General features: G+C 36.1%; 1 protein-coding gene and 1 pseudogene across 1 annotated transcript; both read left to right on the forward strand.

Moving 5' to 3' along the window:
* Positions 1-20,558: 20,558 nt before the first annotated feature.
* LOC132273740 (small ribosomal subunit protein eS27y) lies at positions 20,559-21,672 on the forward strand. The gene is made up of 4 exons (XM_059774789.1): positions 20,559-20,664; positions 20,788-20,889; positions 21,122-21,150; positions 21,298-21,672. The coding sequence occupies exons 1-4, from the start codon at positions 20,662-20,664 to the stop codon at positions 21,422-21,424; spliced, it is 261 nt and encodes an 86-aa protein (XP_059630772.1). The 5' UTR covers positions 20,559-20,661; the 3' UTR covers positions 21,425-21,672.
* A 32,248-nt stretch (positions 21,673-53,920) lies between these two features.
* On the forward strand, positions 53,921-114,836 carry LOC132272527 (delta-aminolevulinic acid dehydratase, chloroplastic-like; annotated as a pseudogene).
* Positions 114,837-144,179: the final 29,343 nt, after the last annotated feature.

The following is a 144,179-nucleotide window of genomic DNA, read 5'->3' on the forward strand; positions in this document are numbered from 1 at the left end:
GGTATGATGGTTCATCAGGAGGGATACTTGCGGTTGTTGTCTTCTGTCCCTTTGTCTGACCTTGTGTTCTGTGCGTGAGTTTCGAATTGTTGTGTGCTCGTGTGGTCACTTTTCTTTTGAAAGGTTGTCCTGTCATGAGCACGTGGTGCGAATGACATTAGCCTGTATGTTGTCATTCAATTTTGGGGATTACTTTTGTAGCGTGTCATGTGGGATACTCGGAGGTGTACTCCGTGGATTTTGGGGAAGAAATCCCTTTAAGGTGGGAAGGTTGTAATAACCCGGTCATTTTCATTCATTTCCCTTCGCTCAGATTTTCACAGATATTTTTTTTCCATTGATCTTTTCATTTCTGAGTTCAGTTCCTCATCGCTTAGTATCGTCTCGAGTGCTCTGGAGTGATTTCCGAGACTTTTTTCTTTGGATTGACAACTTCCTTTGAGGACTGAGTTATTTCCACATTTTTCGTTTTTCGACACTATTCACTTTTCGTCATTTTCCCTATTTCGTCATTTTTCCTATTTTGTCTTTTCCCCATTTGTCACTTTGTTTGCAAAACCACACTTCTTGCATTCGAAGTTGGTTTTTGATTTCATGTATCTTCATTCTAAGTTGTTTCCACGAAATACGTATCTTTACTTTTGTAAGAAAGTACTCTGGTTGCTCCCAGTGTCCATAGGGGCATGGATGCATAATTCTTTGGAATTATTTTCTTTTCTTGGGGTATTTTTCGTAAATATCCTTTGAAGATATTTTATTTCTAGGGTTTTTAAGAAAATATTTTTGGAAGATATTTTTATTCTGAGGCATTAGTGCAGTTTTCACTTTTTGGAGGGACCACTGTGTAATTAACAAAAGTTATTGCAAAAATACCTCGTCTGGAGCCTGGATCCTCGTACGGGATTCATTTTCACATTTCGTCGAATCATATACTCTTAGAATTCCGTTCTGGTCGTTTTTCTTCAGTTTCAGAGTTTTTGACCCCGGTTGCAGCCGAACTTGTTCGGGGCATATCTCTCTACTCAGGACTCGATTTTCGACGTTGTTTCTTCCGTTGTTCATGTTTTCTCATTTTGAATCTTTTTTCGTTCAAGGAGTTTTTCCGTTTGAGCACGTCTGCTCAAATTCCACTTTTACAGACCCGGCGGGGCCCTTTCGGGGCACTTTTTGAGATTTTCTATAAATAGGGGACTTAAAGTCAAAAAGTGAGATTTCATCATCTTCCTCCCCTCTTTTGGCCGGATTCCATGGCAGCCATGGCTACCATCTTCTCTCTCCTCTTTTGATCCACTTTTCCTTGATGAAAAGTCTTCGGCCTTAACGTTTAATGTTTCCCTCGACGTGCTCTACCTTTCACCTTTATTAGAACCCATTTCTGACCATTTTTCGAGTTTGGGTTTGAAGTCAAGTTGTGATTTTGATGAGGCTTCTTAGGGATTCTTGTTCACGGTATTGTCCCCGACAAAACCCTTCGGTATCCGTCGGATTCGTAGCACTTTTATTTCGGTGGGCTTTTGAGATTTTCATCTGAAATTGAGGTAGGGGATGTTTTAGGATTTTATATGTGTTGTATAGAGTGTTTTCCATGATTATCAACTTGTATGCATGCTTTTGATTAAGTCCTAGATTTAATTTAATTAATTTCTATGGTTAGAATTTAATTCTCATGATGATGTATAACTTAGAATTAAATTGTGGCATGCTAGAAAGTTTGGATTTAATATGTTTGTTAACATATATTAAATTGAAATTAATTGAATAAGAATTGCACTTTTTATTTAAATTTTTTTTTTTTTTTTTTTTTTTTGTGAAAGATTAATTCTCATGGTCATACCTTGCATGAAATGAACTTGTAATATACTTTTAAATTAAGTCTTGGCATGTTCCTTAACATACTCTAATTTGAGAGCATTTGGATAATTATAAAAATCTAGAGATTTTAATTAAAATGATTAATTAAAATCCATTTAATGGTTCCATGGGCCTAATTAAGTTTTTAACTTGATATTTGTGATGACTAGGGCTTGTATACTAGCATATATTAATTTGTGACTATTTGATGTTGTTTTAGAATTTAGGGATTTAATTATCATGTTTTAATTAAATTACATCCTATTGATCCAATGACCTAAGTAAGCTTTTGATTTGATTCATGTAATGAATAAGTTATGTTGTTTAACATGTGTTAATTAGGGTTCATTTGATTGAGATATGAAACTTAGAGAAATTAATTAGGTTATATAATTAATTTCTGTTTTTATTGCATTATTGATTAAATCATGTGTTTAACATTTATATTATGTTTGAATCATGATTTTAGACTTGTAATGGATTTATGCGATTATGTTTCAATATTGAATTATATTGTTATAGCGTATAACGAATCGCACACTGAAGATTCGACATGTGATGTTATTATAGCGCGTAACGAATCGCGCTCTGAAGATTCGACATTGTCATCCTATAGTAGTTGTGGATTTAGAGCATGTATTATGTGGTTTCGACCTACTTGTGCATGGAATGTAGTTTCATGTTGTATATATATTTTTCGTATATAAGTTGTTAACTTATTTATTTTGGACTCACTTGGGACATGGTTACTATAACATGGCTAGAGTTTGGCTCTAGTGCGAGAGGTATAAGTTCTTCCCGTCGAGATAGTGTGCACTAGGGGTGGTATTACCAGCGGGTTAGTCCCCATAATAGTCGTTGAGGTCTCGGCAGAATTCCGAGCTTAGATGTCCAAGTGTTGCACTAATTGATTTCGCACTTTTAGATTTCTAGTTGATAACCTAGAGAATCTATGTCTTGATGTGTGGTATTAGATATTCTAATTATACTAAATTGCTATATTTAGTTAATTGCGCACTTTTAGATTTCTAGTTGATAACCTAGAGAATCTATGTCTTGATGTGTGGTATTAGATATTCTAATTATACTAAATTGCTATATTTAGTTGATTTCGCACTTTTAGATTTCAAGTTGATGACTTTGAGAATCTATATCTTATTGTTTGGTATAGCATGCTTCTATGTTGGTTAAATTGCATAGATATTGTGATTGTGTTTTGTTTTTCAAATGTAGCTTAGGAATGATCCTATAGATTCATTTGAAACACAGACGTTAGGTGGCATGACCCACTTTGGTTGTTTTCGCACTTTAGATTTCAAGTTGGTAACTTTGAGAATCTATATCATGTTGCTTTGTATAGCATGCTCCTATGTGGTTTGAATTGCATGGATGATGTGATTGATGCTAGAAATGATCTAGGGTAGCTTAGGATGTTCCCTGAGTCTCATCTTGACATAAACGTTAGGTGGCATGAGCCCCTTTAGCATATTTCACCTTAAGGTGATAAACTTGTAAAACGTTAGGTCGATGCATGCTTATTTCCTACGAGTAGTTTTATGTTGCTCACCCTAAAGTTACTGGGGTATATTTCAGGTACAGGATACAAGATTGGAGATTTGCACTTGCTTTGGTGATTTGCAGAATTGAAGTTTCTTTAAAAGCTTTCTTGTTCACATGCAAGTGTTAGCATGTTTAAGTTTTGCCTATGAAATATAATTTTTCCAAGTTAGAGGTTTGACATGTTAAATATTGTAAATGAATTGTAATAAGGCCATCGGCCATTTCAGCATGTTTAAAATGTTGTTTTACACTTACGTGTATGTTCACATCATCACACACTTGCATATAATTAAATTTGATCATGCAATGGGGGATTTAAGTGAGGCTTAAATTCTCTTTTTAAGTTTTGGTGTACGTGGTCTAGTTTGAACTAGATTTTGTCCTTTTGGTTGCCATTGGTGCCATTAGGTACCATTTGACCATTTTCATGTTAGTTTTCACTTCCGGTTATTTCTTTGAGCTCCGTGACTTAATGGAAGGTCACATTGGTGTCTTGGGGATGGTTTATATCTCTATAGACTTTGGTTTTATCTTTCGATTCCGCATTTCGGATCCGTTATCGGGTCGACTTTTGATTCATCACTAACGCACCGGATTGAAAATCTTGGGCTGTCACATTGATCTAACACACACACACATACACTACCTCTCACACACACACAAAATGTAAGACAAACTTTGGAGCTCACAATCCTAAGCATCTATCCTAGGCTTAATCCTAAGCATCTATCCTAGGCTTAATCTAAGCATCTATCCTAGGCTTAATCTTAAGTCTACACTTATCAACCATCCAAGCCAACAAGTGTACCTATACTAGGTCAACAAGTGGGTGAATCCTAACCCTTCACATGTCATCATCCAAGGCTCCTATGTGTAAACCAATGAGATGCCTACAAGTGGACCAATGGGAGTGTGACACTTGTCACACTTTCCCTAATTGCAAAAAGGTCCTTGTCCAAAATATCTTTCAAATTAAATTACAAAATGGTCCCTAAGACGAAAAATAATTACTTTATTTAATTACCCTAAAACCCTAAAAATTAAGAATGTTTCCGAAAAAACTATGCATTCATGCCTTTTACGAAAAAGTAAGCAACTAGCATGCTTTTCTACAAAAGTAAAAAATACAACTATCATGGAATCAAATATCATGGATGCATGCAAAGCCAGAACCAAATCTGAGCACAAAAAGTGAGGTTACGCGAAGGGAAACGACAAATAAATAAATAAATAAAAATAAATATCGGTGTTTCTAAATTTAATTTATTATTTAATTATGATTGTGAAGATGCAAGAAATTTTCCCTCTCAATTTGGAAAGAATGGTTCTACATTTCAAATATTTTCCAACCCCTTTTCTTTCTATTTTTAGTCTATTTATAGACTGTTACATATCTTCTAGAAGCTTCCTAACTAACTCTTTGCATTGGGCTGGTCGCCTGGGCCCTTCTTGTCATGGGCTCAATTTCTTCTTTCTGGAGTCGGGCTTCTAACCTGATTTCCCAGTTTTGGGCTTAACTAATGAAGACTCGGTCCAGTGTGGTTGTCTTTGTCTGACCCACTTGAATCGTACCCAGCCCAGATCATTTTTAGTATCCTCATCTGCCCCTATAATCTCTCCCTAATTAATTAGGGTGAGATTATCGAAATGACACAATTATGACATGACGGCTCAAAGTGATGACGTGGGGAAGCGAACGGTTGGTTCGGAGACCCATGCTTTGAGATCTGCCGCTCCATTTTCAACACAGCTCCTTGAATGTTGAACCATTTTTTTTTTTAAAATCCCGATCTCGTATTTTTTGCCTTTCTTCACCCTTCTCATCTCCATCTTCTAGTGTCATCTCCCCTGATTACTTCTATCATCCATCTGTACTTTCCAGCGAGTTTCCTTTGCTTTCTCCGGCGAGTTTTCCCCTTATGATTTGACCTTCGCTTTGTTACTGGGTACTTTGCAAACTCTTTTTCCAAGGTTAGTCACTTCCTCTTGCTACTTTCCTTAAAAGAAAGAAATTTCATATTTAAAGATTTCTTTTTCCCCCTCTTCATGGCTCCCCTTGATTTGGATGTTATTCATGCAAATAACAACATCCCCAACGAAGTTTCCCTCAGGATTTATCCTATGGATCTGGATGAGAGCTCCGGTAAGGGTCTCCTTCATGGGGAGATTCTCTTCTCGGCTCTTCATTTGAATGTAGTCAGATTCCCCTTACACCCGTTTTTCTGTTACATCTTCAGTAAATTAGGGCTTTCCCCTCTTCAGGTTAACCCTATTTCCTTAGGGTGATATCAGTCCTCTTAATTTTGAATTGTAATAGGGGTCTTGACTTAGATATCATAGACCTTCTCCTTTGCTATCGAATTGTCAAAACCAGAAGCAACGAAAAGTATTTTCACTTCCATCATATCGAGAAACGATCCATCTGTACGGACAAGCTCTCATTTGAAAAGGGCTGGAAGAAAAACCTAATCGGGGTCAGTGGAAATTGGCGAACTCCGTTCACTCAGACCTTCCCTATACCAACTATTTTTGGAGAGTGCTATGTCCTTCAATATAAGAAATTTAGGAAACATCCTTCCGACTGCCATTGCGAATCATGTCTTCTTCGTTTCTGTACTTTTCTTTGTAGTTGCCTTCAAATAAATCATAATGAGTTGGTTTATAGCGTTTGCAGGCCAGGCTTGACATTCTGAAGGAGAGAGTTCTGAACAGCATCCCCTCAGCCACTGACATACTCACCCCTAACAATCTCTCTAACATATCCGTTCTTGGTTCCATTCTGGAGAGTATCTAAATTCTTTCTTTCAGCAGAAGGAGGCGTCCTACTCCCACTCCTTCAGCCGCACCAACCACTATAACGGCCACTTCAACGGCCCTGGCTCTGGCTCAAGCTACCGAACATCCGACCGTTGGACCCTCTACACCAACTTCTACTGAAGTCTAGCCTATCGTGCCAAACAATGAACCTTTTGACACTTTAATTGAAGCTTCCTCAAATGGTGCTCAGGATGTTAGGGGTTCTTCTCAAAACAGTGACGGATCTCCTCCCACCCAGGCTGGCGTTTCAGAAAAGAGCCTGGGAAAAAGACCCATGCCTGAGGGTGGTCTTGATCAGAGTGTCCTCCTTCTAGCTAAGAAGGCCCGAACTTCTTTCAGGGTCACCAATCCTACCCCCTCTCCTCTGCTGTCCATTCCGGAGGGTGAATCAGCCAGAACCTCTGGCTCTTTACCAACAGTGACCCCATGGCGTCCCTTGCTTAGTCGTGAGGATGGTTTAGTCATTGCCCCCATAGACTCTTTATTTAAGGACCCCTTCACATCATTTGCCTTTTACAAGGGTTTTTGGACACCCAATGACATTGAGGTTCAAAACAAAATAACCTTTAATGAAATGTACCAACGCTTCCTAGCAGCTACTATTGAGGTAATTTTTTCTCTTCTCCTTACTCTTTTTTTCTCATTCTGATTATTTGTTATTTGCACTTACCATAACACTTTTGCCTTTGTACAGACTCTATTCGGGATGTTTACTTTCCAGAAGAGTGTCGAAACTTTAAATAAGAAGATCAAAACCCTCTCTGCTAGTCTTAAAAGATCTGTTGAGTCAAAGAGAATAACCGAAGCCAAAAACACAGAGCTGCTGGTTAAGCTGAATGAATCAGATAAAGAGATGGATGTTCTGAGGGCTGAGAAGGACTCCCTAAGGACTAAGCAGGATGCTCTAAAGTCTGAGCGTGATGCTTTCCAAGATGAGGCTGACGTTCTGAAGACAGAGAGGAACGTCGCATAGACAGAAAGGGATGCGCTGAAGGCTGAGAAGGGGGACCTTCAGCGCACTTTAATCGCTGAGCGATTGTCCCATGCCAACTCTGAGGAAAAATTCCTGAACGAGCACATTGCTCTATTCAACATTGTTGGCCATGTTGATGGCGGTATGAAAGCTCTTCACGCCCGTTTTACTAGGATCGGGGCTCTTAGATATGCTGAAAGGTATAGAGACTGTTTCATTGACCGGTCTCCCCCTGAAGGTGAGTCTAGCTCCTGTGCAGGTCCGGATGAACTGGATGCCTCCCTGGATATTGACCCACCAAGCGTATACAAGGATCCATCCCCCACTCCTGCTGAGAATATCTTTATTGAGTGCAATGAGATTGCATCTTCAGGAGTTATTCCACCTGTTCATCCTCTGAACATCCCCTCTATCACCACCATTGCTCCAATCACTGCTGCTGTTACTAACGAAGCCTTACCAACGGATGAAGTCATTCATCTTGACTCTCCCTCCGGAGGGGATGAAGCAGCCAAGGATGATGGAACAACCAATGGATCGGACATAGGAATAGATGTAGCAGAGTAGAGTTCTGTTGGCTTTTATATTTAGTTCCCTTTTTATTTCAATGTCACTTCATGTACTTCCAAAGCTATTCTGTGATGAATGAAATGACATCTTCATTTTGCAAATCTTCCACACTCCATCCTGTACTTTGAATGAGTTGGTAGTTTAATTTCTCTTACTTAGTTTTTACTTTGCCCTAGTGTTTGGCGTTCAGCTCTTAGTGTCATTTGCCACTTACTTAGCTAAGTGCTTGGCGCTCGACTAGAATGTCACTTGCCACTTTTTATTTCTGTGCAAGTGTTTAGTGTTCGCCTCTTAGTGCCATTTGCCACTTACTTGGCTAAGTGTTTGGCGGTCGGCTAGAATGCCATTTGTCACTTTTTGTTTCTGTGCAAGTGTTTGGCATTCGGCTCTTAGTGCCATTTTCCACTTACTTGGCTAAGTGCTTGGCGCTCGGCTAGAATGCCACTTGCCACTTCATTTTTTTATTTTGCGCAAGTGTTTGACGTTCGGCTCGTAGTGCTATTTGCCAATTACTTGGCTAAGTGCTTGGCGCTCGGCTAGAATGCCACTTGCCACTTGCCACTTTTTGTTTCTGTACAAGTGTTTGGCGTTCAGCTCTTAGTGCCATTTGTCACTTACTTAGCTAAGTGTTTGGCGCTCAGCTAGAATGCCACTTGCCACTTCATTTTTTAATTTTGCGCAAATGTTTGGTGTTCGGCTCGTAGTGCCATTTGCCACTTACTTGGCTAAGTGTTTGGCGCTCAGCTAGAATGCCACTTGCCACTTCACTTTTTATTTTACGCAAGTGTTTGGCGTTCAACTCGTAGTGCTATTTGCAACTTACTTGGCTAAGTGTTTGGCGTTCGGCTAGAATGCCACTTACCACTTTTTGTTTCTATACAAATGTTTGGCGTTCGGCTTTTAGTTCCATTTCCCACTTACTTGGCTAAGTGTTTGGCACTCGGCTAGAATGTCAATTGCCATTTCATCAATTTTTTTTTTTTTTTTTTTACGCAAGTGTTTGGCGTTCGGCTCTTAGTACCATTTGCCACTTACTTGGCTAAGTGTTTGGCGCTCAGCTAGAATACCACTTACCACTTCATTTTTTTTATTTATTTTGCGCAAGTGTTTTGCGTTCGGCTCGTAGTGCCATTTGCCACTTACTTGGCTAAGTGCTTGGCACTCGGCTAGAATGCCACTTGCCACTTCACTTTTTCTTATTTTGCACAAGTGTTTGGCGTTTGGCTCGTAGTGCCATTAGCCACTTACTTGGCAAAGTGTTTGGCACTCGACTAGAATGCCACTTGCCACTTCACTTTTTTATTTTGCGCAAGTGTTTGGCGTTCTGCTTGTAGTGCCACTTGCCACTTACTTTGTTAAGTATTCTTTGCTTAATCAGCTTTTAGAAACAAAATGACTTCTTTTATAAATTTTGAAAATTCTACACATACATCTGTGAGTACATAACCCAAAATGTGCATTACTAAAAATGGAATTCAACCTTTTATTGGTAGTACCTTTTCAGAGATATGGCGATCCATGGTTTATTGACTAACCTTCCAGCTATGGTCTCTAGGACGTATGCCCCCTTTCCAATAACTTCCGCAACTCTATATGGTCCTTCCTAGGGTAACACCATCTTCTTGACAATTCCCACCTTCTTCTTTAGAACTAGATCACCAAGTGCAAAATCTCTATGCTTCACCTTTTTGTTATGACTGTTCATAACCGTTTGCTGATACGATGTTTATTGCTACTGCATCCCTTTTCTCTTATAATAAATCAAGATTAAATCTCAGCATACTATCATTCTGCTCCTGACTCCACACTAAGCTTCGAACAATCGGAACCAAGTGTTCAACCGGTATCACCGCCTCAGTGCCATATACCACAGCGAATAGGCTTTCTCTGATCAGTCGCTTGGGGTTATTCTGTAAGCCCACAGAACGTTGGGAAGCTTGTCCAACCACTTAACTTTCTCGTATTCGAGCTTCTTCTTAATACAAGCAAAGATTGTTCTATTTGTAATTTCAACTTGACCGTTTGCCTGCGGATGGCTGACCACTGCCAACTTGTGATTGAGTCCATACTCTTCCAGCAATTCCCTCACTTATTTACTATCGAGATTAGTTCCATTATCCATAACGATCGACCTTGGTACACCAAAGCGACAAATAATATTACTCCAGATGAAGCGCCATACTTGAGTTTGGGTCACACTAGGATTTGGCTCTGCCTCCACCCACTTGGTAAAGTAATCTGTTGCTAGTAGAAAGTATTTGTTCTATGACCTCAAGGTCGGCAGGGGGCCAACCACATCCATCCCCTACTGCGCAAAAGGCCATGGTTTGGCCATTATGTGCAGGCCCTCAGGTGGTTGGTGGATCAATGGTCCGAACCTTTGGCACTTATCGCATCTTCTAGAGAATTCTTCTGCATCTCGCAACATGTTCGGCCAAAAATATCCTTGTGTCATCACTTTATGCACTAGATATCTTCCTCCTGAATAATTGCCACATATACCCTCATGGATGGTTCGCAAAATCTGTCTAGCTTCTGTGGGGGTTACACATTTCAAGTACAGACCTGAGAAAGACCTTTTGTACAACTGATTGTGCACAATAGCATACTTCGCAGCATTTGACCTGATCTTCCTTGCTTCATCTTTCCGCTCGGGCAGCTGTAATACCCCTAATTTTAAAAGGATAGTCTCGGTATTTATTTATTTATTTTAATTGTATTTTTAATTATTTAATTGATTATTTGACTAATTGTTTATGTGTTTAATTGAATTAGGTATTACTTGATTATTTGATTACGTGTCTATGTATTATTTGTATTTGTCTATTTGTTAATTGTTTAATTAGATTATGTGCTTAAATGGTATTTTGATTAATTGTAAATTAAATATTTTCTTTTCTTTTATTATTTTCTTTTATGGTTATGGTTAGTAGTAATGGACTACTTGGATAGGAGGTTGGATGTGTATGGATTATTATTCATGGATAGTTGTGTATGTATATATATAGATATATATTATATACATATATAAAAAGGAAAGTAATTTATTAATTACTTTTATGGTAACTTGGGTAGTAATATTTAATCTCATGTATATGTTTTATATTTAAATAATAAAAATATACGTAGATTTGATACGTGTTATGTTTTAAGTTACTTTATAATATTATGGTAACTTAAGTATTATTGGATAATCCAATAATGGAATGTGTATAATTTATTTATTTAATAAATATATACATAAATTATATACGTAACATATTTTATTTACCTTTTTAATATATATAAAAAGGAAATTAATTGATTAATTACTTTTATGGTAACCTGGGTAGTAATATTTTATCTGATGTATATGTTTTATATTTAACTAATAAAAATATACATAGATTTGATACGTATTATGTTTTAAGTTACTTTATAATATTATGGTAACTTCAATATTATTGGATAATCCATTAATAAATAATGGAATATGTATAATTTATTTATTTAATAAAGATATACATAAATTATATACGTAACATATTTTACTTACCTTTTTAATATTTTATTTTTTATTTTTTAAGTTGACTTGGATTGGGAAAAGGGTTAGGGTTATTTTATTTAGCCTATAAATATATAGTTATAGGTTGTAAGAGGGGGTTAGAAATATTCACGTGATATATTCTAGAGAGAGAGAGTTAGAGAGGGAAGGAGGAAAAGAAAGGAATGAGAAGAAAAACCCTGTAGAGAGAAAATCAAGGAAGAAGAAGTTTAACTTTCGATCCGAAAGTTTAAGACAAGTTCTTCTTCTATCTCTTTCCCTTTGATTCGTGTTTATGTACATACTTAGGAAATTTCAGGATTTATTAAACACATAAAATTAAATAATTATGCATGTTTAATTGGATTAGAACATAGGTTTTATGAAATTGGTTCATATCTGTTCTTGTGTTATGAATTGATAAATGCATGATTTTGATTTGATTTCCGGTGTGAATTTTTATATGTTTAAATTATGTATTTTTCATATCTGTGGAATGATGGAACGTAGAAACATGCCTAAAATTCCTGAACATTAAATAGGAATTAGGTTTGGGTTTAAATAAATTTAAATAGACTCAATCATAATGATGCTTGCTATTTAAATGTTTTAAACAAACGAATGAATTTAATCTTTTAAAATGTTTTAGCAATTGAGATTAAATGTGTAGGATGAATTGGATACGGAGAATGCTTATTTGACGGTATAATAAAATATCATCATGTATAAGATTCAGTTTATGTAGGACATATGATATAGGAAGCTTAAATAAAAAATAAGTCATTCTTATTTTGTGATAACTTGATATCATATTATCATAGTTATTTTGGATTGTTTGATGTATTTCCTTAATCGTTACATCAATTGTTAGATTGTGTGGTTTAATGCACCGGTATAGGACGGTGGCATTCTAGGGACGAATTAACTTATCAGTTAAGTCCTATCTATTTTATATAAGGGAATGGATTAACTAAAATATTAAGTCCTACTTATATTCAAGTCAGGTTAGCTGAACAAGTTGAATGACTTATGGAGGATTAATTTATTATATAAGGGAATGGATTAACTAAAATGTTAAATCCTACTTATATTCAAGTCAGGTCAGCTGAACAAGTTGAATGACTTATGGAGGATTAATTTATACTGGATAGGATGGTTACTAAATTATATATATATAAGTTTGGTGCCATGATATGAGCTTGAGTCTAAGGATCAGTGGTTAGGGCGCGTATATCGCTAGGGATGTGTAGCTAGATATAATGTAGTTGTATACCCTGGTAGGTATAGGTACTCATGCCCACTATATGTGCGTTTTGCATGTTGCCTACTATTCAGGTTGAGACAACCCTATAGTCTAGTGAGGTTCCTTTAGTGTGTATATATATATATATACGGACTACTAGTTACTGTTGGATTGACTAGGATGTATACGTGTATCGGATCTTTGCTTGGACTGTAGTAGAGTAGAACTTATTTGTGGGCCTGACCCACCATTATTTTTCAGGTGTTCATCAGGAGTAGAGGTTGTTCGTGCTAAATAGGGATCAGTCTACTTCATTCTTCCGATACTACATAGGAGTTCATTTATGATTTAGTTTCCTGATTTAGACAGTTATTGCTATCATTTGTTTAGTTTGGATTTTTTAGGGGTCCACACAGTATGGATTCCCGAGTTGTATTTTAGAGGATCAGTTGTATCAGAAGAGTTTATTAATTAATGAAAATATATTCTGAGGTTTATTGTTAGATTATCATTTTAGTTTCTTGTCAGTATTTTATTTATTCTTCTTTATTCTTTTGTACTCTGTGTTCGTTTATTATCAATTTGTTTTGATATCCTCAGGTATTCGGGCGTGGGTCTGGCCAACCTGCATTTGGGAATCCGGGGGTATCACAGCAGCACACCATCCTATATGAAAGTCATGATTGGGTTAATCCAGCTCGGTTTGTATGGTATGACATTAACTTGCCGAGGGTCCGAACCGAACGGTTCCTGAAAGATAGATGACTGAAACAACACGTCAACTGGTATAACCCTGGCCAATGTTTCTCCAAAACTTGATGCGCTACAAGCCAATCGATCGGCATCTTCATTGCACTCCCTCGACAACTAGATGAACTTGACCTAATCGAAGTCTTTTGCTTCGCGTAGAATGGCAGTACGGTACGCCTCCATTGTCTCATCTTTTGTTCCATACTCTCCAGTCACCTACCGAATGATCAACTGTGAATCACTGAAAGCAATTAGAATTTTGATCTTCAATTCTTTTGCCAGCTTTAGTCCAGCCAGCAATGCTTCGTATTTTGCCTCATTATTGGTTACGCTGAATTCAAGTCTGATCGTTTGACTCAGTATGGTTCCCTCCGGCGTTTGCAGTTTGATCTCAATTCCTACCCCCATTTGATTAGAAGGACCATCCACAAAGAGCTTCCATGAAGAACCTCCAAGATCTTCTTCTATGTCTTCTGCATCGCATTCCAACAGGAAATCAGCCACCGCTTGTCCTTTGATGGCCGTTCTGGGTTCATACTTTATGTCAAATGAGCTCAACTTTATGGCCCACTTCGTCATTCTCCCTGACAGGTCTGGCTTATACATGATCACCCTTATAGGAAGAGCGGTCAGAACGACGATTGGATGGGATTCAAAGTACGGCCTAAGTTTCCTCTTTGCATTTACTAACGAGAGGATCACTCGTTCGGCCTTTAAATATCGTCTCTCCGGCTCGGCCATTGTTTTGCTAACATAAAACACTGGGAATTGCTTACCTTCTTCACAACGTACCAGAACAGCACTCGTTGCGATGCTGGACACACCAAGGTACAAAAAGAGCTTTTCACCTGGCTCGGGGGCAGACAAGACTGGAGGGTTCCGCATATACTCTTTCAAGCTGGTCAGTGCCTATCGTTGCTCATCCCCCCAGGCCTGCTTTCCATGGCCTCTTATTGTGCCGAAGAATGGTTTACAGTGATCTGACAGCTTAGAAATGAATCGACTCAACGTGGTGATTCGATCGGTGAGTGCTTGCACCTCTTTGATCATTCTTAGTTCTGTATTTTTTATTAGAGCTTCTGCCTGAGCTGGGCTAACTTTAATTCCTCTATTATTAACCACGTGCCCCAAGAACTGCCCTGAGCCCACGCCGAACGAGCACTTGGTTGGATTTAGCTTCATTCTATACCTCATTAACACACCAAACACATCGCACAGATGCTCCAAGTGATCGCCCTTCTTCCTGCTCTTCACCACCATGTCATCAATATAAGCCTCCACGGTATTTCCTATCTTATCTTTGAAAATCTTATTGACCAACCTTTGATAAGTAGCTCCAGCATTCTTTAGTCTAAACGGCATGACTTTGTAGCAGTAGATTCCTCGTTCGGTGACAAAAGAAGTTTTCTCTTCATCATTCAGGTCCATAGGAATTTGGTTGTAGCCTGAGTAAGCATCCAAGAAGGTTAACCGTTCATATCCAGTGGTGGCATCCACCATTTGATCAATCTTTGGCAATGGGAAGCTATCCTTTGGGCATGCTTTATTCAAATTGGTGAAGTCAATACACACTCTCCATTTCCCATTCTTCTTCTGCACAATAACTATATTTGAGAGCTAAGCCAGGTACTGAACTTCTTTGATGAATCCTGCGTCTAACAACCGATCGATCTCATCAACTATGACTTGATTACGCTCCGGGGCAAACCTTCTTTGCTTCTGTTTTACAGGCTTAACATTTGGATCTACATTTAGGGAATGACAAGACATGACATATCTAAATGGCTCCAAGCAAACACATCTGTGTTCTGAGATAGGAAGTCAATTAATTGCTGTTTTTCCCCCTCTGCAAGCCTTGACGCTACCCTTGTTGTTCTGTCTGGCTTATGAAGATCTATTTGCACATCGATGAGGGGCTCCTCGGTAAGAACCAAAGGCTCATCCTCCCCCCCGATCACTTTAGGGGGAGGTTCCAATAATTGTTATCTCGGACTGTCAGACCAAGCTAGAGCTTTTCCCTTTCTAGCAGCTTTTATTGTCACGAAATAGCATTCCTTGGTTGTAACCTGATCTCCATGAATATCAATCGCCCTACTCCCATCCGGGCTCAAACACCTCATCACCTTGTGTAATGTTGATGGGACACCTTGGACCCTATGGATCCACCCTCTTCCCATTAAGAGATTGTAAGACGAATGGATCTCAACGACCATAAAGCTCTATGTCAAAACTTTTTCAGCAGCTTGTACTGACAGATCGACCATTCCAATGGGTTCTACTCATTTCCCATCGAACCCCAGCAATATATTCCCAGTGGGCTTGAGCTTTTCTGGCTTAATCTCTAGCCAGTCAAATGTTATTCTCGGCATGACATTCGCACTGCTCCCTGGATCGATAAGAACTCTGCGTACCAAGCATTCTTCCATTGTCAAACTTACGACCAGAGGATCTTCATGTGGGACCTGTACATGCAGTAGATCTATTCTGGTGAACTTTATCTAAATTGATACACTCTGCTAGTGTAGAGCGTTAACGCTGCCTATCCTTCCTTCATCTGCGCTTGGTGGAGGCGCGTTCGAAGTAATTCTTCTGACTCCTCATTCAGCTCAAGTCAGCCGTGGATTGCATTTATTATCCAAACGGGCTGAGCGTTATAGTAGCCTTGCTTTTGACTCTTTTTTACTTATTCTGCCGGTCGGTTCTGCTCCACAGCCGGTCCTTGAATATATCCTGCAAACTCTCCCCTTGCTATCAACATCTCAACTTGCCTCCTTAGGTTCCTGTATTCATTAGTCTGATGACCAAAATCTCTATGAAAAGCACAATGTTTAGATTGATTTTTCTGCTCGAGAGGTTGTCTAATTGGTAAGGGGGAGCGGAACTTATCTTTGTTCTCCTAATACAGCCTTACGAGGGTAACTTTAAGTGGAGTGACTAATTCCTCTTCTCTGGGCCTCTTCTCTGCTTTCCAGGAGGTTTGACGCTGTGGCGAAGCTTGTTTTTGCCAGATCTTAGCTTTTGACTTCTCCTCTATCGATATAATCAACGTCTTCCTTGCACTAGCCGCTTCTTCTTCTTCCAATCGCATGAAACCATCAGCTCTCTCGTTCAGCTCGTCCATTGTCTTCGGCGTATTCACCACCAAACTGGTGTGGAACGGTGTCCCTCGATTCATTGCCAGCTTGAACGCCTGAACTGCTGTGGATGGATGACATTTCATTACCATGCTTTTGACGAGGTTGAACCTAGTTAGGAAAGCTTGGAGTCGTTCGTCTTCATGCTGCTTCATTGTAAACAGGCTCGAGACATCTTTGGCCGGGCACTTGTTCCCATAGTACTGGTTGATGAATTTGTCACATAGGTCTTGGAAGCTAGCTAGTGAGCCTTTGGCCAAATTCTTGAACCAATTGAGCGCTGGTCCGGTCAAACTTATAGGAAAGCACTTATACATCAAAGGATCATTCTCTGTGTGAAGAGCCATTTTCAATTGGATATGGTAAATGTGATCGATAGGGTCACTCGTTCGGAGCATTCAGTATCTCGTCAGTAAATGGTGAAGCAACCGTTCTTGTTGATGAACGGAGGGCTTCATTCTTCCTTGGAAACCTTGAGAAAATCCTCTGATTTGTAGATCTGCCATCCGAACCTTTGTAGTCGTACGTAGCCATTGAAGGTCGGTAGGGTGGATCAGATGATCTTTCCTCCGTGAGCTCTCTCTGCCACTGCGACGTAACTTTATGGTGACCAAACTTCATGGCTTCCTCTCGCCCGATCCGCTCACGATGCGGATCCAAATGGATAGATCCTTCTTGATCCTCCATATGACCAGTATTTGGCAGTAAATCGCCTAGCCTGATCTCTTTGAGGTGAAGATCCACGTAATTGTTCCCTTCTTGCTCGCCTTTGTAAGCAACATCGGGCTGCAAGGCTCGCTCCCCTATTGAAGGTGGCCGTGGAATCGCCAGAGCCTTCCGACGCTCCATTCTAGCTCGCAATTTTGCATTCTCTCTTCTCAGGGCTTCGATCATGCTCATCAATTCATTAAGCTTCGTTTGCTGGCCATTCTCCTGAAGATTAGAGCTCTCACCTCCGATCATCGTTCCTGATCAGATCTGATTGTTGCTAATGCGAATACACTAGATCTGGCCTCAAACTAGCTGAATTCCAATCTCTTCCCACCGGGTCTGATCTACAATCTGTTGATTCTATTCCTGTCATGAACTCGTCAGATCTAATCTCGGTGAACAGATTGAGATTTTTCAGATCCAATTCCTATCTTCAAAGATCAACTAGAGACAACACTTTGCAAGACAGACTACGATCTCGCCGATCTGAATCCAATTTCTAGAGATCAAGCTTCTCTTTCATGAATCAGCCTTGATCACATCGATCTAGATTGAACGCAAATCAATCTTCATTGTTCCCACGGACGGCGCCATTGAAGATGCAAGAAATTGTCCCTCTCAATTTGGAAAGAATAGTTCTACACTTCAAATATTTTCCAACCCCTTTTCCCTCTATTTTCAATCTATTTATAGACTGTTACAAATCTTCTAGAAGCTTCCTAACTAACTCTTTGCATTGGGCTGATCGCCTGGGCCCTTTTTGGTCATAGGCTTAATTTTTTCTTTCTGAAGTTGGGCTTCCAACCTGATTTCTCGGTCTTGGGCTTGACTAATGAAGACTCGGTCCAATACGGTTGTCCTTGTCTGACCCACTCTTAACCACTTGAATCGTACCCGGCCCAGATCATTTTTGGTATCCTTGGATTGCTTATGATTATTAGAGGTGGTTTACAATATTTTTTGTAGAATCTATGATGGTGAACCTGAAATTGTTAGTCATCTCTTGTATTGCTGTCTTAGAGCTATGTTAGTTTGGAAATTATCTGTGCTTCGATTGAATGGGGATAAAGTAGGTCATGGATAATGGGATAGATGGTGGAGATCAAAGATGGAGATTTGGGCTGAGGCTGAAGAAGAACATGTACTGAAAAACATGGCTGGTTTTCTATGTTGGCAAATTTGGAAGGCCAGAAATGCTTGGATTTTTGAAAGAAAATGGTGGGACGCTTTTGAGATTGTCAAAATTGGTAAGGCTCATTGCATGGAATATTTGGCCATTGTTGGTAAATCTCTAGTGGACCAAAAGAATTGTTGGCTTAATGGGAATCGTCAAAGAATCTACTGAATAGAATGCTCCTCTTGCTGATATTTTTAAAGTAAAAAACTGATGCTTCATTTTCTACTGGTTTATTTGAAGCTGGAGGTGGTTTGGTGTTGTGTGATCATTGCGGTAGTATAGTTCGTTTAGCTTCTTTTTTCTTCTAATGGAACCCTGATTCAACGGTAACTGAAGCTTTAGTTCTCCATAAGGTTGTGGAGCTGACTATTCAATGGGGCTATAACATAATCATGTTTGAAATAGATGCAGAGTTAATTGTTAGAGTAGTATAGAACGAAGCCTCTTCATCTCTCCATATTAGTCCTGTAATTGATGATATTAGAGTCTGGTTTAATCATCATCCGGGGTTTGAATTGGCTTGCGTGCTTAGAGAGGGGAATGAAGTTGCACACGTTGTTGCTAGTCAAGCTTTGAAGGATAAGTGCTGCTGTGTAAGGGTTGATAACTTTTCCGAGTTTGTTTTATCCAAAGCTAGTGTGAATATACTCAATGTTTCTAATTAATAAAATATTTTCTTGCTATTGAAAGAAAGAAAATGAAAAAAAAAGGTGGTTTACAAATGAAATTACTTTTAAACCCTTGAAAGTCCAATAAACCTCTAAAAGAATCAAATTTAGTAAAAAAAATTACTCTTTATAATTCCTTATAACAACCTACTATATTTACATACGTATAACACACATATGGATAAATATTATTTGTTATGAATTAGAAAGAGGCAAAAAAATATGATTCAATTAACTTCTTTTCAATTTTTTTAGCATATTATTTATAGTCATGTTTTTAACAATATATGTTAAAAATGCACAAAAAAATACAATAATTTTATTTTAAGTTTTAAATTACTAATTTGCCCCAATTAAAAATATCTGACTCCACTTGGGCAGTTCATTAAAGATTTTAATGCAATTTAAGAGAAAAAAAAAAAAAAAAAAAAACTTGATAAGTTCTCTGCTTTGAAAATTTCCCTTAGGGTATGTTTGGTATGGTGGGTTTGAAGGAGAATGATAACATTAGTTATGAAGGAAAGGGAAAGAAAGGGAAGGGAAGGATAATTTTAACCTCTTATTGTGTTTGGTTAATTAATGAAGGAAAAGAAAGGTAATGATAATAATCATATTTGGGAAAAGAAAAGGAAAGAAAGGAAAAGGAATTATTTTAATAAATTGACTATTATGCCCTTTATATATATATATATATATATATATATATATATATATATATATATAGTCGAAAAGAAAAAAAAAATTTAGGCAAATCATTTCAGCCTCCCCAATATCGCCTCCATCTCTATTTTCGTTCCAACTCTGAACTTGCCCTCTCTATCTCTCTGCACTACAACAATTAGAAGTTCAAAACCCATATATTTCAGTTTCTCTATCTGTTTGTAAGAATCAAAAGTTCAATACCAGGATCGGTATATCATTTTAGATTGTTCAGAAAATCAAAACCCAAATCTTTCAGTTTTCATTGCCGCTGTTCCAGTTTGGGTTCGCCGTCAGCCGCTGGCCCGCCGTCTCTCATTCTCTCTGCAACTGTTAACTTGTATGTATATTGTATATTGTATATTGTTTTGCAAACTTGTGCAATTTTGAGAGTAAAATTGGCATTACAACTCCTCTATCAGCCATTGCCTTCCCTTTCCTTCCATTTCCTCCCATTTTTGGGAGATAAGCAAATTACTGTACAAAGTTATACATAACCCTCCAAACCCTTCCCTCTCATCTCCTTTCCTTCCACCTATTTTACCCAAATACAATTTTTTAATCACCCTTCATCACCTTCCCTTCCCTTTTCTCGCATTTCCACTCTACCAAACTGACCTTTAGCCTTGAGCAATAAGTACGTAGTCCAAAAAGGAGCCCGGTTAATAAAAGAAAATTAGAAATTAAAAAAATGTTGTCCAAGTAAGTTGTCAATACAGGAGAGGAGGATCCATTTATCAGATATTGGGTAAGATCTGACCCATCAAAGTTACCCATTTCTCTGTTGCCCTAAACACCTTAAGCAAGGTTGAACGAAAGGCTAAGATCATATCTGGGATATCCAACGGCCTATATTACATTAGATACCCATATATAATCATCGCATAGCTACTGACACCCACAATCTCGCTATTTTGAGCCATCTTGAGTCGTCGACTCTCTCTAGGGTTTGCTGTTTTGCTAAGGTCTCTTCTAACTAGCGAAGATGGTATGTTGCATAGATATATTGAATATATATATTTTGTAGAAAGTTGTTTTAATCTGAATCGCGTGTCAAATTCATTTGGTTGTTCTCTTGGTCTCACAGTGATTTATGTATATAAATTCTTAGGTTCTTCCAAACGATATTGATTTGCTCAATCCGCCTGCTGAGCTCGAGAAGAAGAAGCACAAGCTCAAGCGTCTCGTGCAGTCGCCCAACTCCTTCTTCATGGTATGTATATTCATGTGTATATCTCTCTATATATAATACACACCTCTCTGTTTATGAAAAATAGAGAAATCGGCCTAGAACAGAAGTTCTGCAAAGATTTATTTTAAAGAGAGAGAAGGGTTTCAATTTAGTCTTGAGAGAGATGAGAAATGTGTTGCAGTCTTTTGTTCGGCCTTTATTTTGCTTGATCTCCTTTTCTCCAAACCCTAAAAATAACACAATTTTGTTGTAGGATGTGAAGTGCCAGGGTTGCTTCAACATGTAAGTTTTTCATTTTAGTTTTTAATTAATTTATTTTTTATTATGATCTATGAGTTTTATTTATTCATTTAAGTATGTTAATTTAATTACCGAGTGTTGGTCACAAAAATCTTGAACTGTGTGTGCAATATATATATATGATTGCAGAACCACTGTGTTCAGTCACTCCCAAACAGTTGTGGTATGTGGGAACTGCCAGACAGTGTTGTGCCAGCCAACTGGTGGACGTGCCAGACTTACCGAGGGATGTTCTTTTAGGAGAAAGGGCGATTAATGATACACCGTGCTGGTAATTTGCTGGTTGAGTTCGGTTTTCCCGGTTTATGTTTGATTTTTGATGTGTAATTTTGTTTGTTAGGACCAAGTTTAGCATCTTTATGACTATGTTTTATCTTATATCATTTTTTTTTTTTTGTTGATGCAATGAAATAGTATCCTGTTTGAAACTTTCAGTTACATGTCTTTGCTATATAAACACATTGTTAATCTATTAATGCTGTTTGGTCCAAATTTCACAAGAAATCTCTAGGAGAATGCTTCTTCTTGATTTTACATGCTGTGAAATTTTCTAGCAGTTAATTTTGATTTTTTACTTACTCTAGAACTCATTTTTGTTTTCACAAGTTTGTTTTAAATTATTAATCAATCTCAAATCTACACAGAACCTTATTATTTGTTTCTTTTCAGTATTAGAATTGGAATAAATTAATCATTGGAAAATGATTCTTGCACCGAAATCCCAAACCTATTTGATGTAGTGAATGGGACCCATGTTTGAGTTTATCCACCCTATCAGATAGAAACCCATTCAGTTAGACAAATAGGTTAAAATGGTCGCCCGAAAGCTTGTGTCCATGTACCTATATTGAGGCAACCGCTTAATACTGTTGAGGCAGCCACATCCAGTTAAGCTTCTTGCCATTAGTTAAGCAATTCCACTCTCTGTGGTCGTCGTCTTCAAAGACTAAAAGAGTGGCTCAATGGACTCTGGCTACTAACTGAACTAGGTCTGGGTCAGCCGATCATTAATTGTCCAGTTCTCGGTTTGTTTTATTCTTTGCCAAGGAACGAACAATATTGGGATTCCCTCCCACCCCTTGTAAACTGCCAGGCTTGCGGTTCTAGGCCAGCTGGGTCTTTTTAGAGTTATCAAGTCTTAAGACTTTTGTTGGTGAGTGGAAGGGTAGCCCAGTCGAATAGGGAGTACAAGGTGTTCGATCCGGGGTGTGAAAAATATGGTAGTTGCCCAACTTCTTGATCCATTTTTATCTCGTGTGCTGGAATGTTCATCATCTTACTGACAGCTCCACTGACTCAATGTGGCAAATACTGTACTCTTAAATTCATTTAATCGAAATGAACTGATGAGCTGAATCAAGTAGGGGCTTGTGTTGGCTTGTTTATAAATACAGTATTTAGAGTGTTTTTGATCTAGTCTTTGGCTCAAGTTGAGCTCACATTTGTGTAATTGGAAGTTATAATTTGGGATGACGTAATAATCTTTAAATTTGTAACATTGGAAGAAATTCTGCAAAAGCAAAACTAATTTTGGTTGCTTTGATGTTAATAAAATCAGATTCCAATCAGTTCAGATGCATTTAAGATGAGAATGATGTAGTAGTACTCTTCTTCATGCTCAATTGTATTCCATGGTGGTTTATTTACAGTTCTAAAAAGAACAGAACATTCAAAATGTAGTGCCAAATGACTAGTGTATTTTTAAGTGAGTGATGCTGGGAACAGAAGAATGGGCATACCTGCTGCTGTCTTTGGTGTAGCAGTGATTGAGAGGATCAACAAAAATGAACTCCCAAGGCATAATACTTGTTCGAGGAGCTAGACGCTCTACTAATTACGTCACTAGGTAATGACCGAACTCCCATGTATTTAGCATATCTACTCGGGGAACTGAAAAAGCTCTTATCAACTATGCCACTAGTAATGCCCGAACTCTCATGGGGTAACCTATATATATATATGTTTTGTGGCATTATTGATCTCATCAGCCGATCTTTATGACTAGTTTCACCGCCACCCCATACCACCGTCAAAAAACTACCACAAACAGCTTAGGATTCCGGTGTATCTTAAAATGGTGTAGTCATATAACCGACAAAAAACTTAATATTGGACATTGATGTCTGAAATTTTCCACTATATGAAATTGGACAACAATTGATGTTTGAAATTTTCTACTATTTGAAATAAGTTCAGTTTTATACTTTCATGAGCCTATACTTTCATAAGTCTACTTTCCAAAACATTTTTGTTTACTACATTTTGATTTCGATTTCGATTTCAAACGAATTTTCTATTCGTTTGCCTAACAGATTTTTTCTCTAACTTAGCACTTCAATTTATTTTTGCGTCAAATGTTAATAAGTCTACTTTCCAAAACATTTTTGTTTACTCCATTTCGATTTCAAACGAATTTTCTATTCATTTGCCGAACAGATCTTTTCTCTAACTTAGCACTTCAATATTTTTGCATCAAATGTTAATATGGGGTTCAATACATTAAGTTGTAAAGTTTAAAAGGTCTACTAAATAGTCAAATGGTAAGTTGATCAATTTTTGACTATGGTAAGTTGATCAATTTTTGAAACTTCAAACGGTGTCATCAACTAACTTATGTATGAGTGTGACAAACGTCAGTACTTCATCTTTTTATTTGACTCTGAATAACCTAAAATATTGGTTCATTCATTTTGACTCAAAACCCTTATTCTTTCAATTAAATGACTCGAGAACTAAGAATTATGTAATAGGGCTACTTTTTCACCGTTCAAAATAAAAAAGTATAAAAGTTAATAACATAACTCAAACAGAAGAAGAAGAAGAAGATCATATACGTTCGGACACATTTCCTCGGTAGGATACAAAATAATCTTAGGCAACCGTTTTTACGTGTGTGATTTTGATGAGGAAGGTTTACATGGTTGGATGAATGTTTTCCATTGTCTACTCTATTTCAATATTGCCCTTTAACCAAACAAAAATTAATTTTGTTGCCATTTAACCAAACAAAAATTAATTAATAAATAAAAAAATTAATGTGAAACTGTAAGAATTTTTTGATGGTAATAAAGAAAGTTGTGAAACCACATGATTCATATTGAAGTGGATTTTAGTTCCTAGTATTATATCGACCATATACAACCACATTCATATTCCAAATTATGGTCTTTTAAGAGTACCTCCACACTCTCGTAAGAGCTTGAATACTCCGCCTCTCAGTTTAGGAAGTTGGGGAGATACTGAATGGCGGAGGCAACTATGGATAACATTTACATTGTTATTAATCAGACGATCAAAATTACAAGCATTTATTTGAACAAAATTTTATGCTAATACATGGTAAAGACACTCGTTACTCTTTAGCATTTCCTATGGCAGTCCTTTTCCGTATAAAAATTCAAAAAGATCTTCTCTAAAAAATAAATAAATAAACACATGTTTGGATTTCTAAGGGGGGGACATTGAAAAGTACATGGCATCGCCTTGCCTGCATGTTGTGGCTGTTATGAAACTCAAACCAGAGCCCTCAATTTTGAATTTTACTCGTTTGCACAAAGCAATGGTCCTAAGAACAAATCCAATGTGCTGCTATTTTAAAAATATAGCAGGTTTAAAATAGATTCTCCAATGACATGCTAAATGGGATGCCAAAATATAACTTTGCCAAATTTTGTGCCAAATATAACACAACATGTAGCTATTATCAAGTCTGCTATTGCTCTCCTCCTCCTCTCTTCTCTCTCGCATGGGCTGCCAATTTAGTGTTGTGCTTGTGTGTGTATATATATATGTCAGTTGTACTTGTATATATATATATATATATATATATATATATATATATATATATGTCAGTGTTGTGTGTATATATATGTATATGTGTATATATATGTCTGTTGTGGTGTACATCTATATAGATGTCAGTATTTTTATTTATTTATTTTTAATAAGGCAAATAATCTAAATAAAATATAAACACTCAAAAAAAAAAAAAAAATGGTTGTTGAAAATTGTTATTGGGAATGGTAATTGAAAAATAATGATTGTACCATTGGTGCAGAATTGTTAAAATATAGCATTTTGTAACTCCTCAAAATATAGAATTGACATGCAAAAATAGTATTTTGCATTGGGATGGTCTAAATCCTATTTGGTGGATTTTTTTATGATCTTATATATATATATATATATATATATATATATTTATATAGATAGATAGATCGATATGTGAACTCTCGCCTCTCTCTGTGAAATAGCAGTAGCTATTTCTTGTACTACAATTAACATTAGTTTTGACAAAGTTAAAAATTGGCAAACAATATAGTATTGCATTGGAGAGCCCCCTTTTAAGCCCACTTGTTATATTTTAGAAATGGCAGCCCTTTTAGCATTGCATTGGAGATGCCTTAGCTGTTTTTTTTTGGACAATGAGATCCCCTAGGATAATTTTGATCCAAACAAGTCCTTAAAACGTGGGAAAAGATGAGATTGCCCTTCAATATTTAATTCATTTTAGTGTAAAATATCAGATTTCTTGAAAAGTCAAATTTGCCCTTATATATATACACTATATACACTATTGCGCATATATATACACACACTATATACACTATTGGAAGGGTTGAGGGGCAAAGAGAGCAGGCCCATCGCCACCACTACCACCCATAGCAGCCCCCACCAGTCCATAACCACAGAGAAATCCATTATTACAATCCAAAATTTAGAAACCCATTATTGCAAGACCCAAAGAAATTTGGATATATATATAGGCACACAAAGCTATATAAAGATACCAACATAGAAAATCGATCATATATATATATATATATATATATATACATATATATTTTGTAAGCATATAAACCCACTAACAGCAAGCTTATCAAAATTTCTTGCCCCTAAAGTGTTATAAGTTAGAGAAGGTGATCAACGAAAGTGGACTGTAGCTCCGGGAGTGGTCGAGACTTGTTTAAGATTTCGTTTTCCAGCACACAGACCCACATTCCTTCTTTGGCAGAACCGCGATGGTGAGTAATTTACTGGCCGACGTCCGCAACGGCGAGCCGTCTCAGGGAATCGCCGATTAGCTCCCCAATCGGAAGCGTCAACGCGTTGAGGACGTCTCGATCGCCACCATCGTTGAAGAGAAGAAGCTTCATCGGGTCGTCTTGAACCACTGGAAACTCGAGGTTTCGTCAAGCGAGTCTCGTTTGGAGGAATTCTAGATACATAAAAATACATTGATAAAAACACAAAATATGATGGACTATAGCTTTTTATATCTTCTAAAATAAAATAAAAACTCTTTTTACAATAAAAATATATAAAAATTATTTATTAAATATAAAAGAAAATAAAAACTCCTTTTTTTAAAAAATAAAAATAAATATATGACGTAGAAACTCAAAAAAAAAAAAAAAAAAGAAAAAAAAAGAAAAAGAAAAACAACTCTTTTCAAAATTAAGTAAAATTAAAAATTAATGATAATAGAGCAAATCTCAACCACATCTGCTCAACCAACTCCGTTAATAATGACAAAGTAAATCTCAACCATTAACCTTGGCACGCAGACTTGATTCCAATCAACAACCATAAAAAGGCATCAAACCAGTAAACGAAGTATGATTAAAAAAAAAAACTCTCAAAGATTTAATACAAAATGACTTTATGATTAGAAACATTGACTTGATCGTCGGAAGGTTCTTGGCCGACACCCCATCGGTGCCATCCGAAATGACCTATTCTCCATTATTTTGTAGGTAAACGCCATCGTTCCGAGTCGCGTAAATTTCGCATCAACAATTATTATTATTATTATTATTATTTCTTTCTAATTCTATTCTCCTATTCTACATAGTTAATAAAGAGAGTTTTTAAAATTAATGTTGTTGTTCTTCTATATTTATGACTTATTAATTGTCTAAATTAGACTTTCTTCTAAACATAGAAAATATAGTGCTATGAGTCAGCTTTCCAAATCATTAAAACATTTAGCAATTAGATTTATAACTAGAGAGATATGGTTAAAATACAATAGGGGTGCAAAGTTGAGTTCTGCCACCTGGTAGCATGTTGGTGTCCTCTTACTCTCTCTTTTTAACATCTGAAACGTGGGAGTTAGACTTCCATTAAGACATACCAAACATAGATCTCTGAGTTCTCTTTTCATAGAATCAAATGGTTCATTATTTGGAGTTTGGAGTAGAGAGTTATGGCCTTTTTACAGAAGGAACGTAAAGCTGATGACATGTGTGCACGCGAGACAAGGCTCCGCGTCGGGACGCAAGAACTCGCGTCGAAACGCCAGAACTTGTGTTAGGACACGAAATGCTGATGCACGCTCAAATACAACTAGTTTGCATTTCTTCAGCTTGGAACATTGAGTCCTTCTTCATCCAAATGTGTTGCTGAGAGTTTCCATTGCCTATTTGGGCCATTTCTTAAAAACCACTTGATGTTTAGGCCTAATATGACTTGTTCTCCAAAAACCCTCAAGACCTTATTTTTATTCCTTTTTATCAATTAGACCAAAAAAAACACAAAAACATAAAAATGAAGATATATTTACATATAAATACCAAATAATGGACTTAACTAATGCAATTAAGGGCGCTTGAATATGAAATATTCGGCGCTTATCACACCCCCAAACTTACATTTTGTTAGTCCCTTAGCAAAACAAAAATGAAATACACCATAAACTATCCACATTTCTCCTTTTTCGTAGGAGTGACGATTGCATTTAGCTATGCAACAGGCCTTTTAAACCCCTAGGTATCCTTAGAGGATGAATAAAGTCTCGTGAGGGTTTGTCAGAAATGATACCCATAAACATTAAGTAACGAGGCTCATTATAATATACATTGAAACATGTGACTTTGGAGAAAAACTCTATCATAAAGACTATAACAAGTATACATACAATGACATCTCAAAACAATATTCAATTCCTAACATTCATGCATCAACAAACAAGTCCACATATATGATCCTCAACATCTCATTTATAATAGAATTTTATCTCATATTCCTTAGAAGTGAACCGGAATTTAATTTTTTATTTATAATGCACTTTTAACCTTTTTATGGCTCATACAATATCTTCCACATCCTTAATTAATCTTTTGAAATCATAATCCAATGCATGAATTTATTTGAACACATTTTGTGTTGCCTTTTTTTCTTTTCTTTTTTATTTTTTTTTATTATTTTATTAATTTTATTTTATTTTATTATTATTATGTATGACCATGTGCAATGTCTAAGTTCCTTAAGCTCTCTAATCACCCCATGTAATAAGCGTTGAGCCAACGAGTCCTAAACCAGATGGTCTTAGGGCGGTAAGTGTAAAGACACTCCTAAGGGCGTAATGACTAGGAATGGTTAGGTTACAAACTCAAACTAATCATACATCTTATATTATTTCCTTGTCTTCCTTTTTAATCAGTTGACATATTGAAAGAATGAAGTTTTATTCATTTTTTTTTTCTTTTTCTTTTTTTTCCAATGCCAAGGATTATTTCATTCGTCCGACTTACTAATTCAAGTAGCCAATTAAGTAAAACCACAAGGAAGAGAATGCAATTTTCAGTGTGCTTAATGTGCATTGTGAAGTCACTTAGAGATGAAAAACTCTAAAATAAAAAATTTAAATCATGCAATGGACCTTTTTCATTTGAACAATCATGTTAGCAACTTTCAATCATTCTTTGATATCATATATAAGCAAACAAATTGTATTAATCACATAAATCCCTCCAAACTTAGTTCCAACAATACCAAAAATCATTTGCCTAAACATACAATATTTGTTTTTTTTTTTTTTATTATTATTATTTTTTTACATATCAACAATAGAAACACATCTGACAATGACAATATGCATATTAATAGTTAACTCTCAACACCCCCAAACTTAAATGATACATTGTCCTCAATGTATGAAAACAAGTATAGAAACTAAACATGCATAGAAGTGTAAAAAGAGACAAACTACTGAGCGCGAAATAGTGATTTCATTGCATCTAGTCGCATTCGAAATGCCAAAGTACTTCCCCCAAACTTGTACCTAATAATCTGTCCACATAAATTAGGTACCAAACATAAAAGCATAGACATAGATAAGGATATAAATATGAAATAACATGCTTTATTAAAACCGGGAAAGAAACCAAAATCTGTGCACATCAAAAAGTGCACCCACAATTGTCATTCCAAACATGGCCCAAAACATAGAATTATTCAAGAGGGGGTAAAAGGCTTATGGAAAACTACTTTAATTTTTTTTTCTTTTTAATTATATATATATATTTATATATTTTTTTTAAGTTATTTTTTTTATTTTGAATTTATGAATGCATAAATGTACAAAGGGAAAGAAAATAAAAGAAGAAAATAAACTTATAATAAATTGCAAAATTAAAATTGTTTGTTTGTTTGTTTGTTTGTTTTTTTTAATCAACACAACATTGCGTTCGGACTGTGTCTGGGCACTAATGCTCGGCGTATGAAAATGGCGTCCGGACGCAGTAAGTGGTGTCCGGTCGCGGGAGTGCCCAAGTGTTGGCGTCCGGACGCAAATATTGGCGATCGGACGCGGGTTTGTTCAGTGTTGGCGTCCGAACACGGGTAGTGGCGTCCAAACACGAGAGTGCCCTATGATGTGTGTCCGGACGCTAGGATTGGCGTCCGGACACGAATTTGCCCAAGTATTTTATGAAGATAAGCCCAAAAATTCCCGAAGAAGTTATCAAAACGATAATAGGACTATAGAAACCCACGATGACCACTGAAATAGAAATCTAGATGATTCCAAGTGGAGTCTCTACTTAGTCATTTTCAAAAAAATTTGGTTTACGGTAACAAAGATATAAAGAAGCTTGGAATAGAAAGAATTACTTCCTTAGAGTGCTAAATTTAACGTCGATAGCTAGACAATATGGGAATCTCAAAGTAAGGTTTACTCTATACCATGTCTCTCTAGAGAGTCATGCTTCCCAAAATAAGAAAGTTCCTTTACAAGTGGAGAAAGTAGAGCTTGAAGATTAAAAATGAGATGAGGTAAAGGAAAGACCTCAACCCACTCTTCTTCCTCATTTAGGAACTTTGGATTATGGAGTTGATTTGAATTATAGGAAGGTGGATCAAGTGAGGGCACATCAAGTAAAGACTTATGAAGGAACATATTTAGGAGGAGATATAAGCTCCTAAGAGAAAGATACATTTGATGTTGCCTAAAGAGGAGAGTGAAAGAGTGGAGGAATATCAAGCAAAGAATTTACCTTCCAAATAGATTTTTCAACATCAAAATCCTCACAATTAAAATGAGACAAGCAAGCGTTTGGAGGATCCTCCATTGAAGGATGTGTATCAAGCAAATAATTATTTAGGGAAACAATCTCTTCATCATTCTTTTCCTCAATTTGAACCATAAATTCTTTATTTTCATATGTGGCAAGAAATTTATCATTTTGAACCACCATTTCTTCATTCTCAATTGTTCTAACAACTTGATCATTCTCATGATAAGAACTACTAGGAGTAATCTTATCATTCATAGAATACCTGTTTGAATCAGTTACAAGCTCACATGGAAATTCCTCTTCCTCTAAATGATTTAGATCATTAGCCATTTATTCCATATAGATTTCTATCCTAGCTAGAGCTTGGGAATGAGAATAGATCAACTCAATGGTAGGTTGCATTTTAGTCAAGGCAACCAATATTTGCTTGTGTGAAGCCAATATCTCTTCAAAATGAGACGGTGAAAAAGGAGAAGAGGGTTGGAAATCATGATTATTGGGCTAGAAATTTGATTGAAAATGTTGCCCATGAGATTGTGGGGCTGAATTTTCCATATCATTCCACAAAAAGTTTTGATGATCTCCCTAACCCAAGTCATAACCATTGAAGTATAGATCATTACCCGGTTCAAAGAAATTTACATTTGGTTGCTCTAGACAAAAATCTAAAAATTGTGCCGGTGGAGGACAATATCTTGAATGATGTGTATGACTAGAGTAAAAAGCACATAACTCATACGGTTTGTAACAATGAGTTGTAAGATAATTTCCCTCCATTTAGGACTAATTCAACCATTTGTTTAGATACATAAAAAAAAATTCACAGAAAATATATACAAATAGAGCATAGAGTGCAAATAAATTCAACTTTAAAAACTCACAAAGGGTCCAAAATATCCAGAATTTTCCATTCAAGCAAAACAGCCCCTTGCACCTACACAAATGCACTCAAATACTTCAAAACAAGTTAAAAACATAATATATACAAAATTCTAAACTAAAAATCAAGCCAAATTTAATCTTTAAATCTTAATCACAAAGCCGTTTGCATTCCCCGGCAACGGCGCCAAAAATTATGATGCGAATAATTTGTTTAACAATTAAAATCACAACTTGCAATAGCACATATCAATGTAGAATATGGCTATTATAAGGCTTTATCGAACCACAAGGAATGCTAGCTTATAGAAATCAAGATTGCAAGATTAATTCCCGATTTGATTTGTGAAATATAGTTGATGGATTATTTTGTTTGTCATATACATAAATTGAATTTAACTAAAATTACTAAAACAGAATTTTGATTGCAAATAAATGAGATAATAAAGATAAGGGCTAGGGAAATGATTTCACCACAAGCCTTGTAAACATGCCTAATTGCAATTAACTTGGGGATACATGTAACCATGATATGTAGAAATGCAAGACAACTACAATATCTTCTAGAAAATCATACATTTCAGGACTAAGCATAACCCATCTTTGGTTGGCATGGTTCATCCACTTAAACTAGGTTATGGTATGAACCATCTTCCCTAGGCATGGCCTATCAAGGTCCTTCAATTGTATGTTGCAGCACATGAATTCAATTATTTATCATAAATTATCTTCAGTTGGTATGGACCATCTACCTAACTAAATTAATCTAAAGGTGTAGCATGGTCCATCTTCCTTAAGAATAACTTATATAAATTCTCAATTAACATGCCAATATAACCATTGCATAATCTCATCTTTATTGTCACTTTAAGAATGTAAATAGTATAATCATGAAGAAACAATTTCTAAGACAAGATAAGAGTCTCAACAAGATTATATATAGAATGAAACACAAATACATCAAAGTGTAATCTTTAGATTATACAACTTGTCACAAATATGCAAAGTTCCCTAAATTTAGATACACTCAAAACATAATTACTTGGCAAGGGTTACATCAAATCCCTAGGAAGGGAGTTAGCCTCTCATGGGCAAGTTGTAACCCTCCATTAATGATGAAGACTCCATCTCCATGAGCTTAGTATTCTGCCCCTTCTTCTTCCTCCCCCTTTCTCAATATTTATCTCTCTATCTTTTACCCAATTCCAAACTTAGAGATAGATAATGATGGGTGGTTGATATATAAACTAAAAATTCCCTCCAAAGAGATCATATTTCGTAGCCTTTCAAATTCTAAAAGAGTTGAAGACATCTCTAAAATCAAGGAAACAAACTTTGACTAAATCAAAATGTGACAGCTCAGCATGTTAGCAGAATTAGCATGTTATTCTTCTGTATTTTTGACCTATCAATTCTCCAAATTAGACTTTCTTCTAAACATATAAAATATAGAGTTATGAGTCACCTTTCCAAATCATTAAACCATTTATTAATTGGATTTATAACCATAGAAATATGGTCAAAATACCACAGGGGTGCAAAGCTGAGTTATGCCACCTAACAGCATGTTGGTGTCCTCTTGCTCTCTATTTTTGACATCTGAAATGTGGGAATTAGACTTCCATTAAAACATACCAAACATATAGCTTTGAGTTCTCTTTCCACAGAATCAAACGGTTTATCATTTGGAGTGTGGAGCAAAGAGTTATGGCCTTTTTACGAAAGGAGTGCGAAGCTGATAACATGTGCGCGCGCAAGACAAAGCTCCGCGTCGGGACGCAACAACTCGAGTCAGGACACAAGAACTCACGTCAGGACTCGAAGTGCTGATGCATACCCAAATGCAACTATTTTTCATTTCTTCAGCTTGGACCATTGAGTCCTTCTTCATCCAAATGTGTTGCTGAGAGTTTCCATTGCCTATTTTGGCCATTTCTTCTTAAAAGCCACTTGATGTTTAGGCCCGATATGACTTGTTCTCTAAAAACTCTTAAGACCTTATTTTTATTCCTTTTCGCAATTAGACCTACAAAAACACAAAAACATAAAAATGAAGATAATTTATATATAAATACCAAATAATGGACTTAACTAATGCAATTAAGGGTGCTTGAATATGAAATATTTGGTGCTTATCAGTGTGGGTTCTTATGACCGCGGGGGTCAGGTTTACAATGTGAGGTTTTCGTGAGGCATGTATGACTTTTAGGGGTTAGTGTTTGTGACTTTGGTTATGGCTTGGTACTGAGGTTCTCTTTGAGCCAGTTTGTGGTGGTTGTGATAGAGGTTATTTGAGTCATGGGTGTAGTCTATCGGTTGTAGTCATGTATTTTGGGTATTCTGGTACTGTCCAAGGAAGCGTGTTTGTAATGACCCGGTCATTTTCTTTCCTTTCCTTTTCTCAGATTTTCATGGATTTTTTTTTTTTTTTTTTTGTCAATCTTTTCCTTTCTGAGTTCGGTTTCTCGTCACTTAGTGTCATCTTGAGTGCTCAGGGATGGTTTCCGAGACTCTTTTCCATGGATTGAGGACTTCCTTTGAGGACCGAGTTATTTTCACATTTTCACTTTTGTGACACTATTCACCTTTCGTCTTTTTCTCGGTTGTCACTTTGTTGGCATAACCTTACTTTTCGTGTTTGGATTTGATTTCGGTTTTGCATGCATCCACGATATTTAAATTCCATACTATGTGTATTTTCATTTTTGTAGAAAAGCATGCTAAGTGCTTACTTTTCTTGTAAAGGGTATAGACGCATAACCTTTTTTGTAATTTTTCTAACTTTTGGGGTTTTTTTGTAATTACTGTAAAGTAATTATTTTTTGTCTTAGGGACCATTTGCAATTTAATTTGGAAGATATTTTCAAAAAGGACCTTTTTGTAATTTTCGAAAAGTGTGACAAGTGTCATACTCTCATTGGTCCACTTGTTGAGATGTGTGTGGAAACACTTTGAGGCCTTGGATGAGGACATGTGGAGGGTGGAGATTTAACCACTCGTTGGCCTAGGATTGGTGCACTTGTTGGCTTGGATGGTTGACAAGTGTAGGTTTGAGATTAAGCTTAGGATGGAGCCTTGGATTTGTGACAAGTGTATGCTCCAAATTAAGTTTTGCAATTATTTTCGGACCACTTTGAGATTATGGTTTTAAAGGAGGGTTTTTGTGCAATTGACCATAGATGTGTGTGTTGACCATGGTGTAGGATCACCTAGTGAGTGGAGGATTTTTAATTCCTCCACTCACACTTTTTCACATTATGTCATTAGCTTCCTCACCACAAACCCTAGCCTCCATGGATGGAGCTTAAAGCCTTAGGTCTTGACCTTGATTTTTGAGGGCCTTCCATTGATTTCCAAGCTTAACCTTAGGAATACTTTTTGTTCCCCTCATCCTCCTCTTCATAACCCTTGAAGGGTTTACCATTTTGTGTTGATTTACCTTGGATTCTAGAGAGACACTTCTCTAGTGAGGTAAGGGATGTTATGGGGTTATATTTTTGTTTCTTACATACTATTGATGCTTATATAAGTTGTATGCATGTCTTTTGTTAATTTAAGAAATTAGTGATTTATCATATCTTGCATATAACTCATTTTAGACTTGGTAAATAGCATGGCCATGAGTTGATCTTTGATATATATTAATTTGGGATGATTTAGATGAGTTTTCAAAGCTAGAGATTAAATGGATTTAATTTGATTTAAATTCTAGTAAATTGTATTTTACTTGTATTCTATTTTAGACTTGAGATATGGTATGACCATGATTTGATGCTTGATATATATTAATTTGGAATCATTTGAATAACTTTTGAAATCTAAAGATTTAATTAATTTAAATTAATTAAATTCTATATGATGGTATCTTGCTCATTTTGAACTTTTGATTTGATATATGTAATGAACATGCTATGTTGTTCAACATATATTAAATAGAGGTTATTTGAATTTGATTTGAAATCTAGAGAATTTAATTATTTTGTTTAATTAAATTCTATCTAATGATTCCATGGATCTATTAGTATTTTAGAAGTTGTTTCTATATTCAAATCATGGACTTGAACTTGTTATGTATTCACTTTATTGTGTTTTGAGCATTGGACATTGTTGTTATATTTATATTTATAAGAATATGTTTTCTTTCTGGAATATATTGATGCCATATGTAATGAATTGCACACATTGTAATTGACATTATATATGTCATTTTAGAATTGAAACTCTAAGGTATGGATTGTGTGGTTTCAACCTACTTGTGTATGGAAGGTGGTTTTTGTGCATTACATAAATTATGTATAAGTTGTGAACTTATTTGATTATTTTGGAGTCTTGGGATATTGTAACAAGTGACATGGTTAGAGTTTGGCTCTAGTGCGGGAGGTATGAGTTCTCCCCAATTGAGATAGTGCGCACTAGGGTGGTCTTCCCAGCAGGTTAATGCCCGGAATAACCATTTAGTTCTCGCTGAAAATCTGAGACGTGATGTCCAAGTCTTCCACTATTTGATTTCGCATTCAATTCCAAGTGGACAATCATGTTTAATTGTGACTTATGGTTTTGGCTATTTGCGATTTGATGTTGTTAAGTACATCCATACTAAATTGTTATATTTAGTTGTTTTCACACTTTTAGATTTCAAGTTGATAACTTAGAGAATCTATGTCTTGATGTGTGGTATTAGAAATTCTAATTGTACTAAATTGTTATATTTAGTTGTTATTGTATTTTAGATTTAAAGATGGCAACCTTGAGAATCTATATCTTGATACTTGTGTAGCATGCTTTTATGTTGGTTAATTGCGTAGATATTGTGATTCATGCTTTGTTGTTCAAATGTGACTTTGGAATAATCCTATAGATTTAGTTGGAACATAGACTTTAGGTGGCATGATTCACTATAGTTGTTTTAGCATTTTAGATTTCAAGTTAGTGACCTTGAGAATATACATCTTGTTGCTTTATATAGCATGCTTCCATGTTACTTGAATTGCATGAATGATGTGATTTGTGCTAGAAATGATCTTAGGTAGCTTAGGATGCTCCCTGAGTCACACTTTGACATAGACGTTAGGTGGCATGAACCCCTTTAACATGTTTCACCTTAAGGTGATAAAATTGTAAAAAGTTAGCATCTTCTACGAGTAGCTTTATGTTACTCAGCCACGTTGTGGGGATATTTTTCAGGTACAGGAATTAAAGTTGAGACTCTCATTATGCTTGGATGGTTTGTGGACTTGGAGGTTTCCATCTTTGTCAAATGTGTATAGTTAATTCTAAACTTGTAGTGTGTGCCTAAGCACACTTTTTGATTCTCATTTTATGTATATGACATGAGGCTAAGGGCCAAACTTCTTTTGAAATCACTTATATGTCATGGATGCTAAATTTTCCCTTTAATGAGAATATATGAAAATTTTACATTTTAGTATGTTATTTTGCACCGGAGTGTGCATTGTGTATAAGATTCATCCATTAGCATTCATTAATCATGTATGAAGTGTGGCCAAGGGCCAAATGGTAATTTCTAATCATTTGTTAATTTTAGTTTTCAAATTTTCCATTTCAAATTCATTTTTGTCTTTTTGGCCGTCGGGGGGTCGAATTTTGCATTGGTCGTTTCCGGGCCCCGTGGACCATTCTCGTATGCTCAAAATCACTTATTACGTTTGCATGCATATTCGTTTCAGCCTAGAAGTGCATTTGGGGTCAAATGTATGTTTGGTGCAAACTCACATTTTTGTCGTTTTTAGCCTAAACTGAGCATAAGGGCATTTTGGGGTTTTCACATGAAAAATAAATGTTGGTCTTGACATGCTTGACCAGAAAACATGATTTTAAGGGGGGTTACTTCATAACTTTTTTCTAAAAAAGGCCCAAAAAGTCCTCAAAATCACATTTTAAACTCAGTTTTCTGCTAAGCCTTCAGCAGAACGGGCGCTCGAAGTTGGGGCAGAGAGTTTTGGCCCTTGGGCATGTGCTGCACGAGTGCTCATGGTACTGTTCATGGGTGTGTGTGTGTCTTTGTTCAGCACTGCACCTCCGACTTCAAACTATCATATCTTCTTCGTTTTAACTCTGAATTGGTTCGTTCTTGAGTCTAAATTGACCGCATTGAAATAAGATTTCCAATGGTACCAATTAGAGCTTCAGATTCTTCTTATAGCTCAAGATATTGAAGTTTTAGTACGGTAGTGTCTGTTTTTTGTTCGAACCGGGATAGGGTTTCCCTTCCTTCGACTTTAGAACTTGATATCTTTGTCATCCGGACTCCAAATCAAGTGATTCTTGAGTATATCTTTATTAATTTTTTGTTTTCCTTCCAATGGTATGCACGGTGGCACCCATTTTAGTGTGGAATGACCATTTTGCCCCTAGGTTCATTCTTATCTATTTTTGAAACATTACTTCCGCATTTATTTTCTTTGGGTTCTGTGACCTCATTGAGGGTCACATTGGTGTCTTAGAGACGGGTTGTATCTCTAGAGACTATTGTTCTATTTCTTTTGCTTTCGCATTTTGGATCCATTTCGAGTCATCACAGGACACAGTGGGTTGAAAAATCCATTCACAGGTGGTATCAGAGCTCCTAGGTTTGAATACCTTGGACGACGGGTTTTGGATGCATATCATGCTTATGTTGGCATGCTCTATGTGCTTATATGCTTTATGATAACATGTTTTGGTTTGATAACATGTTTATGTGCTTATGTGCTATATGCAATATGTTAACTGTATAGCTTACTTGGATTCCATTATGAATAGCATGACATATGATGTATGCTAGATTAGATTTGTACGTGCATAACTGTGTTGCATATTCGACATGACACGGGATTGGTCATTGAGGCATGAGTTGAGGTTGATGGTGATTGAAGTCACAGTCTCATGGTAGTATAGGTTGTTATCGACCTAGCATTGGTTTTGAGGTAGGTAGTAAGACACCTTTTGTTTAGGGTCTTGTGAGATGAGTCATTTGGCGTTACCGTAGTGCTAGATTTGTTAGTTTTGGGCCATGATGAGGTTATGGACCTCTTAGGATCCTTAGTTGTTCGGGATAATTCCTCTGGGATTGTAATTTTCGTGGGCGGGTACATTTGTGCGTGGGTGCATGGCATTGTCATGCTACCGTGCTGGCTAGCTACAAGTGTAGTTCGGATGGAATCAATGTTGGTTTTGTTATGATAGGCATTGTCCTTTTGAATGATGATGATGATGTTTATTTTGAGGATCAGTCGTAGTGATTGATTTGGTTATTGTTGGTATGACTATAGTTGCCCTTTTCTTTGAGGAGTCCTTGCGTGATGACGCTTTTGGGATCAGGTTGATTGATTGATGTTTGGGTAGAGAGAACATTGCGTTGTTAGTGTCACCTCTAGATTCGGAGTTGGATTGTTTGAGTCTTACCATTGTGGTAAGGGCTCACGTTTGTTTTGAGATAGGTTATTGTCGTATTGGTTTTTGGAGTCAGTTTATGGATAGGACTGGTCTTTCCTTTTATCTAGACACTCCAGGACACGATGTCCATAGGGTTCATTATTGCATCATTTTATTTTTTGTAGTTTCGTTTACTACCATGTTAGTAGTATGATTTATGATGTTATGTTGCATAAGTAGGTAAAAGTGTATCCACATTTGTTTCCTTGTTGTGTGGCATTAGCATGACTTCTTTATATGTTTTGAGATGCCATGTTGTCACTGTGCTTTAGTGATATGATATTGTGCTTACGTGGAGACGTGCTGCATGTACCCTTGATTTTTATCTATGCGAGTAGATTTATTTATTTGGTAGTTGCATTCCTTGTCATGTGTATGACTTCCATATTCTGTTCTCCCTTTTGTTCCCTTTTCGTATTTGTCGTGTTGACATTTGTAGGAGAATAGGGTTTCTTCTCTTTCTTGGTTCAAGTAAGGGACTTCACAAAGAGTGAGTCTCTTCTCTTCGTCGCCTTGTGCATGGTTTTGGGTTTGGTTGGTCCGTGAGGATCACCATTGTTGTCTTGAGTCCTTGGTGAGGATTTGGTTGATTTTGGTCGACTTACTTCCATGTAGGGGGTGAAGTCTTTGACCTTGTTGTCTTTCGTTTCAGAGACTGAGTTATGGTGTTGTCCTTCTTAGGACTGGTGGTTCCCTTTCTTTCGTGTTTTCCCTTGGGGAGTTTTGCCGTGGTTGTTGATGGGTTATGGTGCTCGGTGTGAGTGGATTGGTGTGAGATCATTTTACGGGGACTTGTGTCCATTTGATTGAGGATTTGGTTGACTCATTGTGTGAGTTTAACGCTGTTTAGGGATGTCTTTTGGATACTTGTTTCAGTTTTGGAGACCTTGATGTGGTTGACTCTTAGGAGGAGTTTTGAAGGATCGCTATTGGATATGGCTTGTTTGTGGAGTCGTCTCATCCTAGTTGTGACTAGGTATAGTTTTGAGCAATCATAGTTCCAGTGGTTGTTTATGGATCGATGGAAATTAAGGAATTTTGATTTAGCTTGGTGTTGCCAAGCACAGTTTTGAGAGATTCATTTTGTGACCTTGGTTGTCAGGATTTTGATGTGTGTGCCACTTGGGGGACTTGTATTTCGAGGATTTAGTTATCCATGATAGGGATTTTGATCCGATGTTTGATTACAGTGAGTAGTCTTATAGTTGATCTATTTTAGGATGATATCTGGGATATCGGAGACGCTGTTTTGCTTGTCAGGCTTTGGATTCGTGATTGATGTTGTTGATAGTAGTGTTTTGAGACGTTGGAGTTGTTGGTTTTGTTGTATTGAGGATTTAAGGCCTTAAGCGTAACGGTACCTATGGCATTGTTGTTAGAGTTTCGGGATTGGCTAGGATGGTCCGACCGGACATTTTTGGACCATATCTCAACTCTCACAAAATGTTGGTCTCCGTAGTGCTTTTGGTAATGATCATTTTTGACATTGATGTCATAGGTATCGAGAGGTTTCATGGGTAGACCTAGTGGGGGGAAGGTTATGAACTAGTGCCTTATACTGTTATGCTACCGTACAAAGTTATGTGTTGTGGGCGAGTGCTAGTTGTCGTCGATGCTACCTTACTGACGAGTAAGTTTGGGCAGGCACTAGGTACTGTCATTGCTACCACACATTTGAGTATGTCGTGGGCAGGTTCTGGTCGCTATGTGTACTGCCATGTCGTCTTTGTTCAGTACCTTGATTTGATACGTAGATATCTTGGAGTTCTTTTGGTGGTTGTTTTCAGATCCGTATGATAGTTCGTCAGGAGGGATGCTTACGGTTGTGGTCTTCCGTTCCTTTGTTTGAACTTGAGTTCTGTGTGTGAGTTCAGACTTGTTGTGTGGCCGAGTGGTCACTTTTCTTTTGAGAGGTTCTACTGTTGTGCGCACTTGGGTGCGAATGACATTGGTTTGTACTTTGTGTTTCAGTTCTGGGATTGCTTTTGTAGCATGTTGTAAGGGATACTCGGAAATGTACTCCGTAGTTATCTTGATTCCGCCTTTTGTTTTGTTGGGGCTGGATTTTGGGGACGAAATCCCTTTTTAGGTGGGAAGGTTGTAATGACCTGGTTATTTTCTTTCCTTTCCTTTTCTCAGATTTTCATGGATATATATATATATATTTTTTCGTTGATCTTTTCCTTTCTGAGTTCGATTTCTTGTCACTTAGTGTCATCTTGAGTGCTCGGGGATAGTTTCTGAGACTCTTTTCCATGGATTGTCGACTTCCTTTGAGGACCGAGTTACTTTCACATTTTCACTTTTGTGACACTATTCACCTTTCGTCTTTTTCTCGGTTGTCACTTTGTTGGCATAACCTCACTTTTCGTGTTTGGATTTGATTCCGGTTTTGCATGCACCCACGATATTTAAATTCCATACTATTTGTATTTTCACTTTTGTAGAAAAGCATGTTAAGTGCTTACTTTTCTTGTAAAGGGTATAGACGCATAACCTTTTTTGTAATTTTCCTAACTTTTGGGGTTTTTGCGTAATTACTGTAAAGTAATTATTTTTCATCTTAGGGACCATTTTGTAATTTAATTTGGAAGATATTTTCAAAAAGGACCTTTTTGCAATTTCCGGAAAGTGCGACAAGTGTCACACTCTCATTGGTCCACTTGTTGAGATGTGTGTGGAAACACTTTGAGGCCTTGGATGAGGACATGTGGAGGGTGGAGATTTAACCACTTTTTGGCCTATGATTGGTGCATTTGTTGGCTTGGATGGTTGACAATTGAAGGTTTGAGATTAAGCCTAGGATGGAGCCTTGGATTTGTGACAAGTGTATGCTTCAAATTAAGTCTTGCAATTATTTTTGGACCACTTTGAAATTATGGTTTTAATGGAGGGTTTTTATGCAATTGACCATAGATGTGTGTGTTGACCATGGTGTAGGATCACCTAGTGAGTGGAGGATTTCTAATTCCTTCATTCACACTTTTTCACATTATGTCATTAGTTTCCTCACCACAAACCCTAGCCTCCATGGATGGAGCTTAAAGCCTTAGGTCTTGACCTTGATTTTTGAGGGCCTTCCATTGATTTCCAAGCTTAACCTTGGGATTACTTTTTGTTCCCCTCATCCTCCTCTTCATAACCCTTGAAGGGTTTACCATTTTGTGTTGATTTGCCTTGGATTCTAGAGAGACACTTCTCTAGTGAGGTAGAGGATGTTATAGGGTTATATTTTTATTTCTTACATGCTATTGATGCTTATATAAGTTGTATGCATGCCTTTTGTTAATTTAAGAAATTAGTGATTTATCATATCTTGCATATAACTCATTTTAGACTTGGTAAATAGCATGGCCATGAGTTGATATTTGATATATATTAATTTGGGATGATTTAGATGAGTTTTCAAAGCTAGAGATTAAATGTATTTAATTTGATTTAAATTCTAGTAAATTGTATTTTACTTGTATTCCATTTTAGACTTGAGATATGGTATGACCATGATTTGGTGCTTGATATAAATTTATTTGGAATCATTTGAATAACTTTTGAAATTTAGAGATTTGATTAATTTAAATTAATTAAATTCTATATGATGATATCTTGTTCATTTTGCACTTTTGATTTGATATATGTAATGAGCATGCTATGTTGTTTAACATATATTAAATAGAGGTTATTTGAATTTGATTTGAAATCTAGAGAATTTAATTATTTTGTTTAATTAAATTCTATCTAATGGCTCCATGGATTTATTGGTATTTTAGAAATTGTTTCTATATTCAAAGCATGGACTTGAACTAGTTATGTATTCACTTTGCTGTGTTTTGAGCATTTGACAACATTGTTGTTATATTTATATTCATGAGAATATGTTTTCTTTATGGAATATATTGATGCCATGTGTAATGAATTGCACACTTTGTAATTGACATTATATATGCCATTTTAGAATTGAAACTCTAAGGCATGGATTGTTTGGTTTCAACCTACTTGTGCATGGAAGGTGGTTTTCGTGCATTATATAAATTACGTATAAGTTGTGAACTTATTTGATTATTTTGGAGTCTTGGGACATTGTTACAAGTGACATGGCTAGAGTTTGGTCTAATGCGGGAGGTATGAGTTCTCCCCAATCGAGATAGTGCGTACTAGGTTGGTTTTTCTAGCGGGTTAATGCCCGGAATAACCATTTAGTTCTCGGCGGAAATCTGAGACGTGATGTCCAAGTCTTCCACTATTTGATTTCGCATTCAATTCCAAGTTGACAATCATGTTTAATTGTGACTTGTGGTTTTGGCTATTGGCGATTTGATGTTGTTAAGTACATCCATACTAAATTGTTATATTTAGTTGTTTTCACACTTTTAGATTTCAAGTTGATAACTTAGAGAATCTATGTCTTGATGTGTGGTATTAGAAATTCTAATTGTACTAAATTGTTATATTTAGTTGTTATTAGATTTCAAAATGGTAACCTTGAGAATCTATATCTTGATACTTGTGTAGCATGCTTCTATGTTGGTTAGTTTCGTAGATATTGTGATTCATGCTTTGTTGTTCAAATGTGACTTTGGAATGATCCTAAAGATTCATTTGGAATATAGACTTTAGGTGGCATGATCCACTATAGTTGTTTTAGGATTTTAGATTTCAAGTTAGTGACCTTAAGAATATACATCTTGTTGCTTTGTATAACATGCTTCCATGTTACTTGAATTGCACGAATGATGTGATTTGTGCTAGAAATGATCTTAGGTAGCTTAGGATGCTCCATGGGTCACACTTTGACATAGACGTTAGGTGGCATGAACCCCTTTAGCATGTTTCACCTTAAGGTGATAAAATTGTAAAAAGTTAGGTCGATGCATGCTCATCTCCTACGAGTAGCTTTATGTTACCCACCCACATTGTGGGGACATTTTTCAGGTACAGGAATTAAAGTTAAGACTCTCTTTATGCTTGGATGGTTTGTGGACTTGGAGGTTTCCATCTTTGTGAAGGTTGGCTTGGAATGCCATTTGTAACCTTATTTGTCAAATGTGTATATTTAATTCTAAACTTGTAGTGTGTGCCTAAGCACACTTTTTGATTCTCATTTTATGTATATGACATAAGGCCAAGGGCCAAACTTCTTTTGAAATCACATATATGTCATGGATGTTAAATTTTCCCTTTAATGAGAATATATGAAAATTTTGGATTTTAGTATGATATTTTGCACCGGAGTGTGCATTATGTATGAGATTCATCCATTAGCATTCATTAATCATGTATGAAGTGTGGCCAAGGGCCAAACGGTAATTTCTAATCATTTGTTAATTTTGGTTTTCAAAATTTCCATTTCAAATTAATTTTCGCCTTTTTGGCCGTCGGGGGGTTGGATTTTGCATCGGTCGTTTTCGGGAGCCGCGGACCATTCCCGCGCGCTCAAAATCACTTATTACGTTTGCGTGCATATTCTTTTTAGCCTAGAAGTGCATTTGGGGTCAAATGTATGTTTGGTGCAAACTCACATTTTTGCCGTTTTGAGCCTAAACTGAGCATAAGGGCATTTTGGTGTTTTCACATGAAAAATAAATGTTGGTCTTGACATGGTTGACCAAAAAAAATGATTTTAAGGGGGGTTACTTCACAGCTTTTTTTTTTTTTCTTTCCAAAAAAGGCCCAGAAAGTCCTCAAAATTACATTTTAAACTCAGTTTTCTGCCAAGCCTTCAGCAGAACGAGCGCTCGAAGATGTTGCACGAGCGCTCGAAGTTGGGACAGAGAGTTTTGGCCCTTGGGCATGTGCTATACAAGAGCTCGAAGCCCTTACATGAGCGCTCATGGTACTGTTCATGGGTGTGTGTGTGTGTGTCTTGGTTCAGCACTGCACCTCCGACTTCAAACTATCATATCTTCTTTGTTTTAACTCCGAATTGGTCCGTTCTTGAGTCTAAATTGACCGCGTTGAAATAATATTTCCAATGGTACCAATTGGAGCTTCAGATTATTCTTGTATCTTAAGATATGTAAGTTTTAGTTAGGTAGTGTCTATTTTTGGTTCGAACTGGGATAAGGTTTCCCTTCCTTCGACTTCAGAACTTGATATCTTTGTCGTCCAGACTCCAAATCAAATGATTCTTGAGTCTATCTTTATTAATTTTTCATTTTCCTTCCAATGGTATGCACGGTGGCACCCATTTTAGTGTGGAATGACCATTTTGCCCCTAGGTTCATTCTTATCCATTTTTGAAACATTGCTTTCGCATTTATTTTCTTTAGGTTCCGTGACCTCATTGAGGGTCACATGGGTGTCTTAGAGACGTGTTGTATCTCTAGAGACTATTTTTCTATTTCTTTTGCTTTCGCATTTTGGATCCGTTTCGGGTCATCACAGGACACACTAGGTTGAAAAATCCAGGATCGTCACAGTGTTGGTTACTACTATTAAGGGGACTTGGTGGGCTCTGTGAATCTAGGGTGGCGTTGGCATGGACTGGAGTCATGCTAGTACCGGGTGATTAATTGTTTGATGTGATTCAGTTCATGGGAGTATGTTTTAGAGACTGGTTTGTCGAGGAGTGATCCCTATTTTGGAAAGCTATAGGAGTGTGTTGCGGGTAGCTGACTCTCAGTGAATCGATTGCATGGCTCGATAGATGAGTGGGGTTGTAGGTTGGTACGGTAATCGAGAGAGCCTCAAAGTGGTGTAGGTGGTTAGTTTTGGTTGTGTGGTGTAAGATAGGTAGTATGGAATCATTGAAGTGTTTGGTCATTTGCAAATGAAGTGATAGATGGTAGGTACTGTGTTACCAAATGGACTGTGTTTTTGAAATTGAGAGATGTAAACTAGAGTTGTATTTCAATTGCATCAGGGGTATTAAGATATAGTGCTGGTTGTTTGAGGATCTAAAGAGATAGATTGATGATTAGAATGATTGGGTGAGGGTGATCTTGAAGGTTTAGTTGGTAGCCCCATTTGACTTTTGTCTGGGCCAAGGGTGTTCTGGGAAACGGTGAAGAGGGAAGGTAATGAGGTTGACGCTAAGCCGTAAGGTTCTTTGGTTGAGTATGTAGATTGCATTGGGAAAAGTGGTTTGAGTGACCAGTTAAGTGTTAGTGACTAATTGCCTTGTAGATGGTTTTGAGGAAACAGTTGGGGGTTGAGCATTCTGGTCTTTGTGCTCATTTTTTTCTTTGGGATTTGTTGGTTGGCTTTGCCGTATGGACGTTCCTTTCTTATGGTAAGTAATGGTTGTTGTTGGGAGTATCGAGAGTAATGTTTATTCTCTTGTTATGATGGTGTTATCTTAAGGATGTTTGAAAAAGAATCGCTTGGTAGTGGCTTGATGATCCAGTGAGATGAGAGGTTTAAGTTGTCATTCAGGAAGAATGGTATTAAAGGGATTATGGCGTGATGTTTAGTGCTAATGAGCGGAACGATTTAAGGTATGATCTATCAAGTTGTTCCAAAGAAGTCAGGCCTCACCTTTGTTGAAAATTCAATAGGAGAACTTGTGCCACAACGCACCACCACTAGTTGGCGTATGTGCATAGATTACCGAAAACTCAACTCTGCAACTAAGAAAGATCATTTTCCACTTCCATTCATTGATCAAATCCTAGAAAGGTTAGTCGGCCAAAGTTTTTATTATTTTCTTGATGGTTATTCTGGCTATAACCAAGTGGCTGCAAATCCTCACGATCAAGAGAAGACCACCTTCACTTGTCCTTTTAGAATTTTTGCTTATCGTTTTATGCCCTGTGACGGCCCAAGTTTTATAAACCCGGTGCGTCGGTGATGACCGAAAGGTGACCCGATGACGGATCCAAAATGCGGAAGAAAAATGTGTAAACTGACCTCTAGAGATGTATGTCATCCCTAAGGCACCAAAATGACTCCCCATGAAGCCATGGAACTCATATGAGCCAAGCAATGAAGCAAGGATGTAAAACCCGAAAAAAAATGAACCAAGGGTAAAATGGTCATTTCAAACTGAAATGGATGCCACCGTGCATACCATTGGAAAAACAACAAAAAATTAACAAATATGGACTCAAGAATCACTTGATTCGGAGTCCGGACGGCAAAGATATCAAGTCTTGAAGTCGAAGGAAGAAAAACCCTATCCCGGTTCGAGCCAAAAACTAACCCCTCCACTAAAATTTGAATATCTTGAGCTACAAAAGGAATCTAAAACTCTAATTTATACCATTGTAAAGCTTATTTCGATGCGGTCAGTTTAGACTCAAGAACGGATCAATTCGGAGTTAAAACGAGGAAGATATGACAATTTGAAGTCGGAGGTGCAGTGCTGAAAAAGGGATGGACGAGCGCTCATACAAGAGCTACAAGCGCTCGTACGACGCACGCCCAGGGGCAAAAACCTACTGCCCCAAATGTGAGCGCTCGTCCCCATGCACGAGCGCTCGTCTTGTAGACAAGCTTAACAGTTTTTGAGACTTAAAATGTGATTTTGAGGACTTTCTCGGCCTTTTTTGGAAAAAAATTTGTGAAGTAACCCCCCTTAAAATCATATTTTTTGGTCAACCATGTCAAGACCAACATTTATTTTTCAAGTGAAATACCAAAAATGCCCTTGAGGTCTGATTTAGCAAAAATGTGAAAATGAATGCTACTCTAAGTGTTCATTTCATCAAAAATGGTGTTGTGTGCCAAAGTGAACATGCACGCATATGTAAAATGAATAAATACACGTGTTCCAATAGCCCATGGCCACATAGCATGTCATATACAAAATTCGACCTATCAAACCTCGAATTCTCATAATTTCATAAGACAAACTATGGGATTAAACTAGCATATATGTGATATAAATGTACATGGCACTTGGCCTTATGTTATACATACAAAATAGACATCTTCAAGTGTTCTTAGATATACATTACACATCAAGGAAGCCATTTTAGCTTCTATAGTACAATACATCCATGGTATACAAAATTTAACATCCAAAAGGAAGGCATGCTAAACAAGTACATGTCAATAAACAAAAATGCTTCAAATAGCTTAAAAGCTTCTAAGGATGTTGAGCATCCAAGAACATGGTCTTTTTACTTGAAAAACAACCCAAACCACTAGGGTGAGTAATCAAGTTACTCGTAGGAAGAAGGATATGCGTATACCCTAAAGCTTCAATATCATTGCAAGATCAATATAGACGAATACAAGGGAGCATTCCACTTAACGTCTATGTTCAAGGTATTCTAAAGGATCATCTTAAGATAACTTGAATGATTCTTTAGCAATACATATCAATATTAATGTACTTAACAACATCAATTCGCCAATAACAAGAATTTCAAGCTACGATTAAGCATTGGTTGTCAACTTGAAATTTAATGCGAAAACAATTAGTGGAATACTTGGACATCACGTCTCGGACTAAACCAAGAACAAAATGGTTATTCCGAGCATTAACCCGCTGAGAAAACCACCCTAGTGTGCACTATCTCAATTGGGGAGAACTCATACCTCCCGCACTAAAGCTAAACTTTAGCCATGTCACTTAAACAATGTCCCAAAATAATCCAAAATATATTAAGTTCAAAACTTATATATATAGATAATAAAGCATATCAACCACCTTACAAGCACAAGTACTTTGAAACCACATGAACCATGTCTTAGGGTTCCAAGTCTAGAATGGCATGCTAAATTACAAGTACTCTTCATGATATTATGCATAATACAATACTACTAACTTATCAATTCAAGTCATGCCTCAACAATAAGCTCTATATACTAATTATCAACATTTTAGCAATAAGCTTCTAAATTAATCACAATTTGTAATTCACAAGAACATAGAATTATTATCACAACAAATATAGCAATTCAAGTTAATAGAATTTGCATATACATTTATAATTCTACAAGAGTTCTATATCACAACACATGTGAAATTACTAGAATTTAGCATATTACTAAATTATATAATCCTTCTACAAATGGTTTACACATATTATACATGCTTAAATAAATAAACCCTAAGTCAAGATGTGAGGGTTTCCTATAATATGCAAGACTATCATATTAAAAGCATGTATACAATATATATTAAACCTCAAGGATTATAAAACACTTAGAATATAAACATACTACCACCCCTACCTCAATAGAGAATCGAATCTCTATAATCCAAGCAACCAAGCTCAAAATGTAAAACAAGTTTAGGGTTATTGAAGAGGAGAGTGAGAGGAATCTTTTCTCTCCCAAGGTTTTTACTCTAAGGTGAATGGAAGTGAGCCAAATTGAAGGGATAAGCTATGAACTAAGCTTTCCTCCAATGGTAGATTGGCTAGGGTTCATGAGAGACAATGAAATGAAAAAGGTAAAGTGTAAAATGGTGAGTGGAAGGGCTAGAAATCCTCCACTCACTATGTGCTCTTGCACTACCTCACACACAAACATAATGCAAGACTGAATCTTGATCCTACACTTGTCACTAATCTAATGCTCCACCCTAGGCTTAATCTTAAGCCTACACTTGTCACAAATCAATGGCTACATGTGCACTAATCTAAGGCCAACAAGAGGGTGAATCGCCACCCTCTAAATGTCAAGAAGTCATGGTGCCAAGTCTATTCACCCAAATGCCAACAAATGGCTCCATGAGAGTGTGACACTTGTCACACTTTCTAAAAATTGCAAAATGGTCCTTTTTTAAAATATCTTTCAAAATAAATTGCAAAAAGGTTCCTAAAATGAAAAATAATTATTTTACATAATTATACTAAAACCCCAAAAGTTATAAATAATTACACTAAAGTATGCATTCATGCCCTTTATGAATAAAGCAAGCAACTAGCATGCTTTTCAACAAAAGTAAAAATACCAATGTAATGGAAATCAAATATCATGAATGCATGTAAAACTGGAATCAAATCCGAACACTAGAAGTGAGGTTATGCAAGGAAAAACGATAAACGGGAAAAAGACGAAAAAAGGAAAAGACGAAAAAAGAAAATCGACGAAAATGGAAAAGGAGGAAAAAAACCAGGTCATTACATGCCCTTTGGGTTATGTAATGCACTGGCCACTTTTCAGAGATACATAATGTCCATATTTTCTGATATGGCTAAAAAAAAATTTAAAGTATTCATGGACAATATTTCTGTCTTTGGATCTTCCTTTAACTCTTATCTCCATAATCTATCACTTGTGCTTCAATGATGTAAGGATACAAATCTAATCTTAGGTTGGGAAAAGAGTCACTTCATAGTACAAGAAGGGATTGTCTTGGGATACATTATCTCTAAAAGAGGGATTGAGGTCGATAAGGCAAAAGTAGAATTAATGCACAGCCTTCCTCCTCCCTCTTTGGTGAGACAAATTCGATCTTTTCTTGGCCATGCTGGATTTTATCACCGCTTCATCAAAGACTTCAGCAAGATATCCTAGCCTTTATGCCATCTTCTTGCCAAGGATACTACTTTCAGCTTTGATGAAGCATGTTTGGAAGCTTTTAAGAAGCTCTGTTCACTACTCTCTTCTGCCCCAATCATAAAACCACCTAATTGGTCTCTTCCTTTTGAGATCATGTGCGATGCTTCCGATTATACATTAGGTGCTGTTTTGGGCCAGCGTGTGGATAAAACTCCTCATGCCATTTATTATGCTAGCAAGACCCTCTCAGATGCTCAATTGAATTATACAACAACTGAGAAAGAGTTGCTCGCAGTTGTCTATGCCTTGGACAAATTTCGTTCATATCTTCTTAGATCTAAGGTCATTGTCTTCACAGATCATGCCGCGTTAAGGCATCTACTTGCAAAGAAAGAGACCAAACCTCGACTCATTCGTTGGATACTCTTACTCCAAGAGTTCAACATTGAGATTAAGGACAAGAAAGGCACTGACAATGTTGTCGCAGACTATCTCTCTCAGCTTCTTATTGAGAACACTTCTGATTTTTCTCCAGTTCATGATTCCTTTCTGGATGAGCAACTGCTCTAGATTTCTCATGTGTTGCCTCCTTGGTTTGATAACATTGTCAACTATCTTACGGTTGGAAAAATTCCATCCCAATCTAAGCAAGAGAAAGACCAGTTTTTCCCTCAAATCAAAAATTTCTTTCGGGAAGACCTGGAACTGTTCAAGTATTGCCCGGATTAAATAATCCGATGATGCATTCCTGAATATGATGTCCAAAATATTTTAAAATTCTGTCACACTCGCGAATGTGGAGGACACTTCAGTGCTAAAAAGACATCACCAAAAGTTCTTCAAAGTGGATTTTATTGGCCTTCATTATTCAGGGACGCTTACAATTTTTGCACGTCTTATGAGCGATACCAAAAGCTTGGGGCCATATCTAAAAGAGACATGATGCCATTGAACTCAATTCTAATTGTCGAAATCTTTGATGTATGGAGAATAGAATTTATGGAGCCATTTCCATCTTCTTATAGCTATGTTTGCATTCTCCTAGCGGTGGATTATGTATCTAAATGGATAGAGGCTGAGGTAACCATAACTAATGACCATATTGCAGTGGTCCAGTTCATTCAAATGAATATATTCAGTCGGTTTGGTACACCTAGAGCACTCTTAAGTGATGCAGGATCTCATTTTTGTAATCGTTATCTTAGATTCGTCTTCTTTAAGTACTTTGTCACTCACAAGGTTGCCAAGCCTTACCATCTTTAATCGAGTGGTCAAGTGGAAGTTTCGAATCAGGAAATCAAAAATATCCTTAAAAAAACGGTTAGACCGGACCACAAAGATAGGTCATTACGACAGAACGATACGCTTCGGGCTTACCGAACTGCATTTAAGACATGAATTGGCTTGTCACCTACGGTAATGCATATCACCTTTCGGTTAAATTAGAGCATCATGCCTTTTGGGCCATAAAAAGGTTCAATTTCAATCTTGATCAGGCCAACTCTAACCGAAAATTACAGCTCAATGAGTTAGAGGAAATTCGGAATAACGTTTATAAAAATGCCAAAATTTATAAAGTAAAGACTAAAGCATTCCATGATAAGCATATCGTTAAGAAGTCTTTGCTTCGGGTAAAAAAGTTTGGCTTTTTAATTCCCGTTTGCAACTCTTTCCTGGGAAACTCCGTTCACGGTAGAAAGGTCTTTTCCTTATCATTTCTGTCTTCCCTCATGGTGCAGTTAAGTTGCAAGACCCAAAGAATAAGAATCTTTTTAAGGTCAATGGTCAGCAGCTTAAGCCTTACATTAACACTTTAGTCCAGGTCGGATATGTGGATTCCATCATCTTAACGGATCTAATTTATGCAGACTAGTTAGATTCCCATATCGTTTAGCTATCGATGTTAAATTTAGCACTCTAAAGAAGCAATTCTTTTTATTCCAAGCTTCCTTATATCTTTGTTACCGTAAACTGATTTTTGTAAAAAATGACTAGGTAAAGACTCCACTTGGAATCATCTAGATTTTCATTTTAGTGGTCATCGTGGGTTTCTATAGTCATATTATGGTTTCGGTAACATCTTCGGGAATTTTAGGCCTCATCTCAAGCAAATACCTGGGCACATTTGCGTCCGGACACCACTTTTTGCGTCCTGACTCCAACACATGGGCAAATCTGTGTCAAACGCCAATCCTTGTGTCTGGACGCACATTCTTGAGTAGACTCGCGTCTAGACGCCATTACTCACGTTCGGATGCCAACCCCTAGGCACTCTCGCGTCCGGACGCCACTACTTGCATCCAGACGCCATCTCCATCAGCGCCCCCAGCTGCTTGCATCACAACCAGCGCGCCCCATTCAAGCACTTCATGTCCGGATGCTAGACTTCGCATTTGATGCCACAGCCCGTGTGTGAACCCGAGCCCATGATTTTCTATATAACTTAGCCCTTTTCTCTTTTTATTCTTTATTCCTTCATTTAATCATTTCTCTCTACGCATCCCACCTCCTTTCCCAACCTTCACAACCTTCTCAATCTTGTATTTCACCATCTACATCTCCATTTTTTCCTATTCTTCACCTCTTATCATCATCATTCCATAAAAGGGGCAGAGTTTGGAACTCCAACTTGAGGTAAGTTTCTTTAATCTTCCATCCTTTCAATTCTTGAATATTTCATGGAGATTAGGGCTTGATATTATGGGGGATTTATATATTGTTTGGGGGATTGTTATGCTTTAATTGTAGGTTCATGAATCTTTGTCTTTCCTCCATCTAATATTTATACCTGTTCTTTACTTTTCAATCTTGTACAGCACGTGTTTGACAAAAGTCCTGAACCAAATTCCTTCACTCAAATGGCTTCTAATTCTGCTTCTAAGCACCCTCGCACTTCCGAGGGGTCTTCTGAGGAGGCTCATACTCTAGATTGGTCTGACTGGCCAATTTCAATTGAGTCTGAATTCACCATTGAGCATGAATTCCAAGACCACCTGGAAACGGTTTGGTCAGTTTTGGAGTTGAAGAATCTTGGCCTCGAAGCTTTATTTAAGCCATGTGCTCGTGTTTTCCTTCCACGGATCGTCCGGCAATTTTATGCCAACATGTCATACTCTTGTGCCGAGCCAAATGTGATAAGGACAATAATTGATGGCATGCCTTATGCGTTCACCATCAAGGACATTGCCACAGCTTGGGATTGTCCTTTGGCTTCCCTTTTGAACTACGAGAATGAGCCTATCTATGGCATTTTCCTAAACACCATTACCTTACCGGACATTGTGCATGAAATTTATCATGACAATTTCACAATTCGTCGCACAACTAGCACAAACAAGTCCTACATTCTGTGCCGAATTTGGTTTTTAGACTCTGTCCTTACTCAGAACGTCTTTCCAGTTGCTAGGCATTCTGAAAGAAAGGGTGTTTTTCTGAATACCCTTTATGTAGTGGAAATAGGTTATTGGTTTTGTGTCCCACAGCTCATTAGGGACCAGATTTTGAAACTCTATCGTGAGCTCATTGTTAAGCAATCGGATAATGCTATAACATGGTCGTTCCCCTTGCCCTATTTGGTCACGAAGATGTTAAAAAACAAAGGGCTCAAGGTGCGCCGTAATGAGGAAAAGAAGGAGGATGTGTATCTGTACAACCTCACTGAATGGAAGAAAAGCCGATCTTAATTAAAAAAAGCTAGACAGTAACGCATTGGTGATGAATTCAATTGGGGCAATGTGGATATTCCTATGGAGGCTAAGCATATTGGCCCACAGCCCCCTGTTATGACTAGAGCAGAGTACGACTCTCTTAGCACTAGGCTTGACACTCTTCAGTTGCAGGTTGGTACCATTGAAGGCAACCTTACGGACTTTCTTAAGGAGACTAGAGAGGGACATCAACTTTTGTAGGCGATGGTGCAGTCACTTATTGACCGTGGTGGTGCAGGTCCGGGTCCATCTTCCTCCACTTTTATGGAGGATTGAGTATGTTGTTGCTCTTTTATCTTTTTAGTTCATGCTATTTATTTTTGCTTTGTGTGTTTTGAATAATTCTAGGTTTTAGGTCATGTTTGGCAAAACAATTGTGGGTGCACTTTTTGATGTATATAGATTCTGATTTCTTTCCCCTTTTTAATAAAGCATAACATGTTATTTCAGATTTATATCCTTATCTATGTCTATGCTTTTATGCTTGGTACCTAGTTTATGTGGATAGATTATCAGGTACAAGTTTGGGGGAAGAACTTTGTGGCGACCTTAGATTTTTCAACCCAGTGTGTCCTGTGATGACCCAAACCGAATCTAAAATACAGAAGCAAAATGGCCTCAAGAGATGTACGCCATCCCTAGGCACCACGATGACTCCCTATGAAGCCACGGAATTCAAATGAATAAAGTGCGGAAGTAAAACAAAGACAAGTCCTTAGAGATGTACGTCATCCCTAGAGCACAAGAATGGACTCTCAAAGAGTTTCGAGACTCAACGGAAACAAAATGAAGAGAATGACATCAAAACCCTACAAGAGAAGAGCCAAGGGTAAAATGGTCATTTTACCCTAAGAGGAAGGAATTTAACTTTCAACAAGTCAAATTAGATCTAAAACATCCTAAAACATCCTTAGGTAACTTCACATGAAGTCCCAAGGCCAAAGGAAGAGAAATCCCAGATGAACCCTATCCCGGTTCAAACCAAATCTAGCACCCTCGCACTAAAACAAGCATATCTTGAGTTAGGAGAAAAATCTAAAATTGAAACTGGTACCATTGGAAAGACAACGGAAATTAATGAAATTAGACTCAAGAATCACCTGGTTCGGAGTTCGGACAGAAAAGATATCAAGTCCCAAAGTCGAAGGAAGGTAAACCCTATCCCGGTTCGAACCAAATCTTGACACTACTTCACTAAAACATGAATAACTTGAGCTTCAAATGGAATCTGAAGCTCTAATTGGTACCATTGGAAAGCTTATTTTGACATGGTCAGTTTAGACTCAAGAACGGACCAATTCGGAGTTTAAACGAGTGAGATATGGCCCGTTGAAAAAAAATGTTTGGAGTAGGAACAGTACCCGCGAGGGCCCGCCAAATGTGGCAGTATGCCATAGGTGCCCACCAAATGGCTGCGGGGGCCCGCCAAATGGGGAAGTGGCATGGGCTGGAACCTCAAAAACTGCAGGAACAGTGCTTTTAGCAGAAAATTGGACTTAGAGCGCAGTTTAAGAGGCCAAGTTGACATTTTTCGGAAAAACACGAAGAAGAAACTCCCCCTAAAATAACCTTTTCTATGTGACATAGTCAAGAACGGAATTTATTTCCCAAAAGAAATCCCCAAAATGCCCTTAAGCAAGATTTTTCAACAAATGGGTGAAATGAGTCCATAGGAGGCTCAAAACACAAATGAAATGGTCTTTCATAAAAACGATCATGCACACAAACGTAAATAGTAATTTTGAACGCGCGAGAATGATCCGCGGCTCCTGAAAATGGCCAAGTCAAAATCCGATTCCCTAACGGCCAAAAAGGCAAAAATGAACTTGGAATAAAAAAAATGAAAACCAAAATCATGAAATGGTTTCGAATTACCGTTTGGCCCTTGGCCACACTTCATACATGACTAATGAGATCCTACGGAAGAATTAAAATGGAATTCCCACACCCGATGCAAACATGGTGAAACAATAACTTAACATTTTTCAATAATTTCATAATATTTCAAGAAGTCATAAATTACATATGATACAAAATACATGTTATTGGCCTCCGGCCTCATCTCATACATGTCAAATACATTGTAAAGGGTGCACTTACGTTCACATTACATATATCGAATAAAAAATACACATTTTGACAATTAAGGCTACAAATGGCATTTCAAGCCAACCTTTACAAGAATTAAAGCCTTCAAGTCAACTATCATTCAAGCAATGATGAAAATCATGCACCAAGTCTTCATACCTGAAACAGCCCCCCAGTAACTTCGGGGTGAGTAAACAAGTTTACTCGTAGAGAATGAACATGCATCGACTCGATTTCTTAAAGATTTTTAGACTAACACGAAACAGTTCAAAAGGATCATGCCACCTAACGTCTATGTCGAGTGTGAGACTTAGGGAGCATCCTAAGCTACCTTAGCTCATTTCTAGCATAATTCACACCCTTCATACAATTCCAAACAACATAAGGACATGTTGTACAAAGCAACAAGATATAGATTCTCAAGGCTATCAACTTGAAATCTAAAATACGAAAAACGACAAAAGTGGGTCATGCCACCTAACGTCTATGTTCCAAATGAATCTATAAGATCATTCCTAAGTTGCATTTGAACAATATAGCATAGATGTACTTAACAATATCAAAATTTACAATGATTCATTAAAATCATAAAGTTCGGATGTACTTAACAACATTGAAATTTAAAATGATTCACTAAAATCATAAAGCTCGGATGTACTTAACAACATCAAAATCACCAATAACCAAAACCACAAGTCATAATTAAACATGATTGTCAACTTGGAATTTAATGCGAAACCAAATAATGGAAGACTTGGGCGTCTAAGCTCGAAATTCTACAGAGACCTCAATGGTTATTCCGGGCACTAACCCACAGGGAAGACCACCCTAAGTGCACACTATCTCAATTGGGGAGAACTCATACCTCCCGCACTAGAGCCAAACACTAGCCATGTCATTTGTAACAACAATGTCCCAAGACTCCAAAATAAACCAAATAAGTTCACAACTTATACAAGTAGGTTGAAACCATACAATCCATGCCTTAAAGTTTCAATTCTAAAATGGCCTACATAATGTCAATTACAAATTGTACATTTCATTACACAAGGCAACAATATATTCCATAAAGAATATAGGTTCTCATGAATATAAATATAACAACAATGTTATCAAATGCTCAATACAAACCAAGTGAATACACAACCAGTCCAAGCCTATGATTTGAACATAGAAACAATGTCTAAAACACAAATAGATCCATGGAGCCACTAAATAGAATTTAATTAAACAAAATAATTAAATTCTCTAAATTTCAAATCAAATTCAAATAACCTCAAATTAATATATGTTAAACAACATAACATGCTTATTACATACATCAAATCAAAAGTGCAAAATGAGCAAGATATCATGAAATAGAATTTAATTAATTTAAATCAATTAAATCTCTAGATTTCAAAAGTTATTCAAATGACCTCAAATTAATATATATCAAGCACTAAGTCATGGTTATACCATATATCAAGTTTAAAATGGAATACAAGCAAAACACAATTTACTAGAATTTAAATCAAATTAAATCCATTTAATCTCCAGATTTGAAAACTCATCTAAATCATCCCAAATTAATATATATCAAAGATCAACTCATGGCCATGCCATTTAACAAGTCTAAAATGAGTTATGTGCAAGCTATGATAAATCTTTAATTTCTCAAATTAACAAAAAATTATGCATACAACTTATATTTCATATAAGAGCAAGTAAAATAACTTGGAAAAATAAATTATAACACCCCCTACCTCACTAGAGAACTTTCTTTGTAGAATCAAAGGCAAATCAACACAAAATGGCAAACCTTTCAAGGGCTATGAAGAAGAGGATGAGGGGAACAAAAAATATGCCCAAGGTTAAGCTTGGAAATCAATGGAAGGCTCTCAAAAATCAAGGTCAAGACCTAAGGCTTTAAGCTCCATCCATGGAGGCTAGGGTTTTTGGTGAAGAAGGAATGAAATAATATGAAAATGTGTGAGTGGATGAAATAGAAATCCTCCACTCACTATGTGCTCTTACACCATGGTCAACACACACATTTATGGTCAATTGCACAAAAACCCTTCTTTAAAACCATAATCCCAAAGTGGTCCAAAAACAATTGCAAGACTTAATTTGGAGCATACACTTGTTACAAATCCAAGGCCCTATCTTAGGCTTATTCTCAAACCTACACTTGTCAACCATCCAAGCCAACAAGTGCACCAATCCTTGGCCAACAAGTGGTTAAATCTCCACCCTCCACATGTCCTCATCCAAGGCCTCAAAGTGTTTCCATACACGTGTCAACAAGTGGACCAATGAGAGTGTGGCACTTGTCACACTTTTCGAAAATTGCAAAAAGGTCCTTTTTGAAAATATCTTCCAAATTAAATTGCAAAATGATCCCTAAGACGAAAAATAATTACTTTACAGTAATTACACAAAAACTCCAAAAGTTTAGAAAATTACAAAAATGTTTTGCGTCTATACCCTTTACAAGAAAAGTAAGCACTTAGCATATTTTTTTACAAAAGTGAAAATACTCATAGTATGGAATTTAAATATCGTAGATGCATGCAAAACCGAAATCAAATCCAAACACGAAAAGTGAGGTTATGCCAACAAAGTGACAGTCGAGAAAAAGACGTAAGTAAATAGTGTCACAAAAGTGAAAATGTGAAAATGACTCGGTCTTCAAAGGAAGTCATCAATCCAAGGAAAAGAGTCTCAGAAACCATTCCCGAGTACTCAAGATGACACTAAGTGACGAGAAACTGAATTCAGAAAGGAAAAGATCAACGAAAAAAAAAAAAAATATTCGTGAAAATCTGAGAAAAGGAGATGAATGAAAATGACCGGGTCATTACAACCTTCCCACCTTAAAGGGATCTTGTCCCCGAAATCCAGCCCCAACCAACAAAAGGTGAAACCAGGAAAACTACAGAGTACGTCTCCGAGTATCCCACACAATACGCTACACCAGCGACCCCAAAGCTGAAAGGAACCCCACAACCTAGTGTCATTTGCACCCACGTGCTCATGACAAGACAACCTTTCAAAGGAAAAGTGACTACATGGCCACACAACAAGTCAAAGGTCACACACAGGACCCAAGGTCAGACAAAGGAACGGAAAACAACAACCGTAATCATCCTTCCTGCTGAACCATCATGCGGATCCAAAAACATCCACCAAAAAGGACTCCAAAATAACCACGTATCAAATCAGGGTACTGAACAAAGACGACATGGCAGTACGAATAGCGACCAGAACCCGCCCACGACGTACTCAAATGTGTGGTAGCAATGACAATGTTTAGTGCCCGTCCACACTCACTCGTCAGTAAGGTAGCATCGACGGCAACTAGCACTCACCCACAACACACAACGTTGTATGGTAGCATGATAGTATAAGGCACTAGTTCATAACCTGCCCCCACTAGGTTGACCCATGAAACCTCTCGATACAAATGACATCAATGTCAAAATGATCATTACCAAAAGCACTACGGAGACCAACATTTTGTGAGAGTTGATGTATGGTCTAAAGCTGTCCGGCCGGACCATCCTGGCCAATCCCGAAACTTTGACAACAATGCCATAGGTACCGCTACGCTTAAGGCCTTAAATCCTCAATACAACAAAACCAACATCTCTAATGTCTCAAAATACTATTACCAACAACATTAATCAAGAATTCAAAGCCTGAAAAGCAAATTGAAACCTCCAGAAATCAAAACGAACCTCACTACAAGGCATTTCATCGAAAGTCCTTTATATCTCCCTGAAACAGATCAATTACAAGATCACACCGTAATCAAACATCGGATCCATATCCCTATCATGGATAACTAAATCCTCGAAATACAAGTCCACTAAGTGGCACATACATCAAAACCTTGACAACCAAGGTCACAAAATAAATCTCTCAAAACCATGCTTGGCATCACCAATCTAAATCAAAATTCCTTAATTTCCATCGATCCATAAACAACTACTGGAACTACGATTCCTCAAAACCACGCATAGTCATAACTAGGATGGAAAAATTTCACAAACAAGTTAGATCCAACAACGATCTTTTAAAACTCTTCCTAAGAGTCGACCACATCCAGGTCTCCAAAACTGAAACAAGTCTTTAAAAGACATTCTCAAAAGAGCATCGAGCTTACCTTATGAATCAAATAAATCCTTAATGAAATGGACACAAGTCCCCGTAAAATGATCTCGCACCAATCCACTCACTCTGAGCACCACAACTCCGTCAACAACCACGGCAAAACTCCGCAAGGGAAGACATGAAAGAAAGGGAATCACCAGTCCTAAGAAGGATAACACCAATACTCCATCTTCAAAATAAGAGACAATAAGGTCAAAGACTTCACCCCCTACATGGAAGTAAGTCGACCAAGATTAACCAAATCCTCACCAAGGACTCAAGGCAACAATGGTGATCCTAACGGACCAACCAAACCCAAAACCGTGTACAAGGCGACGAAGAGAAGAGACTCACTCCTTGTGAAGTCCATTTGCTTAAACAAAGAAAGAGAAGAAACCCTATTCTCCTACAAATGTCAACACGACAAACACGAAAGGGGAAAAAAAGGGAGAACCAAATATGGAAGTCATGCATATGACAAGGAATGCAACTACCAAAAAGTAAATCTAATCACATAGATAAAATCAATGGCACATACAACACGTCTCCACGTAAGCACAAAATCATGTCACTAAAGTACAGCAACAACATGGCATCTCTAAGCATATAAAGAAGGTATGCTAATGTCACACAATAAGAAGACTAATGTGGATACACTTCCACCTACTCATGCATCACAATATCAGAAATCATACTACTAACATGGTAGTAAACGAAACTGCAGAAAACAAAACGATGCAACAATGAACCCCATGGACATCGTGTCCTAGAGTGTCTAAGAAAAAGGAAAGACCAGTCCTAGCCATAACTGTCTCCAAAAACCAATGCGACAACAACTTGTCTCAAAACAAACGTGAGCCTTTACCACAATGGTAAGACTCTAACAATCCAACTCCGAATCTAGAGGTGACACTGTAAATGACACTAACAATACAATGCTCTCACCAACCTAAAACATCGATCAATCGACTCGATCCCAAAAGCATCATCACACAAAGAGAACTCAAACAAAATGGCTACTTTAGCCATACAATCAGACAACCGAATCAATCTCCAAAATCGTCCTCAAAACGACCATCAATCACTGTCTCAACACCAGACGCTTAAAACAAAACTCACATCATCGCTAACCAAAAGGACTACGCTTATCATAACAAAAACTGATACATTTGTAGCTAGCCAGTACGGTAGTATGACAATGCCATGCACCCGCCCACGAAAATCACAATCTCAGAGGAACCTTCCAAAACAACTAAGGATCCTAAGAGGTCCATAACCCCATTATGGCCCAAAACTAACAAATCCAGCACTACGGCAACGCCAAATGACTCACCTCCCGAGAGCCTAAACAAAAGGTGTCTCACCACCTATCTCAAAACCAATGCTAGGTCGACAACAACCTATACTACCACGAGACTGTGACTTCAATCACCATCAACCTCAACTCATGCCTCAATGACCAATCTCGTGTCATGCCGAATATGTAACACAGTTATGCATATACAAATCTAATCTAGTATACATCATATGTTGTGCTCTTTACAATGGAATCCAAGCAAGCTATATAGTTAGCATACCACATATAGCATATAAGCACATAAACATGTTATCAAATCAAAACATGTTATCATGAAGCATATAAGCACATAGAGCATGTCAACATAACCATGATATGCACCCAAAACCCGTCGTCCAAGGTATTCAAACCTAGGAGCTCTGATACCACCTGTGGTGACCCTGAATTTTTCAACCCAGTGTGTCCTATGATGACCCAAACCGGATCCAAGATGCGGAAACAAAAGCAGCAAAATGGCCTCAAGAGATGTACGCCATCCCTAGGCACCACGATGACTCCCTATGAAGCCACGGAATTCAAATGAATAAAGTGCGGAAGCAAAACAAAGACAAGTCCTTAGAGATGTACGTCATCCCTAGAGAACAAGAATGGACTCTAAAAGAGTTTTGAGACTTAACAGAAATAAAATGAAGAGAAGGGCATCAAAACCCTACAAAAGAAGAGCTAGGGGTAAAATGGTCATTTTACCTTAAGAGGAAGGAATTTAACTTTCAACAAGTCAAATTAGATCTAAAACATCCTAAAACATCCTTTGGTAACTTCACATGAAGTCCCAAGGCCAAGGGAAGAGAAATCCCAGATGAACCCTATCCTGGTTCAAACCAAATCCGGCACCCTCTCACTAAAACAAGGATATCTTGAGCTAGAAGAATAATCTGAAACTAAAACTAGTACCATTGGAAAGATAATGAAAAATTAATGAAGTTAGACTTAAGAATCACCTGGTTTGGAGTCTAGACAGAAAAGATATCAAGTCCCGAAGTCGAAGGAAGGAAAACCCTATCCCGGTTCGAACCAAATTCTGACACTACTTCACTAAAACATGAATAACTTGAGCTTAAAATAGAATCTGAAGCTCTAATTGGTACCATTGGAAAGCTTATTTCAACATGGTCAGTTTAGACTCAAGAACGGACCAATTCGGAGTTAAAACGAGTGAGATATGGCTCGTTGAAAAAAAATGTCTGGAGCAGGAACAATATCCGCGGGGGCCCGCCAAAAACCTACGGGGGCCCACCCAATGCGGTAGTAAGCCATGGGTACCAGCCAAATGGCTGCGGGGACTAGCCAAATGGGGCAGCAGCATGGGCTGGAACCTCAAAAAATGCAGGAACAGTGCTTTGAGCAGAAAATTGGACTTAGAACGCAGTTTAAGAGGTCAATATGACATTTTTCGGAAAAACACGAATAAGAAACTCTCCCTAAAATCACATTTTCTATGTGATGGAGTTGAGAACGGAATTTATTTCCCAAAGGAAATCCCCAAAATGGCCTTAAGCAAGATTTTTCAATAAATAAGTGAAATGAGTCCATAGGAGGCTCAAAACATAAACGAAAGGGTCTTTCATGAAAACGATCATGCATGCAAACGTAAATAGTAATTTTGAACGCGCGGGAATGATCTGCAGCTCCTGAAAATGGCCAAGTCAAAATCCAACCCCCCCGACGGCCAAAAAGGCAAAAATGAATTTAGAATAAAAAAAATGAAAACCAAAATCATGAAATGGTTTTGAATTACCGTTTGGCCCTTGGCCACACTTCATACATCACTAATGAGATCCTACGGAAGAATCAAAATGGAATTCCCACACCCGATGCAAACATGGTGAAACAATAACTTAACATTTTTCCATAAATTACATAGGATACAAGATACATCTTATTGGCCTCGGACCTCATCTCATACATGTCAAATACATTGTAAAGGGTGTACTTACGTACACATTACATATATTGAATAAAAAATACACATTTTGACAATTAAGGCTAAAATGGCATTTCAAGCCAACCTTTACAAGAACTAAAGCCTTCAAGTCAACTATCATCCAAGCAATGATGAACATCATGCACCAAGTCTTCATACCTGAAACAGGCCCCCAGTAACTTCGGGGTGAGTAAATAAGTTTACTCGTAGAGAATGAGCATGCATCGACTCGATTTCTTAAAGATTTTTAGACTAACACGAAACAGTTCAAAAGGATCATGCCACCTAACGTCTATGTCGAGTGTGAAACTCAGGAAGCATCCTAAGCTACCGTAGCTCATTTCTAGCACAATTCACACCCTTCATACAATTCCAAACAACATAAGGACATGCTATACAAAGCAACAAGATATAGATTCTCAAGGCTATCAACTTGAAATCTAAAATACAAAAAACAACAAAAGTGGGTCATGCCACCTAACGTCTATGTTCCGAATGAATCTATAGGATCATTCCTAAGTTGCATTTGAACAATATAGCATAGATATACTTAACAACATCAAAGTTTACAATGATTCATTAAAATCATAAAGTTCGGATGTACTTAACAACATCGAAATTTAAAATGATTCATTAAAATCATAAAGCTCGGATGTACTTAACAACATCAAAATCGCCAATAACCAAAACCACAAGTCACAATTAAACATGATTGTCAACTTGGAATTTAATGCGAAACCAAATAGTGAAACTTGGACATCTAAGCTCGGAATTCTGCCTAGACCTCAATGGTTATTTCGGGCACTAACCTACAGGGAAGACTACCTTAAGTGCGCATTATCTCAATTGGGGAGAACTCATACCTCCAACACTAGAGCTAAACTCTAGCCATGTCATTTGTAACAATAATGTCCCAAAACTCCAAAATAAACCAAATAAGTTTACAACTTATACATAATTTATATAATGCATGAAAATACCTTCTATGCACAAGTAGGTTGAAACCATACAATTCATGCCTTAGAGTTTCAATTCTAAAATGGCATACATAATGTCAATTACAAAGTGTACAATTCATTACATAAGGCAACAATATATTCCATAAAGAAAATAGGTTCTTATGAATATAAATATAACAACAATGTTATTAAATGCTCAACACAAAATTAAGTGAATACACAAACGGTCCAAGTCCATGATTTGAATATAGAAAGAACTTCTAAAACACAAATAGATCCATGGAGCCACTAGATAGAATTTAATTAAACAAAATAATTAAATTCTCTAAATTTTAAATCAAATTCAAATAACCTCAAATTAATATATGTTAAACAACATAACATGCTTATTACATACATCAAATCAAAAGTGCAAAATGAGCAAAATATCATGAAATAAAATTTAATTAATTTAAATCAATAAAATCTCTAGATTTCAAAAGTTATTCAAATGACCCCAAATTAATATATATCAAGCACTAAGTCATGGTCATACTATATATCAAGTCTAAAATGGAATACAAGCAAAACACAATTTACTAGAATTTAAATCAAATTAAATCCATTTAATCTCTAGATTTGAAAACTCATCTAAATCATCCCAAATTAATATATATCAAAGATCAACTCGTAGCTATGCCATTTACCAAGTCTAAAATGAGTTATGTGCAAGCTATGATAAATCTCTAATTTCTCAAATTAACAAAAAGTCATGCATACAACTTATATTTCATATAAGAGCAAGTAAAATAACTTGGAAAAATAAATTATAACACCCCCTACCTCACTAGAGAAGTGTCTCTCTAGAATCCAAGGCAAATCAACACAAAATGACAAACCCTTCAAGGGTTATGAAGTGGAGGATGAGGGGAACAAAAAGTATTCCCAAGGTTAAGCTTGGAAATCAATGGAAGGCTCTCAAAAATCAAGGTCAAGACCTAAGGCTTCAAGCTCCATCCATGGAGGCTTGGATTTTTGGTGAGGAAGGAATGAAATAATGTGAAAATGTGTGAGTGGAGGAAATAGAAATCCCCCACTCACTATGTGCTCTTACACCTTGGTCAACACACACATTAATGGTCAATTGCATAAAAACCCTTCTTTAAAACCATAATCCCAAAGTGGTCCAAAAACAATTGCAAGACTTAATTTGGAGCATACACTTGTTACAAATCCAAGGCCCTATCTTAGGCTTATTCTCAAACCTACACTTGTCAACCATCCAAGCCAACAAGTGCACCAATCCTTGGCCAACAAGTGGTTAAATCTCCACCCTCCACATGTCCTCATCTAAGGCCTCAAAGTGTTTCCACACACATGTCAACAAGTGGAGCAATGAGAGTGTGACACTTGTCACACTTTTCGGGAATTGCAAAAAGGTCCTTTTTGAAAATATCTTCCAAATTAAATTATAAAATGGTCCCTAAGATGAAAAATAATTACTTTACAGTAATTACACAAAAACCCCAAAAGTTCAAAAAATTACAAAAATATTATGCGTCTATACCCTTTATAAGAAAAGTAAGCACTTAGCATGCTTTTCTACAAAAGTGAAAATACACATAGTATGGAATTTAAATATCGTGGATGCATACAAAACCAGAATCAAATCCGAACACGAAAAGTGAGGTTATGCCAACAAAGTGATAACCGAGAAAAAGATGAAAGTAAATAGTGTCACAAAAGTGAAAATGTTAAAATGATTCGGTCCTCAAAGGAAGTCATCAATCTAAGGAAAAGAGTCTTAGAAACCATTCCTGAGTACTCAAGATGACACTACGTGATGAGAAACTGAACTCAGAAAGGAAAAGATCAACGGAAAAAAAAAATATTTGTGAAAATCTGAGAAAAGGAGAGGAATGAAAATGACCGGTTCATTACAAACTTTGGCATTTTGAATGCGACTGGATGCAACGGAATCACTGTTTCGCACCCGGTAGTTTCTTTCTTTTTACACTTCTATGCATGCTTAGTTTCTATACTTGTCTTCATACAATGGGGACAATGTATCATTTATGTTTGGGGGTGTTGAGAGTTAACTATTCATATGCATTTTGTCATTGTTAGATGTGTTTTTATTGTTGATATATAAAAAATAAAAAAATAAATAAATAAAATAATAATAATTCTATGTTTAGGCAAATGATTTTTGGTATTGTTGGAACTAAGTTGGGGGGGGGGGGGATCTATGTAATTAATACAATTTGTATGCTTATATATGATATCAAGGAATGATTGAAAGTTGCTAGCATGATTGTTCAAATGAGAAAAGGTCAATTACGTGATTTAAATATTTTATTTTGGAGTCTTTCATCTCTAAGTGACTTCACAATGCACATTGAGCACACTGGAAATTGCATTCCCTTTCTTGTGGTTTTACTTAATTGGCTCCCTAAATTAGTAAGTTGTATGAATGAAATAATCCTTGGCATTGAAAAAATAAATAAATAAAACTGCATTCTTTCGATATGTCAACTGATTAAAAAGGAAGACAAGGAAATAATGTAAGATGTATGATTGGTTTGAGTTTGTAGCCTAACCATTTGAGTCATTACGCCCTTAGGAATGTCTTTACACTTAATGCCCTAAGACCATCTGGTTTGGGAGTTGTTAGCTCAACGCTTGTTACATGGGGTGATTAGAGAGCTTAAGGAACTTAGACATTGCACATGGTCATGCATAATAAAAAAATATATATATATTAAAAAAAAAAAAAAAAAAGCAACACAAAATGTGTTCAAATAAATTAATGCCTTGGATTATGATTTCAAAAGATTAATTAAGGATGTGGAAGACATTGTATGAGCCATAAAAGGGTTAAAATTGCTTTATAAATAGAAAATTAAATTCCGGTTCACTTCTAAGGAACTTAAGATGAAATTCTATTATAAATGAGATATTGAAGATCATATATGTGGACTAGTTTGTTGATGCATGAATACTAGGAATTGAATATTATTTTGAGATGTCATTATATGCATACTTGTTGTAGTCTTCATGATAGAGTTTTTCCCCAAAGTCACATGTTTCAATGTATACTAGAATGAGCCTAGTTACTTAATGTTTGTGGGTATCAATTCTGGTAAACCCTCACGAGACTTCACTCGTCCTCTAGGGATACCTAAGGTTTAAAAGGCTTATTACATATGCTAAATGCAATCGTCACTCCTATGAAAGAGGAGAAATGTGGATAGTTTATGGTGTGTTTCATTTTTCTTTTGCTAAGGGACTAGCAAAATATAAGTTTGGGGTGCGATAAGCGCTGAATATTATATATTTAAGTGCCCTTAATCTCATTAGTTAAGTCCATTATTTGGTATTTGTATATAGATTCTCTTCATTTTTGTGTTTTTGTCTATTTTCAGGTGTTCTCTCCAAAAAGAAAGAAAAAAGAAGACTTTAAGAGCTTTTGAAGATCAAATGCACTCCGGGTGTCAACATCTAAGGCTAGTCAAGAAAAGAGGTTCCAATGTACCTATGGAAACTCTCAACAACACATTAGGTTGAAGAAGGACTCAATGGTCCAAGCTAAAGAAATGTAAAACAAGTTGCATTTGGGGCTATGCATTCACTTCGCTTCTGGACGCAGGATATAGTGTCCGGACGCCATACACTCAGCCTTCGCATCCGGACACAGGATATGGCATCCGGATGCCATACACTCAGCCTTCACTTCCGGACGCTAGCCTTCATGTCCGGATGCTAGCCTACTTGGCCCAACGTTGATTTTGTCAAAGTTTGTTCCTCTTTTTTAGGATTTTCGAATTTCAACGGGCTAGGGTTGTTAGGCAGCCCATTTTGAGTTTAAGAGGAGGCAAAAGGCTTGTATCAAATGGATATACTTTGAAAAGTATATTGCAGGGAGGAGGAGAGTTTTTCTAGGTTTTATGCTAAGTTTTGCAACAATGGGGCTGCAGAGGAAATCTTCTTCTTCTTCAATCCTTGAAGCTGCAGCTATGTCCATGAGGAACTAATTCCTCTCCTAGGGAGTTGATGTAACTTAGACTGAGTAAACATGTTGTAATTGTCTTCTCAATTTGGGGATTCCTCTTGTGTATATTTGATTTCATAAATTAGAAGTTATTTACATTGAACTGATGTCTCTTTACATTGAAATAATGTATGTGATTTTCATTTGCATAGATAGTTATATTGATATGTATATCTTGTCTTAGAATTCGTATTGGCATAATGATACACTTTATATTCCAATAGTAACAATGGGAATGTGAATTTATGAAATGGTTATATTGGCATGTTAATTGATAATTTGTATAGATTATACTTAAGGAAGATGGACCATGCTACACTTTTAGGTTAATTTATGTTAGGTAGATGGTCCATACCAACTGAAGATAATTTATAATAGATAATCAAATTTCATATGCTTCAACATACAATTGAAAGACCTTGATAGGCCATAGTTAGGAAAGATGTTTCATACCACAACTTAGTTTAGATGGATGAGTAATACCAACCAAAGATGGGTTATGTTTAGTCCTGAAATGTATAAATTTCTGGAAGATGTTATGGTTGTTTTATACTTCTACATATCATTTTATATACATATTAGTTTATCCCCAAGTTGAATGCAAGTTAGCATGTTTATAAGGTTTAGGTGAAGTCAATTCCCTAGCCTTCTCTCTTTATTTTCTCAAATCAATTGAATCATTTTACTTTCTGTTTTAAGTTTTAATTTCATGTTAAGTGACAAACAAATCAAATCATTATATCTCTAATCAAACTTGAAGTGATTTTTCAATTTTGGTTGCCATAAATTAGCAATCTTTCGACAAACCCTTATAATAGCCCTATTGTACATTGATATATGTGCTACTGCAAGTGGTAATTTTAAGTGGTAACAAGTTGTGACCATCACGGAGTCTTTTTTACTAACGAGGAATGGAAACGTGTACCTTGTATCATCTATCTTAAACGCCTCTATAGCCATATCCTAGTTGCAATCCGGAATGCCTGAAGATTCCATGTTGAACCGAGTGAGAAAGGTCATGAGGCTTTCCCCTTTCATCTGCTGAATTGTGAAGAGACTAGCAATGGTTTCTTTTTTTTTTTTTTTTTACAGTACTGGGCTAGAAATGCGATGTATAGTGTCTCAAAGTTTGAGATCGATGTAATGACCCTGTCATTTTCCTTCCTTTCCTTTTTTCTGAAATTTTACGGATAAATTTTCTTTTCTGAGTTCGGTTACTCATCACTTAATGTCATCTCGAGTGCTTGAAAATGGTTTCTGAGACTCTTTCCTTTGGATTGACAACTTTCTTTAAGGACTGAGTCATTTCCACATTTTTCATTTTTTTGACACTATTCACTTTTCGTCTTTTTTCCGTTTGTCACTTTATTGGCACAACCTCACTTTTCATGTTTGGAGTTGAGTTTTAACTTCACAAGTTTTCATTTCAGTTGATTTCTTGGAAATGCGTAACTTTACTTTTGGAGAAAAGCTCGTCGGTTGTTTCTTTCTCCCGCAGAAGTATGGATGAAAGGATTCTTTAGAAACATTGATGTTTCTTGGGGTGTTTTTTATAAACATCTTTTGGAGATATTTTGATTAGGGGTTTTTAAGAAAATATCTTCCAAAAGATATTTTCATTCTGGGTAGTTTTGCAGTTATCCTTTCTTAGAGGAGCCATTGTACAATTAACAAAAGTTATTACAAAATGCCTCATTTTGAGCCTGGATTCTTGTACGGGATTTATTTTCACATTTCGTCAAGTCTTGTACCATTATAATTTCCTTCCGGTCGTTTTCCCCAGTTTTAGGATTTTCGACCCTAGTTAGCGTCGAACTTATTCGGGGCATATCTTTCTGCACGGGACTCAATTTTTGACGCCGTTTCTTCTGTTGTTCATTTTTTTTTCATTTCAGTTCTTTTTTGTTCACTGTGTTTTACCGTTTGAGCCCATTAGCGTAAATTCCACTTTTCTGGACCTGGCGGGGCCCTTTTTGGACACTTTTAGGGTTTTACTATAAATAAGGGGTTATAAAAATAAAAACATTTCATCTGCTTCTTCTCACACTACTGCAAATTAGCCATGGTAGCCCAAGGGGGCTACCACTATCGTGACCCAAGTTTTTCAACCCGGTGTATTAGTGATGACCTGAAAGTTAACCCGATAATGGATTCGAAATGCAGAAGCAAAAGATGAAACTAAAGTCCTTTGAGATATAAATCATCTCTAAGACACCAATGTGACATTCCATGAAGCCACGGAAGTTAAAGAGAGCAAAAAAAGAATTAGGAGTCAAAACGGGCAAAATTCGTTAATCAAGGGCAAAATGGTCAATTTATAATTAAGAAGGGAAATTTAACTCTAAACAAGTCAAATAAGGTTAATACAATCTAATCTAATCATTTCACAATATTCCAAGAGGTTCCAAGAACATTGGCCAAGAATCTCACAAATTGCCCTTTCCCGGTTTAAGCAAAAACTGACACTATCCCACTAAAATATTAATATCTCCCACTTTAATTTGAATCAGAGATTAGCATAGGTACCATTGGAATGCTAACTCAAAATACTTGAGTTTAGGCTCAAGAATCACCCCATTTGGATTAGAAATGAAGAAGTTATGATCATTTGAAGTTGGAACTTCAGTGCTGAAACCTAACCTGAAAGGTTGGCGTGTGAGGGCTGTTTCGGTCAACCGAAATAGAGTTTCAGTCTACCAAAACTCACAAAAACTTTTCTAAAATCATGTTTTTGAGGGTTGGTTGGTTCGGTAGACCAAATTGAGGCATCGGTCGACCGAAATGGGCCATCGGTCGACCGAAACACCTCGAAAAACTGTTGTAAGGCCTGTTATAAGCTTAAGGTGTTAAGGTTCAACCTATACTTTGAATCCCATGATGATTTGGTTCAAAATTGAATGTTATAAAACTAATTTTCAATGAGATATGGATGTGTGGACATGTTAACAACCTTAATATGTATTATTTATACATAGAACAACAGCCCAAGGCCTCATACACATCATTTACAAGAATCTTACTTGCTAAACCTCCAAAGTTTGTTTAAATGCATTCTTAAAGCAAAAAAAATGGTACCAAATGACTACAAGTGCTAAATTAAACATGCTTAGCCCTTGGCCTCAATACATACATGTTATTTAAGCATTAAAAAGTGTATTTAGGTACACATTACATATTTCTAGACAAAAATAGCATTTTACACCAAAATGATACTACATGCTAACACTTGCATGTTTTCAAAAATACAACAAAATACATCAAGACTGATGCATCCCAAAACAAAGTTTCTTTACCTTCAAAATAACCCAAACGACTAGGGTGAGTAATCAAGTTACTAGTACGATATGGTGCATGTGCATACCCTATAGTTTTAAGTATAATGTGAACCAAACATAGACCATCACAAGGGTGCATTCCACCTAATGTCTATGTTTCCATGGTACTCTAAGGGATCATCTCAAACTATACAAATGTTTGAAATGATAAACATGTAGCATCTAAGTATACAAGACAAGTACAATAACTAAGATTACCAAATCACAAGCTACAAGAAATCTATGATTTACAACTTAGAAAGTAATACGAAATCAAATAATGGAAAGACTAGGATATGTGGCCATGAGACCATACAAGTTATTTTGGGTAATTACAACCCACAAGGTACTACCTAGTGCGCACTATGACTTAGGAGAATTCTTATCCTCCATACTAGAGCCAAACCCTAGCCATCAAACATTTCATATCCTTACAAGCTTCCAAAAATCAACAAGTTCATGACATTTATGCAATCTCAATGCATGAAACTACCTACCAAGCACAAGTAGGGTAAAACCACACAACCCATGTCTTAAGGTTACATGACTAAAGTAGCAAGTTAATGATACTACATATCATGTTATATAAATTTACTATCAATGTAGGCCACAATTGCAAATCATGCAATATAGTAATCTACCTACAAGTAGTTATAAGTGCCACGTGCAAGATTTTCATACTAAGCTTTCAATGAAATCTATATCACTTAACAACATAAGTGTAATTTCAAGATATTCATAATAACCCTCAATGAAATCACAAGTATTAGGCAAATCATTAAACAATAATCTACCTATACAATTTAATAGTCATATACATGCTTAAATTTACAAATCCTAAGTCAAGCATATCAAACCTCTATTTATATGCAAGTACAAGAATTTAAAAAGCATGTAATCAATATAAATCAAGCTCCAATATATATAAAACCCAAAGAGGATAAACATACAACCACCCCTACCTCACAAGAGGATTGTTCCTCTTGAATCCAAGGGAAACAAAGGAATTTCAAGTTTTTCCTTCTAGGGTTATGAAGAGGAAGATGAGGCAAGGCTTTTGTATTCCAAGCTTAATGGTCTAAGGTGAGTGAAAGGAGGTCAAAAATGAAGTCAAAGCTCTAAGTCAACTTTTTCTTTCAATGGAGGCTAGGTTAGGGCTTGAGAATAAAGTGGTGAAGATAACACAATAAAGTGAGGTGAGTGGAGGATTTAGCATTCCTCCACTCACTATGTTCTCTTACACTACCTCTCACACGCACACAAATGTAAGACCAAATTGTAAGGCTACACTTGTCACAAATCCATGGTTCCTTCCTAGACTTAATCCCACACCTACACCTGTCAACCATCCAAGCCAACAAGTGCACCTATCATAGGCCAACAAGTGGGTGAATCTCTACCCTCCATGTGTCGTGAGATCATGCTTCCAAGTCACTCCACCCCAATGCTAAAAAGTGCCACCATGAGAATGTGACACTGTCACATTTTCCAAAAATTACGAAAAGGTCATTTTTAAAAATATCTTCCAAATTAAATTACAAAATGGTCCCTAAGACGAAAAATAATTACTTTATTTAACTACGCAAAAACCCCTTAAGTTTAGAGTAATTACCAAAAGTTATGTATTTATACCCTTTACAAGAAAAGTAAACATTTAACATGCTTTTCTACAAAAGTGAAAATGTAGATATCACGGAAATGAAATATCATGGATGTATGCAAAGCTAGAATCAAATCCGAGCACAAAAAGTGAGGTTATGTAAGGAAAAATGAAAAACGACTAAAGGACGAAATAGGGAAAAGACGAAAAAAGAAATTTGCCAAAAAAAGAAAAGAAGGGAAATGACCGGGTCATTACAGCCACCCTTTTTCTCTTAAATTAACCTTTTTCCCCTTTGTAAAATGTCGTAGTACCTTAATGTTTATCGCAGGCTTTGGCGAGGCGGTCCTTTCTCCTTTATTAGAAGCCGATTCCAACCATTTTTGAGTTCGGGTTTTAAGTTCGGGTTTCGATTTTCATGATGCCTCAAGGGTTAAAGTGGCTTCCCTCATAGTTCCCAGCATAACCTAGGAGTATCGTCGGATTCGGAGCGATTTTCTTCCTGTGGGGATTTGAGATTTCATCTCAAAGTGAGGTAGGGGATGTTTTAGTTTTAAATAAATGTTATATTGATTGTTTTATAAGCTTATACAACTTGTATGCATGCCTAGATATTTTATCTAGAATTTAATTTAATTATTTTCTTTGTATAAGATTTAATTCTCATGGTTGTATATAGCTTAGAATTAAATTATGACATGCTATTAAATTAGGCCATGATATGTTTATTTACATATATTAAATTGGGAGGATTTGAATAAGTATTGCAACTTTTATTTAATCTTTATGAAAATTTAATTCAAATGGTTGTAACTGGCATGGAATCAACTTGTAATGTGATATTAAATTAAGCCTTAGTATGTTCTTTAACATATGTGAATTTGAGAATATTCGGAGTCATTTTAAAATGTAGAGAAAATTAATTAATTAGGTTAATTAATTTTATTTTAAGTGTTCTACTCACTTCATTGGATTTTTAACTTGATATTATTGATGAGCTTGACATGTTTTATCATATACATTAAATTGAGAATAATTGAATAGATTTTGAGACTTTTATTTAATTATTTTCTTTGTATGGAATTTAATTCACATGGTTGTACCTAGCTTGGAATGAACTTACAATGTGAAATTAAAGTAGGCCTTAATTTGATCATTAACATATATGAAAATGAGAATATTTGAATAAGTGTGAAGAACTTTATTTAATTATTTTCTTGTATGAAGTTTAATTTACCTAGTTGTGAGTTAGGTAGAAATAACTTGTAAAGCGTTATTAAACTAGGCCTTGCTATGACCTTTAACTTATATTAATTTTAGAATATTTGGAGTAACTTTGTATTCTTGAGAATTTAATTTTTTAATTTAATCAAATTTCATTATATGCTTCTATTGAGGTAGTTAGGTATTGAAGTTGTTTTCATGCTTAACTTGTAAATTTGAAACTTGTTGTATGATTACATTATAGTATTCTATGAGTAGAAGTTATAGTTTAACTTGTTTATACACACATTATATATTTGACATGTCGTTTGCCATTGTAGCTTGAAGACATAGGATGAATATTGTGTGTTTTACTTGACTTGTTTGTGCGTGGTAGTAATATATTGTGTATATGTATTATACCTTAATGCACAACTTCTTAATTTCAAGAAAGCTTACAAGGACATTGTAATATGTTACGGCTAGGGCATGGCTCTAGTACGGGGGATGAGAGCTCCCTTTACAACATATAGTGCGCATTGGGTGGTTCCCTGAGGGCTAGTAACCCTAAAACACCAATATACAATTTGATTTCGGGTTTAGTGAGCACTAGGTAGTACCTTGTGGGCTAGTAACCCGAGATCAGCTTGTTTGGTCATTGATACCATATGTTCTTGTCTTTCCGCCACTACTTGATTTCGCATTTAATTTCAAGTTGTTTAATATGGATTATTTATAGCTTGCGATGTGGTGTCTGACATTTCAATTAGGTGTAGTATACATGTGCTTAGTAACTTGCATACCTTACTTTTCAATACAAGTTAATAGCACTAAATTGTTATAACTTCTTGTTTCCGTATTTTAAATTTCAAGTCGTTAACTTTGATAATCTATGCCTTGATGTGTTGTATTAAAAGTTCAATGTTAGTTAAAATTGCATTGATATTGTAATTTGGGTATTAATTGTTTAATGTAGCCTAAAATGATTCGTTAGACTCATTTGGAACATAAACGTTAGGTGGCATGAACAGTTTCGGTTGTTTTCACATTTTAGATTACAAGTTGATAACTTCGAATACCTATGCCTTCTTTGGTTGCACTATATGCTCTTATGTTGTTAAATTGCATAAATGATGTGGTTTATGTTAGAAATTCTCTAAGGTAGCTTAGGATGTTCCCTGAGCCTCACCTTTGACATGGATGCTAGATGGCATGACCATATGAATTGATTTATATCAACTTAATAAGTTTGTAAAACGCTAGGTCTTTACATGTTCATCTCTTACGAGTAGCTTCATGTTACTCACCCACGTAGTGGGGACATTTTTTAGGTACTGGATTCAAGACTTGGGGCTTTGCATTTACTTTGGGATGTCTTGTAGATTTGAAGTATTTATTTCATAAAAATGTTAGCGTAAAATGCTATTTGTAGCTTTATATGTCAAAACTTATATATTTGGTTCTAAATATGTAATGAGCACTTAAGAGCACCATTTGGGATGTATTTGACATGTATATAATAAGGCCATGGGCCAAGGACTTTCATTTTGTATTCTAAGTACTTTTATTTCTAAGTGATTTTATTGAAAAATAGAAAAATGGCATGTCTTAACTTCACTATATTTGCATGGGGTGTGGGTAATGCGCTTTAGTACTTCCATAGGGTCTCTTTATTTATGCATGAAGTGTGGCCAAGGGCCAAACGGTCTTTTGAAACCATTTTAAAATTTTTAGTTTCAAGTTTCTCTTTTAAAAGCCATTTTTGGCAAAATTTGAGGTTTAGTAGGTGATATTTTGTATTTAGCGACCATTGAGGCCGTAGGCCATTAGAACGCATGTAAATATGTATATTACATTTGCGTGAATGCTCACCTTACACAAAATATAACATTTGTATGAAATGGATGCTTGTTGGTCTCAAGTTTTCCATTTAAAGCATTTTCTTTGCATTTTGAGGTTCGAATAGGTCGTATTTTGCATCGGCCATTTTTGGGAGCCACAGACCATTCCCATGCACTTAAAATCACTAAATACGCTAGCGTGCATGATCATTTTAGCACACAATACCATTTAGGGTCAAATGAACACTTGGTGCAAAGTTGTTCTTTTTTTTTTTCATCGTTTTTGACATATCTGATCTAGGGGCATTTTGGAAATTTTATTTGAAAAATAAATTCTGGTCTTGACATGAGCACATAAAAAATGTGATTTTAGGGGGTGGTTTCTTCACAAATTTTTTTCAGAAAATGCCGTCTTGGTCTAAAAAAACCCCGCGTCAAATCTGATTTCCTGTGCGCACATGCATATTTTGAAAAAGTCTGTTATAAGGCATTTTGGGGATGTCACGTTAAAAATAAAATTTACTTTTGACATGATCAGCTTGGAAAAATTATTTTAAGGGGGGTTTTTTCTTCGTGTTTTTCCAGAAAACGTCGTTTAGTGCCTCAAAACGGCACACGAATTTCAGCATTTTGCCTAGATTACTATTCATTGCTGTCAAAACACGACTTACGGCAGCGACGATGTCAAAACTTTGTTTTGACTTTTTTCTTTCGTCCGGATTCCGAATCAAGTGATTCTTGAGTCTAACTTAATTAATTTTTCGTTGTATTTCCAACGGTGTACTCGGTAGTACCCAAATATTTCTAGAAATTACTATTTTGCCCTTGGGGCTTAATTTATCCTTTTTTAAAACACCATTTCCGTTTGTTTTCCTTTTGTTTCAGTGGCTTCATAAGAAGTTATGATTGTATCGTTGGGATGATGTACATTTCTAGATACGTTGTTTCCATGTAAAAAGACCATTTTGCCCTTGAGGGCTTATTTGGTCTTTTTCTGATCTTTTTTTTTTCCGCATTAGTTCTCGTTGAGTTCCGTGGCCTCATGGAAGGTCACCTTGTCATCTTAGGGATGTTGTATATCCTTAGAGACCTTGCTTATGTTTTTGTTTCCGCATTTCGGATTCGTTATTGGGCAAGGTATAGTTCATCACAGGACGCACTGGCTTGAAAAACTAGGGTCGTCACAATCGACTTGGACGGATGGTTCTTGAACCATTCCAGGGCTATGTCTGTTAGACTAGATAGAAAGATTTTAGACATAAAGGGATCGTTCCGTGCCTCTGGGGTTATTTCCTGAGTGTAAATGATCTAGATGCTGGAGAGGATCTCCAGTTCCATTGAACTTGATGAACTTTGGCATCGTAAACTTTTTGGGCCTTGCGACCTGTTCTATTTCATCCATAAAGGGAGTTTTAACTATAAAAGCTGTGAACTCCCTTGCCATGTCTTTGGGTGTTTGGGCCTTCAGTCCCTTGATACGTTCTTCTATCTCCCTTTGGAATTTGGCAATGAAATCGTCCCCTAGTGATTGCTGATCACTAATTGGGACCTACGCATCCTTCTTCCTGACTAAGCATGATCTTTTGAGGCTGGGACCTTGGTGGTTTGAGGTTCTCCCATCGTAAAGTTTCTCGGGATACAGGATTGGCTCATTGTCTATTCGGTACCATTTCGATCCAGAGTGTCATTTTGGACGTTGAACTGTTGTCGTGGAACCCTCAGCTGCGGAGGGGATTATTGAGTCCAGGCACCAAAGGTAGATCCATTGGCTCATTCTGGTATTCGGGTCGTGGGACTATCGATGGATCTTTCTGCCGAGCATTGGCTCGAAGTCTTTCATTTTCTTGGCGCAGAGCATTGATTTACGCTATGTTAGCCTCGTTGGTTTGCCTCAAGAAGTTGATCTGCTCAGTACTAACATCATTCGCCTACCAAAGGATGTCAAACTAAGCTTGCATCTCCTTACGCATCTTCTGAATGACTTCTTGTTATTGTATATGTGCGGCATCTGATCCTGTTGCCATTTCGGAGTGATGTTGCATGAAAATGAAAATGAGAAGGCTTTTTTGTTAACGCTTCCCACAAACGGCACCAAAGTGTAAGTGTAATTTTTCACACCCGAACACTTAAGAGAATATACTAAGAGAATTAAGAACAAAAGAACAGAAATAATAGACAAATTTGATAGAAAGAGCAACGAATATTGATTGGTATTTGAAAAGGGAATGGTGTTTTCAACAGTAACTCTAATTTTCATGGAAGTTGAGTGATACCAATATTTTATCCTTACATATTTTTTGCTCACATTTACATTTATTAAACACTCTTCCATGATCTGACCAGTTTTATGATTGTTAATTACTTAATCTTCACTTCCATATGTAGGCGCGAGCAGGAGCAGATGTCGTCAGTCCTAGTAACACGATGGATGGTCGTGTTGGAGCAATTCGAGCAGCGCGTGATGCTGAAATGTTAAACTTTGTGGCTCAAAATTTGACAGCTCAGCTCCAAGTAAATGCATTACCCATGACATCATTTACTGCATCATCAACTTGACCTCCAAGAATTGTATTCAATAAGCTTCCCATACGTGATTTCCAAGCTGTGTTTTAAAAAGTTTTTTGTCAGCCCATGTGCTTGATCAGCAAGCACAAGATGCTTTTATTTGGCTATAAATAGCCTATGCCCATATGCTGTGAAATCATCCAAAATCATCCGGGTTGAGTGATTTTGTAATATTAGTTAGTGAGTGAAAGGTTAAAGGGTATAAGTGGGTTTCGGGTGTGAGCTACTTTGCCTTGTATCTTTTTATTTTCATAATGAAATATTGTTAGTCTTCTCCCCATGGATGTAGGCATAGCCGAACCACGTAAATCCTTGTCTCGTTTGTGTGTACCTATTTATTTTTCTTGTCATTAATTTTTCTTTTGTTCTAATAAACTCCAATTAATCATTTTTTTCATAACAAATTGGTATCAGAGCTTGGGTTCGTGTATTGTGTACAGATACTGTTATCACACATGGTACTGTTCACACATACTATTCAGGCACTGTTCACAAATACATTACTATTCACCGAGAAATATTTTGGGGAGTTTTTAAGATGTCGACCAGATATGAAATTGAGAAATTTGATGGCAAGATTAGTTTCAGTCTTTGGCACATCAAGATGCAGGCCCTGCTGACTCAACAAGGTCTAAAGAAGGTGTTGTTCGAGAAGGACAAGTTGCCAATAACTATGTCCAATGAAGACAAGGATGAGGTCGATGAAAAGGCGTGCAGTGCGATTATTTTGAATTTAATTGATGAGGTGCTGTGTGAAGTTATTGATGAAGACATGGCGGCAAAGTTGTGGTTGAATATATGACGAAGTCTCTCACTAACAGACTTTACCTGAAACAGAGACTCTACACTCTTCGTATGAAAGAAAGTATGCCTCTTAAGGAGCATATTGATAATTTCAATTCTATTATTATGGATTTGAAAAATTCTGATATTAAAATTGATGACGAGGATCAAGCCCTTATTTTGTTGTGTTCTTTGCCTCCTTCCTATGAGTATTTTGTTACTACTTTGTTCTATGAAAAAGACACTATTAGTATGGAGGATATTAAATCCTCATTGAACTCTCAGGAGTTGAGGAAAAAGGTGTCTGGAAATATTGGAGATGAACAGGCCGATGGTTTATTTGTAAGAGGCAAAGGTGAGATAAGGGGTTCTGCTAGTAGGGGCAAATCTAAATCTCATAAAAATGTGGAATGTTACTACTGTCACGAGATAGGGCACATCATCAATCACTGTCCCAAACTAAAGGCAAAGAATGGGAATGGCAAAGTGAAGGTTCAGGAAGCAGCTTCTATGGCAACTGCTATAACGAGTGATTTGGAAAGTGACGATTATGTTCTCATGACAACCTCGTGTTCAGGTATGTCATTTAGTGACAGTTGGATTCTTGATTCTATTTGTTCCATTCATATGTGTCCTAGTAGGAATTCTTTCTCTTCCTATAAAGAGGTGAAAGGTGGTTCAATTTTGAAGGCGGACAGGAAAGCTTTCAAAATTTTGGAAATTGGAACAGTCAAGATCAAAATGCACAATGGGTTGGTGAGAACATTGTTAAATGTGTGACATGTACTGGATCTGAAGATGAATCTTATTTCAGTTGGTGTGCTTGACTCCAAAGGTTACAAGGTTGTAACAGAGGGTTGAGTAATGATAGTCGCGATGGATTCTCTTGTGGTGCTACAAGGCACCAAGGTGAAAAATTTTGTATCTTCTCCAAGGGAATATAGTAACAGGTGGAGTATCTACAGGTTCTTCTACAGCTAGCAGAAATCTGTGTTCGGGTCTTGACAAAAGAAGAGTTAGAAAGAGGAGTGACAATTTTAGTTCTCAAAAGGGTTGTGAGGGGATTACACAACGTAGTGGGAGAATAAAATCCGTTTTCAGATGGCAACTGAAATTGCAGCAGTCCGTACAGGGAGGCAAACCCATGAGGACAGGTGTGATATCGACTTGCAATAATCTTGGTGGCAATGAGATAGTCCATTCGAGTGCCATTAATGTAATGACCCGGTCATTTTCCTTCCTTTCCTTTTCTCAGATTTTTATGGATATTTTTTTTCCGTTGATCTTTTCCTTTCTGAGTTTGGTTTCTTGCCACTTAATGTCATCTTAAGTGCTCGGGGATGGTTTCCGAGACTTTTTTCCTTGGATTGACTACTTCCTTTGAGGACCGAGTCATTTTCACATTTTCACTTTTGTGACACTATTCACTTTTCGTCTTTTTCTTTGTTGTCACTTTGTTAGCATGACCTCACTTTTCGTATTCGGATTTGATTCCAGTTTTGCATGCATCCACGATATTTAAATTTCATGCTATGTGTATTTTCACTTTTGTAGAAAAGCATGCTAAGTGGTTACTTTTCTTGTAAAGGGTATAGATGCATAACCTTTTTTGTAATATTCTAAACTTTTGGGGTTTTGTGTAATTACTGTAAAGTAATTATTTGTCGTCTTAGGGACCATTTTGCAATTTAATTTGGAAGATATTGTCAAAAAGGACCTTTTTGTAATTTTTGAAAAGTGTGACAAGTGTCACACTCTCATTGGTCCACTAGTTGGCATTTGTCTGGAAACACTTTGAGGCCTTGGATGAGGACACGTGGAGGGTGGAGATTTAACCACTTATTGACCTAGGATAGGTGCACTTGTTGGCTTGGATGGTTGACAAGTGTAGGCTTAGGATTAAGCCTACAATGGATGCTTGGATGAGTGACAAGTGTATGCTCCAAATTAAGTCTTGCAATTATTTTTGGGCCACTTTGGGATTATGATTTTAAAGAAGAGTTTTTGTGCAATTGACCATAAATGTGTATGTTGACCATGGTGTAGGATCACCTAGTGAATGGAGGATTTATAATTCCTCCACTCACACATTTTCACATTATGTCATTTCCTTCCTCATTAGAACCCTAGCCTCCATCGGTGGAGCTTGAAACGTTTGGCCTTGACCTTGATTTTTGATGGCCTTTCACTCACCTTAGACCATGAAGCTTGGAACACTTTTTGTTCCCCTCATACTCCTCTACATAACCCTTGAAGGGTTTGCCATTTTGTGTTGATTTGCCTTGGATTCTAAAGAGACACTTCTCTAGTGAGGTAGGGGGTGTTATAATTTATTTTCCAAATTGTTCTACTTGCTCTTGTATGAAATACATGTTGTATGCATGACTTTTGTTAATTTAAGAAATTAGTGATTTATCATAGCTTGCATATAACTCATTTTAGACTTGGTAAATGGCATGGCCATGAGTTGATCTTTGATATATATTAATTTGGGATGATTTAGATGGGTTTTCAAATCTAGAGATTAAATGGATTTAATTTGATTTAAATTCTAGTAAATTGTGTTTTGCTTGTATTTCATTTTAGACTTGATATATGGTATGACCATAACTTAGTGCTTGATATATATTAATTTGAGATCATTTGGACAACTTTTGAAATATAGAGATTTAATTGATTTAAATTAATTAAATTCTATTTGATGATATCTTGCTCATTTTGCACTTTTGATTTGATGTATATAACAAGTATGTTATGTTGTTTAACATATATTAATTTGAGATTATTTGAATTTGATTTGAAATTTAGGGAATTTAATTATTTTGTTTAATTAAATTTTATCTAGTGGCTCCATGGATCTATTTGTGTTTTAGAAGTTGTTTCTATATTCAAATCATGGACTTGGACTGGTTGTGTATTCACTTGGTTTTGTGTTAAGCATTTGATAACATTGTTGTTATATTTATATTCATGAGAACATGTTTTTTTTATGGAATATATTGTTGCTTTGTGTAATGAATTGCACACTTTGTAATTGACATTATGTATGCCATTTTAGAATTGAAACTCTAAGACATGGATTGTATGGTTTCAACTTACTTGTGCATGAAAGGTGTTTTCTTACATTATATAAATTATGTATAAGTTGTGAACTTATTTGGTTTATTTTGGAATCTTGGGACATTGTTGTTACAAATGACATGGCTAGAGTTTGGCTCTAGTGCGGGAGGTATGAGTTCTCCCCAATTGAGATTGTGCGCACTAGGGCGGGAAGATGCCTGGAATAACTATTTAGTTCTCGGCGGAAATCCGAGACGTGATGTCCAAGTCTTCCACTATTTGTTTTCGCATTTAATTCCAAGTTAACAATCATGTTTATATTGTAACTTGTGGTTTTGGTTATTAGCGATTTTGATGTTGTTAAGTACATCCATGTTTATGATTTTAATGAATCATTTTGATGTTGTTAAGTACATCTATGTTTATGATTTTAATGAATCATTTTGATATTGTTAAGTACATTTATGTTTTATGATTTTAGTGAATCATTTTGATGTTGTTAAGCGCATCTATGTTTTATGATTTTAGTGAATCATTGTGAACTTTGATGTTGTTAAGTACATTATATCTTATATGTTCAAATGTGGTTTAGGAATGATCCTATAGATTCATTTGGAGCATAGACGTTAGGTGGCATGACTCACTTTGGTTATTCTAGCATTTTAGATTTCAAGTTGATAACTTTGAGAATCTACATCTTGTTGCTTTGTATAACATGTCCTTATGTTATTGAATTGCATGAATAATGTGATTTATACTAGAAATGATCTAGGGTAGCTTAGGATGCTCCCTGAGTCTAACCTTGATATAGACGTTATGTGGCATGATCCTTTTGAATTGTTTCATGATAGTCTAAAAATCTGTAAGAAATCGAGTCGATGCATGCTCATTCTCTACGAGTAAACTTGTTTACTCACCCTAAAGTTACTGGGGGGCTATTTCAGGTACGAAGACTTGGTTCATGATACTCATCATTCCTTGGATGGCTTGCAGTTCTTAAGTTTCCATTTCATGCAAATGTTAGCATGAGATGCCATTTGTAACCTTATTTGTCAAATGTGTATATTTGATTCTAAACTTGTAATGTGTGCCTAAGCACACTTTTTGAGTCTCATTTTATGTATATGACATGAGGCCAAGGGCCAAACTTCTTTTGAAATCACATATATATCATGGATGTTAAATTTTCCTTTTAATGGGAATTTATGAAAATTTTGCATTTTAGTATATTATTTTGCACCGGAGTGTGCATTGTGTATGAGATTCATCCATTAGCGTTCATTAATCATGTATGAAGTGTGGCAAAGGGCTAAACGGTAATTTCTAATCATTTGTTAATTTTGGTTTTTAAAATTTTCATTTCAAATTCATTTTCACCTTTTTGGCCGTCGGGGGGTTGGATTTTGCATCGGTCATTTCCAAGAGCCGCGGACCATTCTCGCATGCTCAAAATCACTTATTCCGTTTGCGTGCATGTTCGTGTAAGCCTAGAAGTGCATTTGGGGTCAAATGTATGTTTGGTGCAAACTCACATTTTTGCCGTTTTGAGCCTAAACTGAGCATAAGGGCATTTTAAGGTTTTCACATGAAAAATAAAGTTTTCTTTTGGTATGGTTGGCTAGAAATTATGATTTTAAGGGGGGTTACTTTACAACTTTTTTCCAAAAAGGGCACAGAAAGTCCTCAAAATCACATTTTAAATTCAATTTTCTGCTAAGCCTTTAGCAGAACGAGCGCTCGAAAATGTCGTACGAGCACTCAAAGATGGGGTAGAGAGTTTTGGCCCTTGGGCGTGTGCTGTACGAGTGCTCAAAGCCCTTGGATGAGTGCTTGTGGTACTGTTCATGTGTGTGTGTGTTTGTGTCTTGGTTCAGCACTGTACCTCCAACTTCAAACTATCATATCTTCTTCGTTTAAACTCCGAATTGGTCCGTTCTTGAGTCTAAATTGATAACATCAAAATAAGCTTTTCAATGGTACTAATTTCAGCTTCAGATTCTACTTGTAGCTCAAGATATTCAAGTTTTAGTAAGGTAGTGTCTGTTTTTGGTTCGAACTGGGATAGGGTTTCCCTTCCTTCGACTTCAGAACTTGATATCTTTGCCGTCTGGACTCTGAATCAAGTGATTCTTGAGTTTATCTTTATTAAATTTTCATTTTCTTTCCAATGGTGTGCACGATGGCACCCATTTCAATGCGGAATGACCATTTTGCCCCTAGGTTCATTCTTATCCGTTTTTGAAACGCCGCTTCCGCATCTGTTTCTTTTGGGTTCCGTGACCTCATTGAGGGTCACATTGGTGTCTTACAGACGTGTTGTATCTCTAGAGACTGTTGTTTCATCTTTTTCTTCCGCATTCTGGATACAGTACGGGTCATCACAGGACACACTGTTGAAAAATCCAGGGTCGTCACAATTAAGATGCGTGGGAGGCAAGTAGTTGGTCATAATAGAGGTGCGAGGAAAAGTCAAGGACGTCCTATTTTCCACAAGGGTGAGAAGATGACTTTTCATTACCAGTCGGTGGTTTGTGGGCAGTTAGAAAAGGTGCTGGAGGAGATGTCAAACTTGGAATTTATGAGGTTGCTTTTGGTAAGCATTTAGAGTTGGACAAGAATACTGGAGGTATACTTGTGGCTGCGCAAGACATGCATGGGTTGAAGAATGAGAGCCCGAAGGTTAAGTTTGAGGATGACTCAAATTTAACTAAAATTCTTAATTAATTTGTTTTGTGGAGAAGACAGTTTGTTTAGCAGAGATATAGTGGCTCATTTGAATTTTTTTGCCAAGGTGGAGATTTGTTAAACTTTGTGGCTCAAAATTTGACAGCTCAGCTCCAAGTAAATGTATCACCCATGACATCATTTACTACATCATCAACTTGGCCTCTAAGAATTGTATTCAACAAGCTTCCCATACGTGATTTCCAACCTGTTTTTTGAAAAGTTTTTTGTCAGCCCATGTGCTTGATCAGCAAGCAAAAGATGCTTTTGTTTAGCTATAAATAGCCTATGCCCATATGCTGTGGAATCATCCAAAATCATCCGGGTGGAGTGATTTTGTAATATCAGTTAGTGAGTGAGAGGTTAAGGGGTGTAATTGGGTTTTGGGTGTGAGCCACTTTGCCTTGTATCTCTTTATTTCCATAGTGAAATATTATTCTGTCTTCTTCCCGGGAATGTAGGCATAACCGAACCACGTAAATCCTTATCTCATTTATGTGTGCCTATTTATTTTTCTTGTCATTAATTTTTCTTTTGTTCTCATAAACTCCTATTCAATCCTTTTTTTCATAACATGAAGGTTTTCAGCATGTGTCCATCATGTCATATACGGAGAAGAAATTTGCTTATTTGAACTAAAATTCTTTCAATAACCTTCTGCTTCATGCTAGCACTTCTTTTATCTACATCAGGAATATTTCATTTCCCACATCCCCATGCATAGTTTTCAAAAAAATAAATCTAATATCCCTTACAAAAATTTCTTTTATATATTTATGGCTTTTATCTACGTCAAAAATATTTCATTTCCCACATCCCCATGCATAATTATTAAATAATAATAAAAAAATCTAATATCCCTTATAGAAATTTCTTTTTATAGATTTATGACTTATATCTCTAAATTTTTCTAAGAATTTATATTATCTCACATTAATGCTTCATTTGGTAAGAGGGATGGAAAAAAGGAGGAAGGGATAGGAGGAAGGATGGAATAGGCATCTCTAAGGAAGACTGGTGCCCTTCCATCCTTTTGTTTTGTTGAATGGAAGGGACTGAAGAAGTGATATTATTATTATTATACCATTATATCCTTAATCATTTAAACTACTACACTTAAATGAGGGTGATATAGTCTTTTTTATTTTATCCCATGAATGTTTTGTTGGAAATGGGGGCATTAAAAACATAAACTTTGGATGAGATTTGAAATAGATTCTGCTAATAATTTTTTACGGATCTCTAGACAAGCGCGTTTCTCTCCGCAAGGAGATGAACATGGTATATTTACTTTCTGAAATCCATTTCCGGATGAATGAGAAATTAGCTCCAAAGTGTAGTGTTTTGATAAGCCTAAATGGGTATGCAAAATGTGGGAAGTGTTTGTCCCACATGGAAAAAATGTTGAAACAAATTGAAATTTAAATAAGCTGAGTTTAGGATTTGGGCTTGGGCTTGGGCTTGGGCCTAATTGTAAAGTCCAAATTATTCTTTTTTGGAATTTTGGATTGGGCCTAATTTTGGGCTGGGCTTATTTAATTGGGTTTCACAAATGAGTGGGGTTTTTGGGTGGTTGGTTTTTTGAATTAAAAAAACTACTTTTTAGTTTTTCTAAAAGGTTACACCTTTTAAATTAAAAAACCACTTTTAGTTTTTTCCAAAGGGTTACACCTTTTTCCGAACCATCATAACCCATAGTTGCACCCACTCGAAAAGGCACATTGCAACCTATTGGAATGGATGTGTCTATTGGTGAACAGACACCATGTGAACCATTGCAACCTATTGGAATGGATGTGTCTATTGGTGAACAGACACCATGTGAACCATTGCAACCTATTGGAATGGATGTGTCTAGTGGTGAATAGATACCATGTGAACCATTGCAACCTATTGCAATGGTTGTGTCCAATGATGAAAAGACGCACCCCATTCGAAAAGGCATTTCTGTTTCTATAAATAACCCCCTTTAGATCATTTGTAATTCGTTCATTTTCATTTTCTTCTATCTCCCTCTCTAGACTTGAACCCAACCCAAGTGGGTTCAAATCATTGGTTAAGTGATCCGAACCACTTAGACCCTAATCCAATTTCATCGAGCCATATTAAGATTGGTCCGAACCATTTGATTCGAATTGCACTCAATTCAGCATTTATATAGCATAGATGCATTTTTGAGTCAGAGAGAGTATTACACGGAGGAGGTTCGCCGTATCCACGAGTTTGTAGTGCTGCTACTGGTGGATGTAGACCGTTGTATCCTGGGAGATAGACGCCACTGAGTCCGTTAGCACCATAGCGGGGCGAATCTGTCTTAAGGATATAGTATCCAATACTAGCCTCGGTCCAGGTTCATTCCTTGCATATTATTATTATTTTATTGCTTTATTTTGTATATTTAATTAAATATAGAGTTGCATATTTAATTAATGATTTATTAACATATTGTTAATTATCTCATGACATATTAGTATAAAGGTTGTTATATCTTAAAAGTCACATTAAGCATATATTTTACCAACAATCTTAAGACAGATTCCTTCATTGCGTAGATTTTATTATATGTTTCTATTTAAGATATAAACAAGTAGATATTATACTAATAGTTGAGATATGATAAAATAATGTTATATACATTATTATATGATAATATGTTAAATATTAATGCATTCAATATTATGTGAAATTGAAGCATGTTATATAAGTGGATTATTGAATTATTCAATATTGGTTGAATTATTTACTTTTGTAATATGATATTATGAAGTATATGACATTACCTTAAACATGTATCAACTAGAGGTGAAAAAAGATACTTCGTTACTTTTATCATTGGTTGCACAAGATACCGTTATGTGTATTTGCCACGAAGCAAAGATGAAACCTTAGAAATGTGACACCATATGAATTATAAAAAATTCGAAGACCTTCTTATAAATTCTTAAAAATGTGGGGGTGTCTAACTAAGGTTGTACTTTCTCCTAAGAAAGTTAAAGTGAGACCTATAATGTGGCAACCTTGTGGGTGGGTGTGCCGTGGGCGGGTGCAAGAGGCACTGACATGTTATCACATTGAGCAAGTTACAGGTGCACAGTCCCACACCACCTACGTAAGGGAAAGGTAAAGTGATTTTATGTAGTGGTGTTATCTCCAATTGGTACGAGGCTTTTTGAGATAAAATCCAATAATAAAATCGTGCGGGCTTGATCCCAAAGTGGACAATATCATACTATGTGATGGAGTGGATCGTTACATAAAGCCTTTGATAGGTTATAACATCAGTGCATATCATTTTCATGTAGGCTAGAACGTCTACATCTTTTGGTCCTAATTTTCTAGTATGTTTATTAGAGAATGAGCCACAAATCTTTTTTTCTTAAATTAATTATGTGATATAATTAATCATGTGATATAATATGAAACTATATTGTTATGCAAATTCAATATTATTTTTACAAAAGTTTATTATTTGAAATTATAATATTGAGATATGTGGTTGAATTACTTAGTGTACGTAGTAATTTAATTTTACAATATAGCTTATTAATGTGTGATATTATTAATTTTGTATGAGTTCATAACTGGTTTGTGTATTTAATACAACAGACAAAAATTGATTAGTCTAAGTATGTCAATTCTTCCAATAGTCAAGGGAGAAAGATCTATACTAGTGTCTAAGACACGTATAGCTGTGAATGGGCTAAATAAGAAAAGATTTTTCGATAACTCTAAAGAGTTTAATGTTATGGATACACTAAGCTAGTACACTGAGACAAGCTAAATCAAACTAGTTAACTCTAATGTACAATTTAGCTAAAAGCTAAAATGTTACTGAGTTGCAAACAAGGTAGCTTAGCTATAAGCTAAAATGATTAATGAGGTGCACAGAACCTAAGAGGAAGATGGAAAATCTGTTAGTTGGTTCTAGCTCTCAACTTGATAGTAAAAAACACGAGGGTGATGAGTAGCTATTTTAGCCATAAGCTATTTGAGCTATTCATCATATCTGCTCATGTGGAGGGAATAATACTACTTATAAAGTAGTAGTTTTTGAAGAATATTCTTTAAAACAAATTACTCTACTACCAAGGTAGACTACTTAGATAAGTGTGTACTAAAACTATGAACTACTAGAATTGATAGCTAAACAAACTTAACTTCAAGCTAGCGGTAATAGCTAAAAAGTGGGTGCTCATCATAACCTAGTAGTGAAATATGAGAAGAGTGTACTTAATCTAAGCTAGTAATGATAGTTAAGAACTCACTTTTGACTAGTAATGATAGCTAAGAAGTGAGTGCTCACTCTGTGGTGATTGTATCCAAAGCTTAAATAATAAGATAATTATTTGCTTAAATGATTGAGTTATGTGATGTGTGACACATGAAAGGTTATAACATGTTAATATGACTGACTTAACATGAACCTAAACATGAATAACTCAATTTACAAATATAAAAGAAGTAAAAGCAAATATTAATTAGAACCCATTGTAATGAATATCTTTAGCATTAATTCACGGTAATGTCGGTGAATTATTATAAGAATATGCTAAAGATAAAGTGAGTACATATGCACTAGAGACTATTATATATGCTTGTTGAGAAGCGAATATGGAACCTTGAAAAGGTAGATGAGGTGAAGTATTTAATATATGGTACTTTCATAGTTGAAAAATCATAATAAATACATTAGAGATAAAATTTCAGGATTATCCCAAAGTTGTGAGGAGATATTATCCATAGATGAAATTTGTTACGAGTCACTCATCTTAACAGAAATACTTATAAATGTGGGGGGTTCCAAGTCCTAAGAGCTTTAGATAGAACCAAAAATCATTTATATTATTATAACAATAGTACGTGCATATTATTTTCTACGAGGAAAATATTATGGAACAACTAGAAGAGTTCTTTTTTCAGTTGAAGTGCTGAGTTATTTGTTCCAGTTGAAAAGTCAAGTGTGTAAGCTTATAAGTCCTTGAGTGGATTAAAGCTACTACCAAGACAATGACATAAATGTGATGCGTAAGTCATTGTATGCCTTAAAATATAAATGATATACTGAATGGTATATTTGATATGAAAGATTTAACATCTGATAATATAGTATATTCTCAATAGAGTGAGATTGAGATAATACTAGTTATGATAACAAAAGCCTAGCTAACTTTTGTAGATGTAAATCTCAAATATATATACTAACCAAAGTATATCATTGGTTGAGATTGCAAGGCAACTTAATAACTGTGTTTAATTGCACATTTTCAATCCAGGATCGGATCACTAAAAAACAATAAATTGGGTAGTTGAGATACACCCTAAATCCAATATTGCATAGATCGAGGTATCTAACTAAATTGGAGGTGTAACAGTGATGCAATCTGGATATGGGATATTAAAGACTTCAAATCCAATAGTGGATATGTCTTTTATATTAAAGGTGTAGTTCTATGTTCTTAATATAACTCAAAGTTAGAAACTTTGAATAAATCAAATAGGGAAGTCAATAGACTTCACTTAGAGGAAAATTCAAAGTAAGTCTACACCTGTGCCACTAAAGAAAATGATATTGCTAACAATAAGCAATTTTAGGGCACAAAGTATACAGTTGCTGTCACCTGGAGAAATCTCTGCAGAGTGTAATATTTCTAAACACAACCTTGTGGCCACATATAAAATTGAAGGTTGTACTAAGAGAGCAATTGTACAGTTCATCAAGGGGAATGGGGTTTAAAGCCGAAAGCTAACGAGTCACCTTAATGGAAACCCAACCTAGCTGACTGGAGATCCCAAGATCTAGGTTCAAAGGGACAACATAAATTCTGAGTGACTCACCAGAAGCACTGGGAAGATATAAATCTTCTACCCATTTCTATGATGAGACAGTGCTGCCTACAGCGATGATCAGGATAAGCTACGCTTTTAATGACTCTTATACCTTGAAAATTCAAGTGGGGTTTGGTAGGATACTCTTAATAAGAAGTCACCTATATGAGTGTGAAGTAAGGCCGCTTCTATGAGAACTATAAAGGCTAAGTTTTCTAGAGCACTCATTGAATACCAGGACTTGTTCAGGGCCAAAATGAACACAACAATGAGAACCAACTTTGTGAGGAAAGCTACTGTGTGTTTGTTATTGTCTTGGTTTACACAAACGGCTGAACAGTTCAAGACATCGCGTTCACTGGTTAGCCAGTAAATCCGATAGCAATACACTAGGGAAGGTTCAAAGCCAAAAGCCACCTATCCTGATGCAGTAACTTTTCGATTATACTCTCTCTAGTGTCTGCATGATCATCTTTTGCATTTTACGCAAATTTCCATTCATGTGGGGGATTGTTGGAAATGGGGGCATTAAAAACATAAACTTTGGATGAGATTTGAAATAGATTCTGCTAATAATTTTTTACGGATCTCTAGACAAGCGCGTTTCTCTCCGCAAGGAGATGAACATGGTATATTTACTTTCTGAAATCCATTTCCGGATGAATGAGAAATTAGCTCCAAAGTGTAGTGTTTTGATAAGCCTAAATGGGTATGCAAAATGTGGGAAGTGTTTGTCCCACATGGAAAAAATGTTGAAACAAATTGAAATTTAAATAAGCTGAGTTTAGGATTTGGGCTTGGGCTTGGGCTTGGGCCTAATTGTAAAGTCCAAATTATTCTTTTTTGGAATTTTGGATTGGGCCTAATTTTGGGCTGGGCTTATTTAATTGGGTTTCACAAATGAGTGGGGTTTTTGGGTGGTTGGTTTTTTGAATTAAAAAAACTACTTTTTAGTTTTTCTAAAAGGTTACACCTTTTAAATTAAAAAACCACTTTTAGTTTTTTCCAAAGGGTTACACCTTTTTCCGAACCATCATAACCCATAGTTGCACCCACTCAAAAAGGCACATTGCAACCTATTGGAATGGATGTGTCTATTGGTGAACAGACACCATGTGAACCATTGCAACCTATTGGAATGGATGTGTCTATTGGTGAACAGACACCATGTGAACCATTGCAACCTATTGGAATGGATGTGTCTAGTGGTGAATAGATACCATGTGAACCATTGCAACCTATTGCAATGGTTGTGTCCAATGATGAAAAGACGCACCCCATTCGAAAAGGCATTTCTGTTTCTATAAATAACCCCCTTTAGATCATTTGTAATTCGTTCATTTTCATTTTCTTCTATCTCCCTCTCTAGACTTGAACCCAACCCAAGTGGGTTCAAATCATTGGTTAAGTGATCCGAACCACTTAGACCCTAATCCAATTTCATCGAGCCATATTAAGATTGGTCCGAACCATTTGATTCGAATTGCACTCAATTCAGCATTTATATAGCATAGATGCATTTTTGAGTCAGAGAGAGTATTACACGGAGGAGGTTCGCCGTATCCACGAGTTTGTAGTGCTGCTACTGGTGGATGTAGACCGTTGTATCCTGGGAGATAGACGCCACTGAGTCCGTTAGCACCATAGCGGGGCGAATCTGTCTTAAGGATATAGTATCCAATACTAGCCTCGGTCCAGGTTCATTCCTTGCATATTATTATTATTTTATTGCTTTATTTTGTATATTTAATTAAATATAGAGTTGCATATTTAATTAATGATTTATTAACATATTGTTAATTATCTCATGACATATTAGTATAAAGGTTGTTATATCTTAAAAGTCACATTAAGCATATATTTTACCAACATGTTTCTCTCCTTTTCCTTGCACTTTAAGAAGGAAACAAATTGGTAGGCCCGAACTCCGGAGGGATGCTTCATCCCTCCTCCATCTTGCTTCTCTTCCTCTCCTTCTACCAAACAATGGAAGCTTGTTCGGTTGGCAATTTATGTGGTTAACAATCATTGTGTACATCGTATTGTGGTACATGGAGAATGGAGACTGTAGTCTTTTTGGTGGACTTAAAAAAAACTATTATTATTATTGTTTTTTTTAATTTTTCTTTCTTGATATATTTTTTCTTTTACCAATGCATGTACCTTGCTTTTAGTATATGAGAATAAAATAGAGGTGACTACATCCTGGCAAGCTGGATCAGATTTTTTTTCTTAATTTAAGGGTTTGGAGATGGCCCTAGAAATACACAAGTTCTATTTTTTTTTATTTACCCTTATAGGTTTAAGTCCAGGATCAATGAGTTTATTTTAGGTCTCAATCTTAGCTGATTAATTTAGGCCTGAGTATGGTCGGGCCAGCATATCATCTTTGTTCAAAATTGCCTACTGGAGTCAGACATAATATGTCCATTCTAACCAAACATCCTCATGTGTTTTAATGTTGTGTTTTAATGTTGTGTTTTGAGATCTGTGCCTTGAAAAAGGCATTACTTTAGTGTTCAGTCTGTGTTACATTGGCACTTTAAAATGTGTTTAGACACGACAAGACATAGATGTGAGATATTATTTTGTAATTGGCAATTATCATAAACGAAACAAGTCCTTGTCGAGTTGTAATTCGAAAACGTATCGTAGAATGTTTTTAGGCTTAATGAACCAAGGAATTCAAGTCTGCCAAACTTGAACCTGTTCACCCCCTCTGAACTGGTTCAAGATGCTCAAGACTGGCTTCGAATAACTTCTGCCAATGTTGAACTGGTTCAGCCCCTCTGAACCGGTTTAAGTTGTCCTGATTAGTTTCCAACTTTCAATTTCCTGTTGCAGAATTGTTTCCTAGTTGGTCTAGAATTGTACCAAGTCCTATGCACGAAATTTTCCATATTTTAGAGGAACTAGGACATTCTAAACTCTATATAAACCTTGCCATACTATAGGTTTATTTACGGCTTTTGCATTATCAGTTTTTTATTTTTAAAAGCCTTAGGAAGATTTTTGTCTCAGAAAATCTTAAAGATTTTTCTGATTATCTTTCTAGAACATACACATATTCACATAGTGATTTTAATATTATGTTGTTCGAATCTTGATCGTGATCATATAGTTGCATATACATCGATTAGACAAAACCAAATCTACTTCTACATCAAATCCAGAAGTTGAAGAACAGAAGTAAAAGCGATCATACTTTGAAAAGGTTGGAGCATTCGAGGAGTGTTATCTGATCTACCTGTTACTCTTCTACAAAGATCAAGCATAAGCCTAAGGTCAAGTTACTGTTGGACAGGGAGTCGCAAAGCTAGAAGATTGTCAGTAATTGGTGTTTGGTAGAATGATAGGGTGTGAGCCAGAGTCAAAGTTCAGTGTACTTTATTTCAAGCATAATGGATCGGTTTACTTTGGACTGCACAGCCCACGACGTTTTTCCCATGCAAACAGTTGACGTATTTTATCAACTAGGCTTCCTCGCTAAAAATCCTGGTGTCATCTCTAACTTTACTTTGCTTTATTTTATATTGCATGATATTAATTGTTAAAATAAAAAAAGTTAGAAAAACACAAGATCTGTTTTTAAAATTATCAAAACTTTCTAAATATTCCGCTGTGTACAACTCACAAATTAGTATCAGAGCCAATCTCTACATATTGAGTTAATTCTTGTTGGAAAGTTTTGTTTTGATTTCAAAAATTGGTTTTTAATCATGTCCTATGCGTTGAAAGAAGGCAGTTCTAATCAACGTGGTCCTTTGTTTGAAAGAGATAATTACAATTTTTGGAAATCAAATATGGGAGCCTATTTGCAAAATTCAGGTGGTAAAACTTGGGCTATTGTTGAATCTGGCTATTCACCACCTACAGAATATAAAACTGTAGATGGTAAAGAAGTCAATGTCTTAAAAGACACTTTTGCTTTTACTACTATTGAAACTAAGCGTAATGATGCTAATGGCAAAGCTTTATATGCAATTATTAATTCTGTTGTACCATCTGAATATGCTAGAATTTCTGATTGTAAAACTGTTAAAGAAGCTTGGGATATTTTGCAGGTTACACGTGAAGGAACTTTAAAAGTGAAGTTGTCCAAAATTCAGATGCTTTCTCATAACTTTGGGAACATCGTGATGAAAGAAGATGAATCTTTTTCTGATTTTTATTTTAGTCTTCTTGAAATAATTTATGAACTACGTCACTTAGGAAAAAAGGTTAGTGATAAGAAAATCTGTGAGAAAATCTTAAAGTCGTTACCTAAAAGGTTTCATATTAGGGTTGAAACCATTACTGAACATTGGGATTTAACTTCTTGTAAAGTTGACGAGGTTGTAGGTTCATTGAAAACCTTTGAGATGCAAAACTTTGATTTAAATCAGAATGAGAAAAATCTTGCTTTAAAATCAACACAGGTTGAGAAATTCTGTGGATGATAACTCTGATGATAATTTTGCTTTTCTGTCAAGGCAATTCAATCAGATCTTATAAAGACAACAAAGGAGAAGGAATGGCAACATGGCCAATCCTCAAAATTTTGACAAGACATCAAAATTTAGGTTTAATGAAAAGAAAGTAGAAGAATCAAAAGAAACTGAATTCACTTCCTGGAATTGTGGTGGTAAAGGTCACGCATTCAATGTTTATCCAAGTCCTAGGAAAGAACAAAAGGATAAGAATAAAAGAAAAGCAATGAAAGTTTCTATGTCTAAAAATTTTGCTTTAAGCGATAATGTTTCTCCTCATGATGATACTAATGATTTTTCTTATGTCACTTTTCTTAAAAGAGGTCCTCATGTCGTAACTTTATTTGACTCTGATAGTTCAGATAATGAAGACAATGAAGTTCATGATGAACAGGTGCAAGAGGCTGAAAAGGACGATGAAAGATTGAAGAAGATGGTCAAGGAAACCATGGAAGTCAAACAGGTAATCAATAAGCTAAGAAAGGAGCTTATCTAAGCAAAAGGAGAGAATGAAGATCTAAAGAAACAAATTGATGAAGGAAAAAGGAAAGCTTTTGAAAGCAATTCTGTCATCATTGAGCTTGAGAAGAAGATCATCATTGTTGAGGATAAGGTAAGTATTGTTAACTCGTTAAAGGAATGTCTTGTTTTGAAAAATGATTATCTTGAAATTGAATTGAAACCTGAACAAGATAAACTGAAAGGATTCAATATGAGTCAAAACAGTTTGAATAAGATAATCAACATGGGAAAGGATGTGACTGATAAACTTGGGTTAGGATTTGTTAGAGGTTCATCTAGTGATCAGGGTAAAATTTTTTTTTTTAAACCTGCTGATATGCCTAAATCATGTTTACCTGATTCATTACATTCTGATATGTCTTATATAGCTAAATTGTTGCATTGCACTTTCTGTGGTAAGACTGGACATAAGTATCACTCATGTTTTCAAAGGAAAAAGAAAAAGTCTTCGAAAATTCATTCTCAGAATGTTCAAGCTAAGAAAAAGGTGTTTTCTAAAAAGAAAAAGAATTATGTGCCACCTAAGTTTTCTAAAGCTGAAAATTTGCCTAAGAATGAGGTAAAGAATGCAAGAGAATTTCAGAAAGTGAGAGTAAAAACTATGTGGATCAAAAAGACTGATTTGATCAATTTTGTGCCTGTTGAGTCCATGGAACTAGATTCTAAAAGGATTTCACCTTCAAACTGAGTCCTATGAATTTTAGTGATCATGGCTTGTGCATAAAAAAAAATTTTGTTGCCATTTGGATCACTTGTTAGGGTTTGATTAGGGTTTTGAATTTTTGAACATAATCTTCATGATATACATGTGAAAATTCCTTTAAGGAATTAATGATCTATCTTTGAATGCAAATTGAGACACATGATAATTTGGATAAAAATAGATTCTTGGTCGGTAATCTATGCAATTAAAGATGATTTGCATTGATTAGGGGATTTTTAGATTTAAATCTCTTAAGTTCATGGACTTTTGTGCACAAGTCCATCTTTGAAAAATTTGGTTGAAAATCTTTTGATCTGTTTATTAGGGTTTATTATTCACAATAGCTATAAAGGTTATTGTTTAAAAAAATAGGAGCTTAAATAAAAAAAAAAAAATCAGCTTAAAAAGAAAGAAAAATTTGAATGTTGTTGAATACTTTGCTAAGGAAAAGGCTACCTATTAAGATTTAATCGAAAGCTCCCATTAGACTGTGAATTGAAGTTAAAAGCGGAGATAAGTTGAGTTGGGGAATTGCTGACTACTCTTTAGAGTGAAAGCCACCTTGCTTAGAAAAATTGCTCAAAACAATTTTATCTTGATGTTTTTTGATCAATAAGGTTTAGACAATGATCTGTTGAAATTCAATTGAAGATGGATTGGATTGGATTTCACACACACAAACATGAACTTGCTAGATTAATTTCTAAATTTTTCAGTAAAATTTGCAAGTTTGATTTCATGTTGTGATTGCTTTCTGAGATTTGAAATTATTTGAAAAGTCTGTGAAGTCAAATATTTACTGTCTGAGATATTTTTAAAATTCTCTGAAAGGGTTTTTGAATCGTGTGTTGACCGAATATTTTTGATGATTGGTGATTTGTTGTCTTAATTTTTTTTTTTTTATAAAAAAAAAGTAAAAAATTTGAAAAATTCAAGAAGATTTTGATTTTTAGATTTTTCTTTTCTTGATTTTTTAATCACCAATGAGTTAGAATATTTTCTAGAAAAATTTGGAAAAAGATTTTTTTTTTTTTTTTTTCAAAAATACACTGTGGATTCAAGACTGGGGGTCTTGAACTGGTTCAATGGGAGTGAACCGATTCAAGTATGTCAATAGGCCAAGCGTAACTCGACTGCCCATATTGAACCAGTTCAATGGGCCAGAACCGGTTCAAGCCTTATGCACAATTGTGCACTGCCCTTCTTGAACCGGTTCAGAGGCTGTGGGTTTTGGGTTTTTATACTTGCTTGTTGCTTCATTGTTTGCCTATTCTCTCTATCTCTATGTGTATGGTTGCTCCCTTCACTCCATAGTTCATTCACATACATATATATACATCATCTATGTCATATTTTTTGTCATTTATTCACGGAATATACTTGATCATTACATGATAAACATGAGATTAAATATAAGAATTGAAGATTGTGAAGATTGAAAATTGCAAAATGGGTTTCAATGAAAATTATGGAGTTTGGGATTAAACTTAGAGGATTGGTTAATCTTTTGGGTTGATTGAAGAGATTGAAGCTTCTAAAGGGAAATTGGGGTAGTAATCTTCATTGTTGTTAATTTTTTGGAGGATTGAAGATCAAAACAAAGTTTTCTATCAACACTTTCGGAGCTACACACCAAGTGTTTGATAGAATTCCTAAGAGAGTTTGTAAGCTTCAAAGTGAAATTTTTTGTGAAGAACATGGCTCCAAAATTGTCTAAGGAAGCTAAAGGCAAAGGTGTTGCACAACCTAGACCTCCCAAGAGACGCCGAACAAGTATAACCATTCAAGAATCTCAAGGTGATACACATGCTTCCAGAGATGCTCCTATGAGGTATCCGTCCATTTCAAGCACTGGATGAATTGAATTTGAAGAGTCACACTTCTACAATTCTAATGCTTGGCAAGCTTATCTCTCGGTCTACATAGATGGTCCTATCAAGTCTGACAGGAACATTAATCTTCAAAAGCGTCAAGACACAGGACAAAAGCTAGTGAATTACATCAAAGAAAACAAATGGTTTTTCTTCACTAAGCTTGGAAAGAATACTTACTCTTCGGATATGGTGCGTTACTTCTATGCAAATATTCGAGAGGTAAAAAATACCTACTTCATCGTATCTCTTTTCGGAAAAGATTACATGGTGGATGAAAAGGATATTAAAGCTATCCTAGACCTCCAGACAATCGTCAGTTTACAGGACAGACTCTACCTTTAACAATCTCGGGTCCAAATTTTTCTCGGATTGTTCCAAAGATTTGTTTACCGAACTCTTCTCTGAATTAAGACAATATTCTAGCCCGATTTCTAACAGATGAAACAGCGTTCTTCAATTTGTTTGCAATAACAAATTTTGGCTATTTTGGAAAGAAAGATGAGATTAATCTTGAGCGAGTACAAGTTCTCTATTTTCTTGCTGTTAATGAGACTATTTAGCTAGCACCATCTATTGTGTAGCTAATGATAGCTCATTACAAAAAGAACTCGCGAAAGTATTCTTCTCCTTTTCCGGTGATTATCATGGAAATCTTTAAGAAGAAGAATGTTCAGATTCCTCCAAGAGCAGATCATTAGCCTACCATGACTGAATTGGATCTTCGTTCCTTGAAAAAGTCACAATCTGCTAGGGAGAATGCAAGAAAGGCTAGGCGACGTGTTGAAGAAGGGTCGTCACAAGCTCCAGAGATTTCACAGTTATTTCCTCCCAAAGGGAACTTCACAAGAGCAGATGCAAACATCATGTATTCTCATCTTCTATAGCATCAGACATCTATGCTTAACACGATGATGGTTGAAATTAGAGATCTCAAGCTACAGGTGAATCAGATGGGAGGACAACAGCAAGGGGTTCCAGATGAGGATGTTTACAGGCCTGCACCTCTAGATCTGTCTATGAGAGCTAAGGATGAAGATAACTATTCAGATGAGGATGAGGAGGTTGAGGAGGATAGTGGAGAAGACTGAAGATAATGTTTTTCTGACATAGTGGTTGAGAAGATAATGATGCTGACTTTTGTGTTTATTTATCATGCATCATGACATCATACTCTTGTTAACATGGTCATTATTTTTGGATAATCTCGTATATACTTTAATGGCATGTTTGGATGTTTTATCTAATTCTCTTATTTGTCTTTATACTTTGTCAATTTGTTACAAAAAGGGGAAAACAAATGTGATGTTAAGGGGGAGATAATTTTTTTTTGGATATTTACTTAAAGGAGAGTTTTTATAAATTTTTATTTATTAAACTTCACTGGTAGTTGTTACTTGATATTGTGCAAGAAATCAGGTTAAGCTATATATCTAAGAAGAGAGGAGAACAGTGATCATATTCTATGTTTTTGCCTTTAAACAAAATTGTAATTTAATTTTCAGCTTTGGGTAGATTATTCAAATTGTTTTTAGGGTTTTGTCACGAAATTACCAAAGGGGGAGATTGTGAGATATTATTTTGTAATTGGCAATTATCGGAAACAAAACAAGTCCTTATCGAGTTGTAATTCAAAGTTACTATATCGGGATCGACAGCATCTGTGGAATGAAAAGGTTGTTCAAAGTTACCACAATTGAGATCATTCGAAATAAAGTAAGAACAACACAATAGGAAGGATTCTAAACAGGGTAGGAGACATTCTATACTTTCCATATTTTTCAGAACTTGCCGTAGAATGTTTTTAGGCTGAATGAACCAAGGAATTCAAGTCTGCCAAACTTGAACCGGTTCAGCTCCTCTGAATTGGTTCAAGATGCTCAAGATTGGCTTCGAATAACTTCTGCCAATCTTGAACCGATTCAACCCCTCTGAACCAGTTCAAGTTGTCTTGATTAGTTTCCAACTTTCAGTTTCCTGTTTCAGAATTGTTTCCTAGTTGGTCTAGAATTGTACCAAGTCCTATGCATGAATTTTTTCATATTTTCAGAGGGACTAGGACATTCTAAACTCTATATAAACCTTGTCATACACATAGGTTTATTTACAGTTTTTGCATTATCAGTTTATTATTTTTAAAAGCCTTGGGAAGATTTTTGTCTCAGAAAATCTTGGAGATTTTTTTGATTGTCTTTCTAGAACACACATATATTCACATAGTGATTTTAGTATTGTAACAACCCAGTCATTTGCCTTCATTTCCTTTTTCCTGAAATTTTACGAATGAAATTTTTTCATTTAATTTTCTTTTCTCAGCTCTGTTTCGTGTCGCTTAGTGTCATCTTGAGTGCTCGGAATTGGTTACTGAGACTCTTTTTCGTGGATTGACAACTTTCTTTAAGGATCGAGTCATTTTCACATTTTTCGGTTTTCGACACTATTCACTTTTCGTCATTTTCCCTATTTCGTCATTTTCCCTATTTTGTTTTTTCCCTGTTTGACACTTTGTTGGCGTAACCACACTTCTTGTGTTCGGAGTTGGTTTGTGACTTCATGCATCTCCATCTTGAGTGGTTTCCACGAAATACGTATCTTTACTTTTGCAAGAAAGTACTCTGGTTGCTCCCGGTGTCCATAGAGGTATGGATACAAAGTTCTTTGAAATTATTTTCTTTTCTTGGGGTGTCTTTTGTAAATATCTTTTGAATATATTTTATTTTAGGGGTTTTTAAGAAAATATTTTTAGAAGATATTTTTATTCTGGGCCATAAGTGCAGTTTTTACTTTTTGGGGGGGCCATTGTGCAATTAATGAAAGTTATTACAAAATGTCTTGTTTTGAGCCTGAATTCTCATACGGGATTCATTTTCACATTTCATTGAGTTGTGTACTCTTGGAATTTCCTCCTGGTCGATGTTTTCCAGTTTCAGGGTTTCTAGCGCCGGTTTGCGCCAAACTTGTTTTGGGTATAACTTTTTGCTCGGGACTCTGTTTTTTACACTGTTTCTTCCGTTGTTCATATTTTATCATTTTGAATCTTTTTCGTTCACAAAGTTTTGCCATTTGAGTGCGTCTGCTCAAATTTTACTTTTTCGGACCCGACGGGGCCCGTTCGGGGCACTTTTTTTGAGATTTCTATAAAAGGGGGGTGCGATATTTCATTTTTCATCTTCTCTCCTCTTCATGCACGACCTGGAGCTCCCATGGCAGCCCAAGGGGTGCTGCTATCTTCTCTCTCCTCTTTTGGTTCACTTTTCCTTGATGGAAAGTCTTCGGCCTTAACGTTTGTTGTTCCCCTCGCCGTGCTCTACCTTTCCCCCTTATTAGAATTCAGTTTTCACCATTTCTTGAGTTTGGTTTTGAGGTCAAGTTATGCTTTTGATGGGGCTTTCATGGGGGTTATGTTCACGGCGTTATCCCCGACAAAACCTAGTAGTTTCGTCGGATTCGGAGCCGTTCCATTTTGATGGCATTTGAGATTTTCATCTCAAATTGAGGTAGGGGATGTTCTAGATTTAAATTCTTGTTATATAGCATGCTTGTGATACTTATAATACTTGTTTGCATGATTAAATATAAAATCTAGAGATTTTATTATTTATTTTTCTTGTACGGGATCTAATTTTCCTGGTTGCATATAACTTGGTTTAAACATGTAGCATGATTTTATATTGTCCCTTGATATGTTCATTGTCGTGTATTAAAATTGGAACTTTTGAATAAGTATTAAAGATTTTATTTAATATTTATCTTAGGTGAAAGATTAATTCATATGGCCTTAACTAGCTTGAAATTAATATGTGTTAACATATTATATTAGGCCTTAGCATGCTCTTCAACATAGTTGAATTTGAAAGTAATTGGAGGTGTTTTGAAAATTAGTAATTATTAATTAATTTGCCCCGAGTGCACTATTCACTCTATTTAAATTCCGACTTGATATTCTTGATTTACATGCCATATAGCTTCACATATATTTGATTTAGAATATTCGGTTAGGTTTTGAAACCTTTTATTTAATTAAATTCCATGTTTAAGATTTAATCCTCATGGTGATATACAACTTGGAATTGAATTGTGGCATGCTAGAAAATTAAGCTTAAGTATAGTTGTTCACATATATTAAATTGGGACTAATTACATGAGAATTGCAACTTTTTATTTATATTTAACTTTACTGAAAGGTTAAGTCACATGGTCTTAAATTGAATGAAATAAACTTGTAATGTGATATTACATTAGTCCTTGGCATATTCTCTAAGATATGTTAAATTGAGGGCATTTGGTTAAGTTTGAAAATCTAGGGATTTTAATTAAAAGAATTAATTAAAATCTATTTAATGGTCCTCTTAGCTTAATTAAGTTTTTAACTTGATAATTGTATTGATCATGACTTGTTACTAGCATATATTAATTTGGGACTATTAGAAGTTGTTTTAGAACCTTGGGATTTAAATTAGCATGATTTAATTAAAGTTCTACTTTGTTATTCCAACAACCTAATTGAGTTTTAGAATGGATATAGGTGATGACCATGCCATGTCCTTTAACATGTATTAAATTGAGGTTATTTGGAATTGAATCGGAATCTAGAGAATTTAATTGTGTTTATCTATTTAAATTCTATCAATTTGCTCCATGATCTAGTTGTGTTTTAGAAGTGATTTCTATATTCAAATCATGGACTTGGACTTGTTGTATATTCATTTGGTTATGTTTTGAATATTGGATAACATAGTTGCTATGTTTGTATTCATAAGAATATGTTTTCCTTATTGAATATATTGTTGCCTTGTGTAATGATTTGCACACTTCGTGTTTAACATCTTTCATGCATAGCGTGTAACGAATCGCACACCGAAGATTCGACATTCATCATATCATATTAGTTGTGGATTTAGAGCATGTATTGTATAGGTTTTCAAATTTGGTTGTGCTTAGTAGATAGTTGATTATCTTGCATATTCCTGTTGATATATGCGTTGTTGCACAACTTGTTGATTTTGGAAACTTGGGAATGTCGTTGTTTGACTATGGCTAGGACGTGGTTCTAGTACGGGGGATAGTCCCTCTATATATAGTCTAGTGCGCACATAGAGAGGTTACCCATAGGCTAGTAACCCTAAAGTAACTATGTTGTCAGTCTGATCCGGCGTGACGTCTGAGTATCCACTTTGTTTGATTTTGCATTTCATTTTCAAGTTGATAACTAGATGATGTTGTAACTTGTTTTTTCTTATTTGTCGTTCCATTTTAAGTTACAAGACGTTAACTTTGCGAAATTGTGCTTTATGCGTTGTATTGGAAGTTCCAATGTTGGTTAAATTGCATCGATATTGAAAATCGTGTTTTGACGTTCTAATAAAGCTTAGGATTGATCCTATTGATTCATTTTTAACATAGATATTAGGTGGCATGAACCACTACTGTTATTTTGTGCTTTAGATTCTAAGTTGATGGCTTTGAGAACTTAAACCTTGTTGCATTGTATAACATGCTCTTTTGTTGTTGAATTGCATGGATAATGTGATTCTTGTTAACTTGTATTCAAATATGCTTTTGTCATGTTGTATGGATTACTCTAGACCTAGTTCAATTGTATTAAAAATGCAATTTATGTTAATCTATGCTCAAGCATTCTTCTTGTCGTGTTCTTTGGATAATCTCAACCATGATTCGTTTCATACACGTATGTATATCATGATTCTTGTTGCTTAGACTCTAAGGTAGCTTAGGATGCTCCCCGAGTCTCACTTGGACATAGACGTTAGGTGGCATGAGCCCCTTTAACATGTTTCACTTTAAGGTGATAAATTTGTAAAATGCTAGGTCGATGCATGCTCATCTCCTACGAGTGGCTTTATGTTACTCACCCCTACGATACTGGGGCATATTTCAGGTACGAAGACTTAGTTCGTGACGCCTAGCATTCCTTGGATGTCGTGTAGCTTTCAAGTTTCCATTTCATGCAAATGTTAGCATGAAATGTCATTTTGTAGACTTATATGTCAAAATATGTATATTTGATTCCATGTATGTAATGTGTACTTAAGTACACTCCTTTCAATGTATTTGATATGTATGAGATGAGGCCAGAGGCCAATGACCATTATATTGTATTCTATGTACTTTTTAACTTCATGAAATATTGTGAAAATCTTGAAAAATCGCAAGTCATTGCTTCACCATGGTTGCATCGGGTGTGGGAATTTCATTCTCATTCTTTCATAGGGTCTCATAAATCATGTTTGAAGTGTGGCCAAGGGCCAAACGGTCATTTGATCCCGTTTTGTATTATTGGATTTCGAGTTTTCATTCTGAATTCCATTTTTGCCTTTTTGCCCGTTGGGGGGTTGGATTTTGTATCGGTGGTATTTTTAAGTCGTGGACCATTGTAACACGTCCAAATAGGTAAGTTACATTTGCGTACATGGTCGTTTCTGGGCAAAATCTTATCGTTTGTGTTTTGAGCCTCTTGTGAATTCATTTCGCACTTTTTTTGCATATTCTGATCTAGGCGCATTATAAACTTTTCACGGTGGTTTTATTTCCATCTTTCAACATGGTTGAATAGAAAACATGATTTTAGGAGAGGTTTCTTTTCCGTGTTTTTCCAGAAAATGCCATCTTGGCATCGTAAATCGTATCCGAAGTTTAGCTCTCAGTTTTTAAATTTAGCAACTTTTTGGACCCTCTGGACCAGTTTTCTCACAGTGAGGTTTTTTTGATTTTTCTCAAAAGTCACGTAGAAAACTCGATTTTGAGGGGGGTTTCTTCTTTGTGTTTTTGCAAAAAAATTCATCTAGACCTCCAAATTCAGCCTCTGATCTGGATTTTTCTGAAAAATAACCCCACAGCAGCTTTATGGGCTGCTGCTGCCAGCCATGGTGCACCCAGCGCGCGCGCGGCGTGCATGGGCGCGCGCATGGGCGTGCGCATGGGGCTGTCATGGCCCCTCGTCGACGTCAATTCTTTTTTTGGACTTTTCTCCTTCGTCCGGACTCCGATTCAAGTGAATTTTTTTTTGAACTTGATTAATTTTTCGTCATCTATCCAACGGTGTATTCGGTTGCACCCGAATATTTCTGGATAATTACCAGTTTTCCCTTAAAGCTTTAAGTGTCCGTTTTTCGTCGTCATGCCGTTTCTCCTTCGTCCGGACTCCGAATCATGTGATTCTTGAGTCCATCTTGATTAGTTTTTCGTTGTCCTTCTAGCAGTGTGCTCGGTGGCACCCGAATCTATAATTTTTAGAAATGACTATTTTGCCCCTAGGGGCTTATTTGTCATATTTTCGATCTTTTGCTTCCGCATCAGTTCTTGTTGAGTTCCACGACCTCATGGAAGGTCACTTTGATTTCTTCGAGTCTTGTTTTCTGTTTTCACTTCCGCATTTGGATCCGTTATCGGACCATCCTTACAGTTCATCACAGGACATGCTGGCCTAAAAACTAGGGTCGTCACAAGTATTGTGTTGTTCGAATTTTGATTGTGATTATACAGTTGCATATACATCGATCAGACAAAAGCAAATCTACTTCTACATCAAATCCAGAAGTTAAAGAACAAAAGTAAAAGCGATCACACTTTGAAATGATTGGAGCATTCGAGGAGTGTTGTCTGATCTACTTGCTACTCTTCTACAAAGATCAAGCATAAGCCTAAGGTAAAGTTGATGTTGGACGGGGAGTCGCAAAGCCAGAGATTTGTCAGCAATTGATGTTTGGTAGAACGATAGGGTGTGAGCCAGAGTCAAAGTTCAGTGTACTTTGCTTCAAGCATAGTGGATCGGTTTACTTTGGATTGCATAGTACACGAGGTTTTTCCCACGCAAACAGTTGACATATTTTATCAACTGGGGTTTCCTCGCTAAAAATCTTAGTGTCATCTCTAACTTTTCTTTGCTTTATTTTATATTGCATGATATTAATTTATTAATTGCTAAAACAAAGAAAGTTAGAAAAATACAAGATCTGTTTTTAAAATTATCAAAACTTTCTAAATATTCCACTGCGTTCAACTCACAATGGACATGGGTAAGGGATGTGTCCTACACTCGATAATAGTAAGAAAGATGGAGCCAATTTTCCAATTAAACAGAAGTTCATTAAAAATAAAATTTTGATGGATGTTCTTTTCGAAAATAAAGAGATTAATTGATGTACTTTGGTGGTGATGTGTTATCTGTACACATATTTTTTCCTTATGGTATAGAAGAAAAAAAGTTAGATGCTTTAACTATTAAGGAATGAGCAATCTCATTTTCATGGGATGCCCAAATAACCTCAAATTTTACATATTGTCACACTTTAACATGGACTGTGTAAGTAGACTTGGTGAGTTTTATTGTTTGACAGCCTATCTTTGACCAACAATTCTGACTGTACAGAAGGTTTTGGTAATTCCACTGTTTTGGATAGGTCCGATTAATTTGGTTGTAGTTTATAACTACGTTAGTGCAGCTCCATGTTACTTTCTGTGTTTTTTGACATAAATTTGCATTTTATTTTGCTGACAGGTATGCCAGCTCATTTTATGGTCCATTTCGTGAAGCATTAGATTCAAATACGCGTTTTGGGGACAAGAAAACGTATGTAGCCCATCAGAGTTAATGGTTAAATTCTATAATTGATCAATTTTCCCAGTAGATGTTTATTAAATATTGCAGGAGCTAAATTTTGCATGTCATTTTGGCTTGTGAACAAAAGTTATCAGATGAACCCAGCAAATAGGGAGGCTCTTATTGAGATCCGTGCAGATGAGTCTGAAGGAGCTGATATCCTTCTGGTTGGTGTTCCTTTTTTCTGAACTGCAGTCACACCCTTTGTGGCAGAACCTTCTGTTTCGCTGAAATTGCTGAACTTGTGACGCAGGTGAAACCAGGACTCCCCTACTTAGATATTATAAGGCTTCTTCGGGATAACTCTCCTTGACCAATTGCTGCATATCAGGTACCCTAAATAATTCCTGTTTTGCTTTCCAATGTCATACATATGATCCTTTTTTTTGAAGTCATCTCCTCATTCTTGAGTAGATATATCTCCCTTTATCCATTTCTTCTATCAAGCTTCAAAAACATCGTTTAGGTTATGTACAATTGGATACTGATCTAATCCTGGAACTCAGTCATAAATTCAGTCAATGCTTTCAACTAACGATAGGTAGAAATAGAATCATACTCACCATCAGCAAAGAAAGTTTGAAAGGTTAAGATATAAAAAATTCTAATTGTAGGTCAATCATGGTGAGCCACCAGCTAAATGTTTCCTCAGAAATTCTGGTGTCATAAACAGTAATATGCTGATCTCAGGATATAAATATGCAGCTTATTGGTTAGGACCCTTAGCTATTTGCATGATGATGAAAAAATGATCTCCAGGGCCTAAGTACTCATGCTTTTTACAACCAAAATTAGAATAAAAAGAAAAATGAAAGGAAGAAAAAAATAAAGAGGAGATTTCAAATTAAGACTTTTGAAAAATAATGAATAGTTGTTTTTGCATACCTAAGAATGACAACAATTAACTATTAAATGCTATATCTGGACTCTAAAACTCATATTTTATAGATATCAAATGCTTTACACAGGTCGCCACATTCCATGCAAAAAAGATAAAAAGAAAATGTTTAGGTTATATCTGGTACTCGTGGCAGATAAATGCTAACACATGGTGTAGAACTGTTGCTGTGAGATAAGGGTATATTGTGTAGTCTGTCTAAAATTTTAAGTTCACCCTAGCTTAGGGATGAAATGGAGCTTATCTAAAGCTGATTCATGTAAATCCGAGTCCAAATCTGTATTTTAGTGTCTGGACCCGTACTCAGAATTTCAGATCAGAATCAAAGCAATATCCCATGACATGATCCATGTCTGACCCGGATAAGATCCTTGTAAGGTGAAAGATGCTTGATTTGTGTTGGATCCTGGACTAAATCCAGTCAATTTCATTCTTACTCATGATGTGTACTTCAAAGATCCATACGCGACCCATATTGAAATTTAGATTCAAAATTAAGATCAAAATTGGTTAAAATTGATTTCAGATCAGCACTTGGTCAAACCCCTTCCATAGCACTTGGTTAAAATTAATTATTTCTTAAAAAACAAAATCTGTTTCCAACCCAACATCATGTAAAAGGAGTACGTGGCAGTTCCAACTCCCATGTTAAACCAATCCATGCATATAGCACTCAAGGGAAAGGGTTCCCTCTTTCATTCGATGAGGCTTTGATGAGTCAATATATATATATATATTTTTTTGGTAATGTTGAGATTTTACTTATTTTATAGTTGTATAATTGAATTATTTTCTCCTTGATTTAGGGCTAATTAATAGGTAATTAGTTTCTCGATTATTATATATTTAGTTACCTATTTTAACTAGATATTACTCAATAAATTGAATGTAACACCATCGTGAATAATATAGAATTGAGTTTTAATTCTCATATTCTTTCTTTGAATTTCAAGGTGGTATCAGAGCCATCATTAAATCATATCTTTTGAATCACTTTGAATCAATAGGCATCTCATATTCATACACACATAAATTCACAAACCCTAAAATTCACCAATCTGCCATCACAAGCAACCCAGAAATTATCAACCCTCAAATTCACCAATCTGCTATCACAAGAAACCCAGAAATCATCACAAGCCGGAGCCATCACAAGCCACAGCCGCACCGGTGCGCCGCTGTCGGCAATCTTCCGGCGATTTGCTGAAGCCACAATTCAACTGTCTGCCGCTGTCATCTCGGCTGAACCGAACCAGCCAGTTGCCGTCTCTCCGCTACCGAACCGAACTCGCCGCCGGATCCATCGTCGCCGTTACACCGCTGTTCGCCATCGCCGGAACTGCTGCACCGAACCGGATCTGCTCTCAACCAGTCACCGATCTGAACTAATTTGGACTCGCTGCCGATCTGTGGATAACCCTCCACCGCCGCACCATCGCCGGTCACCTTCCTCAACCGGAGCTCATGGCAAAGCTCTACTGCCGGTTCGTCTTCTCCTAGTCGAGTCCTGCGAGTCACAAGTGTAATACTATTCCAGTTCTGGATTAGTTCACAACTAAACTAGTTTTGTAACCTCATTTGAAAACTGGTTCTGTGACAAACCAGTTCAAAAAAAAAAAAAGAAAAAAAAAGGAAAAAAAGAAAAGAAAATGAGTGAACAAAATATTGAATCATCTGCAGACAAGTCTATCTACAAATGTACTCATTGCAACTAGACTAGTCATACCAAAAGTCGTTGTTTCAAACTTGTGGGATATCCGAAATGGTGGGATCATCGCCGTTGTAAGCAGGATTCAACAAAGACCTCCACTGCAGCAGTTGTTAAGACAACAGATAATGGTGGTAAGGTTTTCAATATTTCTACACCTGTTGCTAATAGTGAATGGATAATTGATTCTGGTGCCACAGATCATATGACATTTGATTCTAGGCAGGTCTCACCTCTTAATTCATCTTCACACAAATTTATTTCTACTGCCAATAGGACTTCGACCCCAGTTATTGGGGAAGGATCTTTGCCACTCACTGATAATCTGCATTTAGATTCTGTTTTAGTTGTTCCATCTTTAGATTCTAATCTTCTGTCAGTTTCCTAAATAACCACAGCTTTATCTTGCGTTGTCATTTTTTGGCCTGATTTTGTGTGTTTAAGGACATCCAAACAAAGCAGACGATTGGTTGTGGTATTAGGCGAGGGAAACTGTATTACTTGGACTTGATATCTAAAAGTTCCAACAAGTTACGACAAGCACTGACAGTGGATGGTTCTAAGGAGGAGAAAAAGAAATATGAAATCTGGCTATGGCATCGACGTTTGGGACATGCTTCCTTTGGTTATCTGAAAAAATTATTTCCTAGTTTGTTTGCAAAATTTGATGTTTCTAGTTTCCGCTGTGATGTTTGTGAACTAGCAAAGAGCCATCGTGTTTCGTATCTGTTATGTTTGCATAAAAGTCCACATCCATTTATGATTATACATTCGGATGTTTGGAGTCCGTCCAAAGTCACTATTTTAGGTGGATCTCGGTGGTTTGTTACTTTTGTTGATGACTGTACCAAGATGACCTGGTTGTGCTTAATGAAGTCCAAAGGTGAAGTGAACTTATTATTTTAGAAGTTTCATAAAATGGATGAAACTCAATACAATGCACATGTTCAGGTTCTCCGTAGTGACAATGATGGAGAATATCGAAATTTTGACCTTCAGCAGTATTTGGAAGCACATGGAACTATTCATCAAACCACTTGTTCTAATTCACCCCAATAGAACGGGGTTCCAGAGCGAAAGAATCGACACTTGTTGGAAGTTGTTCATGCTTCATTGATAGAAGCGCATATGCCTTTATCGTATTGGGGAGAAGCACTTACCTCTGCAGCATATCTAATCAATCAAGTACCTTCCAGCTCTATTGCCTTCCAGACACCATTGCAGGCTCTCACTGACGCAGTTATTGCCCCAACCGTCCCAAATCTACCTCTTCATGTCTTTGGTTGTGTAGCATTTGTACATCTCCATAAGCATCAACGCAACAAGCTAACTCCTCGAGCATTGCGATGTGTTTTTCTCAGATATGCTACTCATCAAAAGGGGTATCGTTGTTATCACCCTCCAACTCGACGAATATTTATCACAATGGATGTTGTCTTCTATGAAGACTCAATGTATTTTTCCTCTGCGTCTGAACTTCAGGGGGAGTACCAGAATGAAATTCAGACTTTAGATTATGATTATCACATTTTTGAGGACGGCGATTCTAGTGTTGATGACTTACAAGTTGGACCAAGCAATCAGGAATCGGGCGAATTGGATTCGAGTGGTATAAGTTTGGATCAAAGTGGTGATGAACCCTCAGAAATGGAAAATATGGTGCCAACCCCATCGTCGACTGAGTTCGAGTCTCTCGCAACTGATATATCAAACCAATCGCTTGCTGAGGATGATCCTGATTTAGTGCCTGAACCGCTCAGAAAACAATTACCACTATGTCACACTAAAGGTATTCCTAAACCCACATATGAACCCGAACTTTCTAGTAAAGTTAAGTATCTTATGAGCAATTAGGTGTCGAACCATCGTTTGTCAGAGTCAAATTTGTCATTTGTAAATCAATTATCTACTGTATTTATTCCTAATAGTGTGCAGGAAGCCTTAGCTGACCCTAGGTGGAAAGCAGTTATGAATGAGGAGATGAAATCCTTGCAGAAAAATGAAACTTGGGAACTCATTGATCCTCCACCAGGAAAGAAACCAGTTGGATGTCGATGGATTTACACTGTGAAGTATAAAGCCGATGGCACAGTTGAACGCTTTAAAGCAAGATTAGTGGCAAAAGGTTACACCCAAACCTATGGAATCGATTACACAAAGACGTTCGCACCTGTAGCCAAAATCAACACAGTTCGGGTCTTGTTGTCTTTAGCTGCAAACTTGGATTGGCCATTACAACAATCCGATGTGAAGAATGTCTTTCTGCATGGTGAATTATCTGAAAAAGTTTACATGGATCTCCCACCAGGATGCATGATACACGAAAAGTATAGTCGGAAGGTCTGTAGGTTAAAGAAGTCATTATATGGTTTGAAACAATCTTCAAGAGCATGGTTTGGAAGATTCACAAAATCTACCATCAGAGCAATTCAGACCACATGTTATTTTTGAAGAAACAACAGGGTAAGATTACTGCACTCATTGTATATGTAGATGACATGGTGATTATAGGGAATGATCCTGAAGAAATGAAGGCTCTCAAGAAGTACTTGTCCAGAGAATTCGAAAAGAAAGATCTAGGTCCTTTAAGATATTTTCTTGGGATCGAAGTATCTCGGTCTAATAAAGGAATCTTTCTATCTCAAAGAAAATATGTCTTAGATATATTACAAGAGACTGGCATGACAGCATGTCAACCAGCTGAGACGCCAGTGGAAGAAGGACTGAAGTTATGTGTTGAGTCCAACCAAGTACCTGCTAATAAAGGAAGATACCAAAGACTTGGAGGGAGATTGATGTACTTAGCACACACAAGACCGGATCTGGCTTATGCATTGAGCATTGTTAGCCAGTTTATGCATGATCCTGGAGAACAACATATGACTGCAGTTATGCGCATTTTGAGGTATCTAAAATCTGCTCCTGGAAAAGGAATTTTGTTCACTAAAAATGCTGGTGATCAAAACATAGATGCATATACTGATGCTAACTGGGCTGGAGCTATAGATGATAGGCGATCTATTTCTGGTTACTTCACTTTTGTAGGAGGTAATCTTGTTAGATGGAGAAGTAAGAAACAAAACATTGTTGCTCGCTCCAGTGCAGAAACTGAATTCAGAGGTATGGCACTTGGACTTTGTGAAACTTTGTGGTTAAGACTTCTCTTGTGGGATTTGGGTTATCTACCTGGGCGACCGATTCAACTATATTGTGATAATAAAGCAGCATTTGATATTACCCATAATCCAGTTCAACATGATCGTACGAAGCATGTCGAAATAGACAGATTCTTCATTAAGGAGAAGTTGGATGGAAAAATTGTGGAGCTACCTAAGATTCGATTTGAGGATCAACTAGCCGACATTCTCACCAAAGCAGTCTCAAATCAAGTGTTTTCAAAAATTTTAGACAAGTTAGGCATGTGTGACATCTATGCACCAACTTGAGGGGGAGTGTTGAGATTTTACCTATTTTACAGCTGTATGATTGAATTATTCTCTCCTTGATTTAGGGCTAATTGGTAGGTAATTAGTTTTTCGATTATTGTATATTTAGTTACCTATTTTAGCTAGATATTACTCTATAAATTGAATGTAACACCATCGTGAATAATATAGAATTGAGTTTTAATTCTCATATTCTTTCTTTGAATTTCAAGACATAATTGGTTGTAAAATAAAAGATGATAGAGCCAATATTGCTTTGATTTGCCACTGGAAGTGTTTGACGTCAATGTACTGTTGTTTGCTTGGACAGTCACCTTGGATGGCTTACTCACTGTTGACAATCTTATCAATTTACAATCTAAAGAGAATAGGCTATAGGATGGCTAACATGTGTTGCATGTGTAAGAGTGGGGAGACCGATTCTCTCCATATTCATCGTGTTGTGTTTAAAGGAGCTATGTAGTCTTCTTTCTGTATTTGGTGTTCACTAGCTCATACCAGGACAATTAGGGGTTTACTGCTGGATAATTGGAGTCACGAAGGTATGGGGTACAGCCCTTCTTTGTCTCTCACGGTTCATTTTGTTCGAAAGGAATGATAGAATTATTTTTTGGAATTAAAGAAATTTTGTTGAGGACTTAATTTACTTGTAGATTTTGAGCAATACAAGTTTCTTGTCTTGATTTTTTGTACAGCTATATACCTCACATTTAGATGAGTTGGGCCTCCATGTTTGCACTTCTCATGTTTTTTTTATTGATAAAAATTAAATGGGTAAAAGGTGCCTGGGAAATCAGTCACACATTGTAGAAAAAAAAAAAAAAAAAAAAAAAAAAAAAAAAAAAAAAAAAAACCCTAAAATTAAAAGTCTTTAGACTTATTACAAATAGAGAAAACAAATTGTAAGCTCAGCTGAATCTCGTCCGTCAGCTCTTCCAAAAGGGGCAGAGAATTTAGTCTCTGAGGACATCCTTTCCGAATAACTTTGCTTCTTGTGGTAGCTCTTGCTTTTGAATATCTTTTCCTTCCTCACCAAGCTTCAATATGATTTTTGTTCACTGGCGTTCGACTTAGTTTCATTTTCCTAATTGTTTTCTTGGATCCAGGTTTCTGGTGAATACTCAATGATCAATGCTGGCGCGGTTCTTAAAATGATTGATGAAGAGAAGGTCATGATGGAGTCGCTGAAGTGTCTCCGACGGGCAGGTGCTGACATTATCCTCACATACTTTGCTCTGCAAGCTGCTAGATGTTTATGTGGTGAGAAGAGGTAACATTAAACTGATAGAATGGGGATTTTGCTAGATGTGTAGTAGGACCTTACCAAATTTCAAATAAATAAGCAAATTGTTGCATAGTTTGTGCTTAAAATTGAATATGTTTTGTTCTATGAGAAACTGAGACGTGAGTTCGGCCTTCGGGCTCTAAACCTGACTGGGCTGCATGTGTGTGTATATATATATATATATATATTCATAATTAGTTCTCACACACACATACCTTTATGGGCTCAAATCCTAACCTCCCTTTGAAAAGTAGGAAGTAGGAGCCTGATACCGCTAGGCCATTGGCATGTTCGCAATGAACTCAACTTCATATATCTTTGAATGTATGAAGTTGAGTTCGTTGTTTGTTTCCGTGTTATAATCATAATCGTGAGACTTTTATGCTTATTACTACCATTAGTAGTGTCATTATCTAGAGATTACTCTTTATGATGAATTTGGTCATTTAGCTTTATCATTTCTTATTGAAATCACAAAAAAGTTTTACGGAGACTTCTAACCTTGCCTGGTTCACTTAATTTTTTTATTTATAATTTTATCCCTGAAATAAATGAAAGAAAATGCTAATTTTGGTCTTGTTATTTTTGTTTTCTTAAGTTTTATTGTATTTTTCTAATCAACTTGTAATATATTTGAAATAGCATTGTTTTCCATAAATTTAAAATAGAAATAATTAAAAAATTATAAATGTTGAAAACGTGTCTTTGTTTTGTCTAATTAAATAATAAAATATTTAATTTTCAATATTTTTTATTTGTGTTACCATGTTCATGCGTTCGACACCCATCCGATACTCCAACATGAGAGGAAAAGTGTTTTTGCTTCCCAAGTAGCAAATCAAACTTTTGTTCGAGTAATCATCTAAGTTAACTTGCATTTTACGATTTTACCCTGTAGATGCAAGAATAAACGAATCAATTCCGTCCATTGATTTATTGGCATGGAGTTCCGTTGTAAAGTATTGATCCCCAGCTGCAATATCTCTAACGGTGTGTGTATATTTGAGTGTTGATTTACCTTTTCCCATTTGTTTAGTTTTAGTTTAGTGGCATTTCATAACATTTTAGAGAATAAGATTTAGAGAGAGAGAGAGAGAGAGAGAGAGAGAGAGAAAAAGAAGAAGAAAATTTTATCACCAAGAAAATAATTCATGGCTTTTATCATTTTTACCTTAGACTTGCTAGGTAAATTAAGATTTTATGAGTAAGAAACTACCTATCAAAAGACATCTATATACAGCAAACATCATATGAATCTAAACAAAAAGGAATAGAAATAACTGCAATTTATTTATCTAAAAATTAGAATCCATGCAAAGCAGCAAAAGAGGTGCAGTTATAAGTTCAAAATAAATAACTGGAAAGTAAATGCCAAATGCGGCTCCAAAATAAGTCTAAAAAGTACTACTAGAAAGAAAATTAGAAACTAAAATCATGAAATCACTCCATTATCCAAGTGGAGGAGGAACCACCAGGCGCGCCGGGTGCATGGTCAATTAATGTCTGGAGCATGTCTTTCAAAACCTGCTGACTCTCCTGAGTCGCCTTAACGGTGCTCTCTATGCTTTCGAGGCGTATGTGAAACGTATCAAGGTGAGCACTGAGATTATAATAATGAGTTTGGGTCATGACAGGCGGCGGCGGTGCAATAAGGGCAGCCGGAGCAGCGGGGGCATCATGAACAGAAGGAGCAGAAGCCATAGGGGGAGCCGGCGTACCCCAATCTAACGCATCCCCAATGCGGGCTTGACAAGACGTCTTAAGCTGGACAGTACTCGACTTCCAGACCCCAAGGGTGAAATCAAACACGTCCTTCTTTTTCTCCTCATGGTGCGGGGGCCTAAACCCTGCATTTTTGAGTAGCTGGGTGACAAGATATGGAAATGGAAATGCCCAAGTGATGGCACTACTCGACCTGACCAAAATTAATTCATTGTAAATCTTGAGCATTTAGTCCCACACAAGCTGCAGGATGCAAAACCAATGCTCCTTTTCAGCGGCATAGAGGGCTTGCAAAAAAATCCCCTTACGCTCGAAATGGCCCGGCACAAGAAGGATGTTTTTGGCCAGGACCGAGTTCAGAAACCACAGTCGGCACGGCAAGAATGATTTATTGGTGCTTGTGGTTCGGTTGCCGGTGTATTGATTGTGGCAAATCTCCCCCACAATGTCCAACAATGACAATTGAGTCGGAGCTTCAACATATGGGGGCAGGCCCGCATCATCCACCGGCGATGCCAATGGGCAAGCCAAAGCCGCAATAAGATCATCAAGGGTAAATTTGAAAGCCTCGCCATCAATGGTGGTCTTGATAATCTCCGGCTCCGCACAGGAATGGAACAAGTTTAAGTAAAACAGGTGGACCACACGCGGATAGTATGCACTAACACGTGGCTTAAAAAGAGATTTGAGGCCACGCTCCCTCAATTCACGGATTACCCATGCTGTCTCTGGATTATTTTCGAAACCATTTTCGATGTCGAATTTGGCTTCGGTGTCCATTGGCTAATCAGCCTAATTTGGCATGGGAGGCACATTGGAAGGTCCATCGGATGAATGAGCACGCTTTGAAGATGGTTTAGGCGCCATTGAAGTGAATAGAGTTGGCTCAGGAATTTTTACAAACACCTAACGTGCATAGAAATTGGGAAGAGAGACAAAAGGATGTTAGAATGAGAAAATCCCAAAATTTTAACCCTGTACTCAACAATGCACAACCCCAAACAAGTATAAATCCTTCACAATATCAATCCCATCCTCCATTGATCAAGAATTCAAAGAAAAAGAGTGTAGAGGAAGCTTACCCAATTTGGTAGAAACAAAAGCTCTTTGTTCTTAATGATGGATGAACTTGAGGGTGAGAGTGAGATAGAAGAGGGAAGGATGGCCAAAAGAAGGATAGAGATGGGGAATAAAGACGAAATGAGTGATGGATTGGAGGGTTGAAGGGTTTTGGGGGCAGGGGTTAAGAGAGATGAAGAGTTTATAAAGTGAAAATGGGCTTTGGAGCCCATTTTATGATGCTGCGAAGGGGGCCGCGGGCACCTGCGAATGCGCGGCGGGCGCCCGCCACAAGAATGTGACGAGCGCCCGTAGGCGTATGTGGAAGCTACTTTTAAGGACTTTTTGGCCTACAAAGGTCAGGCTGGGATCAAAGGCAATGTAAACATGAACTAAAAACTCTTGGAGACCCTAGTCACCGTGCAGAACCGCCGGAGCTGGAGTCGGCGCTCAATTGCACAAGCGATAGCCAAAAGGTCTGAATGTCATTTGAATTTTGGATTAGACGACAGTGGTGACCTCGGACGATAGGCAATCTTCAGAGAGGAACCTGAATATTACAAACGGTGTAGTTATATATATATATTTACATATCATTGTTCATCATCTTCACAGGTGTGCAAAAATAATTCTGATAATTCTCACACCTCTCAACAGTGGCGATCCGATCCATAACTGTAATTTTGATAATATGAATCATCGAAGAGCGAAAACTGAGATATCGAACTATGGTGAAATGCCCTTTGCTGATTACTCTAATTGAGTCCAATTACAGGGCATTCACGTTTTGGGCGGCAAGAATATAAGATCTTGTGGCCGCGAATTGATTGGCTGAGAGCAACGATGAAGCCGTCGAATTGTTGTTGGAATCGGAGTGGTGGAAATAGTTGATGTCGTGGTCGCTCGCTGTATCTCGGTGTGATACGGTACCAAGTGCTCCGGTCGCTCTAGCTCATCCTTCTGTCTCGGATGTGCCAAATAAAAAGGGGTGAAGCCTTAGTCACCGGAACTTGAATGCAAGCTCAGAGCTTTCGATTTTGGTTCTCGTTGATTTGAGCTGTTGCCAGAACAGTTGATTGATGTAGCATCTTCACCGGACTGAAATACTCAGTTCTGAAATATAGGGAAGCTCGCCGGAGGTTGTGGATGATATAAGCTATGGCCAGAGTTGCCGTAGCTTTTGGTTTGGTCTTTGAACCTCGACGGTGGCAGATATCAATGGTTCGGTCGGTGATGATTAGAATGAAGCTCACCGAACTGTTTTAATAGAATGAAGCTTGGCCGGACCTGGAATTGAGTACGCCGGAAGTATAGGGTCTGAACCAGTTTGCTTCTTTGGGATTGCAAGTTGGTAGTTAGGGCTCATCAATGTATTCTGTTTAGGGGGAATGGGATTCCAGGCCCTGCTATCAACTTCAACAATGAGATTTTGTTCCTGTTCCTCGCCAACTCTAGCAATACTTGATGAATGGTTAAGTTAGATATGTTATTGAGCTTTCAACACAGACAAACAAACACATATACAGAAACACACACAGGTTCTAAGCAACTTGGGTCGTGAAAAGAATACAACAGTAAAACAAAATTAACAATAATAACAGTGCCTATCTATAATAATAATTACAACAACAACAACTGTAGTCTGTATCTACAGCCTACACTACTGAAAATCATCAGCACTAAATCCAACTGTCAGGGAGAGATTTATCAGCACAAGCATAACAATGATACATACCATCACATTTGATCACATTTAAAGTACCAATTGATAGTAAACATAAGAGAGAACCAGAGAAAAAAACGAAAAATCATAAAAAATTATTGTTAGACAATCACCGTGAGAGCAAAGATAGTAATTAAGTTCTTTCTTTATGAGAAGAAAGTGCAATACGAAAATTAGTATGTTCTGTAAACAGTCATCAATTCTTCCAACATCTAGATTCCACTTAGTACCCAAATTTTAGCACAATAATGACACCGGACCTAATGGGGCTGTCCACCGCTACGCCAGCTGAGCTTCTCTTGCTCGCCGGCCTCAATCCGAAGCCCCCTTGCTCGCCGGCCATAGCCGAGCTCTCCATTATCTGAGCCGCAGTTCCTCATCACAGCCGACCACTGCCGCTGCCGCCACTTCAGCTAGCGAGCTCACCGCCGCAGTTCTTCCACGGCCGATTCAATCCATCATCCACAGCCAATTCAATCCAGCCGAGCTCGTCACCGTCGCCATCATCCACGGCCGAGCCATCATGTCACCGTCTTCAGCCTTGCATATAACTAAATTGAATTGATTTGCTTTGTTCTGGTTTTTCATTTTTTCCCCCTTCTCCAACTCTCTGATTTGACGAAGGAAGGAAAGAAAAAGGAATTGAGTTGAAAGTGGGGCACCGCGACTGAATTGCTTTCTCTCCTCATCTATCCATTATTATTCTTCTTCTTCTCTCTCTCTCTCTCTATATATATATATATATATATATCAATGCTTGTATAATTCTTCAAACTGTGTCGTTTTAATTGAGGGTAATGTTGTCTTTTGACTTTTTCGGCACCCTATTGTTAGCTCAAGGGGGTTAAATGCAAAAATTTGTTAGTTGAAGGGGGTTAGTTGCAAAACCTTAATAGTCCAAGGGGGTTTTTGCACTTTTCCCTAAAATTAATTATTACTCTTTAAAGTTAAATAAACCTCTTACTGCAACATACGCCCATTGGCATGTCACCATATGGACTTGTCTTTGGCAAAGCTTGTCATCTCCCAGTTGATTTAGAGCACCGTGCTTATTGGCCATAAAAAGGCTCAACTTTGATCTCAACCAAGCCGGCTCTACTCGCAAATTGTAGCTCAATGAGCTTGAGGAAAATCGAAATGATGCGTATGAAAGCGCCAAAATCTATAAGGCAAAGACTAAAACTTTTCATGACAGTCACATTGTCAACAAGTCTTTTGCCGCTGGACAAAAAGTTTGGCTTTTCAATTCTCGCTTGAGATTCCTTCCCAATAAACTCCGTTCACGGTGGGATGGTCCGTATATCATCACATTCGTCTTTCCTCATGGTGCAATAGAACTCCAAGATCCTACCAATGGATCTCTCTCTAAGGTTAACGGCCAACAACTTAAGCCTTATGTTGATGGCATAGTCCCTATCCGCAAAGTATAGAAAGTCCTATTAACGGACCCAATTTACTAGGACTGTGCGATCTTGGTTCGTCTAGCTATCGACGTTAAATTTAGCACTCATAGGAAGCAATTCTTTTATCTTCCGAGCTTCCCTCTCCCAAGTGCCAATAGCCAAGAATTTTCCAAGAATTCCCTAAGTTTAACCAAAATGTGCACTCTTCCAGAATTGTCTCATATAGCATTCTTGCGGTCACATTCGGTTTTCTTCATTGTTTACAGGTCTCCGTACCACTTCTGGAAGTATTCAAGGTCATTCAGGCATTTGTCCCGTGGCAATAATCGAACACATAATACAAAAAGATAAATAAAGAATAAATAAAATGCTGAAAGGAAGACTATAATAATAATTAAATCTTCAAAGTATATTTCATTAAATAATAAATTCATCTGATACAATAATCCTCCAAAAATACAACTCGGGAATCCATACTATGTGGACCCCTATAAAATCCTAAATTAAAATAACTGTCTACGTTTGAATACTAAAATATGAACTAGATCCTATGTAGATGACTGGAAGAGTGATGATAACTGGTCTCTACTATGCACAAATAATATTTACATTTGATAAACCTATGGACCTGAAAAATAAATAGTGGGTCAAGCTCACAAACAAGTTATTTCTACGACAACCCAAACAGAGACCTGAAAAACTACACATCTAAAGCTAACTCATGCCATAGCCACATAGTCAATAAGTATATAAATATACACACTAAAGACTCTCACTAAATTAAGATAGCCTCAACCGTGTAGTGGGTATTTCATGCAAATCGCACACAAACATGGTCACGAGTCCTCCTTCGATTAGGGCACACACATCCATAATTCAGCTACTTATCTCATTTGGCAATTTACGCTTCCATCCTAACCACTGATCCTACGATCTCAAGCTCATATCGTGGCATATATATATATATATATATATATATATATATATATATATATATAAATCCATGCATATCCTATCCATAACAATAAAATTAAACTATTCGCCATAGTCTTTCAATAGTATGTCATCTACATAGTTCCGTGACCTGACATGAAGAGATAAGACTAAGCTTATTAACCAGCGCATCCCTATAATCCAAAATAAAGCCATATCCTAGCAATGGAATACATGGAACCAAATCTTGGTAAATTTATGTTATTTTGGATAAATGGTGAGTTAAATGAATTGTGAATTGGAGGACAATTTTTATTAGGAATTTCTTAATTAGGTGAAAATTTCTTAATTAGGTGAATTTTTTTAAATGTTAGATTTAGAATTAAAAATAATTTATTTATTTTTCTATGGTTATACAATAGATATACGTATTCATATAGTTATATCAAGTTATTTATATGTTAAAATATTATTATAAATTAAATATTTGCAAAAAAAATTAAAAAATTTGTGAAGATATAATTAGAAGTGGAGACATAAAGGGGGTCATCTGGCAATGGCCTCCTCTCCCAATTTTTTCACAAATAAAATTTAAAAAAAAAAATTATATTTATGGTTACCTTATGGCTGTAAATAAAATTAAGGGAAAAGTGCAAAAAACCCCCCTGGACTATTGAGAAACTTGCAACTAACCCCCTAAACTATCAAAATTACAAAAAACCCCCTGAACTATACAAATTTGTTACAGATCACTCCATTCGGCGACCGGCCGGCCAAAAATGAGCGCGTGATTATCACGCGACAGAAAAACTGATTTTTTTAGACAATAATGCCCATTCATGCAAGCTCTATGAAGCTCGCCGTTCAGTCCCGCTGGCCGTATCAAACCCAATTACGGCCGAGCTTCATACTCTACGATGTCCTGGCCTTCTTGCTCCAATCCAGCGGGTAGTGCTCTGTTCAACAATGGAGGCATTGGGTCCACAATAGTTCTTGATGGTGAAGGGGTAGAGAAATTGGGGTTCTTGACAGCAATCCATGGCAAATCCCAAAAAGGACAATAAACAGTTTTATATTCCGTTGCTTTTCGTGTGTAAGTCTGGCTAACCTACACGTGAAAATTCGGGAGTATAATATGGGCCTGTGGCTCAGAGGATTGGAGCATTTGTCTATGAACATTTTAAATATTGCTAACTACTAATATAAATAAGTAAAGAAAAAAAAATTCAATCAAACTTATTGACAAGAATTTACTCTTTTGTGACGAAATATCGTTTGTCACTAAAAGATAGAAATTGGCGACAAATAATTTGTCACTAAAAATCTACCAATGGCGACAAAGACAATTTTTGTCACTAGAGTGTAGTTTTTTGGGACAAAAATTCATCGTCACTAAATGATAATAATAAGTGACAATATTTTGTCACTAAAAGTCTATTAATTGTGACAAAGTGAGTTTTGTCACAATAACTCAATCTTTTGCGACAATGCATCATTTATCACTAAAAGGTTGTTTATAGCGACAACAATTTTTGTCATTAAATTGTCATCAATTGTGACAAAGCTATATTTGTCACAATAACTTAATCTTTTGTCACAATGCATCATTTGTCACTAGAAAGTTGTTTGTAGCGACAACAATTTTTGTCGTTAAAACGCCATCAATTGTGACAAAGCTATATTTGTCACAATAACTCAATCTTTTGTGACAATGCATCTTATGTCTCTAAAAACTTGTTTGTAGCGACAATAATTTTTGTCGTTAAAATGCCATCGATTGTAACAAAGCTATATTTGTCGCAATAACACAATGTTTTGCGACAATGTATCAATTGTCACTAAAAGGTTGTTTATAATGACAACAATTTTGTCTTAAAATGCCATCAATTGTGACAAAGCTATATTTGTCACAATATCTCAATCTTTTGCAACAATGCATCATTTGTCGCTAGAAGCTTGTTTGTAGTGACAACAATTTTTGTCATTAAAATGCCATCAATTGTGACAAAGCTATATTTGTCACAATAACTCAATCTTTTGCGATAATGAATCATTTGTCACTAGAAGGTTGTTTGTAGTAACAACAATTTTTGTCATTAAAATGCTATCAATTGTGACAAAGTAATATTTGTCACTAAAATCTAGTTAATCGTGACAAAGCTATATTTGTCACTATATTGTAATTAGTTGTGACAATATATAAAATCAATTTTGTTGCCATACCCTTTCCCACCATATGGTCGAACGTGAGGAAATTCCCAGGGTAGATATTGCGACAACTTTTTGTGACAAATTTGGTTTTTATCAAGTAAAGTTAGCTTAAGGCAACAAAGTTATTTTTTGTCACAAAATGTCATTTTATTGCGACAAATTCATCTTGTCGCTATAGTTTTTGTCGCCAAAGACCAAATTTGTTGTAATATTAATTAAGTGCTCAAAATAATTGCATGGTGAATGTGCCGTAGTTAATATGTTTATGAAAGATTGCTGATAAGCAAAATAAAAAAGGGGGGCTGACGGCAATAAGGTGCTGATCGAAAAAGCAATCAAAGAATTGCAAGAAGATGTAGGGACTGGTTAGCTATGCGAAGGGCCGAAAAAGAGTGACCGATTTAAATTATGATTCATCAGTTCATCTCTTTAAAATTTCAGCCTGCCCTTATTTCAAAAAGCTGGGGGGGGTCATTGTTTGCACCCTAAAAATCAATATTTATTCAGCCACATGGCATCGAATAATTTGATAAAAGTTCTTATTTCAATTAATTAAAATTAATTAATTGATAAATGATTTCTTATAATAGGCTGCAATAATAGATGATTATTTCAAGTTGATGCAAACACTTGAGCCTATTCATAAAAGATATAAATCGTGTTACTAATAGGACTCTTATTTAAAAATTGGAGTCTAAAGTCACGTCAATTTTATTTCAAAAGCACGGGCATTTAGATAAGCTTAAGATGTTTATATAAGTTTAAGGCAAAAAAAAGTTTTCTAATTCAAATATAATATTTGAATTTAAAAAGAAACTGCTGAAAGAAACCGCTACAAGACTTCTCTATAAATAGCACCAGAAGAAATCTGCACAGAGGTCCCCGACCAGAACATCAGAATTTTATTTTATCGATATCTTTTATTCTCTGCAAATTTACTCAAGTCTTTTCATTGTATTATACTTCTTTTACTTAGGAGTAGTATTAGAATCTAATTCTTATGCTTGTTACACTTATATGAGAATCCTATTTATGAAATAAAAGTTAGATGCTTGGTTTCAATCCCCTCTATTTTTATTTTCTAAGTTTCTTGGAATAGATGAATGCTTGTGTAGTTTTCTTTACTCCCTTCATCCATTCCTTTGTTAGTGCTAAAAGTCCTCTTTATTGAGGTGTTGAAGAACCTAAAAGAAAGGGCCATCCTAGCCTTCCAGTAGTCGCCTGATTCACAAAAGGGCCAACTAAAAATTCGGCCCTTTTAAAAGGTTTGAGCTAAGATTCGGGGGTTATTAGTAGAAAAGAAGGACTAAAATTAACAAAGAAAAACCTATTGGAATCACTCCAATAGGACCTAATTGATTCAATTTAATCTAATTATGCAACTTAACAAAACAACACAGATTTTCTATAATTAATGCAATTACCAAAATATTGAAATTTGAAATTTGACCAAACCCCCTAATAATGCAATTTACCAAAATGATGCAGATTCACCTTAATTAATGCAATTACCAAACTAATGCAATATGACCAAACCCTCTAATTATGCACAACTCCAAGTGGACCCCATCGTCTAGCATGTGCCAAATAAAGGTTTGAGCTCTAGAATTATTCTTGCCATGCCTTTTAAATACTTTAAAAGGCTGATGCCACTGTTCTCTACCAATTTTCTCCGGCTTGGAAAAACTCGGCTCTAACAAGTTAAAGGGATGAAATTGTTCATAAGTATGAAAAGAGCAAGAAATAATTTACACCAAAAAATAATGCATAAACTTCAAAGCTCAATCAGAAATAATAGTGTTGTGCAACCCATCAAGTTGGACAACTTCTTGAAAAAAATGTTTGGCATCGTGGACAGCATTGGAGGTATAGAACATAAAAGAAAATATGCCTTTTTCGAAAAAAGATCCAAAACAATGGTTATAGCTTCATATCCTCGACTATGACGAGTGTAAAATTATGGATTCTGTTGTTGTTTTTCTACACTTTGTGCAAAAATAAGAAAAACCTGCAAAAACTAAATTAAAGATGGTATAGAATAAGTAGGGTCGAACCATACAAGATTTAAACTCGTGAATCAAAATTAAAACCAAAATTTAAAGAAGAATAACTTTAAAACAATTTAATGATTTTTTCAAATGAACTACAAATAAAATAAATAAAACAAATAAATTCTGATCAAATAATAAGAAAAATCTCAAGAAAAGAATCCACCACCACAGCTTACTATAAATAAATTTGTTTATTTCTTTGTATGTAAATTTTCTTATTATAAGCAAATCACTCCACCAGTCCAGTTACAACTTGAAAAGATGAAGGAAAATAATAGCGTGAAATAATAATTGCTTGAGAACATATTTTACTTAATCTGATATATCTTTGGTAAATAGAAATAGGCATTCTTAGAATTACCATTAATTGGTAAACACGAAGAATCCTTTTCCTAATTTTTTTTTTTTATCAAAATAAGAATACAGAATAGAAGAGTAAAATAATACTCAAAAGAGAAATTTTCATAAAAGAATTTAAACTAAATTTACTTATATTTTAGCCATGGTGGCTTCATCATTCCCGTGAGAAGGGGTGTTTAAACATTCAATTACATTGTAGAAAAGACTTCATGACAATAATCATAAAATGAATGAACAACAATAGAAGGAATCATGCAACTCAACTTCACATTTTTCAAACAAAGTTCAAAATTTCCTTTTTAATCATTTGAAACCCAACAAGTGTGATTACAAAGCATTTTAACAATGGAGGATCATTTTACCAAACTAATGCACTCAATCCAATCAAAACTTTGTAAAGATGTCCATTTGAAACATTTTTCACGCATTAATACAAGACTTAGCATTTTCAATTTCAAAAGCACAAATTGAAGTCGAGTCATGCTTGCAATCAATTTAGGCAACTTAGAACACATCCATGCATTTCATATTCAAGACAAGTAAATGAGACAAGATGGAACTATGCTCACAACAATTTAATTTTTCAATACCATGCAAGTTCAAAATATTTCAAGTTTAAAGAAAGTTTCCTTTGCATTCAAATCTCAAAAGAAAAATTCCATTTTGACTTTCAAATTTTCAATTCAATTCAACAAGAAAATTTTTATCAATCAATTCATTTTCAAAGTTAAAACATTGTAGACTTTCGAAACAACTCAAAATTTTCTTTCTTTCTTTCCAACTTCAACTTTAAAATCCTTTCAATTTCCAACTTAAGTTTCAAAATTAAACCACATGCCTTTTTGAATTTTAAAATCAAAGTGTAAAGATTTTTCAAAAATCCCGCATGTTTCCCCTTAAAAAGACATCCAAAAATTTTTCAACACAACAATTTCAATCAATCAATCAATTTCAACATCCAACAAGGGACAACACCCACAACAATTCACAAAACCAATAAACTTTGCCCATTCTCCTTCTATCAACTATAATCGACAACCACATTCCATCATTCATTTCCAATTATTCTTATCAACATTCAAAGTTCAGGCCAACTCAAGTGTTGCCAATTTTTTTAGCAACAATTTTCAATAAAAATTTTATTTTGTTTTGTTATTTTGCATTTTTTTCATTTTTTATTTGTTTTCAATTTTTATTTTGTTTTCAGTTTTCATATATATACAAGAATATAAACAAAATGATAACAAAAATGTAAAACTAAAATGCAAAAATAAAAAGAAAGCAAGAAACGACATGAAAATGAGAATAAAATAAAATGATGCAAAAATGAAAATTTAAAAATTTGGAACTCACCCGACAACTTAGAGAGTAGAGAAGAGTAGAGGAAAAGATTGGGAGCGAAACGGGAGATTTTTCAACCTCGTCGACATTGGAGAAGATGACCGGAGGCTCGCCAGATTCTACAGAAGATCGCCGGAGCTTGGTTCGAATCTTTCTTGGCCTAAATCAGCCGGAGGTGATGAAAATAAGGGAAAGAGAGGCAAATGGAGAGAGTGGAAAGAGGAAGAGCTTGGCCACGGCCAAAAGCTCTTTGCCGCCTTCAATGGAGGTGCGGCGGTGGCTTGACCGATGGGGAAATTGCCCGCGCTTGGAGGACGAGGGTGGGATGGTGGCAGTGATGCTCTCGGCTACGGAGATAGAGAGTGAGGTAGTGAGAGATTGAATGAGAGGTTTGAGAGAGATGAGGGTTAGGGTTTTGTGTAAAGGAGAAGATGAATAGGAAGGGAGAAAAAGAAAAATAGAAAAAGAAAAGGAAAAAGAAAAATAAAAGGAAAATAAGGGAGGAGAGAGAAGAAAGAAAGAGAATAAAAATAAAAATAAAAAATTAGTGTTTAAGAAGTCGAACAGCCAAAGGGATTTTCGAAAAATTTTATATGATGCATTTTCGATCAATCGAATAACTTTGATCAATCGAACCCTTTACTTTGATCGATCCAAAATGGATTTCAATTTATTGAACTTAACCTTGATCGATCGAAATGAAAATTGAAGGCTCCTCATCCCAGGTGATTCGATCGATCGAAGTGGGACTTCGATCAATCGAACCGAAGTTCGATCGATCGATCGAAATCTCCCTGGCAGCACTCAAAATACAGAAAATTGCTCTTAAGCCGGATTTTTTTCAATACAATTCATATCTAGACGACGCAGAAACATGTAAAAACATAAATTAGGGAGGAATAGGGTTATCAAACCCTACGAAATGCACTAGTCTTTAACGTTTCTAGCAGGACATTGGGCTCTTTTAGCCCAAAATCTTGTTGTGCATCCCCTCCTTAACGGGGTGAATGACATTTTGAATCCCACCCAACAAATTATTCCCTAAAGAACTTATTGGATTTGAATCGAAAGAGATTAATGGTCCTTTGTTAATACAACTCTTGGGCTTCCATGCCCTTTCAAACTTTGTTTTTAAAACAACATCCTCTGAAATCAAATTGGAAGATAAACCTTTCGAAATTCCATTTTCAAGCAAAGACTCATTTTTTTCAAATTCATTGTCAAGACATTTTTCCACAACACACACATCTTCATGCTTATCTATTGAATTCGGGGTTAGATTAAATATATTCAACTTCACCTTCATATCCCCATCCTACAATTTATGTTGGCATTACCGGTTGCCAAGAATGGACGGCCAAGGATAACGGGAATTTGATTCTTTGGATTTGGGGCCAGTTCCGTGTCAATAACAATGAAATTAACCGGGAAGAAGAACTTATCATTTTTAATCAAGACATCCTTAATAATAGCCCGGGGCTTTTTGATGGATCAGTCGGCAAGTTGCAAAACTATCGACGTCGGTTTTAAATCTCCTACGCCCAATTGAACGTACACTGAATATGGAAGAAGGTTAACATTTGCCCTTAAATCAAGAAGAGCCCGGTTAATGACATGGTCACCAATGATGTAAGAAGTAGTAAGTGAACCAGGGTCTTTGAATTTTGGGAGAATATTGTGTTGCAAAATAGAGCTTACTTGCTCGGTCAAGACCACTTTCTTGGGTGCTTGGCTCTTATTCTTCCTCTTTTGGGTGCAAAGATCTTTCAAGAATTTAACAAAATCTGGAATTTATCTAATTGCATCTAAGAGAGGAAGATTAATATTCACTTGCTTAAACACTTCAATTATTTCACTCACTTTGGTCTTTTGCTTTTCAAGAGAATTGGATCATTTTAAGGCATCCGGAAATAGAGCCTTTAGCTCAAAAACTTTTTCAAAGTTCCTTTTGGAATCACCTTCAACATAAGAATTTTTCAAATCATTTGTCAAATCATTTTCCACAACTTTCTCAACAAGATGATCATACACATGCAATAAAGGAGGAATAAAATGTTAAACGGGACAGGTATCAACTTTTGGTTGCACCGGTTCACTCACTTCATTTTGGACACCAACTTGATTATCAACAATTTTTTCACTTCTCAAGGTTGTCACCGCATTAATATGTTCAATTGTGTGACCTTCCGATGAGGGGTTAGTCTCCACAACAAATTGTTGCTTTGGTGGGGTATTTAAAGGCATTTTCCCTTTTTCTCTAGCATTCAAAGTACTAGTTATTTGCCCGACTTGGGTTTCTAGCTTAGGAATAGATTGGGAATGGGAATGAAGCAATTGGGTATTGGCCTCTAAAGTACCCAAAGTGGTAAACACTTTTTCCTCAAAAGCGAGACTCCTAGAATTTCCTTGAGAGTAAAACGATTGATTAGGAAAATGAGAATTTGAGAATTGGTTTCCATGTGATGATTGAAAAGATGATCTATAACCTTGAGAACCTTGGCCTTGCATTGGGGGTGGAACATACTTTCCTTGAAAACCACCTTAGGGAGGGTTTGAGCCTTTCCCTTGGCTTTTCTAAGAGAAGTTTTGATGATTCCTCCACCCGGTATTATAATGCGTGCCATAAGGATTATTCCCTTGGTGAACAAAAGTGGTATTCACTTATTCTTGGTGCTTACTTTAAACATATCCATGTGGACAATTGGAAGTAGAATGTAAGACACTAGAACAAGTCATGCAAGATTCATTTGAAACATGATGAGTATGACTAGGGGAGAAAGATACTTGATTCACCGAAATTTTGGTTAATCAAAAATTGATCAAACATTTGAGATAAAGACTTGACTTCGGTAGCTATGTCATTGGAATTGTCAACTTGATACAAGCCGACATTATTCCTTTCACCTAGAATTCTACCATTTTTTTATGACAGAGATCGATGTATGAAATTTGCACTCATACTTTCATACAATTGCCAAACATTATTTTCATGCTTATCAAGATAAGAACCACCCATGGATGCATCTACCATTCCTTTGTGATTATCCGGCAAACTTTCAAAAACATATTGGACTAATTGCCACTTAGGAATGTCATGATGTGGACACTTCCTAAGCAAGTCATTAAATATTTCCCATGCCTCATGAAATAATTCTCCATTCCCTTGAGAAAATTTACAAATGGAAGTTCTCATAGCATTGGTCTTTAAAACCGGGTAGTACTTTTTCAAGAACTCTTGTTACAGTTCTGTCCAAGAGGTTATTGAAAAAGGTCTTAGATTGTTGAACCAATATTTGCTTTGTCTTTAAAGGTAAAAGGAAAGAGTTTGAGTCTCAAACCTCTTCCGGCATGTCCGTGTATTTCACGGTGGAACACACTTCAAGAAACTCATTAAGATGCTTGTAAAGTTTTTCACTTGGAAGTCCATGATATTTGGGAAGCATTTGAATAGTTTGTGGTTTAATTTCATAACAGTGAGCTCTAAATGGGGGTAATTGAATGCACGTCGGTGCATTGTATTCATTTAGAACATAATGATCACACAAAGCAATGGGTGGGTTCATAACCGGTGGTGCTAAATGAACACAATGATTAACTTGAACTATAGGAGGTTGTGGAGCAAAAATTGGCCAAGGCATTCCCAATGGAACTTGGCCTTGTTGTTGTGGTGGAATGAATGGTCTTGGCATGCCTAATGGGACTTGAATGTTGTCATAATGCACATTAGGGTGAAGACTGCCTTGTTGGTCTATGTGACCAAGGTCCTCCACGTGGTCCTCATTTTGGACTTCCATTGATGAAATGGAGTCGTTTAATTTACCTCTTCCCTTATGAACAATGGATTCAAGATTCAAATCAAGTGGGACAAGAGTGGGATTTAATGATCTACGACCATGCATGCACTAATGCAATTTCCCTAATTTCAAAAGGATAGTTCTGGTATTTAATTTATTGTTTAAGTGCATTTTATTGATTTGTTTTGTTTTCTTTTGTGTGATTATTTGCGTATTTGATTAAGTAATTAATGCTTGTTGATAAGCGCCGAATATTGCATATTCAAGCGCCCTTATTTGCATGAGTTAAGTCTATTATTTGATTATTTTATATAGATTATCTTCATTTACATGTTTTTATATATTTTCAGGTTTGTTTCCCAAAAAGGAATAAAAATGATGTTTTGATGAGTTCTTGAATATCAAAGTGTGCAATGCTGAAGTTTACAACTTGGCAACAGTGGAGTTTGACTTCGATCGTTAGTTTTGACCTAACAAACTTGAGAACTGGACTTCTATTAAAACATGGTGTACTTAGATCTTTGAGTTAGCTTTCCAAATCATCAAACGGTTCATCATTTGGAGTTTGGAGCAGGGAGTTATGACCTTTTTACCAAAAGTGTGCAGAGCTGAGGATGACCCGCGGGCGCCTGCCAAAAGGGCCAGTAGCTTCGTGCATCCGCGAGCGCTCGCCAATCTGCGGACCAGCAGGCATGGGCCTCTATTTTCTTCACCAAATGTTATCCCCCGTTTTTTAGGGGGTTGCTCTAATCTTGTCTAGGGCTTTTAGGACCACAAATTTGGAGTAGATAGAAGGCTAAGGTTGATATAATAGAGGGTGGATACATTGAAAAAGAGAGATCTCTCATTTTTGTAAGGTTCTAGAGAGAGAAACGGGTTTTCTTGAGAGCTTAGCTTGTGGGTGGCTCCTAGGTGCGAAAATGGAAGGGTTGGCCATCTCTTCTCCTTCCTTCATTGCTCCTATAGGTAACTAACTCTCTTCCTAGGGAGGTGATGAAGCCCTCTCTTGTAAGCATGCTTTAATTTCATTTAATTTGGGAAATAGTTTATGTATATGGTGGTTCCATGATCTAGAACACTTTACATTTTGTAATGGATCTTAATTTATATAAATGATTATGTTGAAGCTATCATCTTGTCTTAGATTATATGTTCACATGATTGTATGGTTTGCATTTTCATAGTGAGAACGGAAATGAGATTATGGAATGGTTTTTATTGGCATGTTGTATGAGAAGCTTGTAGTCCATTGCTTAGGTTTTCCTTTGATGGATGTTATCTTGATTCTTAGCTCCATGTGCTATCACCATAGTGATTGAGGGGTTTGATAGTCCCTAGCTTAGTGAGCATGTTTTGGCTACACCCTAATTTAGGTAGTTCAAGCATGTGGAACTTTGAGGGGTTATACTTAAGTTTTAATCCTATGAACTTCTTGAATATAATGTAGCAATCTAGTATTACTACATATCATTGCCATACATTGACATTGTTTCCCAAGTAAATTGCAATCTAACATGTTTCTATGGAAGGTAGTGGATTCACTTCCCTAGCTTTCTTTATATAAGTCTCTCTTCTTTACATTCCTTGCATTTAGCATTTTAAGCACATTTAATTTCAAGTGACAAACCAATCAAAACTCTATACCCCTTCATCATTCTAAAAGTGATTTTAAAGACCTTGGTTGCCATAAACTAGCAATCCCTGTGGTTCGACTTACCCGACCAATAGCCCTATTTTACAATGATTTGTGCTATTGCAAAATGGGTAGATTTATAATTGTAATCGATCCGTCGATCACTTGTTTAATTATTTTTAATTGTTTAATTTATATTATTAATTAATGCTTGTTAAATTGGTTTAATTGTTAAATTGTTTAATTGTTTTTAATTTTTTAATTGTTTAATTTAAATTACTTGTTAAATTGTCGATTATGTTACTTGTTATTTTAATTAGTTAATTAATTAATTGATTTAATGTTTATTTATCTTCTTTATCGTAACTTAGGGTTTAAGGATTCAATGTGGCCGACTCATAGTTAGAACGAGAAATAGGGTTTGGTTAATTAAAACCTATAAATACATAAGAAAACTGGGGTTTAGGGTTTTAGAAAACATAAGCTTAAGTCTGTAAAACAAAGAATCTCTACTCCCGTGTTAAGAAACAGAGAGTGAACGTGGGGGATTAGCAAAGTAGTTCAAGGGAGAACTCAGAGACTTCGAATTAAAGTTTCAAATCTGAGACTTAAAGGCAAGTTCTGTTCTATTCTATCCCTTTAATCTGTGTTCTGTGCATGCTTAGGAAGACTCCAGGAATTAAACTAAATCTTAATTACATCGTTTATACATGTTGAATCAGTTTCTAGCATCATTGAATTAAATCTGTTTCTCAGTTGTTACAAGTTCAGTTTATATATGGTTGTCGTTGCTTTAAACATTGATGTGTAATTAAATTCCTAGTTATATAACTCTGTCTTGTGATCAATCTGGGATGAGGATGGGACTTTAAAACATGTAATAAAACTGAATTCAACGACTAGAAACCACCGGAGTCGGAGAAGACAACAGAAGAACAGACTACGGCTTTCCTTGAAATGGAGAAGGCTCTTTTGTTTCAGAGCCTTCTCTTTCTCTTGTTAATACGTGAAACTGAATTTTTATGGTCTGTTTGGCTGAGATTGAGTCTCTAAAACTGTTTAAAGCCTACTGGATGATTTAATACGTTGTTTAAGACTTAGAAAAATAATGGGAAGCATAGTGGTATTCAGACATTACAGATGGAATTAATTTAAGGTTAAAATTGAACCTGTATGAGGATGGTTAGATCTTATCTTATAACTGCTTATTGTTTTAGCAAGTTTAATTTCTCTGCATGACTTAAAATTATGAATCATGTTTTGTAGTTGTGCTATAAGTATACTGATGTTTAATTATATGTATGCTTAGTTGGGATTAACTAATGATTTAATCTGTTATATATTGTATCCGTTATGGCACAGTTCGGAGGAGTTAAGGGCATAGTCTTACTTTGCCAATTTAATGGACTGTAATTAGGATTCTAAATCCTTTCTGGGATGCACGATTTAGTTTTACACATGTTAAATTGTGTTTGCGCTTATTTTGGAATGTAATCGATAACTATTTATACTGTTTTGTCAACTATGGTAAATGGAGGGTAGTATGCACCGGTATGGGACGGTGGCATACTAGGTATGGATTAGTTCAGACACTAAGCCTACCTAATCTAGATTGAGGTTTGGATTAACAATAAAGGTTAAGTTCGACTTCTATTAGTGTAAGGTCAGTAAATAACTAAATGACATAATTGGATTTCTGGGATGAATTGTTATATAGATATCAAGCCACTATATCAGATAGATGATATTTTGTATTAGGAGGACACGGACTTTATATACTTATGATATGGTGCAATGGTATGAGCTTGAGCCTCAGGACCATGGTTAGGGTGCGTATATTGCCTAGAATGGTTAGCTGGACAAAGGTGTTGTTCCCTGGTAGGTCTAGGTACACATGACCATATTATGTGCGATCTGCATGGTATCTCTACTCAGGCTGAGACAGATCTTTTGGACTAGTGAGCGTCCTATAATGTGTAATTATACATATATGGACTACTCTAGATATTATTGAGTCTTTCTAGGATGTATCTGCGTATCGGATTTCTATTTGGATCGTAGTAGATCAGGACTTGCATGTGGGCCTAACCCACACTTTTAATTTTCAGGTGCACGTCAGTGCCAGGGTTAGAGTTTGATCGTGCAGAATAGATACGGACTTCCACTCCACCAACTACGTAGGACTACTATCTTATTAGTTATGGATATTAATTTTAGCTATGTTTTATTTCACAGTTGGGATTGTTCTTAGAGGTCCACTAGATGGATTCCCGAGTTGTTAATTAATTGAAGGTTTTAGAGTTTGGATTGTTTAATCTTTATTATTTGAGGATTTTAATTTTTTAATTTTAAAGGATTTTACTTTAGATTTTCCTTTAGCTTAAATTTTATTTCTTATTTCGTTTTGTCATCTGTGTTCGCATTAAATATTAATTGTTTGATATTCCCTCGGGTGTGGACCTGGGCCTGATCAACCCATGTCTAGGATCCGAGGGGTATCACAACTAACAAAACAAACAACAACCAATTAAGTAAGTAGCAATCACTTCGCCCCCGCAACAAATCAATCAACAAATTTCCACATACGATGTTCCCATACTCCCATGCTTTCAACAAGATGCAAGAAAAATAAAAATTGCCTCCACGTGGGCTCACGAGTTATCTATGAAATTAAAGACTTGCCTCCACGCGAGCTCCCGATTTAACTAGAGAGAGAGTTAGAAAAGCTCACAAAGGGTCCCTAAGCAATTTCAATTTAGTTTTCAATTTTTTCTTTGCCATGTTTTGCTTTGCAATTTTTTATTTTTATTTTTAAGCTTTTTATTCTCTTGCTTAGCTTCACTTGGCTTTCTCCTTTGCAATGACTCATTTTTCTTCACTTCTCTTGGCTCAATGCACCTAGCCAATCAAGAACAAACACAATAAGTAACCAAAATAAAAATAAAGTAAAGACACTATCAAAAGAGTACTAATTCATAATTGTTTCCAAAGTACGGCGTTGCCTAATCCCCGACAATGGCACCAAAACTTGGTGTGTCCTTGGTCGCGTGCACCCAAAGTTAAAATAAGCTAAGAAAATGTGATATGGCCACGTTTGAATTTATAATTTGTCACTACCACTTCTAACTAAAAATATAGCTAAGGTGAGTAGGGATCGTCCCAAGAGATTGGAAGCGTGCTTTGGAATCAATTAAAGAGTAGTAGGTCGAATGATCAAAAGAGGGTTGGATTTAATTAAACTAAAGTTTAATTAAAGCATACAATTCAGCAATCTAGAAATTAGAGGGAAATAAATAAGAGAGAGGACTTGGGGTTTAAAGTTCACCACTAAGCTTCACTTCACCAAACACTAGCAAATGTACATTAATGGAGAAATTTAAGTTATAACTTTTGTGTGTGTGTGACATTAATTGAAACTAAGTATGGAAGGTAAATAAGTATAGATTGTCTAGCCAATTTCAATGAATAGCACAATCTATCAAATAACCAATATCCATTCAATTAAACCACAATTAATGCACACACAAATATCTAAAGACACACTCTATGCATTACCAAGTATGGAACATTAAGAAACAAGCATGAATTGTCCACCTATCTAGGAAATTAAAGTCATTATAGTACATCTAGGCTAGAGACATGAAAATTAAACTAATTAAACTAAGGGTGTGGCACAATCCATCAAGAAACAAGTGTGAACCATCAAATAAATCACAAGAGTGTTCAATTAAGCACTATGCTTTGACCATCGCTAGATTAACATCATCAACACATATAGACATGCATCAATTCCACTAAATCTAGAGGAAAACACATGAACATTCATTCTAGCATACATAGACATATGGATAGAACTAAATGATCAATTGAAAGCATTAATACATACACATCAAGTAGAAACAACAAGATATATATTTATTCAAGATCAAAACATTTATTACAACAAAAATACACAAAAGCTAGGTTTAGAGAAGCAAGCCTAGGGGCTATCTCTAGCCCTAAGTGAAGGATTTAGCCACTCATTATAGTGGTCATGGAACCCTCAAGGGCTAGCTTGGGGGTTGGCATCATCATCTTCATCCTTACTTTCTTCCCAAAAACCCTAGTTCTAATGAGGAAAATTATCGATTCTATATTTGGTAATGTAATAATATCTATCTCCTACAATGATGTTTAAAAAATCAATTACACACTCCTTTGAGTAAGGAACAAGTCAGAATTACAGCCTGTGATTGGAGGAAATTCGCAACTATGCAAGTTAGGTAGAAATCAGTGCGCTCGAGAATTAGACAGCTCACTGCCAGCAGCATTTTAGATCGATCAAAGATTTTCAATCGATCAAACACTTAGCTTCAATCGGTTGAAGCTGACGTGGCTTAAAAATATCTTCCAGACTTTATCCAATTGGCTGAGCTGGCACCACTTTGTTTCGATCGATTAAAGGCCACTTCGATCGATCGGGACTTCCCTTTAATCGATCGAAGTCCCCCTAGTGCATTCTTCTTGGCTTCTTTCCAACTTTGCTAATTAGCTCTAAAAGTGGTCTAAATGGCTCTTATTAGCCTATTTGAACATTATTCACCTGAAATAGGCAATAACACAAATAACTACTTGAGACATGAAAATAAGATAGATGATTGAACTAGAATACCCTAACTTAGGTGCTAAAATGCGTCACATTTGAGCACTCATCACTACACACAAACAACAACAATGCAGCCAAATGATGGATCGAAACCATCTTTATCTAACATGGCTGTACCTAAAAGAAAGAGTACGATTGCTAGCAAGGATTATGAGAACCTGCTTGATGATGAGACCTGCAACACTGATCATATGAAAGAAGTTAGAGAGATTGTTTCATTCATCTCTGCTATGACACACATCCTTGAAGACCCTAAAGTTGGTGGCAAAGATGGGCAGCAGACCTCTAATTTTGTGACGCAAGTTTATTGGGGAAACCAAGCTCAGAAGCCTATTAGTGATGGCGGTGGCAGCTCAAATGTTATTTCCACGCCCATGGCTTAGAAGCCTACTATTGATGGTAGTGGTAGCCCAAATGTTATCTCCACAGCCATAGTTAAGCGTCTCAAAATTTCTATCAAACCATATCCATAACCATTCAAAGCGTCTTGGATAGATAGTACTTCTATTCTGAATCTTCCAAAAGATGCGGCCATTGGAGTAGATACTTGTTGTATATTAGTGGGCACTGCAAAGAAATGGGAGCATGCTTGTGCCAAGAAGCAATAAAAGCTCGTTCAAATGTCCACCAACTTGGTAGAATAGGTCTGGAAAAACCAACAGCCAAAAGAAACTAATCCTGTAAGTGATAAGTTAGAGGGGTCTTGCGCATTAAAAGATCATTTTAGAGGGTTAAGTTTTCTTACTATTTCCTCAGTTGGTCCTAATGTAGTAATTATGCATTATAAACTAAAGGAGAAAACATGTTTAGGACTTGATCCAAACAGCATTTGTCTATTCGATTCTAGAGCACAGTACCTAGATGGAACAAACTAGGTTGCTTTTTATGTTCTTGCTCGAATACATTCGTGGAAGGATAGCCTTGAGTTTTGATAAGGTACTGGCCATGGAGTTTGTATCAGAGGTGATGGGTCAAATGTTGATTTTGTTATGGGGTTACCTAGAACTTGTCGAGGACATGATATTATAACCATTGTTCTAGATCGTTTCTCAAAAAAGGCACATTTTCTTCTATGTTCTAAGACCTCCAATGTTGTTCGTGATGCCAAACCTTTTTTTTAAGAAGTTGTCTGACTTCATGGGTTGCACAACACTATTATTTCTGATCAAGCTTTGAAGTTTATGCGTTGTTTTTGGTGCAAATTATGGAAATTGCTGAATCCAAGGCCAAAATTTTCTTACTCTTTTCATACTTATGAGCAATTTCATCCCTTTAACTCGTCGGAGCCAAGTTTTTCCAAGCCGGAGAGAATTGGTAGAGAACTGTGGTACCAGCCTTTTAAAGTATATAAAAGGCGTGGCATGGAGGGTTCTAAGGTTCAAATCTTAATTTGGCACATGCTAGACGATGGGGTCCACTTGGAGTCTTGCATAACTAAGGTTTGGTCAAATTTCATTATTTTTGTAACTGCATCGATTAAGTTATTTATTATTTTATTAAGTTAGAGTCAACTTTTGATTACCTTGTTTTAGTAAATTGCATAATTAGATTAAATTGCATTAATTAAGTTATTTGTTACTTTATTAAGTTATAGTTAACTTTTGATTACCTCCATTGAGGGTAATCCAAGGGTCATTTTTTATTATAAAATGGATACTATGTAACTCTGAATAGGAGCGAATGATTGAATAAAATTATCCTTTGAGATTTTTTTGTGAGTGATTCACAAATTCTGAGGGTGTGAGGTCTTATCTAGGTGTGATACCTAAGTCCTATTGGAGTGATTCCAATCCTTCTTTTCTACGAACAACCCCTTTGTTTCTGAATTTTCAGCCCATAACTCTTATTTACTTTCTTCTATTTGAGCCTGTCCTTTGTCCTACATCAGATCAGCACCTCAATTGATTAAGTGCTCAAAACGATTGTAAGATGAATGTGCCGTAGTTAAGATATGGCTGAAAGATTATTGATAAGCGAAATAAAAAAAAGGGGGGGGGGGGGGCTAACGGCAATAAGGTGCTGATCGGAAAAGCAATCGAAGAATTTCCAAAAAATGTAGGGACTGGTTAGCTATGCGAAGGGCTGAATAAGAGTGACTGATTAAAATTGTGATTTATTAGTTCAGCTCTTTAAAATTTCGGCCTGCCCTTATTTCAAAGAGCTGAGGAGGCATTGCTTGCACCCTAAAAATAAATATTTATTTGGCCACATGGCATCGAATAATTTGATAAAAGTTCTTATTTCAAATAATTAAAATTAATTAATTGATGAATGATTTCTTATAATAGGCTGCAATAATAGAGGATTATTTCAAGTTGATGCAAACACTTGAGCCTATTAATAAAAGATATATACCGTGTTACTAAAAGGACTCTTATTTAAAAATTGGAGTCTAAAGTCACGTCAGTTTATTTCAAAAACACGGGCTTTTGGATAAGCTTAAGACGTTTGGATAAGTTTAAGGCAAAAGAAGTTGTCTAATTCAAATATAATATTTGAATTTATAAAGAAACTGTTGAAAGAAACCGCTACATGACTTCTTTATAAATAGCACCAGAAGAAATCTATACAAAGGTCCCCAACAAAAACATCAGAATTTCATTTTATCGATATCTTTTATTCTCTGCAAATTTACTCAAGTCTTTTCATTGTATTATACTTCTTTTGCTTATGAGTAGTATTAGAATCCAATTCTTATGCTTGTTTCACTTATATGAGAATCTTACTTATGAAATAAAAGTTAGACGCTTGGTTTCAATCCCCTCAACTTTTATTTTCTAAGTTTCTTGGAATAGATGAATGCTTGTGTAGTTTTCTTTACTCCCTTCATCCATTCCTTTGTTAGTGCTGAAAGTCCTCTTTATTAAGGCATTGAAGAACTTGAAAGAAGGGGTCATCCTTGCCTTTCAACAGTCGCCTGATTCACAAAATGTACATTTAAAAATTCGGTCAGCACCAAGGATAGTTTGTTTATCTAACCCCTCAAGTTGAAAGACTCTGGCACGCTCCTAAAAAAAAAGGAGCCAAATAAGGGGTTCAAGTCTCAAAAGAGACAAGTGTGTGAATACTAACGAGGAAAAAAAAAAAAAAAGATAATCAACAGTCTCAGTCAAAGTGATTAATATAGTTTTTAGAAGACAAAGAACACATAGCAGGAGGTGCGGAAGAAGTATTGTTTGCACCTTAAAATTATTCGGCCACATGGCACTGATTGATTTGGAAAAGGTTTGATTCAATCACCTGGTGTTGATTGATTGGAAGATTAGTTTGACATGTTACCATTAAGACTCCTATTCAAAATTGAAGTCTAAGTCAACGTGATAGTATATACATTAAAATAATTTCCTGATTTAATCATATATAAAGTGCCACATCATCAAGGAGTTTTATTCCCTATAAGGCATTGATGGGGAAACACGTGCATTTAGATAAGTCTTTAGACACAGTGTTTGAATTCAAATATAATGTTTGAATTTGAACAAAAGTAACAACTGCTTTCAACCGTTACAAGGGTTCTTTATAAATAGCATTGGAGAGATCCACACAAGAGGTCCATGACTAACATCAGAATTCTACTTTATGCACTTATTTTTCATATTGGTACTTTTTTGCATTTTACTTTTTTCCATAAGAGTATTCTAGTATTGTACTTATTTTCTTAAAAGTAGTGTTGTTAGAATCCAATTCTTATACTTGTACTTTGTATAAGAATTTCACTTATAAAATAAGATGGACGCCAGTACTTAACTATTCCTCCATTGTTATTTTGTAAGTTCTTTTGGATTGATGAATGCTTATGCAGTTAGTGTTACTTCCTTAATCTATTTCAACCCTTATTTTATTAAAGTCCTCTTCATTGAGGTGTCGAAGAACCTGAAGGAAGGGGTCATCCTTGCTTTCCAGCAGTCGCCTGATTTATTAAGGGCTGATTCCAAATTCGGTTTACGCCAAGGATAGTTTGGCTATCCAACCCCTTGAGTCAAAAGACTCTGGCACACCCCTAAAAAAAAAAAAAAAAAAAAAAAAAAAAAAAAAAAAAAAAAAAAAGCCAAACTTGTGTATATACGCCCGTTTGGCATAACTTTTGTTTTTATTTTTATGCAAGAAAAAAAAAAAGTAGAAATTATCACTTCTATTTGGCTTATAAGTTAGTGTTTGGAAACTATATTTTCAAAGAGCTTTTGGAGTCGAAAAAGCTTTTTTATCTGTTTGGCAAACGATTTGTTGAAGCTCTTCTACTATTGAAATAACTATTTTACCAACTTCTTTAAAAATCTCTTTTAAATCCCAAAGTTATTCCAAAAAAACATGTCAAACAGTATTTAAAATAGCTTTCAATCCTCAAAAAGCTAAAACTAGCGTTTCAAAAGCCAATCCAAACATGACCTTAATATATGTACCAATAATAAATATACATGTCATCTTTAATTACCAAATTCAATATGGTGGGTATAACTAGGAAAAAAATATATATATGGTGGGTAGATTCTCACTTACCAAATCAGAGATTATTAGTAATTAAAATATGGACAATACTTGCCTATTCACCGGTGAGTAGGAAGTTCATGCTTACCCATGATGTGGCATAAAAGTAACATGACAAGTGTCCATAAAATAGAGAATAATAAAAATTAAAAAAATTGAATGCTTACGGGTCAACCCAAAAGGATGCAAATCAAATCCTAATTTAACTATATCCTTCTCTTTCTCTCTCTCAAACCATTCTGCTAAAATCCTAATCTGCTAATACCGGAAGTTTTGACTTTTATCTTTCATGGTTTAATATGTAATCCTTACATATACTTATCAATTGTTTTTATCTAAAGTACACCCAATTATATAAAATTTGATTCACATGGTTTAATAGATGATTTGTTGATTATAGGATAGATTGTTATTGCTTATTTCTTTTCTTCTTTTTCGTTTGGTGGAAAATAAATATCTATATATCATTACATTTATAGTTCTTCTTTCTATTAATCATCCATAGTTTTGTTTGTATCTTGTTATGTTATTTTATTTAAGAATTTTAGCTTAAAATATTTTTTTTCGACTAGATCCCCTTCTCATTCACTCCCTGGACAAAAAGAGAAAACCAAAGTTATGTAAGGAGAGGAAGGGAGAGAGTTAGATTTGGATGATATTGGGTTTAATCCGGATATCCTCTCAAATCTTTTAATTTTTATTATTTTATATTGTAGGGACATGTATTCCACTAATTTTGTGCCACATCAAAGTAAGTATGAACTTTTTACTCACCGGTAGGCAAGTATTGTCCTTAAAATATAATCTTATAATTTATTATTGATCCACATCAACAATGAGTATGGTGTAAATCTTAACCAGTGAAGATTTAAGTATTGTTCTTTATTTTATTGACGTGGTTAATCATTTTGAAATTGAATTAAATTTTCCGGTTTAACTCAATGGTAGCTGTCGCAAGTTCTTTATTTTTGAAGTACAAAAAGTCGTGCACACACCCATTTTCATGTTGCTTGTATTTACCGGTTCTAGACATAAAAAAAAGCCCATATAAAAATATCCCAAAATAAAATTATACTAACTAGTCAAAAATGATCAGAGTAAAAGTTTGAATAAATTTACTTAAATAAATTATAATACAAAATTTTGATTGTATAAGCTTTCTTTTTTTCTTTTTCTTTTTTAACTTTGATATTTTTTTTTAATTGTACAATCAAAGTGAAAAAAAAAAAAAACTCACAGGTGTTATAACGAGGTGCACCTCATTATAATTTTTTTTTTCTCCCATTAATTCTTCTAACAAATAAATAATTCATTTCTTATTCTTTGACTTAATTATTAAGCTAGTTCTTTCCACAAATAAGAATTCACGTGATAAAATCACCAAATTTCTTTCGTGATCTTTGACATCTTCCTTTATTATTTTAGGGAAAAATATATTATATATATTATTGTATCATTTCATTTGAAAAAAAAAAAATTAACAAATTTTTTTTTCCTAGTTGGTACTCACACACACTAACTCTACTGAGATTCAAACCCCTTATCTCTCTTTGGAAAATAAAGGTCTTATACCACTAGGCCACAAGCCTATTGGTAAAAAAATAAAAAATAAAAATAAAAATAAAATTGAGAAAAGTGCAAAAAAAAAAAAAAAAAAAAAAAAAAAAAAAAAAAAAAAAAAAAAACCTGAACTACAATTTATGCAAGAAACCTCCTGAACTATGATTTCTTGTTAAAGATAGCCCAGTTCGGCAAGAATCCGTCCAAAAATGGCCGTTATCAGTGCATGTGGTTGTCATGTGCGTTACAATATAAGTTTTATAGACAATATTACCCTTGAAAACTGAAAATACTAAATTGCCCATAGTTTGATTGTTACAGCCAAACAGCCCCCTACCTTTACTCTCAGCTATAAAGTTCCCAAATTGTTTTAACCCTAACTCAGACTACTCTCTTGGGTCGCGATCTGTTAATCTCTATCACTCTCGGTTGGTAGTCACCTACT

This window comes from Cornus florida, unplaced genomic scaffold (assembly GCF_030987335.1).
Source record: "Cornus florida cultivar Cherokee Brave unplaced genomic scaffold, ASM3098733v1 CherokeeBrave_3.0.0_Hap2_Chr09, whole genome shotgun sequence".
NCBI classification, from domain to species: Eukaryota; Viridiplantae; Streptophyta; class Magnoliopsida; order Cornales; family Cornaceae; genus Cornus; species Cornus florida.

What these genes read in the sequence shown, in the direction of transcription:
- LOC132273740 (XM_059774789.1), top strand. An exon ending in CGCCCAACTCCTTCTTCATG is followed by an intron (nt 20,890 to 21,121) that starts GTATGTATATTC and finishes ATTTTGTTGTAG; the next exon opens with GATGTGAAGTGCCAGGGTTG. An exon ending in TGCCAGGGTTGCTTCAACAT is followed by an intron (nt 21,151 to 21,297) that starts GTAAGTTTTTCA and finishes ATATGATTGCAG; the next exon opens with AACCACTGTGTTCAGTCACT.